Below are 105,534 nucleotides of genomic sequence, written 5' to 3' on the forward strand. Positions count from 1 at the left end.
AGACATGGTTGCAGTGTAACCAGGGATGGGAAATGAACATCCAGGATTATTTAGGAAAGACAGACCAAAGGGAAAAGGCAGTAGAGTTGAATTGCTGGTTGAAGAGGAAATTAATGAAATAGTGAGGAAAGACATTGGCTTCAACAGTGTGGAATCTATGAGTAAAACAGAAACGAAAAAAAGTTAGTGTGGTTGTATAGAGACCATAAACTAGTGATGTTGGGAATTGCATTAAACAGGAAATTTGAGATGCATGTGATCAAGTAATTTGTAATTATGGGTGATTTTAATCTGCATACATATTGGGCAAATCAAATTAGTTACAATACTGTAGAGGATGAATTCCTGGAGTGTGTAAGGGATTGTTTTTTGGGCCAATATATTGAGGAACCACCTAGAGAATAGGGTATGCTCGATGGAGTGTTATGTAATGAGATAGGAATAATTGGCAATGTGCAAGAACCCTTATGGATGAGCAACCATATTTATCAATGTGGCGTGTGATGTATTTGATTCAGACTAGAGATTCTGAATAATGTGTGAGGCACGAGTTGACTAAGATTACAAAATGCTGCTTAAAGGGATGACGGTGGATGGGTAATGGCAAACATTCAAAGAGTGCATGGGTGAATACAACAATTTATTCCCGTCTAGCGCAAAAATAAAACTGGCCAAACCATAGCTTACAAGCGAAATTAGATCCAAGGAAGAGGCATACAAATTGGCCAGAAAAAACAACAGGCCCTAGGATGGGAGCAGATTAGAATTCAGCAAAGGAGGATGATTAGAGCACAAGAGTAAGCTTGTGGGGAGCATACCTATAGAAACTTTTAGTTGTGTGAAAAGAAAAAGATTGGTGAAGACAAATGTAGATCCCTCTGTCAGAAGTGGGAATTTATAATGGGGAACAAAGAAATGGCTAACCAACTAAATACATACTTTGGTTCTGTTTTAACAAAGGAAGATACATACTAGAAATGTTGGGGAATACAGTTTGAGGGGAACAAAAGGAGACCAGTATTAGAAGAGAAATACTATTGGGGAAATTAAGGGGATTGAAGGCCAATAAATCCCCAGGACCTGATAATCTACATCCCGGAGTACTAAAGGAAGTAGCCCTAGAAATAGTGGATGCATTGGTCGTCATCTTCCAAGATTCTATAGACTCTGGAACAGTTCCTTCAGATTGGAGGGTAGTTAATGTATCCCCATGATTTAAAAAGGGAGGGAGAGAGAAAGCAGAATTATAAATGGCAGTAGTGAAGAAAATTCTAGAGTTCAAGAATTTTATAGCAGAGCACTGGGAAAATTGTGGCAGAATCAGACAGAGTCAGCATGGATTTATGAAAGGGAAATCATGCTTGACAAATTTACTGGAATTCTTTGAGGATGTAACTAGTAGAGTTGATGAAAGGGAGCCAATGGATGTGGTTTATTTGGACAAAATCCCACATGGATTAATTTAAGTGGATGGTATCAAGATGGATAGAAAACTAGTTGGCAGACAGGAAATGAAGAGCAAGGATAAATGGGTCTTTTTCAGAATAGCAGGCAGTAACGAATGGGGCACCCCAAGGATCAGTGCTAGGACCCCAGCTATTCACAACATAATTTAAAATGAGAGAACTAAAATGAGAGAGGGTCGTGGGGGCCTGGAATGTGTTGCCGGGCAAGGTGGTGGAGGCGGACACACTGGGAACGTTTAAGACTTATCTAGACAGCTATATGAACGGAGTGGGAATGGAGGGATACAAAAGAGTGGTCTAGTTTGGACCAGGGAGCGGCGCGGGCTAATTGTTCTTTGTTTCTCGTTTCAAGGCTTCATTCTATGATCATCTTGCTGGTGCCAGTACAGAGCGAGACTGCGGATAGTTGGGAACCTGTCTCGGGGGCAGGGAATTCAGATGGTGTTCGTAAAGCAGAAGTGGAAATGAATAGGGTTGGGAAGCATTTTCTGATCAGGGCCAGTGTGATCTCCTGGACTCGTTTCGATCGCCTCAGGGGGTCGGAGAGGAATTTCCCAGATTTTCTTTTTCCCCATATTGGCCCTGGGGTTTTCACTCTGGGTTTTCGCCTCTCCCTGGAGATCACATGGTCTGGAATGGGGGGGTGGGGGTGAGTTAATAGGTTGTGATGAACAAAGCATCGTAGCTGTGAGGGACAGCTTGGTGGATAGGATATTAGGATGTAGATAGGCTGGAAAATTGGGTGGGGATCCTGGATTCAGGATTCAATCCTGGACCGGGGAGCGGCGTGGGCTTGGAGGGCCGAAGGGCCTGTTCCTGTGCTGTATTGTTCTTTGTTCTTTTGTTCTAAATGCAATATTCCCAAATTTGCAGCTGGGTGGGAGGGGGAGTTGAGGAGGATGAGGAGATGCTTCAGTGTGATTTGGACAGGCTGAACAAATGCATGGCATATGCAGTGTAATGTAGATAAATGTGAGGTTATCCACTTTGGTAGCAAGAACAGGAAAGCAAATTATCTGAATTGAAAGAGAGAATGCACAATGAGACCTGGATGTCCTTGTATACAAAAATCATAAAATCCCTACAATGCAGGAGGCTGCCATTTGGTCCATCAAACCTGCACCAACTCTGACAGTATTTTACCCAGGTCCTCACCTCACACACCCACACATTTACCATGGCTAATTATTCTAACTTGCACATCTCAGAACATTGAGGAAATTTAGCATAGCCAATCCACTTAACCTGCACATCTTTGAACTAAGAGGAAACCCATGTAGACACAGAGAATGCTAGTCACCCAAGGCTGGAATCAAACCCAGGACTCTGGCAGCAGTGCTAACCATTGTGCCATGACACCAGTCACTGAAGGTAAGCATGCAGGTGCAGCAAGTGTTGAGGGCCAGAAATGGTATGTTAGCCTTCATAGCGAGAGGATTGCAGTACAGGAGCAGGGATGTCTTGCTCCAATTAAACAGCACCTTGGTGAGGTCTCATCTGGAGTTTGTTGAACTTCCTTCCTCAGACAAGGAGACAAAGGTTTACCAGACTGATTCCTGGGATGGCTGGACTGAAAGAGTTAAGATTATATTCACTGAAGTTCAGAAAAATGACGGGAGAAAATCACATTGAAACCTATAAAATTCTAAGACAACTAGACAGGGTAGATGCAGGAAGCATGTTCCCAATGGTGGGGTGTCCAAAATCAGAGGGTCCTTGTTTAAGGATGAGGGGTAAACTTTAAGAAAAGACAAGAAATCTTTTCACAATATTGCAAGCCTGTAGAATTTAAGGAGTTAAGGCCAAAATATTGTATGGTTCTCAGAGTTAAATATAGCTCTTGGAGCTAAAGGGAACAAAGGATATGGCAGCAATCAGGCTATTGAGTTGGATGATCAGCCGTGAGTATAAATGAATGGTGGAACAGGCATAAAGGGTCAGATGACCTACTCCTGTAGGAGTAGATGACCTCCTCCTGTGCCTATTTTCTATGTTACTCAGCTGGACAACTGATGGAAGAGAGATGTTGGATGATGATTTGTGGTCAACCATGTTAAAGGCCGTATCTCTTCTCATTCTCTCCGCCCCCCAATGTACCAGTCAGTAAAAAGTGTTTTTTTAAAAAAAGTCATGTTGATAAAGGCTCTGGGAGATTAGCGATCTGTAGATGCGCTCAGTGCATCAAAACCAGTGTTCATTCAGTACTTCAGCAGTAACAGTGCTGTCAGGAAAGAGGTATACAAACTACAAGTAGGCCGTTTTGCCATTCACTGAGATCACCTCAAGCCCCTCCCTCTTAACCCCCTTTCTCATGAAAAATCTAAAGCAAAAACCGCTTCCACCCTTGTTTGAGCAAGAGAGTTGCAAAGACCCTCAAAATAAATTCTCATCTCTGCCCCAAATGGGTGAACACAGTAAGAAGTTTAACAACACCAGGTTAAAGTCCAACAGGTTTATTTGGTAGCAAAAGCCACACAAGCTTTCGAGGCTCTGAGCCCCTTCTTCAGGTGAGTGGGAATTCTGTTCACAAACAGAACTTATAAGACACAGACTCAATTTACATGAATAATGGTTGGAATGCGAATACTTACAACTAATCCAGTCTTTAAGAAACAAAACAATGGGAGTGGAGAGAGCATCAAGACAGGCTAAAAAGATGTGTATTGTCTCCAGACAAGACAGCCAGTGAAACTCTGCAGGTCCACGCAACTGTGGGAGTTACAAATAGTGTGACATAAATTCTGATTCTAGGATCGCATGATAAAGACTCAGGAGGAAAAAAGCAGAAATATTTATGTGAAATAGTGTGACATAAACCCAATATCCCGGTTGAGGCCGTCCTTGTGTGTGCGGAACCTGGCTATCAGTTTCTGCTCCGCGACTCTGCGCTGTCGTGTGTCGCGAAGGCCGCCTTGGAGAACGCTTACCCGAATATCAGAGGCCGAATGCCCGTGACCGCTGAAGTGCTCCCCAACAGGAAGAGAACAGTCTTGCCTGGTGATTGTCGAGCGGTGTTCATTCATCCGTTGTCGCAGCGTCTGCATAGTTGCATAGGTGGGATCCAAACAGAAAAGTGGGTCCAAGACTAGTATCTTAAACTTAAAATGGGTGACCCTTATTTGAGGAAACATCCTCTTAACATCTATCCTGTCAAGACCCTCACGACATTAGGTTGCAAAGTTGCCTCTTACTCATCTTCAGCAGAATCAAGTTTTGCCTATCCAACCTTTCCTCATGTCAATCCCCCCAATCCAGGTGAAAACATCTCTGAACCAGTTCCAATTATTTACAACCCTCCCCAAATGAGACCAATACTGTACATAGTACTCCAGATGTGGTCTCACTAATACCCTGCATAACTGAAGCACAACCTTCCTACTTTGTTTTAATTTTTGAGGGATAGAATACCATTCTATTAGCTTTCCTGATTACTTGCTGTATCTGCCCAGTGACTGTTCATTCCAGGTCTCTAAATGAAAGAATCTATTGAGCATGGGTTCTATTCTGGCACCTTATTTTCCAGTAGTTTTAGCTGGGATCCAAACAGAAAAGTGGGTCCAAGACTAGTATCTTAAACTTAAACAAAAGGGAAATAAGGTCTCAAAGCGAAAAGCATGAAAGTGCCCAGAGTTAAACTTCATCTTAGAGACATTTTGACCCAATTCCCTGCTCCTAGACTGCATTCTTTTTGGGAAATCTGCTTTTTGCAGTTCCCTGGTCCTTTCCAGCTGCTCCAGAGTTCGGTTTAAAAAAAAACTAAACTCAAAAGTTCACTGCAACCTAGGGTGGCCCCTGGTTGCTCAGCAACAGCCCAGATTTTAACACTGTCCACTTTCACACTGTAAACCCTTCAATTACAATGCAAGCATGGTTTAAAATGAAAGCACACCCCACAGACATGCAGGCACCTTTGTTTGACATGAGCTAACTGAAGATTTAACCATTCCTCTCCAATTAAGTTACCAATAATGCCCCCCACCTCCCAATCTTCCTGTCCCATCTGGATGTCATTTACCCTTCAATTCTCAATCTGTCATTCTACAGCCTTGTCTCTGTAATGGCTTTCAGGTAGTACTGATTTCTATTTGTGCTCAGTTCCTGTTTGGAATGCTATGCACAGATACAGAGCCTTTAGTTTGGTCCTCCTTTATTTTTGTAACCTCCAGCCTTAACTGCTGATTTACTCATTTGTACTCCCTATAATCTGTCCCTTCCTGTCACAGACTATTTCCCACTTTAATACCTTTCTCTCCCCTTTAATTTCCTAAATTTGATCCCTTGTTCCCACTTTAGTTTAATACTCTCTCTACTTCCCTCATTATATGGCTCACTAGAACATTGGTCCCAGCATAGTTCAGGGGTAGACCGTTCCAACGATATAGTCCCCACTTTCCCCAGTGCTGGTACCAATGACCCACAAAGCAAAACCCACTTCTCTCAGTCTTTGAGCAATGTAGTCATCTCTTTATTTTAATGTACCATATGACAATTGCATGTGGCTCAGGTAATAATCCAACACCAACGATAACTTTGGAGATTCTTTTAATTTAATGCCTAGCTCCTCAAACTGCAGAATCTCTTGCCTAGTTTTACCTATGTTTTTGGTGCCTACATGGACCACAACAGCAGCATCATCCTCCTCCCACTGCAAGTTCCTTTCAAGGCCCAAGAAAACATCCATACCCTGGTACTGGGCAAGCAACACAACCATTTGGACTCGTTATGGAAAAGGAAAGACTGGATAGGCAATGGCAGGCATTTAAAGAACAAACAGGTGAACTCCAAAAGTTGTTTATTCCTGTTCGGCACAAGAGTGATAAGGGAATTGTGGCCAAACCATGGCTTAGAAGGGAAATTAGATAGTATCAGATTCAAGCAATAGGCCTGAGGATTGGGAGCAGTTTAAAATTCAGCAAAGGAGGACCAAGGGATTGATTAAGAAGGGAAAAATAGAGTATGAAAGTAAGCTAGCGGGGGAAAAATGACTAAAAGTTTCTATAAGAGGAAAAGATGGACAAAAACAAATGTGGAACCCCTAGTCAGAAACAGGAGAATTAATAACGGAATAAAGAAATGGTTGAGGAATTAAATCTATACTTTATTCATGTCTTCCTTTGTGAAGATTGAAGCAATGTGCCAGAAGTGCTGAGAGAAACAATGTTTTAGTGAGGAGTGAAGGAAATCAGCATTAGTAGAGAAGTGGTTTTGGGGAAATTGATGGGATTGAAGGTGGATAAATCTCCAGGTCCTGATAATCTTCATTCCAGAGTATTTAAAGAAGTGGTCCCAGAAATAGTAGATCCATTATTAGTGGTTATTTTCCAAAATTCTTTGGATTCTGGAGTAGTTCCTGCAGATTGGAGGGTAGCTAATGTAAGCCCGCTATTCAAAGAGCGAGAGAAAAAACAGGGAACTATAGACCAGTGAGCCTAACGTCAGTACTGGGGAAGTTGCTAGAGTCTATTATCAAGGATATCTCAGCATTTGGAAGGCAGTGGTATAATCAGCATGGATTTACAGAAGGGAAATCATGCTTGATGAATCTGGAAGTTTGAGGATGTAACTAGTAGAGTTGATCGAGGAGAACCAGTGAATGTGGTTTATTTAGACTTTCAGAAGGCTTTTGATAAGGTCTCATAACAGATTACTATGTAAAGTCAAAGCACATGGGATTGCAGGTTAAGTTTTGAGATGGATAGAAAGCCGATAGGAAGCAAAGAGTGGACATAAATCTGATTGGCAGTCAGTGAGTAATGGGGTTCTGCAGGGATCTGCGCTGGGACTCCAACTGTTCACATTATATGTTAATGATTTGGAAGAGGGAACTGAACATACCTCACTTTGATCGCGATACAAAATTGGGTGGGAGGGTGAGCTGTGAGGGGGATGAGGAAATGCTTAGCGTGATTTAGACAGACCAAGTGTGTGAACATCTGCATGACTGATGCAGTATAATGTGGATAAAAGTGAGGTTATCCACTTTTGTAGCAATAATAGGAAGACAGATTATTACTTGAATGGATATAAATTGAGAAGTGGATACTCAATGAGACCTTGGAGTCCTCATGCATCAGTCACTAAAAGTAGGCAGTAAAGGTGGCAAATGGTATACAGGCAGTCCCCAGGTTACGAACGCCCGACTTACAAACACCCGTACTTGCGTACCGACCTCCATAAAGCCTATTTTAAAAAGAAAGTTACATACAATGGTTCGTACTAACGAACAGGCAGACTACATTGCACGACGCACAAAACACTGCGCATTTTCAGCAGTTTGTCAGCCGGAGGGAGAACAATGCCACGCCGTCATCGCCATTTTAAGTCAGATGGTGTAACACTATTACTGTATTGTATTTAAGATGTTTTAGGTAAAATATATACTATATACTAAGACAAACATTTGACTAATTGACACGATGTGAACCGTACGTAACTGTTCCAACTTGCATACAAATTTGACTTAGACAGACTTAAAAATGAAACTCGTTCGTAACACAGGGAGTGCCTGTATTGGCCTTCATAAGAGGATTTCAGTATAGGGATAGGGATGTTTTGCAGCAATTGTATAGGGCATTGGTAAGGTCACATCTGACAGTGTGCAGTTTTGGTGTCCTTATCGGAGGAAGAATGTCCTTGCTTAGAGGGAATCTAAAAAAGCTTTACCAGGCTGATTCCTGGGGTGGTAGGTCTGTCATACGAGGCAAGACTAAGTCAGTTAGGATTATAGCTGGGACAGTGGCTAGCACTGCTGCCTCATAGCACCAGGAACCCGGGCTAAATTCTGGCCCCAGGTGACTGTGTGGAGTTTGCATATTCTCCCAGTCTCCTCTGGTTTCCTCCCACATGCTAAAGATGTGCAGGTTAGGTGGATTGGCTATACTAAATTGTCCCTTAGTGTCCTAAAATATGTTAGGGGGATTAGCAGGGTAAATACCTGGGGTTATAGGGAACAGGTCTGGGTGGGATTGCCCCTTAGTGTCAGGGGGATTATGTGGGGTTACAAGGATAGGGCCTGGGTGAGATTGTTGTCAGTGCAGACTTGATGGGCTAAATGGCCTCCTTCTGCACTGTAGGGATTCTATATTTACTGGACTTTAGAGTGGGAGGAGATCTCAAAACATAAAATTCTAGCAGAGAGAGACAGACAGGGTAGATTCAGAAAATGTCCCCAAAATGGTGAGGGAGTTCAAAACTAAGAGTCATAGTTTGACTATGAGTAAACCTTTTAGAACTGAGGCGAGGAAAAATTTCTTCACCCAGAGGGTGGTGAATGTGTGGAATTCATTTTAAATCATTGATGCTGACCAGCCAGCATTTGTTGCCCATTCCTAATTGCCGTCAAGTAGCTTGTTTGGCCATTTCAGTGACATTTAAGAGTCAACTACATTGCAGTTGATTTGTAGTCATGTGTAGGCTAGACCAGGTAAAGACAGCAAACTTTCTTCCCTAGAAGGACTATAGGGAAGATGGGTTTTTACAGCAATCATAATGATTTCATGATTGGACCTGATGATACTATGCCTTTAAGAAATTTCTCATGTTTCTTGTGAGGGGTAGGTTTGAAATTCAGCTGTTTTACAGTGCCGATTTGTCTGCACAAGGTGATTTTAAGATGTAAATGCCATTGAAAAGGCAAATGCAGAAAGGTACTATAAATTATAGGAACACAAACTAGTGAAAGCTAATTCATAACCAATATCAGAAAAATTATTCCAGAGTGATCAACATGTGGAAAGTCGTCCATATGAGGGGCAAAAATCCGGAGTAATAAATTAGATGTCACATTGGGGGAATTTCAGGATCATTAAATAGCTCAACCAATATGGACCACATAGCATTCCTCATCCATAAATCAGATTTGTAACAAACCTGAAATCACATAACCCAATAACTTGGTTTTTTCCTGTTCATGAAATCAATCTTACTTGTGGTACAACTTCCATGGTATATCAACATAGACATGCTGTACACTTGTGACATGCTGTAAAGTGCAAATTTCTGGGAACACATTCATTCACCTAATACACTACAAAACAAAAGAGGATCCCAACTGTACTCAGTCTACAAAATTTAGTTAAGCACATTGTAGCTCCTGAGGCACAATATTCTGGGCTCAATGATTCTAAGGTAACAGTCAAGAAACAGCTTGCATGTATGCAGATTGTTTATTACTGAACCGTAACAAGATAAAATACACTTCATTACTTCCTATTCTCCAGCAGGGGTCAGAATTGCTAAACTTTATTGAATTGACAAGATCAACTGCTCCCAGTAGAAGGTAACAAATCCAAAGCAGGATATATATTTTTAGAAGTCTTTGAAGAAAGATGATAAAACATCCTCACTAAGTCTATTCTACAACATTTCTATTTAAGAATGTCAAATCAACTGGGTCTCCATACAACTTCCCCACTGAGAAAAAGGTTCATAGTTTGATGCACTGTTGCAAAAGCTCAAAGCATTTTCCCTGCAGCTGAAACCAAGCACTATAATGCATCATATACTAGTGGCGGTTGCTGTTTTACTAGGAAGTATATTGCACAGAAGCCCATAAATGCAGATCCACATTTACTTGCATTATAATTTATCCCAGACTAACCTGAATAATTACTTAATTATATTTATCTTCCAACCACTTGACTGGAAACATGGAACAAGGTACATTCCCAGTTTCTTTTCTGAAGGAAACCAGCATTTTTTAAACACGCCCGAGAGCAGATTACCAATGACCATCCAGTCATCTGGAAAGCAGGTCAATTGCCAACCATCTGATGGAAGAACAATAAAGAGTTCAATATGTTTTGTAACATTTAAAAATTGTTACTCTGCTACATCTAGGAGAGATTTGAACATCCAACTCTTTCTGCCCAACTTAGTGACTGAAGGAATTATTTTTTTTTTGAAAATTCCACAATTTGAGTTGGCAGTAGACCACTTCTGCAATGCTCGACATCTCAATAGGTTGACTGACAACAATCAAGTCAATCTCCTCATTTGCACTCGAGCCTCGTTAAAAAGACATCTTTACTCACCTGATGAAGGAGCTGTGCTCTGAAAGCTTGTAATTTCAAATAAACCAGTTGGACTTTAACCTGGTGTTGAGACTTATTAAAAAGAGGAACCACAATTTATTTATTGAATGAGTGTACACCGGACAGGTTTTTACATTTTCTTTAATTGTTAACCAATGAATGTTGTTCAAAATAGTTATGCTCAATTGTACAACATAGTGCCAGGGAAAAGCATTTTTAAAGTTACTTTTTGGAAGAAATAAACCAATGCATTTTATATTAATGTGTTCTATACTGCTAGTGGTTGCATGTTTAGCCATACAGCTTAATAGTTGCACAATTGTATAAATGGAACATTGTAATCTAGCTCATATAGCTATTAAACTGCAAACACAATAACTGGTTGTATTATCCAACAATGATATCAATACACTGATGCATCAATATTTAGTGTACACATTTCAGGAAAAAATCCATTGGAAGCGTAGTATTTCAACTTGCTATGGCAAACTGCTTGAACATTATAAAAATACTAATGCTCATGCTTCAGTGAATGTTCCTGATGCACCAAAACAGTATGCTATTACGCTGTGGAAATACTTCACAAAAAGCAGTTTGATGCATGTGCACAACATTCACAACCAGTTTAAGAATTGCCAGCTGTCCCTCAGCATACAAATGAAACAGAAACCTCACCTGCAATTACAAAAAACTAGATGTTTATTCATGACGCAAATCAAAACTTAACCTGCAATAATAGCCACAAAGAGCACAATAGAATTGCCCATTATCTTTAGCCTACTAGGCTTGTTAAATGCTCAACTATAAATGGCAATTTCAATAAACCATCATTACAGATAATAAATGCTGATTTATGAGTGCATAATACCAATGGGAATTTAGCTGAACCAAGTACAGAGGAAGCAAGGACACAAAAATCTAAGTTACATCTTCAATGACTTGATCACATGTTTTAGCTCAAGAAATGTGGCAAGCTTTGCAGACAGCCAAATGTCAGGACAACATGCACTGTTCTTCCTACTGTAATTTGCCACTTTAAATGCTTGGATTTAATAATGCAAGTTACCTCAGTACCTCATCGTCTTTTTCTCAAGAAGCATCATTCATCGGAAATGTGCGCACATACATTCACTCATTCTCCCGCAAGAGGAAGAAAAACAACAAAACACCAACTGGGTACCAGCAACAGAAATATTAAGTGTAATACAAAAACTTGTGTCATCATTTTACATATACAACATTGAGTGGTCTGATTAACACACAAGTATTGCAATATTACTAACAAAGGGAAGAAAGGTGCCAAAGAAGCAAAGATGCAAGATTCAAAAATCACATGATACCTTGCAGAAAATTCAGACTCTGAAAGGGTGTTTGACTGGCCATTCATCATGTGTATAATATTGAGGTAGTATACTGTCCCCTCCTTGGGACTGATGTTTTCATATGCTCCCCTGTCAGAAAGGCCTGATATTAAAAGTTGTTCACTATTTTAATATTGCATTTCAATTTGGTCTATGCAGAAACAGAAAACCCAATGCCAACGCATTGCTTGCTATGTCTTGAGCAAATAGCATATCCCACTTTTTAGCTGGACTGCTATCTGTTAAGCAAGTCTTTGTGAACAGGTAGGCAAAGAAAACCATCTATGATGATAGGGCATGAAACACCAACCTCGAGACAAAGATGTTCAATCTGACACGACACTATTCAATTAATGTTACATCTCAATTACCAAAATTTAGATATGAATGTTGCAGACTCCCCTCAATTTAAGGCAGTTTGCTTAAGCCCTCACAAAAGTATTAATTGTTCTATATTAATTTTGTACAACTCTAATGGCAAGCTGCAGAGATCAAGCCAAAACTTCATACATGCATTTCATTGAAATTAAACATACCTGTTCCAAAAGAAAAAAATCAGTCTATTTCCTGAATAGTTCCAGCTAAGTTCTGTTAATTGTTGTACTGTAAAATGCTTAAAGGGCATTTACCAACTGCCTTAGAATAGAAATTTACACCCAACTCTTACACAGGTATAACTGATACAATACTTTGGCAAGGTGAAACACTACTCTTATTAGCAGTATAGTGCTGCTTGTTCCTCTGCTGTTGGTTCAGCCGTTTAAAAATATAAAGTAACTGCACTTTCACATGGCTTCAAACTCATCAATTCGCTGTTTTGTGTTGCCTTGTCGTATCTGTCGAAGGGTTTTGTATTTGTCACGGCCTGCCTTAACGTTCTCAGCATGGATGACATCGTTTATGGTTTTCTTTGTCTCATCGCGGGCATAGGCCAATTCAGAACTTAGTGCCTGTTAAAGAAACATGAATTAAGTGGTCTTTCAATGAGAAAATCCAAATTTACATCTAAAGTTTTCAATTTAACTAGAAAACCATGATCAAGAAATAGTTTTGAAAGCATTCTTGAAGCTCCAAGGGTGTACAGGAAAAAACAGCCAAAGAGTCAATTGTCTAGATCACACACTGAACAAAATATCTGTTGAAACTCAACTGCATTGCATAACTGTAGTGATCTTTACTTTGCAGATGAACATCATGCTTGTGGAAGGGTATGGTCACAATTAAAGAATGTCTCAACTTACTTGCGTGTCTCCACAAATTATATAATCTTCAACTAAAGCACATGCACAATACAGAGAAACCAAAATAATTTGGGGTTCAGCTTTGATTTAGAGTTATTTACATTAGACAAAGTTTTATGAAGTGACAACCCTCAATTGCTAGATATGTCACCAAACTTGTAGGTTCACTCAAGTTACAGGATGTGCGGGCTCCCCCCGGAATTAAAGGAAAAAATCCTGTTGGGTTAAGCAGAGAAGTGCAGGGGAGTAGGACTAATTGGGAACTTGTTCAAAGAAACACCGCATGCATGGGCTGAATGGCCTCCTTATGCTGTGTGGTTCTATGCTTTGTACATAGACAGGGGAGTGTATTATTTCAATTTTTCTGGAGTTGAAAAAGCACATCAGAAATTCAGATAGCGGTGCCCGTATTCAAGGTCTGAAAATAAACCTCATTTAGACGACGATAGCACTTTAAGCCTGTTAATTTGCAATTTAAAAGGCAATGAATAATGAAGTGCGAAGATGAAAATGGCCAGTTTAAAGTAGAAACCAATGGTGAACATAAATCAACAATAAACATTTATTCAGCACTTCTAATACTGCAATGAAGTCTGACCAGAGCAGCGAGAAATCAGGCAAGGTGGCCAAAATCAATTAAGTCAATTTTGAGATGAGTTCAGATGGTTGAGATAGGCACTGTGTAAATCAAGTCTAGAACAAGGACATAATTGAGAATTTCAGCACCAGATTGCAAGGATACACTCAAGTCATGGTGCAGGACATTTGGTCTCTGGAACGATGTTTGCTTCAAAAAAACTTTGTAGCCGAGAATTTGAGAAAGAATTTAGGAATGCAATCTTGAAGGTGAATAACCAAGTTGCTCCCACTTCATAAACAATTGGTACTCTTTCCACCTGCAAGTCAAGTACTCAAAACAACAGGCTGCAATGAGCTTCAATGAAGGACTCACTACTCTTCCAACAAAACAATACTGGCAAAGTTTCACCACAGGCACAGCAGAGTTCCAAGAAATTGCAATTTTTGAGGTTCATTTCTGAAACATCCCCATCAAAAAGCAACTGCTGCAACAAGAGAACAAAATTCCTTAAACAGCTGCTGGCAAAGTAGAACAGAAGTAGAACTTCGGGCAAGCGTTCTCCAAGGCGGCCTTCACAACACGACAGCGCAGAATTGCTGAGCAGAAACTGATAGCCAAGTTCCACACACGTGAGGACAGCCTAAACCGGGATCTTGGGTTTATGTCACACTATTAGTAACCCCCACAGCTTGCCTCCTGGACTTGCAGAATCTCACTGGCTGTCCTGTCTGGAGACAATGCACATCTCTTTAACCTGTGCTTAATGCTCCCTCCACTCACATGGTCTGTATCTTTAAGACCTGGTTGGCTGTAGAGATTCGCATTCTAATCAGTATTCTGTAACTTGATTTTGTGTCTCTGTATGCCCTGTTTGAGAGCAGATATCCACTCCATCTGACGAAGGGACAGCGCTCCAAAAGTTAATGGCATTTGCTACCAAATAAACCTGTTGGACTTTAACCTGGTGTTGTTAAAACTCAAAGTAGAACAGACCCATTATTTTACTGAAGCTCATTTCAGCTGGGGTTATGGTAAACTTTGCTCCAAAATACTGGAAATCAAATAACAGAAAATGCTGCAAATACTATGATGGTCAGACAGCAACTGTGGAAGGAGAAACCAAAATAACGTTTTAGGTCAATGATCAGAACTGGAAAACAGTTAGACATGTAACAAGCTCGAAGCGAGAACAGAGAAAGAGGTGGTGGTTGGGAGGGGGGGCGCACGCGCGCGAGGGAAGAGATGAACAAAAAGGAAAGATCTGTGATGGGGTGAAAGACAGGTCAGTTTAATGGACAAAATCGGGATGAAGGTGCAAGGCAAAATTTGATTGATTGAAAAAGAACTGGAAATTCACAGGATGTTTAAAGTTCCAGTGTGTGTAGGATTGGCCTCTGGTATTTAACATAGAATCCATACAGTACAGGAGGCCATTTGGCCCATCGAGTCATAGAATCATAGAAACCCTACAGTGCAGAAGGAGGCCATTCGGCCCATCGAGTCTGCACCGACCACAATCCCACCCAGGCCCTACCCCCACATATTTTACCCGCTAATTCCTCTAACCTACGCATCCCAGGACTCTAAGGGGCAATTTTTTTTTTTAACCTGGCCAATCAACCTAACCCGCACACCTTTGGACTGTGGGAGGAAACCGGAGCACCTGGAGGAAACCCACGCAGACACGAGGAGAATGTGCAAACTCCACACAGACAGTGACCCGAGCCGGGAATCGAACCCGGGACCCTGGAGCTGTGAAGCAGCAGTGCTAACCACTGTGCTACCGTGCCGCCCCAACCTGTAACAACCACAATCCCACCAGGCCCTATTCCTGCAACCCCACACATTTACCCTGCTAATCCCCCTGATACTAGGGTCAATTTAGCATGGCCAATCAACCTAACCCCCACATCTTTGGACAGGGCTAACAAGGTCCACAAAAAAACTTCAATGCTGCTTTAGTGTTGGACATCATTGAGATTTCTGAAAGGAACTGCCCTTCCTTTTCTTGCATCTGTCTTAATAGAACTGGAGAAGTTCATATGAGGCTATAAGAATACAAAGAAAACAAGATTGCAAGGTGCAAATGGAGCTCAGGTTACATCTTCAACAGTTAATAAATCCCTCCATGACAATCAAGCTAATTTTACTCTGACAACTTTAACTAAATGAGTCAAGTCTAAGAGAATCCAAAATGTGAAAAAACTCATGGCAGTTAATAATGCAGTTTGGGCACAGCAGCCACACCACTACTTGTACTGTGTGCACCTGCTGCCCTCGAGCCAGATCAGCTAATATAAATACTTGCCACTCCAGATAGCACAGTACGTGATCTAATGGGAGAGTCACCACAGCTGCAAGGTGAAAGGGCAGCTGCTTCTAAACTGTAAAAAAGGTGTCGGAAGGTGGGGGAGTAGATGGGTACCTTTTCAAAGCTGGACCCCCAAGTCAAACTGTTGCTCTGCAAAGCACCCGGACCAACCAATTTAATGGCAGCAGGCAAATACCGAGAACACAAAACATCTTCAAACTAAGGTATTGGCTACAAATTCCCTTCGTGACACTGAAGGAACCACAAATTTCCCTTGCAAAGCTGGCCTCATACAAACACTGAACACCTAGAACATTGTTCAAAGCCGAAAGGAAAACTGTATCTGCTGTCCTCCCTCTAGGCTGATGTGACATGAATTTAATTTCAACTTCATAAAAGTCTAATAGCAGATATGAAAATGAAAGCATCTTAACTGGGAATGCAGATATATACAAGCAAAAAAGTGTGCATTAATAAGTGCTTTGTTTTTAAACACTGATGCAAATCTCATTTGAGGCTGGTCTAATTTTTATTAAAAGCAGAAATTGTACAGAAGATTGACAGCAAATTGAATATATAAACCCAATATGGGAATGCAGAGAACAATGATTAATTCAGTTAAAGCTCAGCACACTATGATCCTGACTTGATATTTCTTTAACCCCATGCCATCGCAAGCTTGTGAACTTTAAGATATCTTTGTAACTTGCTTTTTCCAATCCAAGGATTGCAAGTTTGGAGTGCTTATAATATATGCACAAAGGTACCCAACAACTAAATCGGTTCACCTGTAGCTGTTTCTTTACACGCTCATTCTTCTGTGTTTCAGTAATGCGTTCTTCCTCACTGCGATGGTTTGCTATTCCTTCTGATAAGAGTTCAGCACTGGCTTCAGCATGGTTCTCATCCTGCTCGTCGTCATGTTCATTTTCAGCTTGTGGAATAACTGGCGGAGGAGGAGGAGGAGGAGCGGTCATCACAATTTTCAATTCTTCCTTTGTTTTTTCCAAATCCTCCTGAGCTGTGACAGCCTATAGTGGAAAAACACACTTTTCACCATTTGTACAAGAGGTTCTTCACTCACTTCCTCAAATATTATCTACATTAGCAATAATAATAATCAGATGCCCTTATTTCAGAAGCAACACCACTTCTGTTGGACAATCTCTGCCACCTTAAAATTGTGATAGTTATCACAGCTGAATTACTTACTTTCTGCTGCCATTCAGTGGCCTCCTCTTCCTTCTTTCTCTTGGCATCCTCCAGAAGTGCAATTTTGGCCGTAAACTCAGCAAGTTCAGCTGCCTAAAAGAACAACATCTTTAATCAATTAAAATTTGAGAATTGTACATAATCACCACTATAAGTTTTTTTCAGAGCTCAAAGATACCTTCTAAGTATCCAGGGGGAAAAAAGTGATTATCAACCACCTTTCCATCACTAACCAATATATTTGTAAATAACCAAGAGGAGCCAGCACCAACATGTTAAAAGGCAAGCAATACTTCACAAACTTGAGTTTTCTTTTGGAAGAACTGACCAAATAGATTGAAGATCAGGATGACATTTTTGCATCAGAAAAAAGTGTAGAGGAAACAGCCACAAGGATTGCAAAGTTATACACTGGCTTCCTACAGAAGATTTAGACTTGCTGCTTACCAAGTCCAAATATGCGCCAACATGCAAGTGGGTGAGAAAAGACTCAAGATGACAATACCTTACAGGTGCACTTCATATTAAAGTGAAAACAAGGAACAGCAATGGAAAGCCATTAAACTGAGTGGATGAATAGATATATCTAGAAGTGGTAGATGTAGAATTTTAATAGTTCTGACACAAGACAACTCAGGTCATTAGAAAGAGATTGCAAATCAAACTCTAGTAACTCCTAGTAGAATACAGAGCTTCTATTAACTACTTTTCATCATTCTTCACCAGTAGACAATGTTCAGTTTCCATTAGTTCATTGAATAGTTAATGCTAAAATGCAGAACATCAATGCATCTACAATCCAGAAAAGAATCTGATTGGGCTGCTGGACTGAACAGCATTACTTCAGGAATGTGATGCGAGTGCCTCTGGATTTTAGTTCAAAGACTAAAGAGTTTGTTCCCAAGAACTGGAAGCTAACGTAGTACCAATATGGTTTTAAAAAGGAGCAAAATAGTAGGAAATTATATACCACAAAGACTAGAAATCAGACACTCTGCATGATCAAGAGAGTAGGCATTACTAGGGAGACTACCAACATTTTCTGAAAGGAAAGTGTCATAGCAACCTGGTTAAATGTGAGATAACCAAGTTGGTGGATTAAAGTGGTTCTATTTACATTTTTCAATTTTCAGAGAATTTTGGAAAATATCTTTCTTTACAAGATAGACTCCGGTGATAGAAAGGCAACTGCTAGATTAAATAGGGGCCAGACAAGGTCATTGCTTGGTCTAATGTTACTAGGTTCAAAAGATAGGTAGACATTGGGCCTGTACATCAGTTATGTTGATTGTCCAGAACCTTTGTTAGTCACATATCCCAATACAGTGCGGCCCCATTATAATGCGATGGTTGGGGTCCAAAAAAAGCAGGGTCGTGAAAAAAAGCAGGGTCGCGCTAAATTGCCAGTTATTAGCGGAAAAAAGGGTCCAATGATTCATCGCGTTATATCCAAATTCGCACTAAATCGGGTTGCGTTAAATCAGGGTTCCACTGTATCTCATTTGATGTCAATTTTTGTCCAATTATGCTTCTGTGAAACGCCCTGGGGACCTTTTAGCACATTTAGAGGCACTATATAAATAAAGCCAGAGATGAATTGCAGTTCTTTTTTTCTTCAGCTTAGCCAAAGATGTTTTTTTGCTTCAAGGGACTACTTGAACTTTTAACTTCAAATTCATAACTGTCTGCATGCCAGAGTGTTTGGCTAGTGCTTGGGCACTCCAAACAAAGGCAAATGGGGGAGGGGGAGAGAAGAGAGAGAGAGAGAGAGAGAGAGAAAGAGAAAAATCAACATATTGAATCCAATGATCAGCCATGATCAAAATGAATGGTGGAGCATGCTCGAAGGGCCGAATGGCCTACACCTGCTTCTAGTTTACTAGTACAAGTATAAATACACCAGCTGCGATTTGATTTTATAAATCAAGGAACAGACTAATTTGTATAAAGCAGTAATTAGGCCATAATTAAGAGTATGGAGGTCAGTTTTGGGCATCCATTTGTAGAAACAACATCAAGCCAAAAAAGTGTAGATTCTTGAGGGTGATGCCACCAACAGAAACTAGTTATAAAGGAATTTCTAGTGATACTAGGGCTATCATGAATATTCAAGTCAGTAAAGTGATGTAGGGAGAGTGAAACACTATCTTCCCACTGAATTAAGTCATTTAAGATTGAAGGAGGGGCATTGGTTAGGTACATTCTTTACAAGAATTTGGGACAGTTTCACAGTAGTGTTTGAGGTAGAGGCTTTTTTTTTATAAGGGAAAAACTGGATCAATATGCAAGGCAGAGAAAGATACAACATCAAGAGAAGAGACCAAGAAATAAATATTTTGGGTTTACTTGAATGGACCAATTAAAGCTTTGTAGTCCACCTTTGCTGTTAAATGTTTAATGGTCTCCAACATGAGGAACAGCTCTGGAGGAGGCAGCTAAAGAGCCACAAAAACTAGCACCAGATGATCATTCGGAGGAGAAAATAGTGAAAGATTTGCAGATTTGAAAAGGCAGCTGAAAAACTAAATAGTAAACCTGAAACTAGTTTTAAAAATCTGGAACCATTTAAGAAACAGCTGGGAGCTAGTTAGGGTTCACCAACTTTCTAAATAGATACAAAATGCACTGTGTGGTCTTGAGCTATCTTACGCTTTGTTTTCTGCACATCTAGTTCGGCTGTGAAGAGAAATCTTGGTAAGACAAGAAATTTGCAGGCAGTTTAGAGAGATTTTCAAAGGCAAAAAGTGGATACCAGCTTCCCCCATATTTGCAAAGAACTGCCTCAACAATGGATACGTAGCTTTAAGACTTTTAATGGTTTTAAAAGCATCACCCCTCAATCTAATGACTTTCTATTCTGTCCAGACTCAAAAACAAGGGCTGGAATTCTCAGACCGTTCATGCTCCACCACTGCCGGCAAGAATTTGGCACTCAGTCGAATCTCAGTTCGCTTCCGCAGGGCCAGAGAATCCTTGCTGTGGGCAAGGTCAAAGAAACCAGCCCAAGCTCTCCATTTTCTAAAGCAGTTCACAAGTCTGCCATTATCTTAGAAATTCTCTAAGACTTCTTGAAACAAAGCATCTTAAAGACTGTAGCTGTATTTTGAATAAAGGCTGTAGATACCAAAATTGGGTTACAGCGGTTTCTGGAGCTGGACTTCATACAGGTGCCAGCAATGAAAGAAATGGAGGAAAGTTTGTGCTTTAATTTTTGAGGGTGATGTAGAGAGTAAAGCAAAGAGGGAACCACAAAAGGAACTAGGTCATGTCTCCTTGACTTAGATATTTTACTTCAAAAAGGTAGCAAAAATATATCCAAAGTATTTGATGACTTGTACTCTCTCTTCAGCTCCATCGCCTTAGAGAAGTTATTTCTTGCCTTATATCACTGAGCACTTGTGTAATGCTCATGGGCAGGTAGGATACACCGGATTTATGTGGTGCACCTTGAATAATGCTTTTAACTGCTGAGGATGTGCCTTGGGGCTTGTGGAACGAGAAGGGAAATAAATTGGGCACTCCCAATGTAAACAGCTTGATGTTTGGAGTGCCCAAGCATATTAGTAATCATCAGACCACAAACACTAGCCAAACATCACTCTGCACGTCATGCCTCAAAAGACCTTATAGAGGTCTATAAAATAATGAGGGGCATAGACAAGGTAGATAGTCAATATCTTTTCCCAAAGGTAGGGGAATCTAAAACTAGAGGGCATGAGGTTTAAGGTGAGGAGAGATACAAAAGTGTCCAGAGGGGCAATTTTTTCACGGAGGGTGGTGAGTGTCTGGAACAAGCTGCCAGAGGTAGTAGTAGAGACAGGTACAATTTTATCTTTTAAAAAGCATTTAGGTAGTTACATGGGTACAATGGGTATAGAGGGGATATGGGCCAAATGCAGGCAATTGGGATTAGTTTAGGAGTTTTTTTTTAAAAAAGGGCGGCATGGACAAGTTGGGCCGAAGGGCCTATTTCCATGCTGTAAACCTCAAAGATTAAGGTCGAAGCTCAGATTTTAATGCAAAAAAAATTACATCCTCAAACTCCTGGGGCCAGTAGTTTGTTATTCACTTTTTTTCCCAAATGTCTAAATGCACAAAAGCCAAATTCTAGTTAAGGTGGTTACAAAAGGAGGAAGAATTGGAGGAAAGTAGTAAAGAATACAATGCTTTTAATTCATCCTCAAATCCAATCATAGTATAGATAGAACATAGAATCCCTACAATGCAGAAGGGGGCCATTCGACCCATTGAGTCTCCACCAACCACAATCCCTAAATCCAGGCGCTATTCCCATAACACCACATATTTACTCCACTAATCCCCCTGACACTAGGGTTAATTTAGCGTGGCCAATCAACCTAACCCACACATCTTTGGACTGTGGAAGGAAACCGGAGCACACAGAGGAAACCCACGCAAACACGGGGAGAATGTGCAAACTCCACACAGTGACCCGAGGCTGGAATTGAACCTGGGTCCCTGGCATTGAGGCAGCAGTGCTAGCCACTGTGCCACCATGCTGCCCCAAATCACTTAATTTCATATAGCATACTCCTCTCAAACAAACTGAAAGTGGAAAGACTGCCATTAACTGGGATTTGGATTTTACAGTTAATCTTCCCTCTTCTACACAGATGCCATTTCTAGATTTCCAGAATCTGCAGAGAGCCCTCAGAACTTGCTGACAAAAATTAAGCAACTTTCTAGTTGGTTGGTTTATGATTGACAGACAATCAAGATTCCTACCAGATGTTCTTGATTCTTCATTTGATCTTCAGCCTGTTTGGCCAAGGCAGTTTTTGCTTCTTCTGCATTGCGACGCTCTTTCTCTAGTCTCTCGGCCTCTTCTTTTGCCCTTTTCCTTTCCTGGTCAAGTTCTAAAGCTCTATGCGTTTGATCTTCTAACTCTGTTGGAAAATTTATATTAAATAGAATGTGCCCAAAGCTCACGCAGGAAAAAGGGATTTGCAGCTTATTTACATTATCTGTGCAACAGGCAGAACCAAAGTTACACCACAGATAGTTGGTTGCCAACTTTGACCAGCAGGATACATGCATGACCACACAATATAACAGACAGAACAATATTGTCATTACCAACTTAAAACAGGTAATTAGTTAGATGTGACTGAATTATTTTTCTTTTATTATCCTCATTTTGGCTCAGACACAGGTCATCTCAATTACCTTGCCCAGCAACTGCCTGGACAGAAAAAGTGACAAGTGATTCAAACATGGGAACCAACACACAAATACAAACACTTACAGCAAGAGCCAAATTTGGATAACATGGCAGAGTTAGTTAAGGAATCTTTCTAGTCTTCATGCAAAACAACTTGCCTCTATTAAACCATGTTTACTATACATCTAGAATCAAGTACAATATTAAATACATTTCAATATAAAGGTTAACAGTTACACTCAAATCTGGAGCACTATTTGTAAATAGGTATTGAATTGGTTTTTGTTCGAAAGAAATTGCATTCCAATTTTGGCCATCAAAATACATTCCAACTGTACCCAGGACATTCCAACTATACCCAGGACATTCCGCCGAACACCAAAAATACACATCTTATTCAAGCAGCAGGCAGGATGCTATAGTGTTATCTCGAAAGAAAATTGGCTGCGCAAGGTTGCATGTTCAACTATATTCTTCAAACAGTGAAGGAATTAATTTCATACATTTTACTCTGGCAATGCAGTTTGCTTTTTTGCTGCATCTAATTCGCTTTACTAGTTAAAATTACAACATTTGTAGGAATTCACTTCTACCTAATCCTTTCAAAGGAATGGATAAAGTATCCATTAATTTGTTTGAGACAGTTCTATATTTTCAAGCCTGTGCCTGAACAATCAACTTTCTTCCTTCACCCCAAATCTGATGGGGAAGAATGATAAATGGATTTACTAAAACTGACTCAGAATAACTACACAAGGTAAATGAGGGGTAGAAAGGGACAGAATTGTAATCTTTGAAATCACAAATCAAGAATAGAGGCCGTGGGCTAACCTGGTCATATTCCTGGTTTAGAGAACATGAAATAAATTGGCATAAATCAAGATCAGCTTTGCAAAGACGCGGTCTAGAAAATAAACCCAAAATGTTGAACCAGATAGAAAGTTTGTCTCTGTATACATTACACAAGTGATCAAAGTAAACCATCACCTTTCTGAGCCTTTGCTGTCTGTTCTTCAATTTGTCTAAGTCTTTCCATAAGCTCCTCCTTCTCTTGTTCTATCCTTTCTTTTTCCTTTTCTGCCATTTCTCTCTTCTTCTTTTCATTTTCCAGTTGTGCCCTTTTAAAAACAAAAATAGATTAACAAATACTGATCAAGGAACAAAGTTATACAAGTATCATAAAGAGTACTAGGTCAAGGAAATCGGAGGGATACATGTCATCTTGGAAGAGGTGAGACTAAAGGTCAGTTTTTAAAAACAAGCAACAAAAAAGTGCATACACTGAAGATGATGCAGGGAAAAGCAATTCAAAAATCTGATCCTAACATTGAGATGAACAATTAAATTAAGGAAGCTCCAGCAAGGTGCTGGTTAAGGAAGCACTTATAGGAAACCTTAAGGAAAAAAAGCTTAACCGAAAATATGTTGTCCTGAAGGTACATTTAAAAGTAAAGTTTTAGTCACAAGTAAGGCTTACACTAACACTGCAATGAGGTTACTGTGAAATTCCCTTAGTTGCTACACTCTGGCACCTGTTCGGGTCAATGCACCTAAACCAGCACATCCTTCAGGCTGTGGGAGGAAACCCATGCAGACACGGGGAGAATGTGGAAACTCCAGTGACCCAAGCCAGGAATCGAACCCAGGGCCCTGGCACTGAGACAGCAGTGCTAACCACTGTGCCATCCACATTTATGTAGATTCTTTTTATTTCAAAGTTTGTCAAGAGAGGACATAAAATATTCTGATAAGAAAAGTGAAGAGAAACTTGCAAATGGCAGAAACCAAAACAAAAACTAAAATTGCTAACCCAGGGAGAAAGAAAATGCAGGTTCTGACATTTCAGACATGTACCCTTCATCAGAACAGAATAATAGATGCATAGGAACTAAGCATCTTGTGAAGGACAATCCGTATTTATTCTCTAGGATAATATTCCAGTATTACCATTAATAGGCATTCACAAAAGAGATTATCTGGCAAGAAAATTACTTCAATCTTTCAGCATTTATTACACCTCACAAATCCTCAAGACATTAGTTTGAACTGCAATGCAGTGACTTACATAAGCAAAGTTGGCAGCCAGGTTCCCAAAGCAGCAGTGACAGCAGTATTGAAGACTCATTTAATCACTTCATTGGAAGGAAAGCAATTGAGCTATAATTGGCCAAATTAAATTTACCCAGTTTGTGTGTATAGAAGTTATTTGGCAATATTCCACATTGTTAAGTAGATGCCAATGTCATTGCTGCATTGAACAGCTTAGCTAGAACAGCAGCAAGTTCTGGCACAGAGGACTTCAATACTGCAGAATATTCTAAGAGGCCACAGCTTCTGTCATTTCCAGCACAGAGGCCTTTATTACACGGGAGTGAACCAAACTGGTTGCAAAGCAGTCACCACTGGTGGGAATCGATAAGGTAATTTTGGCTGAAAGCGCCCACAAAGAGGTTGGAATGCTCACAGAACTGCATTAGCTGCATTTTTGTCCACCAACATTTCCAAATTGAGGTGGTAGGGTTACAGAGCTTTGCTTGGATCAGTTTGTTGTGGTACAGCTGAACTTAGTTTGCTTCTTTTGATGCAGGCATGCCTGTTTAGTAACTTCACAGGACGATGCCTCATTCAAAAGGAACGCCCAAATGGCTCCTGGTGTACCCTCCCACACCTGCCTTTTTGTAGCAGCATTAAATCTACTCACTAAATGGTGAGTATGTGCTGGATCAGGAGGTTAGATTGGTGGTATACAACTCTGCTGCCAACAGTCCATAATGCCACAAAGGAGTATTTTACTATGTGATAAAGACTGCCCTCATTGTAGCGGTTGCTCCTCTCATCATGGAAAAACTACTATAGATAGGTTGGTCAAAAGGGCTAGTTTCTATCTTTACCTACAGAGTTTTGATCATATTCTCAACCAGGCAAACACGATGTCGTCACCAGATGCTTTCTACAACCTGTAGCTAGAATAGTCACCATTTTACAGTGACTTCCATGTCAGCACAACAACATGGGGCACAATGCTCCTCTTTGGAAAATTTAAACAGTTTATTTTAAAGTGAAAACAAAAAATCTGTCAATGCTTCTCTTGAGGCAGCATCGGTAGAGGAAAATGTAGCAAGACAAAATTTCAGAACTGAAGACCCTTCATGCTGGAAAATATTTGGTTAGCACATTTTATTAATATGACAAAGCAAGGGGAATTGCCATGAGATAGAAATGTGTAAAGGAGTTGAAATAAGGAAGCAGTGGTTACACCAAATATAGATTTGGAAAATCTGAAGGAGTCCAGTTTTAAAGGTCACAAGAAATAGTGGGTTTGAGTCTTGGATCTTAATGTAGTCCAGAGACAAGAAAAAAAGGGCACAGAACTTTGAAAATAAGGAAATGGTGGTCTTGTGGAGGAAGTATGCCAAACATCTGAAGGAAATCAGTATCGAGTCTGAGACAAGAACTCACCAAAATTAACAGAAGCAAAACAATGGTAATGAAGAAAACAATGGCAGTAAAAAGTGACAAATTCCCAGGACAGAGTAGTCTAAAGCAGCTGAGAGCATTGTAGATGCCCCAACCATAACCGTCGTAAAGTTTTGATCTAGGAACGATTGGAAAATTGCACATCACTCCCAAGGCAAGAGGGGACCTCTTTTGTGGACACCTAAGGATTTACAGACTATTCAGTCGAATATCTGTTGTTGGGGAATGAGTCTGCAGCCAAGGATAAAGTAACTGAACACCTTAAAATTTTTAGCTATCAGAGAATCAACATGATGTAACGGGCAAGTCAAAACTGCTGAATTGGTTGCATTTCTTTAAGTGGGGAAGTAGGGGAAGTAATGGCCTAGTGGTATTATTGTTAGATTATCAATCCAGAAACTCAGCTAATGTTATAGTCAGAGGTTTACAGCATGGAAACAGGCCCTTCGGCCCAACTTGTCCATGCCGCCTTTTTTTAAACCCCCAAGCTAATCCCAATTGCCCACATCCCTCTATACCCATCGTACCCATGTAACTATCTAAATGCTTTTTAAAAGACAAAATTGTACCCACCTCTATGACTACCTCTGGCAGCTTGTTCCAGACCTCACCACCCTCTGAAAAAATTGCCCCTCTGGACACTTTTGTATCTCTCCCCTCTCACCTTAAACCTGTGCCCTCTAGTTTTAGACTCCCCTACCTTTGGTAAAACATATTGACTATCTAGCTGATCTGTGCCCCTCATTTTATAGACTTCCAAGATCACCCCTCAGCCTTCTACACTCCTGAGAAAAAAGTACTAGTCTATTCAGTCTCTCCTTACAACTCAATCCATCAAGTCTCAGTAGCATCCTAGTAAATCTTTTCTGCACTCTAATTTAATATCCTTTCTATAATAGGGTGACCAGAATTGCACACAGCATTCCAAGTGCGGCCTTACTGTGTACAACTTCAACAAGACATCCCAACTCCTGTATTCAATGTTCTGACCAATGAAACCAAGCATGCCGAATGCCTTCTTCACCACTCTGTCCACCTGTCACTCCACTTTCACTTTCAAGGAGCTATGAACATGTACCCCTAGATCTCTTTGTTCTGTAACTTTCCCCAAAGCCCTATTAACTGAATAAGTCCTGCCCTGATTCAATCTACCAAAATGCATCGCCTCGCATTTGTCCAAATTAAACTCCATCTGTCATTCGTCAGCCCACTGGCCCAATTGACCAAGATCCAAGATGTTCTGGGGACCCGGGTTCAAATCCCACCATGGCAGACGGTGGAATTCGAATTCAATTAAAATATTTTTAAAATCTGGAATTAAGAATCTACTGATGACCATGAAACCATTGTCGATTGTTGGAAAACCCCATCTGGTTCATTAATGTCCTTTAGGGAAGGAAATCTGCCATCCTTACCTGGTCTGGCCTACATGTGACTCCAGAGCCACAGCAATGTGGTTGACTCTCAACTGCCCTCAGGCAACTAGGGATGGGCAACAAATGCTGGCCAGCCAGCAACACCCATGTCCCACAAATGAACTAACAAAATAACAGGTAAATGCCTACGGCTGTTAATTCCCTGCATTTGATAAAGTCACTCATAAGATATGGTTGGTTTAATTTGAAGCTCATGGATCTGAAGGCAAATTGTTAACCTAGTCAGTAAGTAGTCTTTTCAGTGGCAGGAGAAAGAACAGGGTGATGGGCAGGTACTCTGACTGATGGTGTCTCACAAGGATCTCTTGAGGTTTCAAGAGAAAAGCTCAGAAGGTGAACAGAACAAAATGGAAGAGAAAATATGCACATAGTTGGAGTGGAGGGAAAAGGGTGGGACTTTAAAGCTGGCAAATTAAATTTAATGTGGAGATGAGACAATTCATTTTTGAATGTACAACAGGAATTGGGAAAGAATGTTGAATGGCTTGAAGAAACCACTGAGTTTAAATCAGGCGGTTTGTAGTTTTGTAATGCAGGAAACAGTCAATTTGAGTGCAGCAAGGTTCTAAGAGAGAAGAACAAGAGGTGAGGAAACATCAAGCTCCGAATAGTATTGATTTCAAGATATTACACCTAATTTTCAAATCACTGCAGTCTATGTAGGAAATCTTCTCCATCCACATGTTCTAGGTCTAGAGTACCATAAGACCATAAGACATAGGAGCGGAAGTAAGGCCATTCGGCCCATCGAGTCCACTCCACCATTCAATCATGGTTGATTTCAACTCCATTTACCCGCTCTCTCCCCATAGCCCTTAATTCCTCGAGAAATCAAGAATTTATCAATTTCTGTCTTGAAGACGCTCAACGTCTCGGCCTCCACAGCCCTCTGTGGCAATGAATTCCACAGACCCACCACTCTCTGGCTGAAGAAATTTCTCCTCATCTCTGTTCTAAAGTGACTCCCTTTTATTCTAAGGCTGTGCCCCCGCGTCCTAGTCTCCCCTGTTAATGGAAACAACTTCCCTACGTCCATCCTATCTAAGCCGTTCATTATCTTGTAAGTTTCTATCAGATCTCCCCTCAACCTCCTAAACTCCAATGAATATAATCCCACGATCCTCAGACGTTCATCGTATGTCAGGCCTACCATTCCTGGGATCATCCGTGTGAATCTCTGCTGGACCCGCTCCAGTGCCAGTATGTCCTTCCTGAGGTGTGGGGCCCAAAATTGCTCACAGTACTCCAAATGGGGCCTAACCAGTGCTTTATAAAGCCTCAGAAGTACATCCCTGCTTTTGTATTCCAAGCCTCTTGAGATAAATGACAACATTACATTTGCTTTCTTAATTACGGACTCAACCTGCAAGTTTACCTTTAGAGAATCCTGGACTAGGACTCCCAAGTCCCTTTGCACTTTAGCATTATGAATTTTGTCACCGTTTAGAAAATAGTCCATGCCTCTATTCTTTTTTCCAAAGTGTACGACCTCGCACTTGCCCACGTTGAATTTCATCAGCCACTTCTTGGACCACTCTCCTAAACTGTCTAAATCTTTCTGCAGCCTCCCCACCTCCTCAATACTACCTGCCCCTCCACCTATCTTTGTATCATCGGCAAACTTGGCCAGAATGCCCCCAGTCCCGTCATCTAGATCGTTAATATATAAAGAGAACAGCTGTGGCCCCAACACTGAACCCTGCGGGACACCACTTGTCACCGGTTGCCATTCTGAGAAAGAACCTTTTATCCCAACTCTCTGCCTTCTGTCTGACAGCCAATCGTCAATCCATGTTAGTACCTTGCCTCGAATACCATGGGCCCTTATTTTACTCAACAGTCTCCCGTGAGGCACCTTGTCAAAGGCCTTTTGGAAGTCAAGATAGATAACATCCATTGGCTCTCCTTGGTCTAACCTATTTGTTATCTCTTCAAAGAACTCTAACAGGTTTGTCAGGCACGACCTCCCCTTACTAAATCCATGCTGACTTGTCCTGATCCGACCCTGCACTTCCAAGAATTTAGAAATCTCATCCTTAACGATGGATTCTAGAATTTTGCCAACAACTGAGGTTAGGCTAATTGGCCTATAATTTTCCATCTTTTTTCTTGTTCCCTTCTTGAACAGTGGGGTTACAACAGCGATTTTCCAATCCTCTGGGACTTTCCCTGACTCCAGTGACTTTTGAAAGATCATAACTAACGCCTCCACTATTTCTTCAGCTATCTCCTTTAGAACTCTAGGATGTAGCCCATCTGGGCCCGGAGATTTATCAATTTTCAGACCTTTTAGTTTCTCTAGCACTTTCTCCTTTGTGATGGCAACCATATTCAACTCTGCCCCCTGACTTTCCTGAATTGTTGGGATATTACTCATGTCTTCTACTGTGAAGACTGACGCAAAGTACTTATTAAGTTCCTCAGCTATTTCCTTGTCTCCCATCACTAGATTACCAGCGTCATTTTGGAGCGGCCCAATGTCTACTTTTGCCTCCCGTTTGTTTTTAATGTATTTAAAGAAACTTTTACTATCATTCCTAATGTTACTGGCTAGCCTACCTTCATATTTGATCCTCTCCTTCCTTATTTCTCTCTTTGTTATCCTCTGTTTGTTTTTATAGCCTTCCCAATCTTCTGACTTCCCACTACTCTTTGCCACATTATAGGCTCTCTCTTTTGCCTTGATGCATTCCCTGACTTCCTTTGTCAGCCATGGCTGCCTAATCCCCCCTCTGATAACCTTTCTTTTGTTTGGGATGAACCTCTGCACTGTGTCCTCAATTACTCCCAGAAACTCCTGCCATTGCTGTTCTACTGTCTTTCCCACTAGGCTCTGCTTCCAGTCGATTTTTGTCAGTTCCTCCCTCATGCGCCTGTAATTACCTTTATTTAACTGTAGAACCTTCACATCTGATTCTGCCTTCCTTCTTTCAAATTGCAGACTGAATTCTACCATACTATGATCACTGCTTCCTAAGTGTTCCCTTACTTTAAGATCTTTTATCACGTCTGGCTCATTACATAACACTAAGTCCAGAATAGCCTGTTCCCTCGTGGGCTCCATCACAAGCGGTTCCAAAAAGCCATCCTGTAAACATTCAATGAATTCCCTTTCTTTGGGTCCACTGGCAACATTATTTACCCAGTCCACCTGCATATTGAAATCCCCCATGATCACTGTGACCTTGCCTTTCTGACATGCCCTTTCTATTTCGTGGTGCATTTTGTGCCCCTGGTCCTGACCACTGTCAGGAGGCCTGTACATAACTCCCATTATGGTTTTTTTGCCTTTGTGGTTCCTCAACTCTACCCACACAGACTCCACATCGTCTGACCCTATGTCGTTTAGTGCTATTGATTTAATTTCATTTTTAATTAACAAGGCAACCCCGCCCCCTCTACCCACCTCTCTGTCTTTTCGATAGGTTGTGAATCCCTGGATGTTTAACTGCCAGTCCTGAACCCCCTGCAACCACGTCTCTGTGATGCCTACCACATCATACCTGCCAGTCACAATCTGGGCCACAAGCTCATCTACCTTGTTCCGGACACTGCGGGCATTTAAATATAGCACCTTTAATTCCCTATTGACCGTCCCTTTTTGTTTTCGTAGTGTGGTGGACCTCGGTTTACGGAGCTTTTCCAGACACTGTCATATTTTGTGAGATAGGGACTATCGTAACCTCTCCTGAGTGCTGTCTTTTCGTGATTTTTTGTAATCCTAAGCAGCTACGCTTCCCACTGATTCCTTCACCTCTTGGTTCCCTGACTTTCCCTTCCCCCCCAATCTCTAGTTTAAAGTCCTATTGTCCACCCCATTTACTCTCTTCGCCAGAACACTGATCCCAGCTTGGTCCAGGTGGAGACCATCCCAACGGTATAGGTCCCCCTGTTATTCCAATTTGCATCATCACTTTCTCTTGACATTCTCTCAGAAGACGAAGGAAATTTGACATGTCAGCCACAACCCTCACCAACTTTTACAGATGCACCATAGAAAGCATTCTTTCTGATTGTATCACAGCTTGGTATGGCTCCTGCTCTGACCAAGACAGCAAGGAACTACAAAAGTTTGTGAATGTAGCTGAATCCATTATGCAAACCAGCCTCCCATCCATCGACTCTGTCTACACTTAGTGTTGCCTCAAAAGCAGCCAGCATAATCAAGGACCCCCACGCACCCCAGACAATTCTCTCTTCCACCTTCTTCCATCAGGAAAAAGATGGAAAAGTCTGAGGTCACGTACCAACTGACTCAAGAACAGCTTCTTCCTTGCTGCCATCAGACTTTTGAATGGACCTACCTGGCACCAAGTTGATCTTTCTGTACACCCTAGCTATGACTGTAATACTACATTCTGCACTCTCTCCTTTCCTTCTCTATGAACAGTATGCTTTGTCTGGATAGCGCGCAAGAAACAATACCTCACTGTAGACCAATACGTGACAATTTGTTTATTTGGCATACTTCAGCCACTATCCTTAGCTCCTGCAATCTCTTCCTATTAAAAGCCAAAGAAGCAAGGCTTTGTAAAAATGCTTTTGATTTCTACAGACAATAGCATTGTGGCAATGTTGCTGGACTAGTAACCCAAGAGATCTGGACTGATGCTTTGGAGTCAAGTTCAAATCATGGCAACTGGGGAGGGGGATTTGAATTAAATTAATACATATGGGATCAAATGATAATTTAAATCGACACCACTGGATTGTTTGTAAAAGCCCATCAGGTTCACTAATGTCCTTTAGGGTAGGAAATCCACCACCCTTATCCAATCTGGCCGACATGCGACTCTGGACACAGCTATGTGGTTGACTCAACTGCCCTCTTAAATAGTCTAGCAGCCAACTCAGCTCAAGAGCAATTAAGGACAGGCAATAAATGCTGGTTCTGCCAACACATTCCCAAGAATATAATGAAATTCTGCCAGATCCTGCCTGCCCCTTATAAGCACAAATAGTCTTTTACCATGAGAAATGCCATGTAAACAAAATTTATTTCTAAAGTTCTCCTCAGCAAACTGATTTTGCTTTCAATGCTTGTTAGAATTCAATTACGTATTTAGAATTCATGCAAGGGATGTGAATACTACTTAGTCAGAGAGAAGAATCCTTCCCACTTCTCCAGAAGGGTCAGATTAAAGTCAAGGTTCACACCAATGTCCTTGTGCATATAGCAGATGTGGACTTGTACAGAGTGATGGAAAAGTTGACCACGTTCATTTACCTTTCTAATTGTTTCTGATGCTTTTCCTCTCTGGCCTGTGCCTTCATTTGCTGTACTTCAATAGTGTCAGGTTTTCTCCTTCGCATATAGAGTTCATGATTTCCCATACAAAGTGCTAGAATTCGTTTGTTGATTCGCAGACGTGGAGCATAAAATACAAAATCCTATATAAAAAAAGAATTAGGACTTGACAAAATATTCAAATGACAAAACCATAATCACTTGTGCTTACATTTTATCATTAGCTATATGAATCCCTACAGTGCAGGAGGCCATTCAGGCCAAGTCTACACCCACAACCACCCCACCCAGGCCCTATTCCTGTAGCCCCATGTATTTACCCCAAGTGAGGGTCAATTTAACATGGCCAATCCATCTAACCCACACATCTTTGGACTGTGGGAGGAAATCCACACAGGCATGGGGAGAATGTGAAACTCCACAGTCACTCTAGGCCATATTTGAACCAGGGTCCTTGGTGCTGTGATGCACCAGTGCTAACCACTGTGCCATCTTGCTGCCCCTACTCTGTTTTTACTCTGAAAAGGATGAGAGAAAGTAGCTAAAATAATTTAGCAATGATCAAATATTACAAAATTCCACGGCAAATGAGACAAAAGCCTCAAATAACAATTTTGCCAACTGATTAATATTCCCATCTTAATTCCCTAGTCCAATCTCTTCCCACATAATCCACCATTTTTAGATTTCCAGTTTCCTGGCCTCAAGTCTTCTTTACATCATGGACATCCAATCTCTCCACACCTTCATCTCTGACCAGTCTGGCCCAAGAACTGTCCACTTTTCCCCAGAAAGGCGACCCCATCCATCACCACCCTTCTACCACAAGCCAACTAACTCCCACGAACATGCTTCATTCCACCCCATTTCACATACTCTATTCCTCACCCTGACATGACCTTGCATATCAGTGCTTCTGATAAGTCTTCTTCCTCAATCGAAGACTTCCCTCTACTGTGGTTGGCTGACAGCAGCATTCTTCTGCCTATCTCATTTCCTGCACTTCTGCGCTCACCACTCCCCCATCTTCCCAGAACCACAATAGGATTCCCCTTGTCCCAACCTTCAAGCCCAGTAGCCTTCAAATTCAACACCTCAGCCATTCTGCACTTTCAGGATTCCAATGAATACATCTTTCCCTCACCCCCAGCATTCTGGAGATGCAACACCTGCTGTTTTACCTTTTCCCTTCCCACCATCTAGGACCTCAAACAACCTTTCAGGTGAAACATTTACTTTGTTGTTTTTACCAATCTAGTATGCTGCTCACAACCCAACCTCCTCTACACCGAATGCTTTGCCGATTTCCCAGTCTACAAGTGTTAAACTGCTTCCAATCATTTGTCATTTAAATTCTCCTTGGGTGCAGTTGGTAGCACTCTGGCCTGAGAGAGACAAGGGGCGGGATTTTCAGCCACCCTTGACCAAAGACCGGAAAATCCCACCCGAGGTCAACGGACATTTCCACTGTCTGCCCCTTACACACTCCGATATCATGGCAGGTGGGGCAGTAGAATTCCGGCCAAGGTTCCAGGTTCAAGTCCCACTCAGACTAGAGTACACAAAAAACAAACGCAAGACCCACACTCCAGTGAAATGCTTTGCCGATTTCCCAGTCTACAAGTGTTAAACTGCTTCCAATCATTTGTCATTTAAATTCTCCTTGGGTGCAGTTGGTAGCATTGTTGGCGGTTTCTTCTTTTAGAATCCCTACAGTACAGGTGGTGGTCATTTGGCCCATCGAGTCTGCACAGACCACAATCCCACCCAAGCTCTATTTCTGTAATCCCACATATTTACCCTGCTAATCCCCCTGATACTAGGGTCAATTTAGCATGGTCAACCTAACCTGTACATCTTTGGGTGAAATGATAAAACCAAGGCCACAGCTTCCCCCTCAGACAGATTTTCAAAGAGCCAAGGAATTATCCCTAGTATTCTGGTCAACATTTATTCTTTAAATCACCACAGTATCTGGTCATCACCATTTGGAGAACATTATTCAATTTAATACTCCCATAAAAATTGTTCTCTGGTTGATTAAGACCTGGATCCAACCCAAACTATAATTTATACCTCCCACTGAGGAACTAAAACACTTCATCCCCAAGGAGTAGGTTAGGAGGAAGTGGTTGCACTGAACATTCCTCATCATTTAATCATTCAAAAATCAATGATATCCAAAAATCATTTGTAACTCAGTAAATTTTAGTTCAATGTTTAAAAAATATTAAACACTTACTGGAGCTTTCTTATCAATAGGCTTTATGACAAACTTTTTATCATTAAAGGAGATGTTTCTTATTTCACTCCAAGGAAAACCAATTTTGGGCGTTAATCTGTTGATTAAAGAATACAATTACATTAATACAAATACAATTCTAATTTATTTTCAAAAACAGGACAGTGCTTTTCTTTAAGTATACAAAAGTGTTTGAGCACAATTCCCTTAATAGTTGGATCTTTTACTTGCACTTGAAGTCAAGATAAATTTTTTTTAAATATAAATAACTGTTCAGAGCATCAAAATACATTTCCTCCACAATAGAGGCCTTCAGTAAATATCAATGCCCAAAGCCCAAAATGTTTTTCTACTTTATGCCAGAGAAACTGCTGCAGTTACCTGAAGACAAATAGATATTGCAGGTTCAAAACTGGGATCTTATTTTCTACGTTGCAACTCAAGACACCTATATCAGATTCCTATTTATTGACTACAGCTCAGCCTTCAACACCATTATTCCTATGAAACTCATCTCCAAACTCCGTGGCCTGGGCCTCAGCTCCCTCTGCGACTGGATCCTGAACTCCCTAATTCACAGACCACAATCACCAAGGATAGGCAACACCACCTCCACGATCATCCTCAACACCAGTGCCCCATAAAGCTATGTTCTCAGCCTCCCAATATACTCCTTATACACCTATGACTGTGGTGCCAAATTCCCCTCCAACTTGATTTTCAAGTTTGCTGACGACACCACCACAGTGGGTTGGATCTCAAACAATGACTAGACAGAGTACAGGAATGAGATAGAGAATCTGGTGAACTGGTGTGGTAACAATAATCTCTCCCGCTATGTCAACAAAACAAAGGAGATTGTCATCGACTTCAGGAAGCGTAAAGAACAACATGCCCCTGTCTACATCAATGGGGGCGATGTAGAAAGGGTCGAGAGCTTCAAGTTTTTAAGTGTCCAGATAACCAACAACCTTTCCTGGTCCCCCCATGCCAACACTATAGTTAAGAAAACCCACCAATACCTCTACTTTCTTAGAAGACTGAGGAAATTTGGCATGTCAGCTACGCCTCTCACCAACTTTTACAGATGCACTGTAGAAAGCATTCTTTCTGGTTGTATCACAGCTTGGTAAGGCTCCTGCTCTGCCAAGACCGCAAGGAACTACAAAAGGTCATGAATGTAACCCAATCCATCATGCAAACCAGCCTCCCAACCAGCATTATGAAGGACCCATGCAACCTGGACATTCTCTCTTCCACCTTCTTCCATCGAGAATAAAGGTACAAGTCTGTGGTCACGTACCAACTGACTCAAGAACAGCTTCTTGCCTGCTACCATCAGACTTTTGAATAGACCTGCCCTGCATCAAGTTGATCTTTTCCTACACCCTAGCAATGAATGTAACACTACATTCTGCACACTCTTGTTTCCTTCTCTTCAAAGAGTATGCTTTGTCTGTATAGCACGCAAGGAACAATACTTTTCACTGTATGCTAATACATATGACAATAATAAATCAAGTCAAGATTGTAACAATTGTATTGCCTACAGGGCTACAACTAGTCTTGGGTTCATCAACTGGGCATTGCTGCTCAGCTGCAAGTTGGAGCTAAGCCAAAGGGAAAAACAACAAAACTTCAACTAATTCAACTCCCCAAGCACTGGAGGGAATGTATCCAACTGAATGAGCTGCACCTCGACACATTTTTGCACTGCTGGTGTCCAGGACCAACAGTTCACCTCTGATTAACTTCGACAGGAAACAGAGTCAAATCAAATCAGGTACACAGAGGGCAAGGAAGAACAAATAGCATGTATGCCAGATTTGGTCATAATCAATAGTATCAGGAAGGGAGTGAAGACAATTTCATATGCGTTGACAGCCTTCAATCAATCATTTGCATTTATATAGTGCCTCATAGCAAAGCACTTAAAGTTTCAAAGCACTAAAATCAGACAAAAATAGATGGCGAGTTAGTAGAGTAGGATCTTAAAAAAAGGAGACAGGTGGATAGCTGGAGTCATTGCAGAGTGAGAAGCCCAGGTGGCTAAAAATGCAGCTGCCAATGGAAGAGCAAAAGGATAGACTCACAAGAAGCCAGAATCAAAATCAAGTTTCGGGTGGGCATGGCCAGGTAGAGATCAAGAAAAGGTTTAGACAGGGAAGTGAACTTTAAATGAGAGGCGTGTCAATGTAGGTCAAAGTCAGGATCCATAGGACTTACTGTAGATGCTAGAAAGTTTAAATAACTCAAAGTTGACACTGGGAATGATGCAGCACTAAAGCAGGACAAGTCTGGGAATGTTCAGCAGCAAATGGGCTGGACACTCAAGCCGATGGGTGAAGTTATACTTAAAGTGGATAGGAAAAGGACAAATCTGTGGCATGAGTTCAAGAGTTTGTGAAGAAAATGACTTTGATCTTCAAGGAAATTGCCTGTCAAAATGTCAATCACTGGAATTAAAACAGGTGACAGAGAGAAATCAGAATCCCTACAGTGCAGAAGGACACCTTTCAGCCCATCAAGTCTGCACCAACTCTGAAAAAGCATCTTACGCAGGTCCACCACTCCCACCCTATCCCTGTAACTCCATATATTTACCGTGGCCAATCATAGAATCCCTACAGTGCAGGAGGCGGCCATTTGGCCCATCAAGCCTGCACCGACAACAATCTCACCCAAGCTCTGCCCCTGTAACCCCATGTACTTACCCTGCTAATCCCCGTCACCAAGTGTCAATTTAGCATGGCCAATCCACCTAACCTACACATCTTTGGACCAAGGGTGGAAACTGGAACACCCAGAGGAAACCCAGACATGGGGAGAATGTCACAGACAGTCACCCAAGGGCAGAATTGATCCTGGGTCCCTGACATTGAGGCAAGAGTGCTAAAGCTAGGTGTCAATGTACATGTGGAAGTTGATCTCTTGTTGTAAAATGTTACGAAAGAACAGCATGTAGATGAAAAAGAGATGGGAACCAAAGGTTGATCCTTGGGGAACTCAAGGTGGTAGTCCAAGGGCAGGAAAAGCAACAATTGCTGGAAAAGATCTCACTACATTTGTAGAACAAGCAAAGGCCAGTTTCAGGAGGCTGAACCATAGGGGAGACACCCTGAAGGAGTCAGCATGATAAAGCTGCAGAGGTCAAGGAGGGAGGAATGCACTATGGCCACAAGTCAAGGTTAAAATCAGAAGGCAACAAGTGATGGCAGTTATTCTGAAAGCAAAGGGATAGAACTGGAAGACCGAAAACCACTTCCAATGTCAGTCATCACAGAATGCAGAAGAAGGTGGTGGGTCTCAGAGCAGCTCAAGATTGGAGGAGAAGCAAGAGTATGATACAGGACCTGGTAATCTAGCTAAAACATTCATGTCAATTACCAATGCCACGGAGAGAGCAAACACACCAGGCTTATACAAGGGAATGACCAAAATGGAAGATAATGAAATGGTTACTGGGGACTAGGGCAAAAGTGGAAGGGGGCTAATGCAGGAAGTAGGTGAACAGAACAGTTACAGAAGCATCTTTGTGAATGGAAGGCAAAAAAGGCTAGACCTGGGAGTTTAAGCATAATTGAAAGTGAATCAGGTAGACTTCTTTCCAAATGGAGCACATGGATAAAAGTGAGATGTGTTTTTAGGGACAAGATGAGGAAAGATACAAGGAAGAGTACAGAAATGACCTGGTGTCGAACAAAAGGGACCAAGTAAAATTGCAAAGACAATGGGTGGCAGTGATATGGTTAGGAGACCTCATGAAATGAGGCATTGGGAGGACACTAATCAGGAATAGGGGGGGTGATGAGGATGGAGAAAATTTACAAAGCTTAGTAGAGGGAGGAAAGAAAAATCAACGTTGGGAGGGGGAGATAATGAATTAGGATAAAGTTGAACAAGAGCAATGGAACAAGTTACCCCCAGAGCAATAGGAGACAGACCAACATGTGATTAGGTGACAAAGGTCCCATTGCTACTACTGGTTCGGGCAGGTCAGATTTGCAAAGTATAGCTGAGAAACCGCAGGGTTCAAGGGAGCAAGGATCAAAATGTCACCATCCATAAACCAAGTCAAAGCCACATGAGTACAATCATCCACAAAGATATTCTGTTGTGAAATTCAAAAAAAGGGGCAGGGATTGAGGACCTACTGGCAAAGTCCAAGAAGCTGATTGATGGAGAATGAGAAGGGTGGTGGTAAATCTTGTGTTGGCAAATCTTGCGTTGGCAAATCTTGCATGTTTGTTTGCAAGAGTCAACAAGAGGGGAGAATGGAGGAGGAGAGATTACTATTCATAAACAGTCTGCAACAAGTGCTTAATAAACCCTAACAAGAATGCTGAGAGAAGTATCAGTCAGTGCCCGAGTGTAAATGATGCTTTGCGCCCGTTTGGAGATGGGGGGCAAGAATTTAAAGATGCCCAAGAGGATGTTGGGCGAGAAGGACCCCAAGAGGAAAAAGAATGCTATATTTTCTGAGTATATGCCTAGGTTGAGCTGTTCAATTGCTGGGCATCACTGGCAAGTCCAATCCCTCCAAAACAAATTTATATAATTTTCTACATTAAAGGGATAATCAGACAAAAAAAGACACCCCAGCCAAAAGAAATATTTGGATGTATGAATACAAAAGCAAAATACTGCAGATTACTGGAAATATGAACTTTAAAATGCGAGAAATTCAGATCAGGCAGCAGTGGAGAGAAAGGAGTTAGGATTTGCCCAATGTCCTTTCAGAGATTTTGGAAGGATAACTAAAATCTTTGTAGACCACTCGATAAGAATACATTAGGAACATAGCTAATCTTTTTACTACTCCCTAATCTCTGGAAACCTGGATCTTCTATTTTACCACACCCCAAGAACCAAATCTGGAACTCTCCATAATTAAATAGCTCAATACACCATCACAAAATGCCCAAGTTATTAGCAATAATCACTTACATTTTAAACAACCTTTCATTCTACGATCACTAGAACAAATGTTCTTTAGTCACATTAGACTCTAGCTTTAAATAAAAAATCATGAATTGAGAAATATTTTAAATATAGTTCTTACTTATCATCATGTTCATAGATGTTGAGTCCAAGAGCATCAACGCCCAACCATAACTCTGTTCCTTTTTTGTTCTTGATTTCGAAGTAATTGACACCATACATTTCAAGATCTTGAGCAATTTTGAGGTACTCCATCATTGAATCCTCCCTATTGACAAAAAAAATAAATTATAAAGGCCAGATCCGTCATTGTTCACGACAGCCCCATTCATAAATGTAACATGCAGTACACATTACATACACATGCAGAAACAAAATACTGCAGAGGCTGGAAATCTGAACCAAAAGCAAAAAAGTGCTGCAAATACTAAGATCAGGTAACATCTGTCATTAGAACTGATGAAATGTCATGGACTTCAAATATTCACACTCTTGACTGCAGAATGTTTGCAGCATTTGCTGTTTCTATGTTACCTTTCATATGCTGGATACAAGAAGTGATACATATTGGATAGCAGGAAAAGCTTAATGGAGAAATAAAAATCACTTGATGCCCCGAGTGCACTCTTCAAAATGCTGAACACATGCTTAGATATTAAAGTTGCTGCACTGAACGACAAATTTATATATGCTATTAACATGGCAGATAGTGTTTTTGCACATTAGCTGGTCACAGCAAAACCACAAGTCGACAAAGTTTACATAGGACTTCAGTAAAGATACATTCACATAAGTAACATTCCTATTGTATCGTTGTCTCGAGAGGACAATCATGGTCAGTTCCCAGTCTCAGACAAGGATAAACTGCATTTTTAGAAGAAATATTCTCCTATTTGTAGGTGTACAGGACTTCAAACTTGCTCCACCTTTGGATAACTTCATGACTTGTTTGTGGCCTCAATTCCATTTTCCTGTCTGCCCCCCTACAACCCACGACTCTTTTGTCCATCAAATATCTAACTTAATGACCCAGCCTTCATTGCTTTCTGCAGAAGAGAATTCCACATACAAACAAACCTCAGAAGAAATCTCTGCTCATCTCCATCTTAAATTGTGCCCCCTTGTTCTAGTCTCTCCCACAAGAGGAAACATCTTTCACCCTATCAAGTCCCATCAGGATCTTATACATTTCAATAAGATCACCTCTCACCCTTCCAAACTCCATTACACACCCAGCCTGTTTAATCTTTCTTTCTAAGATATGCCCTTCATTGCAGGTACGAGTCTTCCTAATCACTTGCTGTACCTCAATATTAATTTTGAGATTCATGCATCAGGATTGAGGCCTGCAGTCTCTCCAATGATAGTATTCAGCTTTCCCATTCTTAATGGAAAAGTTCACATTTTCCCATATTATACTCCATTCACCCCAATTTTTACTGCTCTACAATCCCTTTGCAGACACTCTACCTCCTCTTGGTGTCATTTGGTCCCTTCATCCAACTCAATGTAGACTGCAAATAGTTGAGGCCCACCACTGTTCTTAGCAACACTACTGGTTCAGCTTGCCAACCTGAAAATTATCCATTTATCCCTACTCACCATTCTGGTGTAATGTTATCAATAAGTGATTGATTAGTGAACAAACATCATGTGCTCAATCTTAAGTAACCTTTTGAGGTGGTAGCTTATCAAATCCCTTTTGGAAATACAGTTCACCAAATTCACAGGTTTCCTTTAATTGATCTTGGTTGTTACTTCAAAACTCAAACACTATCTTTCACAAAACCACATTGATTCTGCCTGATTTTAAGTTGCCTGCTATAACCTTAATAATGGATTCTAGTAATTGCCTTAGGACCGATGTTAGGCGGACTGGCCTATTGTTTCCTGCGTTCAGTCTGCCTCTTTTCTTTAATAAAAAAGGTGTTACATTCACTATTTTCCAAACTGCAGACTTTTCTAACATCCAAAGAATGAGAAAATTATAACCAATGCTATCTCAGCAGTCATTTATTTTAAGATCTTGGATGCAGGCCATCAGGTCCCAAGGCCTTTTCAGCCTTATGTCTAATCGCTTTCCCAGTACCTTTCTCCGAGATGGGTGATTGTTAAGCTCCTCTGTCTCTTTCACCTCTAAATTTTCAAGTATCTTTGGTCAGTTTGCCAAGTCTTCTACAGTGAAGACAGAGTTCAACATCTCCACCATTTCCTTGTTTCCATTAGCAATTCCCCAAATCAGTACCAATACTAGGTTTAGTAACTCTTTGCCCATCACCACGAGTGTGTATCTTTAAGTTTTTTTAAAAATCGTGCAGCTTACAGCTTCAACCATGTCATTGGGGGGGGGGGGGGGTTGGAGCCAAGCTGTGGCAGTCAGGTGATAGGGTTTCCCCCCCTTTGGATTTCAATTTATTTTGCGGGGGGTGTGTGTTGGAAGCTGTTTAGCAGCAAGCTAAGAAGCAGTCACTGTTTGGTTCTGAAACTTAATTAGCTGAAAGAGAGACTTATTGCCATCCTGCCTTAAAGAAGCTGTGTTTTGGGAAACAGATTCAACTACAACCTCCTCAGTTTCTTCACAAGGGATTTTCAGCATTCAACCCAGGAAGCTGCATTCCTGTAACAAGTAGGCATTAACCTATGCTGTGTTAGATGTTGGCTTTGGTTGGTACACATTATAGATATTCCTCAAGAGTTATACATCATGGTTGTTGCGTTTCTTGTTTGTAATTGTTAAACGTTCTTGCTAATTGTCTTACTATACATGTCAATAATATTCTTAATTAAACTTTACTTTTGATAAAAGCTCCTTGTGAGTCAGTTGAATCACACCTGAAGTGCAACTTCATGCACATCCTAGCCAAATTCAACGTAAAATGTTACAGGTCAGGAGAGCTTCACTGAACACCTTGAAGTATCCAACCTGACTTGTAACACTTGGTTCTTTTAGTCACTATTTCTTGGTTGGTACTGAAATTTCACTTTTGGTCTCCATAACCAGACTAGAGTTCATCAGTTCCTTAATGGAGGTCCCCTCACTTTACATTAGATAGCTTCTTCAGTTTATCCTCTTTATACTTCAGCATTATAGTTATTTGTGAACCCTTGCACATATATCCTTTAGTATTGCATTCAGCTCTCTAAAAAGGAGAGCAGCCTGTGGTCATCTGCAACTTTAATTTCAGTCAATGACAGCAAGTAGTATACCAATTGTCAAGTATCAAATATCAATAACTCAAATCACTCACATTGACCTTGGCTTCCACCTGAAATTTTGCAAAATATTATAAAATGAATCCCTCATCTCACAGCAAAAGGCAGATAATTCAGATGTTTTAACTTGAAAGTAACTTAAGCCACCCTTAAATGGGCAATTAGGGAATGATAGTGTTGCAAACTCAATTTTTTTTCCTGCAACATTTTGCCCTTTAGGATCTGAACCACAGCAAACCTAATAACACTATGGATTTGAGATTGCTCTCATCTTCAAGTTCACATTTATTCTTTAGAATTAAAATGTGCTCTTTGTTTCACCGATACAAATAGGTGTAAACAAAAATTAAAGTTACTGTGAAAATCCCCTAGTCACCACAGTCCAGCACCTGTTCGGGTCAATGTACCTAATCAGCACGTCTTTCAGAATGTGAGGAAACTGGAGCACCCTGCAGACACTGAGAACGTGCAAACTCTACACCCAAGTCGGGAATCGAACTTGGGTCCCTGGCACTGTGAAGCAGCAGTGCTAACCACTGTGCTACCATGTCGAAAAATTTACATCCACTATGTGCCAAAGGAACTTCCATCAACTTTCCTCTCCTTCCACAAATTATTTAACAAATCGATGAGTCAGAACGCAAGAGATGACCACATACAAATTCAAACATTTACATCCAAACTCAAAATGACTCAAACCTTGGTTTCCTGGGCTCTTTGCTTTTTCTCCCCCCATTTGGGAAGAGGAATTACTGATTTAGCAACCAACTCCTCTCTCATTCCTTGCAGCTCATCTGCCAGTATATTTATTCACAGGTACAATAAAATCTTGCTTTTACTGCTGCTGGCCTTTACCTGAACTCATATTTCTCAAGTTTGAAGGATAAATACAAGGGAAAAGTTATGTAATCAATGGAATTAGACAAATTTTAATTTAATTCCTTCACCAATCTAGGATTGTACAACCATGGCAATGCTTCTTGCAATACAAATGCAGTTACATCATAGGCTCTCTTCTCAACACAATGTACGTAACCTTTTCATGTTTTTGGGGACGGTGTACGTAACCTTTTCATGTTTTTGGGGACGGGGGACGGGGGGGGGGGGGGGGGGGGGGGGGGGTGCATTTTGTTTACCAGGCCATCTTTTCCCAATATTGCCATGATCATTTACTTGTTTGAAGTGTTCCCACTACTTTAATATGCTGATGATCAATGGCATGTTAGAACATTCCAAATGCATATCGGAGGGGAAAGGAACAACAATCCTTATGGTTCTTCAGAATATGACTCAATGGATTGTCTATATTCCATAACATGTAAATATACACAAAGGCTAAGCTCTATCACCTGAAAAAAAAACATGAAAACTCCATCCAATGAGAAACTGAACAGGACACAATGATGAGTGTTAACCAAAAGTATATGAATTGTCACAATGTTACCTCAGCATTCCTCTGTGTTCTTCATGCCAAGTCTGTATCCTATCTTCCCACTGCTCTTTCGTCAACTTATGCTGTTCTAAGACACTAAGAACATATAGCGCCAAATTAAAAAGAGGATAAGAATGTTTGAAGTTAGTTTAACATTGCTCAACGCCAGTATACTTAAGCCAACATCCAGGATATTCAAGCAATGAAGCATTTTGAACTGTTAATAACTGGCATAAGCATATAGTGATCTCTGCCATTAGACTCTTTACAACATATGTATAACCCCTGGAACATAAAGTAAAAATCATGTTAAATATTTAACTCAAATAAACCAATTGTAAAATTTTACAGATCACTGACAAATGGTTGAACTTCAATCTGGAACAGCAAATATATTTCAGAACACAAGCTTTATAACCAACCAACCTAGAGTTACGCTGCAATTACCAGATCGAGGGGTTCAGTACTCAGTTGAAAGTTGAAAAAGAGGCCGGGTCTAACAACAGGAATTCAGAATACATCAGCCAATTAAATTCTCTAGGTTAAGAAAATTCAAGTATGATATAGCTGATCATTTGGAATTAGTTTTCAGATTGAGAATTGGAGCATGTAGAAGAAAAACTGAAAGGTCAGACTTCAATCTGTTTCAATCACCTGACAGCCAACTAGAACACAACTGTAGACCACAAAGTACCAATAAAAAGGAGGATTTACAGTGGCAAGTGTTCTACAATGCAAACATGTAATTGTGGGTGGTGGCAGAGGGAGGAGTTTATAAAAAGGAAAATTCAAAGTTCAAAAATATACTTTGAGCAAAGAGGAGAATGAAATAGGGTGGTGGAAGGGACCGTCTTCCATTGTTTAATTGGTTTTGCAACACACTCCACTATAACTAATATTACAAATTTAAATCCAGAAACGCAACAAAATGGATTAATATGCATGAACTGACAGCTTAGATCAGTGATACCAGAGTCAGAAGGTTCCAGGTCCCAATTCTAGGTCTTAAGCACATAAATCCAGGTCTGCACTTCAACGCTGTACAAAGAAAGGACTGCACTATTGGAGGGGAGATGTTCAGGTGGATGCAAGTGATCAAAGAGGAGCCAGAATATCCTGGCCAACATTCATCCACCACCAGCAAAGCCAATGAATGATTGACTTCATTTGCTGGCATAAATCCTATGCAGCACTGTTTACACTTCAAAAATAAATTATTAGTTGTGAAGTGCTTAGGGACATTTGAGCATGAATGTGTCAATTAAATGCAAGTTATTAAATGTTTTGCTGCTTTAAAAAGACCTCATTCAAATCAGTAAATTGCGAATATATTAAAAACACACCATAACAGCCAAAACAGCAAGTGGCAACATGTTCAAATTGACATTTTATTTCCCCAAATATTCTTCAAACTAAACATACCTACTGCAGTAAGCCCTTCACATGCTACAGCACGAATTCTGACATCACCCACAGCTGGGGTTCTCTGGTCCCTCTGCAGTGAATGGAGTTTTGGCTGAGCACCAAATTTTTCATTCTCACTAGCAGCAGTGGCAGGACGAACGAGATCAGAGAATCCCAGCCTACATCTTTACTAAAAGCTGTAATGGTGGTCTAGTGGTTGACACGCCTCCTCTACTGCTCCAGATGTTAGATAGCATCAGGCCAATGCATGACTTGAGATATGGCCTTAACTATGCAGCAATCTAAGTCTCAATCTCCAAGGACACAAATGATGCAAAGCTCACGCTATTACCTGGCAAATTTTCAAACAGCTGGCACAGTCACCACAATAGCCTATTATTAGGAGGAGCATTGGGGTAGTAAATGTAGCCTTTACCAGATCAATTAATAACACTTCCAAGATGCCAAGACATTGAGGGAAAGGGAGAAATGGAAAAGGAAAAAAGTATATTATAATGTATCATGCCTTAAATTTTATTTTTCTGTATACAAGGGCTGCTGTGGCCTTGAGCACACAGATAAAGTAAAAGATGCAAACCTTTGTTTTTGACATTGTTGCCCCCTGTCAAAAGACAAAAGGGAAGCTTTTTGAAGGAGAAATTGCTAGAAAAGATTTTAATTACATTGAGGAATGATCAAATGAAAGCCACTTACATAAATGTTCATGCAACCAAATTGTTTTTAAATATTGGTGCAGTGACACAGTGGTAAAGAGATACAAGTCATTATTTCTGCTATTTCTTGAGTGCAATGTTGCCCCTGGACACCACAATAATTCATGTCCACTTTTGAATAATGTCACGATAAAGTCCCAAAACACTTGTAATGCGTTCCACACGAGTATTAGACTCACGTAGAAATTTCAGGGCAAGCCAGGATATGAAAGGAAAACTAGATGAAGGGCAAGAAAAACATATCAAGTGATAGCTGTGATAGAGTTAGAGCACTCTAGCCCTGGAATTGGAAGGCTATGGGCTATCACAGGAGCTGCACAGTTTAACAACCAATACTGAAACAAGACAGTCTATGGGTTTCCATGTAAATCTAATGTTTCACTCAAACTCTACTCCAGAGACTTGTGTACTTAATCCAGACCAACAGATCAATGCACCTTTGGATGTGCCATCTTTCAGATGAGACATTAACCAAGGCCCACCTCAGATGAGTCTAAAGATCACACGCCACTATTGAGAGCAACAGTGCAGCTCTCCATACCCTGGTCAATGTTTAATAATTATTGCGGTTTTTAGGGAAAACAATTGCTTGCAGCATTTCTCTACAGCAGTGACTGTGCTTCAAATGAACTTCATTTGGCTGTAGAGTGCTATTTGTGACATATAATGCCAAGTCGTTCTCGTCATAACTCCTAATAAATAAAGTCAAGAGTGGAAAGGGGGGGGGGGGAAGAATCCAAATTCAAAGTGGTCGAGTTTGCAGATGTTGCTGAACCAGGAGGAGCAAAGAAATCAGAAGCTGCAGTTCAGAACATACAGAATGATTTAAACTAACACACAAATCATAGAGCAGTGGCAAGTAAGGTTTAATAGAACTATGAAAGGCTACACAAGGAGGAAAAAAAATTACAAAATGTTTAAGATAGGTAAGAATGTAGCAGAGACCCCCCCCAAAGAGTCTTGGGAGATGGAGTCAGAGGATTCAATTGAATTAATTGTGCTATTTTATGGATATTTGAAGATTCCCAAATGCCACAGCGGATCACCATTTAAAATAAAGTCCTAGCATGACAAGACACTCAATCACTAGTTAACAGATTAACTAGGTGTTAGTCAATGACTCCATTCTCTTCATGTGAATACCTAGATGTTAAAGGTAAACTATTTGTACTATATCCTTTTCTTTCAAACTAACAATTCCTATATAATTCATCTTAAAAATAAATATTAGGGTCACAAAACACCTCCCTACAAAGCCAGACTTCTTCCAGAATCCACCTTAATCTGAAAAATTTCTAGACAGAGCTGATTGTGACACAGACCTGACAGTTATCAGTGGGAACTAGACACAAAGTGGCAGGAGAGAAGACAATTTACTTCAGCACACTCAATCCCAAACACAGCCAGTTTAGCTTCACCCAATATGGGTGGACAAGGTTAACCTAATTCATCAACTCTTGATAGCCACTGGCCCCATGACACATGTTGGCCCACAGCAACAAATACTCTAAATCAAACAAGTCACTTCACTAAGGAGACTGATCAGAAGTTAGGAAAAGGTTCACTTTACAAGTAGTACAGCAATTGAAGATAAAAAGCTGGCAGAAAACCTTAGTTCCACTTACCGCTGGGGAAGAAGTCGATCACTGGCTAGATAACCTGACTTATGAACGTCTTTGTTGAAATCTCCATATTTCGCTTGCACAGCATACGAAGCAAGTAGGACAGCAGTTTCTGGTGGACAATAGATTTCATCATTAAGAATGCCCTCCTTCACTTGCAAGAAGAATAAACGCTGCGTTATCTCCTGGATCAGCTCCTCAGACACATCTTCTGGGAAGAACTTTGCCCTGAATTTAAATTGTAGCGGATTCTCTTTTCGCACATCCTGCTGAGTAACCTGAAACATGCAAATTGGAAAAGAATAAGCAGGAAAAGAATAAGCTGTTTCTACAGGACAAAGAGGGTGGGGGGGGGGGGGGGAGGAGCCTGGCACAACAGGATTTTGTGGAACACTTCACAGTTAAAAACTGTATTTGTACATTTATTCCATTCAATTATTTGAGGTTTATATTTAGCCACACTGATTCAGCAATGAAAATGTAATTACTATAATGTGAAATGAGAGGTCTGAAGTGTTGAAAGAACAGTACCCATTTATAATGTAAAGTGCTTCATCACAGCATGCAAAATATCATGGTCAGAAGGAAAAATAAAAATGAACATTAAGCAGGTGGAGTATATTTGGGTCCAAGTATGTAAATAATTTGAGGGAGACAAGACTTTTGGCAGGATTTTCCAGCTCATCAGCAGAATCTTCCAGTCCCACTAAATTCAATCCCCCATGGCAGGGGAAGCATGCAAATAAATTCAGGCTTTGGGGATAGAGGGGGTTATGGAGAGTTGGAGCTAGTGACAATGCACTCAGGCCATTGCAAAAAATATTCATGACAAGAAAGCAATTGGGAAGAGTTTTATTCTTGATCGCCATCTGACAACTCCAATTGGACTTGGTAAATCAAATGCAAGAGCTAGACAGCAATCTTGATTATTGGCCTGCTGTTCACCAATGACCACTTGAGCAAGATCACAATGATGACAGATTGGGGAAGGGAGAACCCAACTAAAAACTTACATTTCTTCAACTCAAAGTAACCATATGGCTATGCCAAGTAGAATGCACCCAAGTTGCAGTTATATTTATGTACTTTTACAAATATCTCCATCAATTAGTAGAAAATACAGATGCACTTAAAATTGAATTTTTTTTTGTTTAAAAGCAAGATGTCTGAAGCTTTTGTAAAGTTAGTGAGCTCAATAAGGATTTTCTCGTATCTGGTACTTGGCTTCAAATCCAGCCAAAGAGGTTCATAAATCAAGAAGACTGCCTGCTGGCTCCAAGAGTCCGTGTGAAATGAGCTCAGACAGTGTCAATCCAGTTCACAAGGAATCTGCAGCATAAACTGTCCATCATTTAGCAATCTTTGCTAAAAGAGGCCACAGGATGGCTAGTACGTGAATTGGAAAAAGTATTATGCTGGTATAGGAAGCAAAAGGTGTAGTATCAAGTAAACTTTACTTTGACTGTTACATCCAAGATATTATATCTAAGCTGCAATTTAGAATGCCTAAAATGGAGGGCAGTTCTATTGTCACACATCTACCACTCACCATGAGAAGTGTGTATGCAATGTTGTAACTGAAACGTAGGTATTACTTACGGAAGATTTATTGTTTGTTTTATTTTCTCCTCCTGTTCCACCACACCCACCTCAAATATTTTACGCTGCATCTTTGTCAGCAATGGTATTTCATATCAACCCTGACAAAGGCAACCAGAATCCCAGAACCAAATAGTGTCAATAATATCCTGTACACTAGCCTTTAAGTTTACTCTTACATAGCCATTTCCTGTTCACATCCAAAGGTTAGCAGCAAAGTCATAATGTGGAGAAACCGTACATTTTACTTTCTCCGAAATTGGTCTGTTCATTTGTAGTACAATGTTCTTTAGCGACTACTGAAGGATTGGTAAAAAGAAAATACTTTCCACAATGATCTCATGTACTTTGATATATAGTTCAAACCTTAAATCCAAACTTGGACAAGAGTTTAATCTTCAAGTTTTAGTGGCCCTTTCACTCTTTTCAAAATAGAATCCACCCCCACCAATCAACTTGATTTGAAAGGTTTGAACACAAACATTTGTAACAATGATTCAACAAATTCCTGCTGAACCCAAATGCATTATACATTTTCCAGAATCTTTGAAAGAAGCAGTGAATTGTAGAAAAGCCAGAATAATGATCAACCTGCACTAATTCAATGAAACATTTCTGTACCAATATGTTCTAAGTATCGATTGAGGTTGTGATTTATGTTTGAATACGGATTTATGTTTTTTAAAAATTATGCCAGGCATTTTTTTAAAGCCAAATGAACTGAGAAATAAATGTGTGCACTGCAGAATGTTTCTTGGGACAAATTCTTCCAGTTTTAAATTAAAAGATTCAGAAATAAAAAGTACCTTTTTGTTTAACTTCAGCCATGTGGTATATCCTTTGCTGTCTATATACTGCAGGCCAAAGAACCACACTTCTCGTAGGCCTACAGTTTTTACAACCTGAAACAGAAACATCCATCAATATCACATTGATGTATCACAAGTCAGATGAAAGAAAGCTATCTGAAGTTCTATTATGAGCATAAACAGCAGAATAGTTGAGTAGTGGAAGAAATTATTTTGGTATAAAACAAAGATCACTCATGCTAATGGAAATATCAAACTTTGCAAAACAAGTTTTAAAGATGACTAGCAACTGGAATAGGATATATATTCTGCAAACCAGTTGCACCATGCAAATTAGATCATGGCTGATCTGTGTCTCAACATATATACCCTTAACTAATGATCATTAACCGTTTAAAATAGCATACTTTTTTCTTGGGGGAGGGTTGCTAACCCTCGCAAGATTTTTTCATATTCATTTTACACCCATGATTCCCTTTAGTTGCATTTGTGTATGTTTCATTTAGTTTGAGGGGAAAATGTCAACCAGCAACATTGTGGCTATTGATAACGTGAATACAAACTCATTTAAACATTTAAAATGTGTGCCTTTTCAAAGTGGTCCCTATCCCCAACAAAAGCACCTTAGCAAAGTATTAGCCATCCGTAACTAAATGTGTTCTTAAATTCTCATGTAGGACAAGATGTGAAGTGTCATCTGAAAGGGGCAAAGAACAAGTTCCTCATTATGAGCTGACTGGAATGCTCAGATCCTCTTGCTACAACTATTACACATTTATGAAATTCATTTACTACTTGAAGTTGGATTTAAATGCAAATTTTAAGTACCTTGTTGCAAAATCAGTTCCCAATCAGCTTGACGTACATAGTGGCAAAACAATAGCGCAGTATTAATACCAACGCTTGGACAACATCACCATCATTAATTTTAATACAAATGGCAGACGTGAAAAAGAGTGTGAATTGGCTGTTAGCACTGCCATGTTCACAACGTATTAGAATAATTTCAAGGCATTAATCAAATCCAAGTGAATGCCTCAAATTGAAATAATACAATCTCTCAACCAAAAATACATTTCACTATTAATGTATCGGACCAAGTAAAAAAAATTCAACTACATTAACGAAAGATTTTGTACATCTTACGTTAAGCTGCCTCAAGTCAAAGAATGCATGCTAGGAAAAAAAAATTAACGGAGTATTCTCAAGTCAACAGCTCCGTTTGCTTATGGAGCATGAAAATTAGGAATTTTAAACATCACAAGTCAAGACTTTTAAAAATCAACCCATGGAATAGAAAAGCCATTTTCTATAGTATGCATATGCCTAGGGGCAGGCTGAAAACGTGCAACTGAGATAAAATTAGGAAACTTTTCAAATAAAAACAAATGGCAAGGCCAGTATTTTTTTGTCCACTTGTAGATGTCCTGATAAAGGTGATGGTGGGATGCTTTCTTGTATTGCTGCAGGATAGCAGTCCGATTCAATAAGCAGTTTGTTAGGCCACAGAAGGCAGAAGTCAGTCACACTCTTATGGGACTGGGGTCCTATATAGGCCAGAGTGGGTAAAGATACAAAACCCAAGCTAGTTTAGCTTTTAAACATTAATTTGATAGCTTTATATCCCCTTCTGCGGATGCCAGATATAGAGACAGATTAGGAGCAAGTAGTATTTGGCAAAACATAGTTTAAGTGAGTTGATGTCATGCATATGGATTTTGAAAGACATTCCATTATGTCTTAGGCCACCATTTAATAAGAAATTCAGATAGCTGACTCCAGAAGAAAGTGATGTAATACGGATATACAGGAAGCAAAGTCAGGGTAAAAGGTTACAGTCAGGTTGGGAAAATGGTATACCGGAGGGCTCAGGTCAGCCAGTCCATTGTCCACTTTTGGTAGACCTAACTTGAGCTCACAACATATCTGAGCAATCTAACATCAAAAAACAGGTTTGACAGTGTGAAGAAATATGTAGGCAGATTAATAGATGTAATGTAGATAAGCAAGAGGAAAGGGGGGGGGGGCGATGGGGTGTGAAAGGAGAAAGAGGAGACATACAAATGCAGCAGTTTTCATTGAGCCAGTCTTTCAATATTTGGCTGTTCCATCCTGCTCCACCTCTGGACTTGTGGCTGGTCATGGCTCCCACTCCATCGAAAAAAAAATCTCCCAAATTTTATGTATCTTACAATTCTAAATATTCTAGGCTGTCTCCTTAACACACTGTTGCTCAGCAGTAATATATAGGAAGGAGAACCTGCCGTATACACATCGACAAAACCCACCTCTCCTGCAACTCACTTATAACCACCGCTGTTACAAAACGTGGAAAAAATTTCCGACAGCCACCACTGCAACACTATCCTCCTCTTCCTGAATCCTTAATATTGGACTTCATAAATGTCTTGAGCTCCACTCTAAATTTCCCAAATCCAACCCTGTCTCAGTCTAGTTTTCCCATCATTCTATGCTGTCTCTACATATTGAATTAAACATCTTGTTGCGGGGGTTTTTTCAGAGACTAGGTAATGATAAAACTTCAGCTAATAGAGACTCATGAAGCCAGTGTCCCGGTTAAAGATGTATCATTATTTGACCAATAATTGATGGGAGAGGTTAGCATCAGGCGGTCTTGAAGAGAAGGTCTTGAGCATTCCAATACCGCTCTGAAGTTACAGTGCATCAAACAGATCAATTAAAGATTGCTCAAGTTTTACTTTTCCCACCCATCTGGTAGTTATGAACCAATTATTAATACAAATCATTGTTAATAGTTGTCATATCCCTTAGCCAATTGCATTCTACCCTCTGAAACCATGGAATTTCATGGGTCCATAGAGTCTGCTTCTTGCCCCAGTCACTTAGCAACTCAGGTCAAAGTTACTGCTCCCACCAATTCTCATTCACGTCAATGGCCGAACCAGACAGCTGACATTCTCATGTCTAAGAACTGTCTTACAAGGACAATGTGAACAACCCTATTCATAAAGTGACTTTGAGAACCACTGTTAGTAACTTTTGCTGATTGAAACCATGCATATTCTGCGGTTTCATTGTTGCAAAAAAAAAGTGGTCTGTCTGTTAAGTCTTCATTCCATCATCCCTCACAAAACAGCTTGCCTTTGGCTGAAGTGTACAATTACTTAAAAAAGTTAAAATACATGTTTAAATCAGAAATACCATGTTTAAGCAGACAGTACCCCTGTTAAACCGAGTCTGATCAGAAGTCATTTCACTTATGGCTGGTAGTTTTATTAGTGACCCAAATCCCCGATTTGAAATTTCTCTAACCTACTATGAATTTCTGCAACACATCCTTACCAATATTTTCAAATCTCTGGTCTCAGATGCGACACCTGTAACCTCCTCCGCCTTTACCAGAAAACCCATGATCTCCTCATCCCTTGTGCATCACCCTTCGCTGCACACTCAATTCAGGTGAGAAGCCTTCAGAGGTCTTCCTCACTAATTCCTACCACCCTTGCTAACTTTCTCCATTCAGCTCCAGATACAACAAAATGACTGGCCGTGTTTTTGGCCACCTCCCTCATTTTTTCCATTATACAAATGTAAATTGTTGCTGTCAATTTCAAACTGAAGAGCTTTACGAGTTCAATTAAACTTTCAGCCACATAAAAATAGATTTATGCTTCATACGGAAATAAAATTTTGACCCGATGATGAAGGGAAAAAAAGCTTACCTGATCAAAGAGCTGCTTGCCAGTTGTATTTGGCTGAATGGCAAACTCTAGCTCTGCATCCATGGTTGTTACACGTACATTGATCTGTCGACAGGCAGAAAATTAAACCTATTAACTTATTTACCTACAGCGAGCTATTAAAATCAATTCTGTAATTATAAAGCAAGAAGAAAATACAAACAAATTTTGAAGTCATCAGCATTTTAACTCTCTCCCACTTTGAATAACCAGAAACAGCCATTTCTACGCAACTCCTTTAAAGTGCTATCATTATTACACTCCACAAAAATATTTTTGAAGTCTAACCAAAGCATCAGGGGATTATATTCATCCATGAAAATAATTAGAAGCGCATGATGTGCCAAATATAGATTAGGTTAGACAAAAACAAGTTTGCACATTTTCTGGCTATAAAAATGAAAATCAGCATGTTGCCAGCTTGAATCCATGTTAAGTGCATCTCTTTAGATATTAATCTTCAGTTTATTTTTTATTGCAATATTTAAGAACCTTATTTCTCCAAGTATATTTTCTCAGTTGCATAACATTTATTTACCCCTGCAGGTTTTCACGAATAGAATATTAGCTCAGCATGTTGCATCCCATAGTGAATGTTGAAAATCAAGGTAGTTCAGGGCATTATACAGGAATATCATTTTCAAATAATTGGGTACCACTCTACTGGCTGGCTATCTCAAAAAACAAACAAAAACTAGCTGGGGCAACGCACTGATTTTCTAATCCATTCAAGTGTAATGCATTTTAGAAAAGACTAAAGGAGATAGGAAATGTACAGTAAATGGCAGGACCCTTAAAGAGGATTGATAGGCAGAGGGATCTGGGTGTACAGGTACACACGTCACAAAGGGGCAATGCAAGCAGAGAAGGTAGTCAAGGTGGCATACTTGCCTTCATCGGCCAGGACATTGAATTTAAAAATTGGCAAGTCATGTTGCAGCTTTATAGGACATTAGTTAGGCCGCACTTGGAATATAGTGTTCAATTCTGGTTGCCCCACTACCAGAAGGATGGAGGCTTTGGAGAGGGTACAGAAAAGATTTACCAAGATTTGCCTGGTATGGAGGACATTAGCCATGAGGAGAGGTTGGAGAAACTTGGTTTGTTCTCACTGGAGTGACGGAAGTTGAGGGGCGACCGGATAAAAGTCTACAAGATTATGAGGGGCATGGACAGAGTAGATAGTCAGAAGCCACCTTTCTCCCCCCCCCCACCACCAAGGTGGAAGAGTTACTAGGGGGCATAGGTTTTAAGGTGTGAGGGGCAAAGTTTAAAGGGAGACGTACAAGCAAGTTTTTTTTTTAAAAAGCAGAGGGTGGTGGGTGCCTGGAATTCACTGCTGGGGAAGGTGGTGGAAGCAGATATGATAGAGAGTTTTAAGGGGTGTCTTGACAAATACATGACTAGGATGGGAAGAGAGGGATATAGTCCCCAAAAGAGTAGGGGTTTTTAGTTCAGTCAGGCAGTATGGTTGGTGCAGGCTTGGAGGGCCGAAGGGCCTGTTCCTGCGCTGCAATTCGTTCTTTGTATACTCATTGAAAAAAAAATACAACCAGTAAACAGGGATCATGTCCTGGGTATGGTCACCAGCACAACACCCCACCCACCTGTCTCACTTTCAATTTAAACAATATATACAACTCGTCCAACTTGAATGGCTGTATTATTTAAACTAGAAATATTCCAAATCCAATTCCCAGTCTGCACAAAAAGGTGACTGGTCTGAGCAGAGGGATGAAAGTGTTCCACACTGAATCTTACCACCTGTAGATGGAAGGGGAGTAGTAGCTACATTTCACATTCCCAATTACAATGTAGTGACTCCTGTTGAAAAGGCACATGAATGCCAAGCAACACAAGGTAAGAGGAGTGTCTAGGATATGCCATGTGGGCAAGTAGACAGGTTAATGTTTCTGGGAAAGATGGTAGTCAGCAAGTAATCCATTATGCCTCAAGAGGAAGTGGGAGAAAATCGCAACTATGGCTAGCAGATCATGCTAAATTAAGTGTCTGTTTTACAAACACGAGTATTCTACCATATACTACACAGTTATTACTTTGTTGTTCTGCTCACCAAAATTTGTCGGGTCAGAATTTAGTTCCCATTAAGAGAAATGAAGATTGGAAAATATTTATCTTTCAAGCTCCTAAAAACAAATCTACCATTTTGCTTTTCTATCTTGCCCAAGATAGTCGCAGATGCAAAACAAAGGGCTAAAAGTTTTTTCTTCCAATGTTAGCTACCATTAAGTCAATTATTACAATCCAACTTTATTGCCTATTTTGAATCAATGTCAGCTTCATGTTCTTCAGCAATGGTGACCTGCCTTCACTAAGGCACAATCTTCAACCTTTCACTGGAAATCAGGAGACCAGCATGAAAGTAAATATTTTCAGCTCCAATTGCATCCCTGTTTAACTCACCTAGGTAAATTTCAGAATGAAAATCAAATTCAACTCCCAAGACCATATTTAGTGATATTTCAGAACTTTCTCTTTCCCCCCCCCCCCCCACACACACCTTTTTCTGAATAGCTTTTAACCATGATCTTTTTTCAATTCACATTTGGAAAGGTACAAAAGACACAAAAGTCTGAGGTCAAGTACCAACTGACTCAACAGCTTCTTCCCTGCTGCCAGACTTTTGAATGGATCTACCTTGCATTAAGTTGATCTTTCTCTGAATCCTAGCTATGTCTGTAACACTACATTCTGCACTCTCCTTTCCTTCTCTATGAAGAGTATGCTGTGTCTGTATAGCACACAAAAAACAATACTTTTCACTGTATACCAATACATGCAACAATAATAAATAAAAAAGGTTTCATAAACAATGTGATATAAAAGGCAAACTACACCATCAATCCAGTTGTTGAAATATTTAGAACCATTTGGGCCGATTCATCTTGCGTTACTAGTTAGGCAATTCATGGTTCCTAGTTAACGACTGCTAAGTGATTAAATATTTACCAAGCTGCAAACCTTAAAATTACCAGTAAATTGAAGCTGACTTGTACCAAATTAAGGAGGTTGGAATTACACTCAAGAAAAAGCCAATGGTTTAAATTTCTCCACCCTCCAAACCACACAAGTATAAAATGCTAGTTGCTGAAATTTATTCTTTATATGGCTTCATTGGACCACCAGCTTTCTACCTCCTCCAGTAGTTCCATCAACAGAAGGTAATCACCAACATGTAACTAAAGACTTTAGCCCCCCACAAAATAAAAAGGTAACTTAACAGAATTAACCTGCACAATAATCCAATTTTCAAAAATGGAATTCTGCCCGATCAACCTACTCAACAACCCAACTGGATAGGGTGCACCTCCAACCTGCAAAACAGACCTTGTACAAAAGGCTTGAAACTGTAGGTTTAAGGTAAGCTATAAGAATAGATTTTTAAAAAAATTTTGTTGGATAGGAAACAAATATTTATATATTATGTGAAAGCTTGGGAGGAGGACAAGCTGGGGGGAAAAAAATAGGTGGAATTACTAGGTTGGAGTTTCAGGGTGCAGTGTCAAGTGCTGGTGTCCAAGTTACATAAACTCAAAAGTAGTCACATCTGCAGACTATACCATAGATGGAACAATTAAATTGCAAATCACTGGTGCATTAGGCATACAATAATTGGCCAAGTTAAATTTTAAACAGTAAACATAAAAGTTCTACACAGGAAAGAAAAAATTGCCAGATACTCCATGCTGAAATAACTAACAATAAACTCAGGGGCCTTATGTCCAGCCAATGCACTGCAGCAATCCACAAGCTAACAGGATGTTAAAACTACAGAACCAAAAATGTAGAACACAAGTCAAGGAGGAAGAAATCAAATGGTCTGCGCATCAAGAAACAAGACATTCTAACATGAGACACAGTGAAGATGACAAACGAGTTGATCCCCATTATCAGGTGTCCCAGTCTAGAGAAAAAAAATTTGGAACACTAGGTTCAACACAATTGAACTGTACCCAGCATATGAGCCTTCTGGACAGTTAAGGGCGTCAACAGAATCCTTAGTGCAATACACTCTTCAAATTTAAAATTCACTGTTCTTTTGAGAATTCATTCAGCATCAAAGCGAAGTGAAATATTCTAAAATAAATCAAGAAAAAAAGTGCTTAGTGATTGGGTTTAGAGAAGACAATTCAACTGTTGCAGAGATTATTTGCCTTCCAATGGAGTGTGGAATTCTGGATAGAGACTTCTGGAATAAAACGACTATTCAAAAGACAACTCATAACTGGGGGTACATTAAATGTTGTTCTTGAAATGGAGAAATTTCAACCTTTTTGATCTCAATTTGATTTTTCACATGCATTGGTATACAGCAAAAAGTATTTTCTCTTGCATGCTATACAGGCAAAGCATACTGTTCATAAAAGGAAGAGTGCAGAATGTAGTGTTACAGTCATAGCTAGGGTGTAGAGAAATATCAACTTAAATGAGATGGCGGTCCATTCAAACGTCTAATGGCAGTAGGGAAGAAGCTGTGTATGTATGTCTGGGTTTTATTGCGTCCGTTCTGTTAATTCTGCTGGCTGCTTTTCCAAGGCAGCAGGAAGTGTAGACAGTGTCAATGGGTGGGAGGCGGGTTTGAGTGATGGACCAAGCTTCACTCACGACCCTTTGTAGTTTCTTGCAGTCTTGGACAGCACAGGAGCCACACCAAGCTGTATCGTTTAGTAAAATACAGTATTGCAAAACTGAACCATTCCTATTGGACTGTTGAAAGTGGAAGTGCATCTTATATAATGTCAGACCCTACATGAACTGAGATGTCAACTATTATGTCCATCTGTTCAGTCCATATTCTCCCAACATTGACTTAAGCTGCAACTCCCAACTGTTGTGCAGCAGCTGAAGTTCCTATTTGTTTTAGACAATAACTCGAGGGTTTTTTTAAAAAAAGGGATGTTTACACAAAGTTTATTAAAAGTCCATACAGCCAAGGAAGTATGACCTCTTGGGTCAGTTAGCAGGTTTTAGTCAGAAAAAAATGGAAATATTATAACCAAAGAGCTCTTAACTGTTGTCCAGTAAACAGACTGTTGCTGTTAGTTCAGGTGAGGGTCAAAAGTCAGTGGACCAAACTGCACAGACATTCTACAGTGCTCCAAGTGGAGATCATTTCAGAAGTAGAGAATCTCTGCAGTAAAGACAAAAGGAGCTTGGGAGGTGCAAAGCTGGGAAGCTGCAGCACAGCACATTAAAGTGTAATGTAGTATGGCAAGTTGAGAGGTAGTATCCATTAAAAATCTGGACATAGAAATTTACAAATGAAAATGATCGACAACATGTGACAATATATATGTTTAAGAGCAGATCGTTATAATTGCAAGGTTTGTTACAACCTTTGGTGTAGTTTACATCCACTCTAGTGATAAAAGTAGATCCCAGTTCAATGGCTGTGAGTAAAGAAGATCTGTTACTTGATCCCAAAGAAATTCTACAGGGCAGCTGGAATAATAGGATGTAATCACAAGTTCACAGGAACTCCCAACATCTGCTGTGGATTCCTGTGCAAAACCCCACCAAGAACATGCAACAGAACGTCTGTGCTAGAGCTTTATATAATCAGTAAAACAAAACTGACTGAAAAATGGCTTGCTTTTATCCAATCACCACCTCCTTTATTGTGGACATCTAGTTCCTCTACACCTTCATCGCCATTACAGTCCCCATCCACCACCACCCTCCCAATGAAAGGTGCAAGTATCCATAGCAACATGGGTCCTTGCCAAGTCCAACTTTGTGGGATGTGGGAAACATTTATTGTTCTAATCCTACTCAGACCCCCCTCCCTAGTCTTTTTTTGGTACTTTGTTGAATGTAATGGTGTCATTTCCTGCTCACACCAGGAATTGACTGTTCCCTTTAACTTCTCACACCATTTCTGGAGATAGTGTAACTGTAGGATTCTGTGGGTTAGCCTGGGTACACTTCCTTACACCATGCTTCCTACAAGGACTCCACTCCTTTTATTGCATCTGTTCTGGTGATCCAACCTACTACACCATGGGAAGGCTTTCCTTCTGATGAGTCATCCTTCTTCCTCAACCGAAGATTCCGACCCCATGCCCTCCAGTGTCCAATTGATTTCATGCATTGCCACTCTCACCCCTTCACTCCCAGAATCATGATAGGATTCCCCATGTCCTCATCTTCCAGCCCATCAGTGTATTCAACAGATCTCCATTTCCACCAACTCCAGCTTCCCTTTCCCATCCAACATTCCAAAGGGACCATTCCCTCTGCAACACCCTGGTCCACTCAAGTTATCCTCAACACCCTCTCCCTTCCCTGTGCAAGTGCACAAGGTATCCTTGCATCTCCTCCCTTCTCCCCATCCAAGGCCCCAAACACTTCTACCAAGCAAAACAGCAAGCTATTTGTACTTTCAATTTATTCTATTGAATTCACAGTTCATGATATGGTGGCCTCTACACTGGGAAGGCCAAAGGGCAGATGATCACTTTGTAGAACAGCTCAATTCAGTCCACAAGCACGGTACCAAGCTTCCAGTTGTTGCCATCTCACTCCCATACTGACTTTTCTGATCACTGCCTGCTAATATTCCAGTGAAGCTCAACACAAGGTCATGGAACAAATAGCACTATATCTTCAACCTGGCACGCAGCCTCTTGGAACTCAACGTTGAGTTCAAATTTAGACCATAACTTCTGCCTTCATCTTTGTTTTGCTGGATTGGACTCATCTGTTTTTTTTCTTTATCCCTTCATTTTATTGGAATACCAGGAATGAGGAATTTTAAAAATGAAGATAGATTAGAGAAATTGGGCTCATTCTCCTTGGAGCAGAGAAGATGAAGAGGTGACCTTATTGAGGTGTTCAAAATTCTGAACAATTTTGATAGGGCAAGGAAGGATACTCTGTTTACACTAGTTGGTATGTCAGTGACGCGGAGTCACAACTTCAAGATGGTCTGCAAGAGCGCTAGGAGTGAGAGGAGGAGAAACACTTTACCCAGTTGTTGGGATTTGGAATGTGCTGCCTGGGAAAGTGGTGGAGGCTGATTTCATAGGTTTCAAAAGAGAACTGGATACACCTTTGAAAGTGATGAATTTAGAGTGCTATGGAGATAGGACTGGAGAAGGGGACTAGCTGGGTAGCTCTTTCAGGAGCCAGTGCAAACACGATGGGCGGAAGGCAGCTGCTGTGTAACCAAGCTCATTTTTTTGCCATATCCATTACCACTGCTCGACTGTTACAATGAAATTTTTATCAAATCTCTCCTGCCCACCAACCTGCCACAGACTTTTTTTGTTCTCTATCCCTCCTTTCCACTTGCTTAAAAACTCTTACATTTCTATTTTTCATCAGTTGAATGAAAGGTCACCGACACCCAAAACATTAACCGATTCTCTCCATTGATGCTGTCCTGCTCGAGTACTTCCAGCATGGTGTTGGTGTTGTTTTATTTCAGGATTTCCAGAATCCACTTATCTGCATGGTATAGGACTTGGCTTGCATGAAAGAAATCACAATGCTATCCAAGGAACTGCAAACTGACCAAAATCCAAATTCACTTTGGCCACTGTTCTTCCAGTGAACAGAACTGTATCACAGCTGCTAGCTAATTAAATAGCCAGAAAAATATTTTACTGTGAAGGAATAATTTTGCAAATTCAATTAGAAAGTATTTTCCAAAATAATCCACTATTTGTTTTTTACTTAGCTGGATAAAGGTTCCAAAAACAACCTACTGTGGGTTCTCAAAATGGAAACAAGCAGGTTAGACAGCATCTGTGGAGCACAAAACAAGTAAACATTTTAGATAGATAGCCTTTCATAACTCCAGTTAGAAAGGCAGAGGACTCAATTTTACCTCGAGGGAAATTCTGTGCAAAAGTATTAGATGTGAGTTGAAAGTTAGCAATGTCCAAATATATTCATATAGAAGGGAGAAAATACAGCCAAGGCTGTATTTCCAGAAGCACCTCAATTTGTGCTAATAAAGGACTGCAACTGTAAAAGGGTAATCATTACTCTGGTTTCAATTTCTATTACACACTATAATATCCCACAAAGATATTTAGGCAGAAGCTGGCTTGTTAATTAAGTGAAAAATTATTTTTAAGCTTCAAAAAGGGAAAGAACAGGTTCACTAGACAGGTACTATATAGATGGTGCAGCGTGTTAGTGCACTTGTGGACTATGGCATTAGTTAAGGCCAAGATTTCTATAACTAAAATATTTCGAAGTCATTTGGTAATAGAACTGGAGTATTGATGAAAAATAGAATTTTTGTCAAAGCTTTTCATTTTGCACTCATTAGGACAATTCACAAGAATACCAATGTCAGGGGGAACACCAAATTTATACCATGAGTGCCGATTGGTTGGTATGTGGACTCTGATTGGTAGAGGCATCAACACAAATAATGCATTGTTTATAATTTAAACCAGGCGGGTCAACTGATTGGTCAAGACACTGCCCCGAGGAATGAACCAGTGAATGACTGTCACTTGTTTAGCTGAAGCAGGTGCAGCATATGTATATGTTCTGTCTGCAAAGAACAGGGATCTGTGTATTAATATGTAGCTTTCAGTACATGCATGTGCCAAACTGCAAGACTGACTGAATTTTAAATTGGTTATCAACAAAATTCTGAGCACACGGAGAACTATTTAGCAAATGTTGGACACGTTTGAGTTTTGCAAGAATGGGCTGGTTAAGTACAGTCTGTACCTTGCCCATTGAACAGTGGAAGGGCCACGCTGTTTAGTCATTTAGTATAGAGCTTACATACCCAGCATCACACTGGCACTGAAATTCATACCACATTATTCATGTATGATAAGCAGAACATCCTTATGGCTTAACAGCAGGATCCTGTTATTGGCGCATACCACTCCTGTTGCTACTGCATAGTTGCAGTGAGACAGAACCAGCTTCACCTATTGCTCAAATTGTTTAAGTCCCAGGGTAGACTCCACATTGAGCAAATGGCGCAGGCCCCATACAATGGCACCGGCCACATAAAAGAGGTTTCCAATAAAACAATCTTATAGCATGTGGAACTTTAGGAATGTATGCACTGACCAGTGAAGGTAAGCTTGCAGTAGATCCTGGTAGAGAAACCCCTGGCAGGTTTCTCAACTAGTACATCAAGGATGGGGAATTCATTTACAGCTCCATTTCAAAAGGTGAATTTGAATGTAGGACGGAGCCCATTAAGCCATGGAAGGAAATTACATACAGCTGTAAACTTAAATACAGCAAACGTATAATCCACACTAGAAATATACAAAGGGCAGGCAGTTAGGTGTAGTTCCATTGAAGACAGCTTTCTCATGGAACCCACAGATGTTTGAGGGGGGATTCTATGGCATCATCTATTTGGGCATACATAATGTTGTTAAAGCTGCCAAGTTCAAATCAATGAACAATGATTCACACAAAAGGTGGGTCTAGATTGCCATGTCAGTGCTGCAGCACAAATATCTATGGCTTCCTTAAGTGGATAAGATGAGGTCACATGACACCAGGTTATAGTCCAATAGTGTGATTTCAAATAAAGCTGTTGGACTATAACCTGGTGTTGTATGACCTCATCTTGTCCACCACCAGCATCTCCACATTATGGCCATCTTCCTCAAGTGGAAGATTTGCTCATTTGACATTGCAAAGAGACAGCTCTGATTTTCTGTAACAATCAGAATGTTGGATTTGGCTCATCTATTAAGGATAGATTGATTGTTAACAAGTCCATGCTCAGTTTAAAATGGATAGCAAACAGTTGAACTGGAAGAAGCTGAACAGCAGAAAGAAAAATGAGCAGCAAATTGGAGGAAACATTCTGCATTAAATATCTGGAAGAGATAACATTATGGGGTTTTATGAAAAACTCAGGTTTATGCCAAGCACAGCCATATCATTTCATTAGGAATTCAATAGGTGGACATATGGATTTATTCAGAATTTAGATTTTGCCTACCCATTTTAGGAATTTTCACTGAAGAGTTGAGGAAGCCAGCAAGGTACTGGTTCCCAGATATTCTAAATTTCCCTTTTGCCTGTTTAGTGTTCAACATTATAATGTGAACAAGTTTAAACAAAATCCTGAATCTATGCCTCACTTGAGAATGCAAAACCTGTGCTATTGGCATTTCGGTTACTCTTTGAAATGAACAGATTTTAGTTGCAGATACCTGCATCAAATAAAATGGAACAAAAAAGTGGGGTGTTTATTTGTTAGTATCTGATTAAAACAAATATCGAATGGTCTGGATAGCATTTGTTTTGTTTACCCAACCTTGTACACTATTCCTTCTAGACAGAGCATGCACTAAATGAAAAGCTATTATACAATCAGGTTTCTTAATTTCAGTTATATTTACACATTAAACCCTTCATATGAAATCCAACCCAGAAGAGGGCTGGGATGTAGGTTCGGCACAGTAATTAGAAACAGTCAATGTTTGCCAAAATAACCAACTGTACAACTGGAGACAGATTAAGTTTCTAGTGTTGACATTTTGTTCCAAAATGATCTATAATTAGACTTGTGCTTTAATTATAGGTTACTGCCTTGTAAGGTAGTTTAGATCCAAGGGCTGTTCACTCTTAGGGTTCAACACAAAATTCCTCAATTTCAGTATTGTTAAAAATGATCAATGTTTTAATAACTGACATGTTTTATTGAACTCATCAGGAACACAAACCAAGTTTGTTAAAATAAGAACACATCACCTTTTCATTCATAGTATGTCATTGCATCGCTCAAAAAGGACTGCAACATGCCATGACATGAAAGCAAATTTACATTTTAAAAATTGCAATGGATAAAGGCTGTACACTGACTGAATTATTGGTTGTAATTTGCAAAAATAATTTCCAGCCTTCGAACAACCACAGTAACTTCAGTATCTCTAAAGATGCGTTAATGTGTCTTGTGACTACAAAAATCAAATTCCAAGGAAATAGATTTGAGGCAAAGCCCTGGCCAATGGAGAAACTACTGATGAGGACAAAGGACCCCAAAACCTCTGGTCAACTTATGGTGGGAACAATAATCATCCCAAGAATCCAGACCAGGAAATGTACAACCTGTGTTCAAATCAAGAGGAAAAATGGGAGCCGTCACATGATCACCCCTCCCAAGTTGCTAGAACTTGTAATATTGCCTTGTGAATCTAAGAGGTTGTTTGTCTTTTTCAATTAATAAAACAGTAGAATCAGAACTCAAGGTTTAAAGTGCCTAGCCCTCATCTAATCCATGTTCCCTACAAGATTGTCTGAACATCTGTAAGAGGATCTACAAGACTAATTCATTTCTACATGCTTCTCCCATCATGGAAGCCAATGTTACTAGAAAAGTGGATACACCCCAACCAGCTTCAGCCTACTAATCTCTGAAGAAATACACCATTAGCCTTTTGATTATGGACTCTATTGAAATAATAATTCTTATTTGTCTGTGGTCTTTGCCTGTACTCCTTTCCCTCATCCCTCTTTCATTGTTTGAATGCAGGGAGTGTGACGTGAGAAAGATGGGAGAGACATTGCAAACCCTCTTCCAACATTGAGTAAAATACACTAACCATCTGAATTTGTCCTAAGTTTGCTGTGGGGTTTGAAAGGAACAGATCACTCCAAAACTGGAGGGTCAGGGAAAATACAGAAAGGGGGAGAAATCAGGGAAGTTTTAAAGTGAACTCGTGTCTGTAACGTATACCAGTCATTTTGTGAAGCCGTCAAATCAATCAATCTCTGGTGGTGCTGAAACATTAAGGTAGCAACGTTCATTTTTAAATAATGCTTTGGGACCTTTAAATGCACTAGAACAAGCAACCTAATAACACAGCCCTCCTTTCAAATTGGCAATGCTAGTCTAAATGAAATGCCCAAATCCTAATTCAGCTATGAATGCTATCAAAATTATACAGGAATATAGGTAGTGCAGTCGACCTACCAACCCCTCAAAGTTGTTGCCCAGAGATGAGCCTCTGGCCACATGACCATACCCATCACTCAAACTGCTCATTTCTACCACCTGGCTCCTACACCCATCTCAACTCATCTACTGTTGGCACACTCAGTAAGAAGTCTCAACACCAGGTTAAAGTCCAACAGGTTTATTTGGTAGCAAAAGCCACTAAGCTTTCAGAGTGCTGCTTCATCAGGTACACTCATCCATGCCTTGGATACTTCGAGACTTCCCACTATTCCAAAACACTCCTGGCTGGCCTCCTACATTATAACTTTGAAGACATGCTCAACTCTGCCGCCCACATTCCTACTCACAGCAATAGCCTTCTGGGGAAATGTGCACTATGATCAGTGTCAAGCTTCTTCTATAACCGATGAGATTCCTCTATTAAGAAATTATTAACCTGGTGTAAGAATATTCACAGGCCATGGCTTTGGTTAATATTTTAAAGGCAATGTTTAGTTCTGGGAAGATTGTTGTAATGATAAAGGTAACTAAATTTAGAGGTTGCCAAAATATCCAAAAGAAAATGACAGTTAAGATTACCCATGTTGTTATCCACGAGTCAGGATAGAAGATATGGGGCCATAGAACAGATGGGCTTACTTAGCTGGAGACTTAATGTCAACATTTGAAAAGAAGTGCAAGCCAGAGAAGATTGTTTTGGGAGTTGGAGCCAGATTATGTTAAAAGCATTGTGAACGCGAAAGGTTATGGCATCATGGAGATGGACGAGCTTCAGAAGGCTCTTTGGTTTCACTTTTAATTGTGGGCTTGCCAGGGGAGGAGAGCTGGTTGCAGTTTGGACCTTGCGCAGCTCAGATTATGATGAACAAACTCCAGGCAGTTAGGAAAAGTCCTGGGGAGCAGAGAAGGTCACTGGTTCTATGCTGGAGGCAGTTAGGACTCAGAAGCCAGGGAGCCATTTATAACTTGATGCAGTTAAAGAGACTGATGTTTGGAGAAACCAGGTCAGTGCTAGCTTAGTGAAATTAGATGTTTGTAAAAGGAGTTGGAATGGGAAAGAGTGCAACTTTGTGAATCCCATGGGATGCAGTCTCAGAAGAGATTGAACCATAGGGAGGCAAGCAGCTTTTGAGGCCAGTGTAGCTTTTGAGGGATGACATCTTTAAAAAGTTGATCAGTTGAAATCCTTCAGGAAGGAGACAGTATTTAGTGCATGTGGTTACTGATGTCTGGGTGGGTCTGGTTTTGATCACATATGCCGTTTTATGTAGTGTTGTATTCAACCAGTTTGCCTGTTATTCATATTAACATGAAGAATTACAGATGGTTTCACTTTACTGACTTTATACACGATTGGGATCATGTGGTAACTGGGATTTCAAACATTGCCCATGTAAATAGAAAATTACTTACCAGAAAAAAAAATACTGGTCCCTCATGGTATCATAACATCAGTTAATTCCATTAATTTTCTAAAAGCAAACATTTCCACCAGATTGCCGTTAACTTGGAGCTCCAGGGAATAAAATCTAAATTTACCCAATTAAACACAAAATCAGTGCTTTCATCTTACCATCATCATAGGTGAGTCATCACTGGACTTACTCCAAGATTATGCTTCCCAAACAACATTCTGGCACTCTAGTACTATTTGGTTCAACCCCACCTTCTACTTGTTACATTCATCATTAGGAGTTATTCACTTGGTCTGGACTACTTAATCCTTCTGTTCATCTACTTATTGCAAGGACAGTTAATCAAACTGTACTAAAGATGACTAGTTGTACTACAATTTTTTTAAAAAAAATAGTAATGCTGACCTTTAGCCTTTGCTTGTTAAACTGCAATGTATAACCCAATTTAAAGTTTCACTAACCTATTAGGCCCAAGCTGACTCTACAATGGTCAAACGCGATTAAAACACATTTAAAAAACATTCAAACTAACATCCCTGACTGGTAGTGTAATTTAATCACCAACCAGGGATATGGAGGCAATTAATTGCTAACGAGATGAGGAAATTTATATTTAAAGATAAAGGCCATGCTTATAACCATTAATGGAATAAAAGAATCCATACATAAGTTGGCAGACAGAATAGCTTTAATGGAAATAAAAGAACCTGGCTTTTCCAAATTAATGCACTGAAAGTGACAAGGATAGAAAATGGCTGATCAGAACAGTACAATAATGCTGGCATCTGTTCGTGCTTAATGTTCTGCAGTGAAAGCATATTGTGTAGTATTTGTTTTTACTACCACTTATATAAAAAATTAGGATCACAGATAAAACTGAAGGCTTTTCCTTTAGCCTTCATGCAGAAAGATTTGAGACCATAAAGACACATTTCAGGCTTTGGAATGACAGCTGTGAATATATGAGAAGGCAATTATTTGAGTTGCATTTGGTCAGTGGCAAAGCCCTGAACACTTGAAACCCACCCTACTGTTCTCTGTACTCTTATTTACGTTAAACTACTGACCACTTCTCTTCCATGCTATCATGGTCATATTGTAGTGCTCCCTCCAACATTGGTTCACAATCCCCAAATCATGTTTTTTGATCAATCTGCAGCCTTTGACTATTGATCGTTCTCCAATTAAATACTGGGAAGACTCAAATCATTGTATTTGGCTTGGGAATAGATTTTATGGCAGGCCCACCAACTCAATCTTGGAACATGGAAAAATTATTGTGTAAAGTTATGGATGACTATGGCATTCCTCATACACCAGGTTAGTGTCACAAACTATGCAAATAGAACAAGTCAGAACCTCGAGGAAGATTAACAACATGAGAAGGCAATTATTCAAGTTTCAACTGGTCAGGAACATGCATATTGATGAGGTTACACTGCATGGAATAAACCAGAGGAGGCAAGAGGTTCATAGCTCCATTCCCAGCCTGTGCAGTTAGCATTATCCAAAGGGCATTTGTGTTGCAGCTAGCCTTAGCATCCCAGAGTTAGGAAAAGACAAAGGAAAAAGTAGAAAGCATCTCCTGTTGGGTATTCATCTGTGCTGATGTCAGCCAATGAGAAAACAACACCTGGCTGTGAATTTCACCTGGAACTCATTACCTACTAGCACTTAAATAATGGACAAGGCTGACATCTGTCAGAAGACTGCACAGAGGGGAAAAGATTAGAAAAGGCTGAAGTACTGCAGAGACCGGAATCCAACACTTTCAATTGAAAGGAAATGTACAGGGGGGGGGGAAAACTAACAAGGAAGAACAGCAAGCAAAGTGGAGTTGTACTTCACGCATTTGACAGTATAAGTTGAGGCAGACCTTCTCTACTGTATTCATTTTTGTCAGTAAGAAGTCTCACAACACCAGGCTAAAGTCCAACAGGTTTATTTGGTAGCAAATACCATAAGCTTTCAGAGCGTTGCTCCTTCATCAGATGGAGTGGAAGGCACATTTCCACTCCATCTGACGAAGGAGCAGTGCTCCGAAAGCTTATGGTATTTGCTACCAAATAAACCTGTTGGACTTTAGCCTGGTGTTGAGAGACTTCTTACTGTGCTCACCCCAGTCCAACGCCGGCATCTCCACTTCATTTTTGTCACCACAGCACAAGAAAATTGTCCAAGGCCAGAAGCAATGTAGAAAGGGCTAATAAGGCCAAAGCCTAATGCCAAAAGCTCAAATTACACATAAAAGATTAGACATCAACTGTGAAAGGTGGTAATTCAGATTTGATCTTTAAAAGGTACAATAAAACATTGTACCCCCAAAACAGTGGATCTGACAGCAAAGCTGCAAGAAAGTCAGGACAATGTGAATTTCCTTCAGACTATATTAGTGATGTTGTACATATTAGATATGGTATTGGAAGCCTCCAATATTATTGAGCCCAAATATGCAGCTGCAAGCACAGCTGTGTCACAGAAATTTGCAGATATCAATATGGGTGATAGTTAATTCTGCAGATGATCAAAAGGAGGCAGTAAATGGATACTGATTAATGAGGGAATGGGATTAATTCTGCAAGTATATTCTGTTCTGTGGAACACGAGAGGGATTCAGAGATAGTTTACAGGACGTTAAAATGTAAGATTTACAAAGGGCAGGAGAAATCTCTTTACTGCTTGGGTTAGTAAGGGAGGAACAACAAAACAACGTTGATTTGATGGGGTGCATGGACAAAAAAAAAAGGGCATTCGGCCCATGATCTTCGGGTACGCATTCTCCAAGGCGGCCTTCACGACAACGCAGAGTCGCTGAGCAGAGACTGATCGCCAAGTTCCACGCACGAGGACGGCCTCAACCAGGATCTTGGGTTCATGTCACACTATCTGTAACCCCCACGACTTGCCTGGGCTGTTCTGGCTGAAGACAATACACATGTCTTTAACCTGTGCTTAACCCTCTCTCCGCTCACATTGTCTGAACCTTTAAGACTTGATTACCTGTAAAGACTTGCATTCCAACCATTATCTTGTAAATTGAGTTTGAACATAGAACATAGAACAGTACAGCACAGAACAGGCCCTTCGGCCCACGATGTTGTGCCGAGCTTTATCTGAAACCAAGATCAAGCTATCCCACTCCCTATCATCCTGGTGTGCTCCATGTGCCTATCCAATAACCGCTTAAATGTTCCTAAAGTGTCTGACTCCACTATCACTGCAGGCAGTCCATTCCACACCCCAACCACTCTCTGCGTAAAGAACCTACCTCTGATATCCTTCCTGTATCTCCCACCACGAACCCTATAGTTATGCCCCCTTGTAATAGCTCCATCCACCCGAGGAAATAGTCTTTGAACGTTCACTCTATCTATCCCCTTCATCATTTTATACACCTCTATTAAGTCTCCCCTCAGCCTCCTCCGCTCCAGAGAGAACAGCCCTAGCTCCCTCAACCTTTCCTCATATGACCTACCCTCCAAACCAGGCAGCATCCTGGTAAATCTCCTCTGCACTCTTTCCAGCGCTTCCACATCCTTCTTATAGTGAGGTGACCAGAACTGCACACAATATTCCAAATGTGGTCTTTATATGCCCTGTTTGTGAACAGAACTCCCACTTACCTGATGAAGGAGCAGCGTTCTGAAAGCCAGTGGCTTTTGCTACCAAATAAACCCGTTGGACTTTAACCTGGTGTTGAGACTTCTTACAAAAAAAGGGACATTGGAATACGGCAGGTAAATGTAATCAAGACTATTTGCTTAAATGGAAGGCAAATGCCAAACTAAACATGGTTTCCATGCTGAAATTTGATTTTTCTCAGAATACTCAAATCAACATGTAGCAAATTTGAAATGTAGGTAGTTTGCAGGACAGAGGGAAATAAGTCCAAACTAGTAAAAAAGCAAATCCACTAACAATGTGCTCAATATAGATAGACTTTCATGTAGAGTACTGGGACAAAGATCAAGATGCATTTCAATATTGTGACAGCAGATAGTAGGTATAAACAGAAAGATGACCTAGATGGACTGTATGGTCTTATGTTTCTGTCCCTCGAATGATATCTGATTAATACTGAAAAAGCATATATGGGGTGTCAGGAATCCTGACTTTCCAGTGAAGCACTGCCCATTACTCCGACTATACACACTACCACTAGTATGAATTAAGATGGAAAGGGGTTTTGACTTGTCACTTGAATGTGCACAAGCTTTGTGGAGACATTGTGATCGGCATCTGCAAAAATCAATAGAGGTACTGCTGAAGTGAGTCTAAAGCTGCTGCTACTAAAAACAAAACTATAATAAATGCACAATTGTTCTGCTGGATTCACACTGCTGCTAGCAAGACAAGTGCAAAGAATAGGTACAAAAAAACCAATAAGGGAAACACGTATGGCTACAAATGATCTTTGAATTAGGCTGTTAATAGATTCTATTAAAATGTTAAGCACATATTTAATCCCACAAATTTAGTTTACCAAGGTTCTGTAAAACATTCTGTTTCACTATGTATTAATAAGTTTGACATATGTAGTGCCATTGCCAGAAAGTGGGTTAAAAGAATACACATTTGCTCTGTCAATGTTGATGATTTTTTTAAATATAAAGCTGCCTATTCTTAGGATAAACAATTCCATGTTTTCCCCAGTTATAAAATATGCACTGTTGAAACTGAAAGACATTTTCTACCAGAAACCTCCTTTTGTCATTAGCACAGGATCTCCTTGACAAGGAGCAAGTTAAATAAGCTAACTGCATCTTTTGTATATCAGTTGCGCATTTGGCAGTGCACCGATTACGATCCTATGCACAAATGCACCAAAAACATCAGTCCCAAAGCTTTCCCAGTGGTTTTAGCAAGCTCAAAGCAATTATAAAATCTGCTAATGGGGCTTCCAAGGCAAGCCTCAATTGACTAACAAGATACAAATTACTTAATACAAAGCACACCATTAGAAACAGATTTGAAAGAGTTTAGACTATACTGCAAGTAAACCCAATTGGCAATGATTCCAAGTTTTGCAACAACGTTTAGGCGATGCAATGACTGTTTCATTAAAGGCAGAGTGTCCATATAATGTTTAAGTGGGACTCCCTCCAAATATTTTTTCTCCACAGCTTATCCTAGGCTTTTGAAGCAAATCATACTCCGATCTGAGTACTATTTTTTTTAAAAAAACAAAACACTGGCCCAATACCACTCATTTTAAAAATGCATGAGATTTAGAAGTGCCTTTTTGTGAAATATGGTATAAAGGCATCTCTCAATCCCTCCACTGCACCAGATCCTTCATGCTACTTGTCCAAAATCCAGCAATGGACAAGCAGAAAATTCCTCTAATGAAATATTGGAAAGTATTTGGCTCCTGCCACAAATTCTTATGTCCCAATTTCCAACAAAACTCAAAACAAAATGTCAAATGAAAAAAGTGGTTCAGATTATCTTACTATTCATGCCAATTATCCAACAAATCTGATTGGAAAGTACTACTGAACAGACATCATGCAAGCAAAGAATAAACAAACTGCTGTGTAGTCAAGAGTGGGGTCCAAATGCAACATTGCAAGGCAAGAACACAGTACAGCTGCCACATCTGCAATGCAGATTAAGGCTGGCTGTCTCACCCAGGAGAACACAATGGTGATATCCAAAATGAAAATTTTCTTAAAAGCATTATAAAATGCATGTGCGATGTAATACAGATTCATGTGAGGAAGAGCTGCAGCTGTGCTTATTAATTCTTCAACCAAAAAAAGTTCAGAAACACATAGTAGCCCCTTAGACAAGGTATCAGTTGGATCCAAGTGCCCAGACATGTCCAAGCACAAGTCAACACTTTGTTTCTATATTAAAACTCAGTCTATTATTTTGAAACAAGAAAGCCTTGAGGCTGTAAACTACAGTAACCAAGTGTAGTATGCCGAATACAAATTGTAAATACAACTCACATTCACTGCATTGTACTTTTCATATTGTACAAATATGAAAAGCAAAAAACAAAATCACAAATCCATTGTGAACAGCTCAGCATCTGTGGAGAGGACTATACGAATTATATGTCCATTTTTTCCAGAGCTCTATGCATGAATCTTAAAATCAATTATTTACTTTTCCCACAAGTTGGTTTCAGTGAAGCAACATGCCAAAATATGTAATCCTGATTATCCAGATTTCCATTTAAATTACCCAGAATCTTCACAAAAGTCAATTTAATAGAAAGGAAACAAAAAAATTAATGATTCATTATTTTGCATGGATCACAGTTGCTAAAATTGAACTAAAGTTTAGTTTAGATACTTGGAGTTGGGGATTATCTGGTAGGGATTGACCCATTATAGCAATTTAAAAATGCTCACATGAAAAACTACAACCAAGCCAAAACTATGCAGTCAGTTTTTTGCCATACAATTTTTATTACATGCCTATACAGTAATTGATCACTTGAAATGACTTCCACTATTACAGATCTGTAACCAGCAGAACGTAACAGAAGCATTACATAACTCTCCAAGCTTCTTAGGATACAATCTATAATTAGACAAAGCAGGAAAATTCCACTTACCAATGATTCAACCTCACCGAAATCTTTATGTTGCAACTGGCAATACTGAAATCTTTTATGTTAAAACTGGCAATGTAGTAATATCACTAACAGGAGTTGATTAGAATTCAAACTTTCAGTTCAATAGAATAAAAGTCATCTTTGGACTGGGAGGAAACAGGAGCACCCAGAGGAAACCCATGGGGAGAATGTGCAGACTCCAGTGTCACCCGAGGCCGGAATTGAACCCGAATCCCTGGTGCTGCGAGGCAGCAGTGCTAACCACTGTGCCACCCCTTTCTCCATAAAAGCCAAAAGCTAGCAATTTGGGGAAAAGAGGGTCATAAAGTTCTATTAAAGATCATAGAAAGAAATCATAGAAACCCTACAGTACAGAGAGGCCATTCGGCCCATCGAGTCTGCACCGACCACAATCCCACCCAGGCCCTACCCCCATATCTCTACATATTTTACCCGCTAATCCCTCTAATCTACGCATCCCAGGACACTAAGGGGCAATTTTAGCATGGCCAATCAACCTAACCCACACATCTTTGGACTGATACAAATCAGTCCTATGGGTTGCAGTTATGTTGAAGGCAAAATAATTTGTTTGCATTGTCATAGAATGTGTTTCAGGGTTGAGATTTGGTTAGAAGTTATATTTTAATCAGTGTGTGTTTTCTGACGAGCAGAGAGATCTGCTGGAAACAGAGGGGTAGTTGTAAATTTGCTTTGGTGAAGATTGCATCTTACCATTTTGAGGATACCAACAGGTGCTGATTGCTTGAGCTTGAAATGCAAGCCAGCCTGGGAAAATACTAACCCCATCATTCACCATTTGGAAGGTGGGTGGAGCTCAGTTTGGATGTGAGGGAAAAGCAGCTAAACTATTTGCTCTAACTTGCTGCTGGCGAAGAAATCTACAGTGGCCCTCATGGACAGAGCTTTGCAGCAGAAAGTGGCAGCAGCATTAACATGGGAAGCTGTGGGAAAGCATTTGGGTATCTACCAGCAACACAGACAAGCTGAGGCGAGTACAATTAAGAGATCCATAATTAAAGGGTAGGGAATGACACATTCAAAAAGCTAAGGAAGGATCCCCTTAGCATTTGCCACCTCAAGAAATAGCCGAAATACTAAAAAGCAAATTCCAGAGGGCTGTGGCATGCTTTTTGGAGTTGATCCCAGAAAATGTGAATGAACCTTAAAGATCTCATAAGATAAGGGATTGGGGAGTGGCCAATAAAAAGAGCAAAGTGTTTATATGCTATAAACAGTGTTAAGTTAGTGGTGCTTGCTTTAATTTCTCTTGATGCAAAGTCTTGTGACACTGTTTGTTGGTTAATTGGCAAATGTTCCATGTCTTTAAACATGAACAGTCCCTATCTGTAACATGGGTCATCGTGGTACTGAAAAGTGCCACATAAATTAAAGTTCTCTCTTTCAGGTACTTGTTTTTTGACTGAACAAACTCATATTGCATTGCTGTACTTAAGCACCAAACACCCCAATTACAATACACTTCTTAGATAGTCATAAGGGAAATCCTAGCTACTACACTTGCAGTTAGTTGCATCACAGATAAACATGAATCACTGGGAATTACTTTGGGGGTTTTCCCAAATGGCTGCACTGTCACTGCAAGATTAGTGGAATTTCATCCGAGATCCTACAAAGAAATGTTAAAGCAGCAGCTCCAAGGGAACTTTTGAGAAGGCACCTATTAACACCAATATTTTCAACTTTGAATATAATCATTCAAAGTATGCACTGGGTAACCAAATAGGGTTCCTATAGCTGCCCTTGGTTACATGCAGGCAAGAAAAATATAAATTGATTATTCATGATTCTAAAGGTGAACCATTGACTTAAAATATTTACATGGTCATGAAAAATCGGAATCACGTGATGCAAAAGCTATATTGAATAACCAAAGCGGCAGTGGTTAGCACTGCTGCCTCACAGCACCGCTGCCTCACAGCACCAGGGACACAGGTTCAATTCTGGCCTCGGTCACTGTGTGAAGTTTGCACGGGTTTCCTCCCAAAGTCCAAAGATGTGCAGGTTAGGTTGATTGGCCATGCTAAATTGACCCTAGTGTGGGGTTATGGGAATAGGGCTTGGGTGGGATTGTGGTCAGTACAGACTTGATGGGACAAACAGCCTCTTTCTGTAATGTAGGGATTCTATGATAAAAGGTATGATCACATTTACCTTCAGACACTACATACAAATAGTCTAGTCATCCTATTATAGAAAGGATATTATTAAATTTAAAAAAAAAGTGCAGAAAAGATTTACTAGGATAGTACCAGGACTTGACGGTTTGAGTTATGAGAGACTGGATAGACTGGGACTTTTTTCCCCCCTGCAATGTAGGAGACTTAGGGGTGTTCTTAGAGGTCTGTAAAATAATGAAGGGCATAGATAAGGTAGATAGTCAACACCTTTTCCCAAAGGTAGGGGAGTTTAAAACTAGAGGGCATAGGTTTAAGGTGAGGGTAGAGATACAAAAGGGTCCAGAGGGGCAATTGTTTCACACCGATGGCGAGTGTCTGCAACAAGCTGCCAGAGGCAGTAGTAGGGGCAAATACAATTTTGTCTTTTAAAAAGCATTTAGACAATTACATGGATAAGATGGGTAGAGGGATTTGGACCAAATGCAGGCAATTGGATCTAGCCAAGTATTAAAACTGGACAGCATGGGTAAGTTGGACCGAAAGGCCCGTTTCCATGCTGCAAACCTCTGACTATTTCTCTTTTCCTCCCACCAGCTACCCCAGCTCAGTCAAACAAATCTTCAAAACTGCATTTTTATCCTCTCTCGAGATATGGTTTTGCCAACTCCTGAACAACTGTAGCTTATTACATTCCGCTTACAATAAGCATCCTATTTGTCTTACTATCACTTGCTGCACCTGCATACTAACTTTTCCTGATCTGTGTATCAGGACAGCCAGATCCCCCTGTACCTCCAGAGTTCTGCAGCCTGTTTTCATTTAAATAATATTCTATTTTTCTACTCTTCCTACCAAAGTGGCAAGTTCACATTTTCCCACATTATACTCCATCTGCTACTCACTTAACCAATGTTTCTTTGCAAGCTCTTGGTGTCATCAGCAAATTTAGTAATGATACATTTTATCCCTTCACCCAAATTGTAAATAGTTGAGACCTGGGCATTGAACCCCAATGGCACTCCAATCAATATGTTACCCCTACACCATGTGATCTTATTCTGCAAGTAACCTTTGAAATGGCACCCGTCAAATGTCTTCTGGAAATCCAAGCACAGCACATCCATAGGTTCCCCTTTATACACGTTGCTCGTTACTTCCACAAAAGGAATTCCAACAAATTAGCCTAATATGACTTCCGCTTAACATAATTGGGCAAAGTCAACATGTTATTGTAGAGATTCAGATTCCAGCATTTCCCACATGACAGATGTTAAGCCAACTGGCCTGTCGATCCTTGCTTTGTTTTCCTCCTTTCTTGAATAGAAGAGTTACACTTGCTTTTTGCCAATCTGATGAGACCTTGCTAGAATCTAGGGAATTCTAGAAAATTAAAATCAATGCACTTACTAACTTACTTCGCAGCTGCCACTTCGTTTAAGACACGTGAAGTCCAACAGGACCCAGGAACTTGTCAGCTTTTAATTTTTAATCATTTTCCTGGTGCTCTTTCCCTGCTTAATTGTTTAGTTCCTACCTTCTGTTTACCTCAATTCATTATTTTTGGGATGTTACAGCAAAAACAAATGCAAAATCTCTGTTCATCTGCCATTTCATTATTAATTCATCATTCTCTCTATAGAACCACTCCTTTCTAGATATTTATAGAAAATGTTTTATATTCTAGCTAGCTTTCTCTCATACTCCAATTTCTCCCTCCTCATTAACCTTTATTCTGTCCAAACTTCTGACCTGACATCTTTGCAGAATACTATCCAACTTCTTTAGCTAGCAACAAATGGGATATCCTTCCAGAGTCGCCTTCTCACGCAAGTATTCCAAAAGATTACCTTACATGCCTGTTGTTGCATCTCATGACTTATTGGTCAACCTAATGTGCCAATTCAATTTAGCCAACTGTCTTCATGTTCTCATAACTGCCCTTAAGTTTAACACTAGTCTGGAGACCCACTCCTCTCTCCCACAAATTGAATCAAAATGATCACAGCTACCCAGTGGCACCCATTGAGATCATTAATTAATCCCATCTCTGCACACTGCCAGAATTCTGGTTGGTGCTAGAATGCACTGCTCTAAACATTATCCCTTAAACACCAGGCTCAACATCCAGATTGCCTTCGTCGATCTGATTCATCCAATCTATGTAGATTAAAATTACCCATAATCCTAAGCCATTATTTCTTCCGATATACCCCATCCTACAGTGCAGTTATTAAGAGACCTACAAACCAATCCAAGTGACTTCAATTTCTCCACTCCACTCAAACCAATTATATATCTTGATCTCCAGAATTAAGGTAATCTATGTTGATGCCATCCTTAACAGGGCTATCCCACTCCACCTTTTCCTGCCCTCGTAAATGTCATGCACAGGCCCCAGTCTGTCATCCTGCAACCATGTTTATGCAATGGATATATTAATTTCTACATGCTGTCAATTCATCTGTTTTGTTATGAATGTTTCGTGCATTCAGGTAGAGCCTTTATTTTTGTAACCTCTAGCTTTCACTCAGTGCACTCTTCATTCTGTACACTGTCCCTTCCTGCCACACTATCATCTTTTCTCTTATTCCTACCTTGTGCTCTTGCCTGGTCTTCTCTATTCATCACATCTTCCCAAACTCAACCCCACTATTTTAAAGCCCCCTCCACCACCCTGGTTGTATGACTTGTCAAAACACTTGTGCCAGCACAGTTTAGGGAAAGAACATTCCAACAGTACAGCTCTGCTAGTGTCCCATGAATCAAAACTCATTTCTCCCACACTAATCTTTGAGCCACACATTTAACTAACCTGATTTCCCCTGTGCCAATTTGCTCATGACTCAGGTAATAATGCAGAGAATTGTGGTTCAGCTTTTTGATTTCGACCGAGCTCATCATACCCTGTCAGCAGAATCTTTCCTAGTTTTACCATCTCATTGGCACCAATGTGGACCATGATCACTGGATTCTTCCACTGCAACTCACCAAGGCTCCTTTGACAGCACTTTCCAGACAATGACCTCTACCACCTAGAAGGGCAAGGGCAGCAGATGCAGAAACACCACCTGCAAGTTTCCCTCCAGGCCACACATCATTCTGAATTGAAACTGTATCTTCATTATTTCACGGTCACTGGGTCAAAATCCTTGAACCCCCTCCACAATAGCACTATAGCTGCACCAACTCCACATGGACTCAGTGGCTTAAGACAGTGGCATACCAGCACTTTCTCAATGGTATTAGAATGAGAAATAAATACTGGCCTATCCAATGAACCCACATCCTGTGAATGAATTTTTAAAAGTTCTTCTCCAGCCCAAGATGTCTCAAATTCGATCATAGGGCAGGCAACACACCATCTGGACACTCACTCAACTTGAGAACTGTGCCCTACTGTCCCCAACTAGTACTATATTCCTATTAACTCTTTCCAGCATCATGGTGCCATATTCAATTTGATCAGCCACCACGTTCATCCAAATAGAGTGCAAGAACCTCAAGCCTGTTGGACAATTGCAAAGGCTCAGAAGCCAATTCTACCAACCGGGTTCCCATACCTACCTCACTTGCAGTCACACCGAGTCCCTGACCAAATCAGAAGATTCCATCCTAAGATGCAAGATTGCCTCCTGATACAAAGTGTCCAGGTAACTTTTCTCTCCCCTCCCTGTGCATTGCAGGGTCTGCAGCTCAGCCTCCAGATCTGAGCTGAAGCTCCTCGAGCCACAGACACCTAGCTATTGGCACATTCCACAAGTGGCCACTCTTAAGCCTGGATGCATTACTTTAATTATTTCAAAGAGGAAGATGTCACAATCAATCTCCTGAATCATGACCAACAGGCTTTTCTTGTTGCAGAAATCATTAACAGGAGCAGAGATTCTGTCCCAATAAGGCAAACTGTACTGATTCTATCACCAACCCATCAGCTAAATGTTAATCCTGGAACTGTCCTGATCCACAAGGCTCAGTACTGCACAGTACCAATGGACAGTTTTACAATTTAAAGCTTTTCCAGTTACCCAATTTCAATTGGCCACATTGGAGTTGCCAAAAAGGTTAGATTGTCTACTCCAATACCTCTTCTGGTGTTCTTCACTCATGACTAGGTATCATTGTAGCACGATTTCCCCTCTGTTGCAGCAAGATACCACAACATTCACTTACTGCAGCTCATGCCAAATCAACTCTAGCAGGTGACATCTGTCTGACTCAGTAGGATTCTGCACCACTGCAAAAATAACTACTGTCATATCATGCTTTTCATCAATTCATGGCAGGATTTGACATTGGTGTTGCGATTTAAAACAAAACTAATTAATTTTTAAAGAAACACAGGCTGCAGGTTTGCAGTTTTGCATTAAAGCTGGATGAAACAATTTTTTTTTAAAAAATCTTCCAGCTCACCATCTAAACTTTTTTTTAAAAAAGGATTCCTTTAAACACACAGCATGAGGGAACAGACAAGGACAGTCAGCTAGATACAGTGGTGGCGGAAATCTGGCCGAGTAACAGGAAACTCAGCCACCATCAATACCAGAAAACACCTGCATACACAGTGGTAGAATGGTTAGCATTGCTGCCTCACAGCACCAGGGACCCTGGTTTGATTCCAGCTTTGGATGACTGTGGGGTATGCACGGTTTCCTCGTGTCCGTGTGGGGTCCCTCTGGGTGCTCTATTTCCTCCCACAGTCCAAAAATGTGCGGGTTAGATTGATGGCTATGCTAAATTGCCCCTTAGTGCCCAAAGATGTGTAAATTAGGAGGATTAGCAGGATAAATGTGTGGTGTGGTGTTACAGATATAGGGCAGGGGGGTGGGACTGGGCAAGATGCTCTGTCGGAGTTGGTGCAGACTCAATGGGCCAAATAACCTCCTTCTGCACTGGAGGAATTCTATGATAAAATTATGATTTTTCATTCTCAGGAAAGATTTTGTAGTATTGATTCAACTTACAAGATATATTGCACCTTATATCATGCACGTTCACTTGCATCTACCCTCAAGAGTTTCAGTCCACTGTTGTTTAGATTTTGTGTCACAAGTAAACTGACATGAACATTGCAATCAGGTTACTGTGAAAATCCCTTAGTCACCACACTCCAGTACCTATTCTGACAGAGTACACCGAGGGAGAATTTAACATTGCCAATGCACCTAACCTACACGTCTTTCAGACAGTGGAAAGATTGGGCAAGATTTATATCATATCCAAGAGACAATGAATTTGGATCATGGCCAGGGAAGACAAGATGTGGAAGGTTATGTCATGTCCTAGTTACATAATTAGATAGTAGCATGGACACACAACACTCACTTAAGAGCACCCCTACCAGTAGTACTCAAGGAACTTATTGGATTGGGCTTTAAAACAAGGTGACACTTGAGCACAATCTTGAGTGCTGCAATTCTGATTACACATTTAACCAAGGTCCCATTTGCCAGTTCAGGTTGATGCAAAATAATCAATAGCACTATTTTGTCCTGACCAACATCATAAATAGATGTCAGTGGAATCTTGCCAACATAAACTGGCCATTAAATTTGCCATCAGAATAACAAAGTTTGGAAAGGCAATGTATTGGCTGTGAAAAGTTTAGCATAAATATGCACGTGGCAATATTCATATGCACACCTAAGGGCTTGTAAAATATCTCAAACAAGTATAGTTCCTTCAGGAGAACAAAACTAGAAACAATTTATTTTTCAAATGTATTATGTTTCCAAAGTCCAAATATCAGATTTCTTCACAATTGTTGCAAAACATTTTTTAAATACAAAAAATTGTAATAAAGTCAGAGTACTCAAGTGTTAATGTGTTTAAGGGATAAAGTACTGCAAGAAGATCCAGACTAAGAACAGTTTCTCAAGTTCCTAAAGTAACACAAATGGGAACAATTAAAGCCACAAAGTATCAATCTATAAAAATTACATTGCAGACTGCAAGCCATTACTATTCAACTATTCATCTCAATAAATGTAGTATTGCTTGTTCCCAATTATATCATTGTTTTGTGATTTATGAAAAGTTCAAGTTGGAATATAAAACCTAGAACAATGATTCTCTCCAGAAGAGAGTGAAAACAATTGCACTGGTGAGTTAGAAATATTTTAAAAGTACTAAAAATGTACTACAAAAAAAACTGGCTTGTTTTTTGCTTTAAGTTCTATACAATAAGATTGTCATTTTAGATCAACTGGATCACCCTGCTCTGCCAAGACAAAGGGGAATTACATGGTTCAGCGGATTAGATAATGGACTTGCACCTTGTTGGCGAGTTTCTAAACCACAGATTTGTGGGTTTAAAGTTTGCATCTGCTTCTGGCTACAAGAGTTCTATGTGAAACGAGTTTGGTTACTGCCAATCCAGTTCTTAGCATGATGGCTTGCATGAGTAATTGAAAAAAGGCTGTGAGGCAGACATCTATATTTCTGTCTCATTTTGTTAGGATACCTTGGAGACATTGGATGCCTGCCCCAGCATTTGGATGAGTATAATAAAAATCTAAAATTTGAATTGTGGTGACTTCTATACATCATCCACAACAGCACTAATTTAAATACAAAGACAGTAGCTTAGAACCATCAGGACTACTTAACTGAGAAATTACTCAATACTCAGAATCCCTAGTGCAGAAGGAGGCTGTTTGGCTCTTCAAGCCTCCAAATGAGCACTCTACCTAGGCTCACTCTCCTACCCCATAGTCCCCACTCCTTGATCATCATGACCTGCACATCTTTGGACTATGGGAGGAAACTGGAGCACATGGACAAAACCCACACAGACCTAGGGATAACATACAAACACCATGCAAAACTTCACACAGACATTCACCCAAGGCGAGATCGAACCAGGATCTCTGGCACTGAGGCAACAGTGTTAACTACTGTGCCACCCAATGTCTTGTTTGACACATGGTTTAGAGGAAGGTAGCTAGAATATATAATTTGCACCAAGTTAATAAAAGGTATATAAAAACAAATCGTGACAAGGTCAATTTTGAAAGTTTACAAATTGCACTGTGCCCTATAAAAGAGTCCAAATAATGCTGAATATTTAAAATGACTTCCCATTTAAAAATATAGATGAGCTAATGGTGGAGGATTCTATCATTTGTGTCTTGCTTAAAATACCATTGTCTTGAGCATAACCCAAGTGGCAAGTATTTCCTCACTTATACGGAATACAAATTCACTAGTGCTTCAAGTTGGCAGAGTACAAAATCTAGCTCATCTCTGCAGTTGCAATTTAATTTACCATCTATTCCCTCCAGGAACACAAAATTTTCCAACAGCAGTAAATACAAAAGACTTGTCCTCTTTTCCCTTGGTATACACTTGTTTTGCCCTCCTTACTTTTGCAAATCAAGTCACTGTAGAAGGCACATTAAGGGACTATTTTAAAACCAGCAAGACCATTCAAGACATGCACCAGTTTCCATGACAACTCACTGCCAAAGAGTTAGTCACGTTAATTTTCTAAATTAAACAAACACTGGTACCAGAAAATAGAAGTTACGAAAATGTTTTGCCATGCTAAATTATACATGAATGCATGGTGGCATGTCTCAAACTCCTTCAATGAATCAACATTTATTAACACAATAATCCATAACTCAGAATTAAAACTCAGACCAATACATATTTGAATGTTGATCTAAATTTACAGTTAGAAGCACTTATTTTGGATCAGAGAACTATAGCAATCTACAGAACTATGTATTCAGCACAAGGATAACCTTATGGGTAGGAATAGTGGTATAATTAAAAGTCATTGAATTAGTAAATAATTTATGGTCAACACAAGAAAATGTGTGTTCCTCCAAACTTGGTCTCATCACATCCAACTGAACAAGAAATGGAGAGAAGCAATAAGCTACCCTGTACAATGGAATTAAAGAATGACAAATGTCAGCTTGATAATTCAAGGGAGACCAAATCGAAAAATGTGAAAAAGAAAGGAGGCAATAAGACTAAATTTGCAGGTAACCACGAAGGGAATCCAAGATCTGCCACTGACATTTATAAATTCAGAGGAATAGTGCTGTTGATAATGGATAAGAAAAAAAAGGAGACATACTGGTGAAGGCAGAGGCACAACTGAGGTACTAAATGAGTACTTCGTATCAGTGTTTACTAAGTACACGACTTTGCCAAAGCAACGGTAAACAAGGAGGTTGCCGGGATACTAAAAAAGGAGATAAAAATAGATCAAGAGGAGGCACTAAAAAGGCCTATCCACTGTTTAAAAAGTGGATAAAACACCCAGCCAATGTGGGATGTATCCTCAGCTGCCAAGAGGAGAGTCAAGATTGGGGAGGTGCTGGCCAATGTTCCAAGCTTGTTCAAGAGCACAGGGGGAAATCGCAACTGTTATACTTGTTCAAAAAGCAGGGGGGGGGGGGGGGGGGGGATATGCTTGACAGTTAGCTGAACATCAGGTGGTAAGGAAACAATAATCCAAGGGAAAATGAAACTACCTGGACAAGTATGGAACAAAAAGAAAAGCCAGCACAGATTGAAGGGCAAATCCTGCTTGAACTTTCGATGAGGTAACAGTGGATAAGAGCAGTGTAGTTAATATATATATGGGCCAGAATTTTCCAGCCACTGAAGCCCTGTTGCAAGCGAGGATGGAAAATTTCACATTCAGCCAAATCTTTGTTCACTGCAGCAGGACCAGAGAATCCCTGAACAGCCAGAAAATGCCACACAGACTTTCAAAGAGACTTGAAGGCAGACCATTTTGACTCAAGTATACTACCAAGAAACAGTTAACAATAAAAGCATGTGATTATGGGCTTCAGGCAGAGTACACAATTGCAATTTAGGGTTTATTACTTCATGTCCATTCAAAAATGAAGTATATCATCAAGTTGCTATGTAGCTTTATTGCTTGGATTGAATTATCACATTCTTTAAGTGTGTAGAAAGTAAACACCATTAGGATTAGATAGGGATTATGATTAGATAGGCAGCAGAGTCTAAGGGGTGGGGTATATGGCACATTCCCTACTCAGTTTATATTAAATTCATCGGGTGAAAAGGTAACAAGCACAGGTAAGCAGCAGTCATGGCCCATTCCTGATTGTCGTATCATTATAGCTTAAAGACACTCAGGTCAGACAACATTTGAGAGAAAAACAAAATTGAATGTAAAAAAGGTGAACAATGTGCAACCCAACTTTTACCACAAATTTTTTCACGGTTACGTTTGGTCTGCTGTTCATATTTTGTCTACGGGGTGGAAAAGCCTACTTAACTGATGAATGCCAGTATCAACAACTTCAGGTATACAAAAAGCAACATATTGCAGATGTGCACAAGTTAATGTATTGATGTAAATGCTGCGTGTCGTTCTGCCAAGCTCATTTATCTCTTGGAAAAAAAGGCTTACAATGCGCTCGGGGGTGAGGGAAAGGAAAGAATCTAAATCAGATAAAATGCAGACTTCAGTGCAAAATTTCACAGTACCTCTACCACGTAAACCATTATAAACCACCACAATGTATGACAAATGGATTTAACCACAACCTTCTGTCAAAAGGCACAGAGGCGTTGCACCACTTCCATTTAGTGAAAGACGACATCCTTTACTTACCGGCTTCGGCATTTTGTCTATGGTGGTGTGCTAACAGGGTTAACAGCACACTAACACAATAGGGTCCAACCGCTCTGTTTTCCTGTGAAGAATGAAGTAGAGTAGGGCAAGAGAGCTATAAATGAAGTATCAAGTCCACATGTTGCTAATTACATTACACCTTTTTTAAAATACAACGGGTTAACATTTGTATCAGCTCCCGATGCGCTCAATATTTCCCCCTTCCTCCTCCCCTTGTAAAGCTATGCAGCAGCCCACCTCTGCAAGTCAGGCGCTGCACACCCTGGGCTCCTGACTGAGTGATTGACAGCCTCAACATACATTGAGATGCCAGCAGGATATGATTGATGGCTGGGCCAGCCTATGAGGGTGCGGTGAGTGAGCTGCCAGCCTCCAGCTGTTGGGGTATCTGGGCTGTGATTGACAGTAACACCTGGAGCTGCCCAACCCGCAGTGCCGGTTGGCCCAAACATCATTGGTGCCGCTTAACGGTTCCACTGGGCCAATCCGTGCGGCCGGGAGGCGGGATTTGCAGCTTCTCGGCGATTCAATGCGTTAACGAGTTCGATTACCGGAGCAATGAGCACAAGTTATGCTTTGGACTGTTTGGCGCCTTGTTGGGGCATCGATGGGGAAAAGGATGAATGAAGTGAAAAAAAAATTGTTAAAATAAATATCTGAATACAAAGAACGATTAATAGACGTGTTGAAAAATAAAGAGGTTTTTTTTCCTTTTACACCTTGTTTTGAGTAGCGGCAGCAACGCAAACTGCAAAGAGGACAATGATTGAATTGTTGGCGCAGTGTGTGTTTAGCACACATACAGAATCAAACCACATGGTCCACTGTCTTGTTACACCTTTAATATTGTTAATCTTCAAAACAAAATTCCAAAAGATTAACTTTCCACTTTGTGAGAGACAGGTTTGTCACGAGGAAAACGCCTCACTGATAACAGTCCGTTCACCCCCTCACACACGGTCTGTATATACAGCTGTGGCGGGAGTTGTTTTTTAAAAAAGGGAGAATTGTGTTGATGTTTGAAGGTATATCTGCAGAAAGATGGCGAGACAGCCCAGACATGATCCATACGTTCAAACCAAATCCCAACATTTCAACCTTTTGTTTCGATAAACTTATCAGGCCACTCAACTGTTGCAGCTCAAAGTCTTACTGGAGCGGTTTGTTACTGTCTCAATACTGGGGGGAAAAAGACGCGATATTACTTATTCAATATTTGACGGTTCGCAGCTAAATAGCGTTCGTCGCTAATAAGGTTATTATTCACCGCACTGCCTCTGTTGTGTGCAGGTGATTATTTTTATTTTCCCATTCATTTTGCAGAAGCTTTATTTTAGCAGAGGAACGTAGCGGGAATGGAGCTGGCCTTCAATGTTCCTCTAGGCCTAGCTGATAACGAGAGAGACACACATAGGGAGTGAGGGAGCATTAGCAAATGAAGAGAAATCCTCACACACAGCACAGGCTTTACAGTCACTGCAAGACAAACACAACAAAAAATAGAAAGAGAATTTTACCTGGCCGTAAAAAACGGACCTCTTTAAAGGTCACGTGAGTAAGCTCCCAAACAAATTGTCCTTCTCGGATTTCTCTGCTGTTTGACGGTGAAGCGGAGCAATTTTCAACACTGAGAACGCAACATGGCCGCCACTGAGAGCAAAGGCGTGGTCCCCACTGACACATCTCAGTGCCGCCGTCCTCTACATGGCGCTGCCCGTGCCCCCCGCACTCTCCCTCCCTCCCTGAGCCGGTGCCCCAGCCGCGCCACTGAGCTTGCCCCGGGGGCAGTGAGAGCCGTGCCAATGCCCCCCCCCCCCCCCCCCCGCGCTATCACTGCTGCCCACCACACGCTGCCAGCCGCTCTCCCGGAGCAGCTTCTGAGCTTTTCCTCACTGCAGTCTCTCTGCGGAGCTGGGATAAACAATTCCAACTTCAGGGAAAATATACAAATTGACATATTTTTCAAAAAAAAATTACTCTGTGGGAATAATCACTCCTTAATACGATCTGGATGTTAAAAGTGTACCTGGTCTCCCATCATTTTTTGAGAAAGCAAATTGCCCACTGGCGGGAATTACAGTTTAAATTACTCATTTTGACGGAGAATTTACATCGTTTTTCTAAAATATGTAACTTGGGAGATGTGAATTATAAAAACTGGATTATAACACTACATTCTGCACCCTTTCCTTCTCTATGAACCGCATGCTTTGTCTGTATAGTGCGCAAGTTTCACTGTATACTAATACATGAGACAATAAATCAAATCAAATACAAGGCATTCCCGAGTTAAGATCCTCAAGTTAAATATATTCTGGAACTTTCCTTCCAAATATTACGTAGACTCTAGGTTTATATGTCCTGATTATATAATTGATAGAGCTTTCTTTTAATTACCTTCTCAAACAATGTAATTCAGTGTAACTAAATTCCTCATGAGGTTACATTTTAATTTTTTTTAATTAATCAGAAAATTGATTCCCTGAACCCGCCCAGACTTATTTCAAGTTAGCTGTACCATGCAACATTTCAGAAACATCACAATGCGTGCCAACGTGCACCACAGCCTTGCTGTCAAAATAATGGCAAGGCTAAGAGAATTCCATTTTTTATGCGCAAATGCTACAACAATTTCTGGCTAGGGCATGGCTAAATCCAAAAGTTGCTGTATTTAATGTATCCCTCCATTATTTTATTCCTTCAAAGGACTTGGGCATCATTGGCTAGGTCAGCATCCCTGATTTTCCTTGAGAAGGTGGTAGTGAGCTATCTTTTTGACCCACTGCAATCCGTGGGGTGTAGGTACAGCTGTATGAAAAATGTTTCAGGGTTTTGACCCAGCGACAGTGAAGGAACAGTGATATAGTTCCAGTTAGGGTGGTGTGTGGCCTGGAGGGGAACTTGCAGGTGGTGGTGTTCCCATGCACTTGCCACCCTTGTCCTTCTAGGTTTTAGAGTTGTGGTTTGGCAGGTGCTGTTGAAGGATCCTTGGTGAGTTGCTGCAGTGCCTCTTGTAGATGGTACGCACTGCTGCCACTGTGCATTGATGGTGGAGAGAATGTATATTAAAGGTGGGGTGCCAATCAAGTAGGCTGCTTTGTCCTGGATATTATCAAACTCATCAAGGCAAGTGGAGGGTATTCCATCACACTCCTGCTATTGGATGGTAAGCACGATTTGGGGAGTTAGGAGATGGAGTTACTCACCACAAAATCCTGATCCTCTGGCCTACTCATAGCCACAGTATTTATATATGGATGAACCTGTTCAGTTTCTGGTCAATAGTAATCCGCCCCCCCCCCGCCCCCTTCAGGATGTTGATGGTGGGGGATTCCGCAATTGTAATGCCATTGAATGAGAAGGTTGGATTCTCTCTGGTTGGCAATGGTGATTGCCTAGCACTTATTTGGTGCAGACATTACTTACCACTTATCAACCCAAGCCTGACTGTTTCCAGCTCTTGCTGCAGATGGACATGGACCTCAGGACCTGAGGTGGTGTGTGAATGGTACTGTACAACCTTTTATGAACATCCCCACTTCTAACATTATGATGGAAGAAAGGTCATTGATGAAACAACTGAAAATGGTTGGGCATAGGACATTACCCTGAGGAACCAGTAATGTCCTGGGACAGAGATGATTGACCTCCAACAACCATAACCATCTTCCTTTCTCCCTTTCCAACTTCAATTTTACTACACTGCCTTGATACCACACTCGGTTAAATGCTGCCATGATGTCAAGGGCAGTCACTCTTTCCTCACCTCTTGAGTTCAGCTCTTTTGTCCAGGTTTGGATCAAGATTGGGTGGCCCTGGTAGAACTCAAACTGAGCATCAGCAAGCATTACTTTCCTGAAATGGCATCTTTCAGACTTCCTCAACATTGAAATGCATTGTACAATATTTGCATAGGAGGCATGAAGTAAGTTTTCCACAGAAAGTTAAATCTTGTCCATTTCAGTCTCTAAGTACCTTTTCAACTACAGTATAAGTATTCATTAGTCCCAGCCAACCTCTCTAACACTGAAAATTACAAGTTGGAAGCTTTTCCCTTCAACTGTTGTTGGAGATTTCACAAAATGTAAGATTTCATTATTTTTATTTACTTTTCATGTGTCTTTTTTCTCTTTCTCTTAATCCAATATTTCTTTCCCTTTCCATTTGTTTTTTAGGCATGATTTAATATTGAAGTCAACCACTACAACGTACCCCTCTCCCTCTTGTACTGTTAATTTCACAGTCCTTTAATCTGATTGGTGAGGAGTCAAGTGGGTGTTTATCCTGTTCAGTTGTGTCTCAAAAGCCTGATTTTCAACATTGTGACTTTATGAGCTTGTACTCATACTCACACACCCAATGGCATGGTGGTTAGCACTGCTATCTCACAGTGCTAGGGACCCAGGTTCAATTCTGACCTTGGGTGACTGTCTGTGTGGAGTTTGCACATTCTCCCTGTGTTTGTGTGGGTTTCCTCCAGGTCTTCTGGTTTCCCCCCCACAGTCCAAAGATGTGTAGGTTAGGTGGATTGGCCAGTAAATTGCCCTTAGTGTCAGGGGGATTAGCAGAGTAAATATGTGGGATTACAGGTTTAGGGCCTGGGTGGGATTGTTATTGATGCAGGCCTGATGGGTTGAATGGCCTCCTTCTGCCCTGCAAGATACTTTTAACTATTTGCTGCACAAAAATTTAAAACCTTGAATATGCAAGACCATGTCTAACTAATGAAGCAATTAGATGCTCTGCTACCACAAATCATAGAAATGGTAATCCTGATAGGGTAGCATTAGAAATACACAACTAATTCATTCTCACCTCTTCCAACAGCAGAGACTGATGATGGAATTCTGCTCAGTGAGTGCCTGAAGTATTCTGATATATTTTCAAGTGTCTATTCTTTATGCTTGAGCACAGACAGGCTACTTGACGATGAGTAGCATAGCTACCCATCTCCCCAGCACACTTTATATTCCAGCAGGAGTCAGTAGATAGCAATGGGGAGCAGGAATGGCAATTCTATTTTTCCCCTTTGTAGCCCTAGGGATAGAAATTGATAGCAACATACCCCTCCTCTGCCCGAGGTAGAACCAGCAAAATGAGCTGAAATAACAAGTTTCCTGGTGCACATGGGTGATTAACATACTACATTTTTCACTTATCTATCCTGATGTCAAGAGAGCTTGGTTCATTATTTTGGCAGACAATAGAGGATGGAGAACACTGCATCTTGAACAATGGTAAAATGCAAGTATACTGTTATAATCCTAGAACAGACCCCAAAGTTGTTGGTAAGATCTAGTTAGGGAGCAATAATATTTTGTAGACACAGTTTGAGATTCAAGACACTTCCTCAGTGAACAAAACCGCAAGATTCCATGGGTTTTGAATAAATAAATCTTACTACACAAGGTCATAAAGATAAAACAATTTACAATATCTATCTTATACTCTAACATTCAGTGTCAATTTGAGGTACAGATTAATCAACAGACAAACTGTGGTCAAACGCATCATGCTGCACAATAAATGACAGATGGGATCCAAACCCACCTAGATGGCGGTAACACCACGAATCAACTAATCTAACTGAAACTCCGCCTCTCACTATCTTCATCTCGTCTTGAAATTCTCTCCAAAAGTCACTCCAACATAACTGCCCACCTCACAGAGTTTCAATTGCATTTCCTGTGATTCCATTGCCCTGGATTCCCGAGTGTACACCCAAGCACCAAATCACAAGCACAACTTCAGATCTTTAGCCATGCCAAGCAGAACACTACAGATGCAAAGAAGTACCTTTAGCCCAACAGCCTTCAGCTGGAAGTCACTGACCTTCAGCTGCCTTCTTGGATCTTTAGGGCTGTTCTTCAGCCCTCTTCAATTACCAGAGCTTCTTTTGAACCCTCTTCACTTAAAGTCTGCTCCCCATGGCCTTTTCCTATTTGGAGCCTTTTTTGTTCTACTTTCCTTTGAACTATCCCAGAATCTGTTCCTATTCCTGTCCCCTCTCTGCAACTCTTCTTTTGGGACCTCTTCCTGTTCCCTCACTCTTTTGGGACCTCTCCCTGGGATATCTGCATACGATGGTGCCTTGCTCCCAACCTCCTGACTTTCATGCCATTTTCCTTTCTTGCACAGACACACAGGGTCTTCACATGTGCAAAAGCAATGTGACCCATCAGCAATTAAGGTTCCCAACCTCCCCATTCTTTCCAATAAGATAGGTTTGGGTCTCATGACAATAAGAAGTTTTTTTTCTGCCTAATAACAACCTTAATCATTCATTGTCGTAAAATTACATCAGATATCTGGGCTAGAATTTTACAAATGGAATGTTAGTAATTTTGAATTTTTGTGATTCATTAGATTTTCACAATCTTCATTTTTGATATGTACAATGTATACTAATTACATATAATTATTAACATTAAGTGCTCAGCTCTTCATCTAGTACAACACATTCCCCTGTTGGTTCCAAAACACGCTGTTCTAGTAAACCCTTTACGACTTGAACTGTTCGGCTTCTCCTTGTCCATATGAAAACTAAAATCTCCCACGCTAAACACATTGTTTCCACTGAGCTCCATGCATATATATATCCCCCACTATACGCTACAATTTGGATACCTTTAGACAACTTGAACCAGAGTTTCCAACCTTTTTCTGTTCTTTAGTTCTACTCGTTCTTGGGCAGCACGGTGGTACAGTGGTTAGCATTGCTGCCTCACAACGCCAGGGACACTGGGTTCAATTCCAGCCTCAGGTGACTATCTATTCTCCCCATGTTTCCATATGTTACCTACGGATGCTCTGGTTTCCTCCCACACTCCAAAGATGTGTGATTTAGGTTGATTGGCCATGCTAAATTGCCCCTTAGTGTCAGGGGGGCTAGCAGAGTAAATACCTGGAGTTACAGGGATATGGCCTGGGTGGGATTGTTGTTGGTGCAGACTCAATGGACCGAATGGCCTCCTTCTGCAATGTAGGGATTCTATGATTCTATACTGTTCCCATTGCCTGCTCACTGGTGCTGAAATCCTTTCTTTCTACAGTAATAATTGTGCCATTTATCAACATTGTTTATAATATGTGTATTCATATACATAATTCTCATTTGTTTAACTGTCCTCATCGTGCTAGTCTAATAAATGAAATAACTGTAAAACTATACTTTTCGTAACAACAGATTAGAATGATTGTTTTTTGCTTATTTTGATTTGTAAGCCTCAACCTTTCCCAAAACCAACAATCTCTTAATATTTTTGACCAAAATGGTACATTTTGCAATTTGGATGTGTACTTTACACATAATTTCCAAAGATCCATCAATATCACTGTGTAACTTGTATTAATAAGATTTATTTCTTCAGTTTCTAGCACATTCTGTCCAATAGCGTGTCTCTAAATTCGAAGAATTGTAGGGCACATTTCAAAAGCTTAACTGATGTAAATTTATATATATTTTTAAAGCGAGTGTGTGTGCATATGTCTAGGTGCTTATGTTTTTTGTAGGAGAGGAAGAAAAACTGCACCTGTTGTTTGTTCTTGTTTTATTAAAACATTTTAAGTTGATAGAGAATGAATGTGGAGGAGAAAGAGGGAGTGAGAGAAGTATGATACAGGAGGTCAGAGCGAAGGGTTATAACAATACATAGAAGAGATGGTGGTGTGAGTATCCTTGTTATTTATACTGATATCAAATTTCCAGTAACATAACCAGCTTAATTTTGAGGTTAATGAAATTATCTTCACTTGTATTTTCTTGGCAATTAGAAAAGACCAGACCTAATGGTTTATACCTCTAAGGTGATTCTAATTTCACACATATATGAGGCAGAATATGATGGGGTTTTTTAAGAAATATTGAATTTTGAAGGTATACGCAGACCTTTGAAGAAAACAGGTTGGGTAGAAGCCATGCTAGGGGAGAAGAGAAGGAAATTCAGAAGGATTGAGAAAGCACATTGGTTATGAGAGGAGGAAAGGTTAAAAAAGAGCAAGATTGAGGGGGATGGCTGTGGAAGGGGGCCTTGAGAGAAAAATAATTGAGAGAGGACGAGGGATGGGTGGGGAGAGATGGAAATGAATACACGTATAAATGGAAAGAAAGGCAGACAGTTGTTTTCCTCATTCTAATGTTCTTTTTAAGTTACATTTTGAAAGCAAACAAAGTCACCTTGAGGGAAATGGATATGGCCGAAGTTGAGGAAAACATAGAAACTAGAACCAAAAGAGAAAATGCTGGAAAATCTCAGCAGGTCTGGCAACATCTGTAAGGAGAGAAAAGAGCTCACATTTCGAGTTCAGATAACCCTTTGTCAAAGCTTTGACAGAGGGTCATCTGGACTTGAAACGTCAGCTCTTTTCTCCCCTTACAGATGCTGCCAGACCTGCTGAGATTTTCCAGCATTTTCTCTTTTGGTTTCAGATTCTAGCATCCGCAGTAATTTGCTTTTTTACATAGAAACTAGAAGCAGGAGTAGGCCATTTGGCTCTTCAAGCCTGCTTTGCCGTTCATGTTGATCATGGCTGATCATTGAATTCAATATCCTGATCCCCCCATCTCCCCAAATCCCTTGATCCCTTTAGCCCCGAGAGCTGTATTTAATTTCTTCTTGAAATCACACAACGTTTTGGCCTTAACTACTTTCTGTGGTAGTTGGAAAGAAGTTGGGAATGAGAGAGCTTCTGTCCTGTTGATACCCATCTGTGGGAGTGGCTGAGAGTGAGGAGAACCAGATGGAGGATTATGAGTGTGCTGTGGCAAAATCCAAAACTAGAGACTGTAAATATAAGGTTATTACTAAACTCTAAAATGGAATTTGGAGAAGCACTTTACACAGAGTGTGGTGAGAGGGTGGCACAGTGGCTAGCATTGCTGCCTCACAGTGCCAGGGACCCGGGTTCAATTCTGGCCTCAGGTGACTGTCTGTGTGGAGTTTACATGTTCTCCCTGTGTCTGCGTGGGTTTCCTCTGCATGCTCCAGTTTCCTCTCACAGTCCAAAGATGTGCGGATTAGGTGGATTGGCTGTAGTAAATTGCCCCTTAGGGGGATTAGCAGAGGAAATATGTGGTGTTACGAGGATAGGGTTGGATAGGAATGTGGTTGTTCAGGCTCGATGGGCCGAATGGCCTCCTCCTCCACTGTCAGGATTCTATGATTCTATAAACATGACTCTCATTGCCATATGAGATGGCTGAGACAGTTAAGTGAAATCCGAATAGGTACATGAGGGCGAAATGAATAGAAGGCTATGTTAATAGGTTGAGATGAAATAGACAGGAGGAGGCTTATGTACTGCATAAATATTGGCATAGGCCAGTTGAACTAAATGGCCTGTTTTTGCTGTTGAAGGAACCCCCCTTCCCCTACCACCACCGCCACCACAAGTGGTCCTTACAGCTGTGCACAAAAATATATTATTAAATAAACACTCTCCTGTGAAATCTGGAGAAGCAGGAGTGCCTTCCCCACCCTTGTCGGCTATTTCAATCCCCCCTACCAGGACGTACCTGTGGGCTGCTGTTGATGCCGCAGTGGCCAGACGTTGATAACAGGGAGGCTGATCAGAATTCACTGGTGACTCTTTCATGTCAGATTTATAAGGTGCAGGAATGTTTATCTCATCTCACTATTGACCATCACATATCTGCTACTTCACACATTTGGCAACTGAAATCCAAGACTAATCTATTGGGCAGTACTAAAGATAATCTGAGCGAAATGCTTGCAGTCCTATATCAATGGAACATATCTTAACCACGCAGATGCAGAGTGTAATAAATATATAAAGAGAAAACATGAGTGAGAGTGTGCTATAAAGCTAAATACAATCTGAGTCCCGCTGAGGTATAAATTATGGCAGTAAAGATGTACAGGCTCTGAGTGCCAGGATTGTATTATTACCACACACAACTATCTTCCTGATAAAAGTTAGGAATTCCTTATGTGAATCTTATATCCACTGTTGCTATCTATTAGATTAAACTTATTTGAGGCATCTATGTACACTAATTTTATCAGTTGTCCGTTTGCATAATCTGCAAGAAGAAGTTCAATTTATAGTCATTTAGCTAAAAAGCTTCTGATATCAATGCATTGAATAACACTTGTCAACATTGCAACTGTCACTGCAGTTGAAAATTAAATAATTGTGTAAAAAAACTTCAAGAGATGGAGGGGGGATCTTCTGCTTGGGCACTAAACAGGCATGGCAACATTTATTGGGTAATATATAATTTAATGGGCAGCACAGTGGTTAGCACTGTTGCCTCATAGCTCCAGAGATGCAGGTTCAATTCTGGCCTTGGGTCACTGCCTGTGTGGAGTCTGCACATTCTCCCCATGTCTGCGTGGGGTTCTTCCGGGTGCCTCCAGTGTCCTCCCACACTCCAAAGATGTGCAGGTTAGGTGGATTGGCCATAGTGAAGATGTGGGGTTACAAATATAAGGCGAGGGTGAGGGCCTGGGTAAGATGCTCCGTCAGAGAGTCCGTGCAGAGTCGATGGGCTGAATGGCCTCTTCTGCACTGTAGGGATTCCATGACTATAGAAGGATTCTATTGGGGCGAATGGGATCACAGGTTATGGCGAAAAAGCAGGATTAGGCTATTGAGTTGGATGATCAGCCATGATCATGATGAATGGAGCAGGTTCGAAGAGCCAAATGGCCTCCTCCTGCTCCTATCTTCTATGTTTCTATGACTCCATAATAACTTCTCAGAAACACTCTTAAATGTTTGGGCTGCAACCTGTTCTCCCTGACTCAGTCATCAGGGTTACTTCCACAGGCTTTCCCAAGCCATAAAAGCACTTTAATTCCCTGTATCCTCACATCTCTGCTGACAACATGGCTACTAAACCTGAAAAGAAATTGGGGAGCAGCAGATGTGTGGCATCAGCCGTGGGACTATTCCAATGTGGTACTCATGCATTCTGCTCATTTCCATGGATTCCAGAAAAATTGGCCCTTCTGCTTAGTGCAGTCTTGGCTAAAAATTCAATCCATTGCTAAAATACACTTTTAATAGTACCTAAAAAAACTGCATTGCATTTATATAGCCCCTTTCAGATCAGGACATCCCAATTATTTGCTTTTGGAGTATAGTCACTTCTTTTGGAGGTAAACATGACAATCAATGTGCTTACATCAAGACCTCACAAATTGCAATAAGATAAATGACTGGTTAATCTGCTTTTGGAGTTGTTGTTTGAGAGATATAGGGGGTAATTTACCAAAAATATTCTAAGTGCTGAATGAGCGTGAAAACAGGAGAGAATTGCGCCCATTTGTTCGGTGAGAGAAAAATTCAAATCTTATGCCACTTAGAGAAAAATATGAGGCAAAGCGTGATTCGCACCAGTAGGGAGAGTGTACAGTGTCTATTCATGCCTGGAAGTCCAAAGATATGCAGGTTAGGTTGATTGGTCATGCTAATTCAAACCTATTGTCAGGGAGATTAGCTGGGTAAATGTGTAGGGTTGTGGGAATAGGGCTTGGGTGGGATTGTGGTCAGTACAGACTCGATGGGACAAATGGCCTCCTTCTATACTGTAGGGATGCTATGATTCTATGATTCTAAGGCGGCTGCTGACAGCTAAAGGATACTAATACGCATGTGCAAGTTCTCCTCGTGCACCATGTAAAGTGTACACAGTTAGTGCACTGGGAATCTGACACTCCCCCCACCCCCCTGATTGCAGCCCCCGTCCACCCCCCTGCCCCCAGTTAAAATCGATACATATTAACGCAATGCAATTTTGAAAGACACATTTCAGACAATAATATCTTGGTTTTCAACAAAGTCAACAGTGTATCAATGTTAAACCACAAATCATTAAACAATGGTAAAAAGTGAAACTTGGTTAATATTTACCAGAGTATTTCCTTTTATTATCAAGTTTTATAAACATACCATATAATTAGAAGATAACATATCTAAAATATACTGTAGATAGCAAACACAGATAATGCCACAAAATAGTGACATGGCTTCTGATGCTAGTGGAGATATTGCATTAGTGAATAGGTCACTTTGATCACAGCAGGTACCTAGACTTATTGCTGAGATTTTCCTCCTGTTGGTATGATCATTATGCATGGAGCCATTTTTCCCCATTTCACTGCTGATTCATCTGTGACCTTATGACCCAGATTTCGAAATCAAAAACAAAGTGTTGTTGCTTATTGCTGACCTCAAAGAAATCTGCCCATAAAGACCTAGCAAGCTGTGTAGTGTCAATTTTACATTTCCCAATATTAACTTGATTTTGGCACCAGCTACAAGTGATCTCTGCCATCCAGAAGCAGGTGTTTTGCCTGTTCCGGAAACATTGCCGTGGCTGTGTCCTTTGACAGTGCTTGCAGAAATCCGTCAACTGACAACTACACGTCTTTGGAATGTTCTTTCTTACTCTTGAAGTTGGCATTGCCTTTCCTTGTCTATCTGTTGGTAACATTAGGATTTCTATATCGAATGGGGCCCTCTAATACCTGATTAACACAAGTGCTCTCCATTGAGGACTAGTTGCCTGAGGTGCCTCCCCCTCATAGGAAGACATTGCTGCCTGATGCACCTTGTAACTCCTCAGCCCATTTTTCTGTGTTCTCAAGTGACAAGGCTATCTCAATGGCTTTTTAAAAGTCCAAATTGGGTTCCAGCAACAGCTTCTTTTGGATGGTTAGGTCATTTTTGCTACATACCAATCTGTCCCACAACATTTCATTAAGAGGCAGTCCAAATTTGCAGTGTTCAGCTAATTTGCACAACCTAGACAAGAATTCAGTGACAGGTTCCCCAGGGGTTCTCCCAGCCATGTTAAAGTGGATCATTGGAGAATTACCGAGAGCTTTGGGTCGTAGTTGTTTTTTACCTGGTCTACCAGTTCATTAAAAGTTTTTGAGTCAGGGACAACTGGATAGGTCAGACATCTTATCACACTGTAAGTTGGGGGCCCACATGCTGTTAACAATATTATCTTTTGCTTTTTGTCTCTTTCAATTTTGTTAGCACGGGAGGAGTAACGCATGCGCTCAGAGCAAGACCTGAGGCATTGCAGTACTGGGTAAAACATCTTTGCCAATTTTGTCATTTCTCAGCCTGTCTGGGGCCCTTTATATTTTGAAATGATTCCAATAGGGGCAAAGTGGTAGCTATTTCTCACCCTGGTTCCAGGTTGTCTTTTCCCGCACTGCTTGTCCTGCTTGAGCTGCCGTCATTATTTGGTTGTCTCTGATGTGGTTGTTGAGTTGGCCTTAATGTTCTCCTTCCACTGCTCTGCACTGCTGCTGAGTTTCACCTGAGGCTTTTTCCATTGTTTTGTACTGTTCTCCTGTGGGTGCATTCATTGCTGTCACCATCTTGTTATTGTGGGTTTATCTCAGGATTTGTTGGCTTCTTAGTCTAGAAGAAATCTTGCTGGACGTGATGGTCTTTTGTTCAAAACCATGTTTTTATCTCCATGTTTTTACACAGCTGGAGTTACTCTCTGACATACTTCACACTCATTTGCTCTCAGTAAGTGACATTACTGTGACATATCTCCTCACACACATGCTCAGTAACTATCATTAGTTAACCCCTTACTCTACATTAAAAAGTATGGAAGGATGACACTGGATAGATAGAAGAAGAATATTTCCAGTTATTAAGCATATCTTTAAAAATTAATTTACATGGCATGGTGTCAGGAAAACAAAGGCAGTTTTAAGGGATTTATATTTTTATTGGTAAATATTACATATAAGGCATTGTTTTAAGTGGGTTTATTGTAGTGTCTCTGAGTAAGGAAGGATAAACCTATTGTTAGATTCCTGCTGGACAAAGGTGTTTTTATGGGCCCGATTTTACCATCACGTTGCGCCCGTTTTCGGGCGCGAAAACTTGGTAAAGTCGGGCGTGAGGCAAGTAGCGTGATCCGCATCCGCCTCTGCGCCAGTTCCCCCTTTACCAAGGCCTGAAAATGGCTGCGATCAGGACCACATCCGAAAGGGGCGCGACAGCCATTTAAATGCATTTGCATGCATTTAAATTGACTTAATGGGTTGTACACCCAACTTTACCAGCACTTCCCCTTTACCACATCTGGAATCGACGCGAAACAGACATGCTCCATATAAGTCCGATTCGGGCGCTCCGTCAGTTTGGGTTAGTGAGGAGGTAAGTGCCGAGCATCTGACGGCTCTCTGCTTGAGATCGGTGGGGGGTGGAAGGTGGGTCTGACGGCTCTCTGCTTGAGATCAGCGGGGTGGAAGGGGGGTCCGCTGTCACTTTGCCTGTGATCAGTTGTGGGGGAAGGGGGGTCGGCTGCCACTCTGCCTGAGATCAGTGAGGGGAAAGGGGGGTCCGCTGCCACCCTGCCTGTGATCAGTGGGGGGGAAGGGGGGTCTGCTACCACTCCGCCTGAGATCAGTGGGGGGGAAGGAGGGAGAGGCCCGCGATCGATCTGTGTGGCGGGGGTATGGGGAGATAAGGGAGTCAGTAATGTTATGGGGGTGGGGCAATGTTTGTAGGGGCCAGGGGGAGGCATTATCCAGCCTGGGAGGGATGTGGCAGGGGAGCAACATTCCATCTGTTTTTTCTGCGCATGTGCAGTTGGAAGCGCCGATCGGAGCTGCAGGGTTTCGGGCGCGTTAAGCCCTGCCCACAAGCTTGTGCAGTGCGATTCAGAATCACTGATATTTATTGCAGGCTGTGTGCATATGGGGGCACCTGAGATCGGGTCTAGAAGTCGGACCTGAAACACTCCCAGTTTCCAGTCCGCCCAGCACTTAGAATCAAAATGGTAAAATAGGGCCCAATGTGTGGGGGTTTTGGTTTCAATTCAAACTGTGCTTCTACTGTGCTTAGAGAAGTTACAGCGTGAAGAGTAAAGAAAAGCTAGCAGAAGCATGAAGTCATTGCTAAGCAACTGGGGGAGTAACCTTTTAAGTCGGAGGCTTTTGAATTTAGTTTTGAGCTAAATTCACTTGGACATAGCATGCCGGGAAGTACACATCTTTCAATGCTGCTAGAAGACAAGCTGGACAGGACAAGGGAGCTACAAAAAGAAAACTTTCCAAAGAACCAGATAAAGTCCACAGAACCAGGGAATTGGGACAGAAAGAATATTTTAGGAAGACTATAATTAAAGGAACAGAGACCAAAGAGTTGAACAAGGTACTTTTCAGGAGAATTCAAGGGAAGAGCAGATTTAGAGCAGGATTTTCCAACTGTGCTCACCCCGAAACCGGAAAATCCTGCCTGAGGTCAATGGACCTTTCCGTGGTCAGCCTCTCACCTGCAAGGTTCCCGTGGTGGGCGGAAGGGGAAAATTCACTCCAGAGTGTTCTGAATTGAAGAGACAGCTGCAGTAACCAGACTTAAAGTGGAAAAGTAGACTTTCAGAGGTAAATCAGAAGTTTGGTGCCCTCATAATACAGTCTGGGAACAATAGTTTGTGCAACAATCTAGACAAAGAAATCCTGAAGGGGAGATTTAAAACCTGGATGCTAGATTCCTTGTTAAAAGTGGAGCAGAAGCTTTGTTTGAAAGAACAGTTTGGAAAACCTGGGGTGGATTTTGTTTTAACAAACGGCTGAGAGAAAGCATTATTTAAAAGAGGATTTGAAAGTGTGTCTTTTTGAAAGCGGAATTTAAAATCACTCATGTGGAAGCTGGAGTTCAGTGAGACAAGGTGGCCCACGGCATAAGAATCATCTGGGGAGATTCTGAGGAGAAATCCATGGACATTCACTTGGGTTCAGAGTGGAGTGTATGCTTTGACACAGCCTGTCTGTGTGTTTAAAGTGGTTGTGTGTTGCTGAGACCATTGTAGCCTAAGATATAATTTCCTACACTTATTAACTTTAAAACTTTGTGCATATTTGTGAAGCTAGGGAGAAGAGTAAAGGAATATTGAATCATAATCAAAGTTTTCATGTTTAATAAACCTTTTAAAAATAATTAGCGGCCCTGTGACTTTTCCTCCACTACTTCTAAAAGTTATGGGCTGGAATTCTCCCATCCCACCCTCCACTTGAATCCTAGTGGGGGGGGGGGGGGGGGGGCGCGGGGGGACCATGTAAATGTCCATTGAAGTCGGACGGGATTCTTCGGTTTTCAGGCAAGCACGGCCGGAGAACCCTGCCCATGGTCTTTTGAGTCAGAGTTCCATTCAGGGATCTTCCCGTCCAGTTATAACATCAACTGGGATTGTAAAAAAGGGTATTGCTGATTAGAACGTCATTTAATACCCATCCTTAATTACCTTTGAAGTGAGTAGCTTGCTAGGCCATGTCAGAGGGCAGTTAAGAGCCAACCACATTTCTGTGGATCTAGAATCACATGTATCATAGAATCACAGAATCCCTACAGTGCAGAAGGAGGCTATTTGGTCCATCGAACCTGCACCGACAACTATTCCACCCAGGCCTTATCCCCTTAACCCCACATATTTACCCTGCTAGTCCCCCTGGCACCAAGGGGCAATTTAGCATGGTCAATCCACCTAACCCGCACATCTTTTGGATGTAGGCCAGGCCAAGTAAAAATGGCAGATTTCCTTCCCTAAAGAACATTAGTAAACTAGGTGGGTTCTTACAACAATTGACAATGGTTTCATGGTCATCAGTAGACCTTGAATTCCAGATTTTTATTGAATTCAAGTCCCACCATCTGCCATAGTGGGATTCAAACCCGGGGCCCCAGAGCATTACCCTGGGTCGCTGGATTACTAGGCGGATGATAATACCACTACACTACTGAATACAAAATCACAGTCAATGTTTATGTCTGCCTGTAAATGTCTGCCTTTGTTTTACATGTGTAAGACAAGTGCGGCTCACTTATCTAGTTCACGGGCCGCCCACATTCACTAAGGAACTGGGATAACTACTTATCATCAGTGATATAACCTCTGAGTTAAACTATTATGGAAGATTTGCAAATGCTGTGATACGGTCAACAACTTATGACTCAATTGCTATGTGGGAGTACAAAAGTTGGTATGACGAGTGTAGGCTGAAAAGGATCAAGTAAGTAAGTATGTGCTATTTTACAGTTGTACTAAATGATGAACATGGATTGGATTTCAACATTGATTTGTAATTCAAATGTAATTTGGGCTTGTGTTCCAAGATTTAAAACACTGTGTTAGATTCTCAAACAAAGCTTTTCATTATCAGCTCTGCATGTAATTCCCAAAATTAATTTATTAAAGTTCAATGGATAAAGGCTTCTTTCATAATACAGCATAAATGACTTGGTTACTCACTTCAAACAATGGGGGCAATTTTCCTGTCCCGCCCGCCATGGGAATCGGAGCAGGCGAGGGGCAGACCATGGAAAGGTCCATTGATATAGAGTGAGATTTTCCGGTTTCGGGATGAGCGAGGCTGGAAAATCTCACCCTATGAGTCAAATAATAGTTTGATAGTTGCTTTTTGATCAGCAGAAATAATGATAAACTAACTGTTACCCAGAAGCAGTGCCTATAGAATCTTGAGCAAAACTATGATTGCAGCAACAAAGATGGCACTGTCTTCAATCCGGCCTCTACTGCTGGACCAAGATGGGGAGTGGCGGGGGCTGGGGGGCTTCTCTCAGGGGTTGTGGTGTGACTCATGCGGGGCTCAGTGTGGGTCTTTAAAATAATTACTCTGAAGTTAGAAGTGCTTTTTTTCCCTTCTAACTCTTTCGGAGTTATTACAATCATTGAACAATTCTGGGCCGTAACTTCCTGACTCCCTAGTGTCGGATTTGGGGGATATCCCAAAGATGCTCTTGGAAATCCTCTTGAGGTTCCCAGGTAAGGATTTTCCCAGCAATTGTCTAGAAGGGCTAACTTCCTTGGACAATTGTGCTGGGCTGGGAACTCTCCGACGAAGCAATTTAAAATTGCTAGCTTCAGATGGTTCTGTCAGTTTTACCCTCATAATTACTGGGAAAGAGTTAGAAGGGAAAAAAAGCACTTCTAACTTCAGAGTAATTATTTAAAAAACCTGCACTGAGCCTCACATGGGTCACACCACAACCCCTGAGAGAAGCCCCCACCCCCTGCCATTCTCCACCTTGGCCCACACAAGGGTGGCACAATGGCACAATAGTTAGCACTGCTGTCTCACAGAGCCAGGGATCCGGGTTCGATTCCCGGCTTGGGTCGCTGTCTGTGTGGAGTTTGCACATTCTCCCTGTGTCTACATGAGTTTCCTCCGGGTGCTCCGGTTTCCTTCCACAGTCCAAAGATGTGTGGATTAGGTGGATTAGCCATGCTAAATTGCCCCGTAGTATCAGGGGGACTAGGTAGGGTAAATGCATGGGGTTACGGAGTTAGGGCTTGCGTAGGATTGTTTTCTGTGCAGACTTGATGGGCCAAAAGGCCTCCTTCTGCGCTGTAGGATTCTATGATTCTAACACCGGACACCCCCCTGCCCCATGGCCGACCCAACCCTCACCAACCTCCCCTGCCAATTAGCTTACTTTTGAAACTTACCTTCTTCCATTCACTGATCCTTTCAAACTCACTTGCTTTACAGCAGCTCGTGTGGTAAAAAGGGTTTTTTTTTCTTTGTTCATGACATGTGGGTGTGGCTGACTGGGTCAGCATTTATTGCCCATTCCTGAGGGATTTAAGAGTCAACCACGTTGCTGGGGCTCTGGAGTCCATGTCAGCCAGTCCTGGTAAGGATGGCAGATTTCCTTCCCTAACGGACATTAGTGAACCAGATGCGTTTTTACAGCAATCCACAATGGTTTCATGGTCATCAATAGACTTTCAATTCCAGAATTTTTTTAAATTGAACTCAAATCTCACCATCTATCGTGCTGGGATTTGAACCCGAGTCCCCAAATTATTACCCTGGGCTTTTGGATTACCAGTCCACTGACAATACCACTACACCACTGCCTCCTTTGCTGCACTCTTTTTACACCTTGCTGCTGGAGCCTCTGAGCTGGTTCGCTGTTTCAGTGTCACCCGGCCTGAGTCAGGAAGGTCGGGCGAGGCAGAGGTCTTGGATTTCAAGCAACAGTAAATCATTACGGATTGGTACACCCTGCTGATTGCCACTCCGAGGAAGTTATTGGTCTCTGTTTAGAGTCAATATCCCTATTTCTGACCCTAATCATACAGTAAAGAGACACTTACCTTCCGCCAATTTGTTAAGACAATCTTCCGATCGAGGAACCTATTGAACTCAATCAGCGCAGGAAACGTCAGAGGGAGCAGTGGAGAAAGTCAGCGCAGAAGACTCCCTTTTACAGCACTGGTTATTGTATTCTGGGAAGTAAAGAGCTTAAATGTCCCAATTATTTAGAAAAGCTACGGAGAGAAAGTAAGTTGGGAAAGCACAGGGTGGGTAAGGGGGTAGAATGAATTTGAGAGTAGGGTGCTGGGTGGGTAGGTGGAGTGGCAGAAGGCTAGGATGGCAGAGTGGCAGGTGGGTATGGTGACAGATGGGTGAGTGGTAGGTGGGTTAGGTTGGGTTGGGGTTGGATTTAAAGGTTGGTGGTTAGTCAGGTCAGGTCGGGGGAGTCGGATAGTGGGTTTGGGTTAAGTAGAACTGGATCCAGCTGGGTGGTTGGGGGGAGCC

The 105,534-nt window shown here is 40.8% G+C and overlaps 1 protein-coding gene across 1 annotated transcript; it reads right to left on the reverse strand.

The window, feature by feature from the left end:
- Positions 1-10,621: 10,621 nt before the first annotated feature.
- On the reverse strand, positions 10,622-87,943 carry LOC144499725 (radixin). Its single transcript, XM_078222072.1, has 14 exons — positions 87,481-87,943; positions 85,943-86,024; positions 54,247-54,330; positions 50,540-50,635; positions 48,138-48,412; positions 44,387-44,470; positions 39,851-39,997; positions 34,789-34,885; positions 32,526-32,689; positions 23,373-23,503; positions 21,950-22,110; positions 17,204-17,296; positions 16,780-17,022; positions 10,622-12,809 (listed from the first exon to the last, which is right to left on the reverse strand). The coding sequence occupies exons 2-14, from the start codon at positions 85,952-85,954 to the stop codon at positions 12,645-12,647; spliced, it is 1,752 nt and encodes a 583-aa protein (XP_078078198.1). The 5' UTR covers positions 85,955-86,024; positions 87,481-87,943; the 3' UTR covers positions 10,622-12,644.
- Between the last annotated feature and the right edge of the window lie 17,591 nt (positions 87,944-105,534).

This window comes from Mustelus asterias, chromosome 10 (genome assembly GCF_964213995.1).
Source record: "Mustelus asterias chromosome 10, sMusAst1.hap1.1, whole genome shotgun sequence".
NCBI lineage: Eukaryota > Metazoa > Chordata > Chondrichthyes > Carcharhiniformes > Triakidae > Mustelus > Mustelus asterias.

Coding starts and splice junctions, on each gene's coding strand:
- LOC144499725 (XM_078222072.1), bottom strand. Junction 48,413..50,539: donor GGCTGAAGTTAAACAAAAAG/GTACTTTTTATT, acceptor TGCATGTTTCAG/GTTACTCAGCAGGATGTGCG. Junction 32,690..34,788: donor CTATTGATAAGAAAGCTCCA/GTAAGTGTTTAA, acceptor TTTTTTATATAG/GATTTTGTATTTTATGCTCC.